Source organism: Eschrichtius robustus, chromosome 10 (genome assembly GCF_028021215.1).
Source record: "Eschrichtius robustus isolate mEscRob2 chromosome 10, mEscRob2.pri, whole genome shotgun sequence".
In the NCBI taxonomy this organism is placed as follows: domain Eukaryota; kingdom Metazoa; phylum Chordata; class Mammalia; order Artiodactyla; family Eschrichtiidae; genus Eschrichtius; species Eschrichtius robustus.
In genome coordinates this window covers 42,023,606-42,155,692 of record NC_090833.1, presented here as the reverse complement: position 1 = coordinate 42,155,692, position 132,087 = coordinate 42,023,606, and the positions used below count along the sequence as shown (strand labels likewise).

General features: G+C 45.2%; 1 protein-coding gene and 1 long non-coding RNA gene across 3 annotated transcripts; both read left to right on the top strand.

Annotated features, from left to right (window-relative positions):
- The first annotated feature begins 24,426 nt into the window (after positions 1-24,426).
- On the top strand, positions 24,427-54,659 carry LOC137770871 (phosphoserine aminotransferase). 2 transcript variants are annotated; one of them, XM_068553906.1, is made up of 9 exons: positions 24,429-24,580; positions 28,377-28,437; positions 29,634-29,703; positions 32,068-32,273; positions 33,108-33,280; positions 34,834-35,003; positions 42,573-42,701; positions 52,673-52,810; positions 53,490-54,659. In XM_068553906.1, the coding sequence occupies exons 1-9, from the start codon at positions 24,521-24,523 to the stop codon at positions 53,593-53,595; spliced, it is 1,113 nt and encodes a 370-aa protein (XP_068410007.1). In that variant the 5' UTR covers positions 24,429-24,520; the 3' UTR covers positions 53,596-54,659. The 2 variants fall into 2 exon arrangements, with proteins under 2 accessions (XP_068410008.1, XP_068410007.1); XM_068553907.1 differs by lacking the exon at positions 42,573-42,701 and having other exon boundaries at positions 24,427-24,580.
- A 41-nt stretch (positions 54,660-54,700) lies between these two features.
- On the top strand, positions 54,701-72,501 carry LOC137770872 (uncharacterized). Its single transcript, XR_011075253.1, has 3 exons — positions 54,701-57,050; positions 61,349-61,426; positions 72,092-72,501. It is a non-coding gene; the product is annotated as an uncharacterized lncRNA (long non-coding RNA).
- Positions 72,502-132,087: the final 59,586 nt, after the last annotated feature.

Here is a 132,087-nt window from a genome sequence, read left to right as displayed (position 1 = left end):
TTTTCAGGTGGACAATTTGTCAGTGTATATCAATACTTAAAAGGTGTCTAGCCTCTGGTTTAACAGCTCTGACTGTAGGCATCCAACCTGAAGAAATCTTCACGCAAGTCCTAGGAGTCAGGTATAAAGCATGTGTATCGAAACATTTTTTGAAATAATAAAAAATTGGAAACAACATGATTGTACATAAATGAAGAAATTGTTGAAATATTACATACCAACTTCTACCATGCAATACTCTGCAGCAGATAAAAACAGCTCTATATTGTGGACATGAAAATATTCCTAAGACATAGTGATATGAAAAACAAGTTGCACAATAATACTGAATCACACACTCCTGTTTACGTTTATATGGTTACGAACCTGTTTACATACATATGGCATGTGTGTGTCTGTGCGTGCCTAGAAAAATTCTGTAGTAATGCATATCAAGATGTTGACGGTTTCCTCTGCCCAAGGCACTAGGATTGGGAGAGAAGGAATGAAAGGGGGCTTTACGTAATTTACTTCATTTACTTCTAGGTTATTTGGGTTTTTTAAATAAGCGTATTTTTATGGATGACAAGTAATTTTCATTATCACAGAAAACTTGGAAAATGCAAATATATAATCCCTGATACCGTATGTCCTATGTCCACTTATTTTTCAAAAAAGGTAATTGTCCTGGCCCACACCTACCTGTGAGCACACATAATGCATGGAAAATTTCACCAGACGGTTCTTACTGTACTTCTAGTGACTCACTCTCATGTGTTCTTTTCTATTGCATTCCTTTAAAGAGAGTCGTGTTTGCAACCTGCAGAGTGGGTTTCACAATCCACTCACTAATGGATCATGTCCTACGGTTTGAAAACACTGGCTAGAGGGCTTCAAACATTTGCTGTGTCTGTTGCTGACAAAACTGCTCCATGGGGAACCCAAGTCTTTCCCCCATTTGCTTTGTTATTTTATGGCTGAAAGTCCTTCTCCATTTGTGCATTATTACTTCCAAAGCCCAGCTTTCTTGAGCTCTTTAACTGCCAACAGTCTTAAGGTAATTTACGTTAGATTCCCCTTTTAAAAACCCTTTTGTTATACTGAAAGCTTGAGTTTTCAAATTGACACATCTACAGGAGAAGTCTAAAATATCATTTGGTCAAAGAGTTTTCTAAAACAAGAGGACAAGAGCCCTGTGACTTCAGGCAGCCACTTGGTATGGGTGGCTGGCTGCTCGCAGGCACATCATGTACTACAGGGTTGAAAGGGCTTGACCGAATGCCCATGCTCTCTTCGTACAGTTTGTAAGTTTTAAACCAGTGTGAATTCAAAAAACAACAACAAGAAACCAAGCAGTTTAGAAGTAGGTAAGGTTACCTATAGACCAAATAATTATTAACTTTGTTCCTGAGAGATCAGTGAGGATTAGTTGGGTTATTTAATGTCTTAGAAAGATAGTCCTCAAAGTCCTAGAAATGTAGAGGAAGTTTTTCTCTCTTAAAAAAAAAAATGGAAAACAGAAAACAAAACTTCACAAAATCTCTTTAAAAAATTTTATTGATGTATAGTTGATTTACATTGCATTAATTTCTGCTGTACAGCAAAGTGATTCAGTTATACATATATATATTCATTTTCATATTCTTTTCCATTATGGTTTATCACAGGATATTGAATATAGTTCCCTGTGTTATACAGTAGGACCTTGTTGTTTATCCTCTGGAGGTTAACCTTTAACTTTAGGTTAAAGCATCAGGCCTAAGACTCTCAGTTGTCCGTGCCTTTTGAGTATTTCCTTTTTCAAAGAGGACAAGGATTGAACTTTCCACTAACCTGAGGTAAAACTCCTCCACAGCTTACAGAGACATTGTAATCATTTAGGGTTTCTCCATGTCTGGTCGACTTGAAACCCATAATTCTTATCTACAATGAAAAGATGCCTCTTACCTAACTATTTCTCCATCTCCCCCATTCTCCCTTGAAGGAGAGTCGAATGCCTTTGGCCTTGGGTTAGACAGCCTTGGTCTTGCAGGTCGTTGGCCTTCTAAGTCTCTGATAGCTTCCGTTGCTGCTCCAGTCCTGCAGGCTGCTCTTCACGTCACAGGCCTTGCCAGTGATGTTAGCACCACAGGCCTCCCTTCTTGGAGAAGTTAGAAACAGCTTCATTTCTTCAGGGACTGCAGAGTCCCATGTGGGAGAGGCAAGGTGCTTGCTAGAGCTGGGCAAGTCTTACCTCCAAGCAGGCAGAGGTGCCTGTTTGCAGTGGGTCTCCTCTTGATGGTTTTGAGGAGAAGCGGCTTCTGAGGAGAGCTACCACCGTGGCGCACAGGCCTCAGCCTGCCTTGGACTTCCACCAGACAAGGAGAGGGCCCCATGGCAGCAGGACGGACCCCATGAGAGTGGGTTTCTCCCAGTGGGGTTTAATTTCATAAGTCACGGACTCCAGACAACCGGCCAAGGGAGTGACAGCCTGGAGAGCCTGAAGCCAAGATGGTTCTGCAGTGGAAGCAGCTGTGGAAGGAGCCAGACTCTACCGCCATCACTGAATGAGACCCTCTGACTGACCCTGAACCAGAAAGGAACTGGGCAGGAAATAATTGTGGACTTTTAATTTCTCTAGAGCTCAACCTTCAAGAGAAAGGATATTTATTTTAGGGGGACTTTAATTCCTTCCTGAGAATTTAATAATGTGAGGCATTTCATATAGTTCAAATCAGGACATTTTAATATTGCTGGCCTTTATTATTTGGAGTTGTTTCATGACTTCATTTGAGTTCCTTGCATAATCTCCAGTGAGCTCTATTGAATGTCCTCCCTGGGAGAATGTGAAATGGAAGACAGATTAGGGAGTGAATTTTCAGGCTAGGCCATGGATAACCTCGAGTAAATTTAATTGGTGTTTTGTGCAGACCCACTTCAGAGCCTTCAGGTCCCATAGCTGACCTCGGGAGGATTCACAAAGAAGTCATGATGACGTCAGGGAGCAGCCTCACAAGGGGTGAGCAGCCCTGCTGCCATGCACTCAGCATCCTTTCGCAGGAAGAACAGCTGCATTTGTGCAGTGCTGAGTCCTACTTGTTAAGAAATCCAAATGTTAAATACCGTATGCTAACACATACATATGGAATCTAAAAAAAAAAAAAAAAGGTTCCAAAGAACCTAGGAGCAGGACAGGAATAAAGATGCAGATGTAGAGAATGGACTTGAGGACACGGGGAGGGGGAAGGGGAAGCTGGAACGAAGTGAGAGAGTGGCATGGACATATATACACTCACAAATGTAAAATAGATAGCTAGTGGGAAGCAGCCGCTCGGTGCTTTGTGACCACCTAGAGGGGTGGGATAGGGAGGGAGACGCAAGACAGAGGAGATATGGGGATGTATGTATATGTATAGCTGATTCACTTTGTTATACAGCAGAAACTAACACACCATTGTGAAGCAATTATACCCAATAAAGATGTTAAAAACAAGCACACCCCAATGTTAGAACTGCTGGGGAGGCAGGGGATGGGGGGACATTTCCTCCTCCCTTCGTGTGTCTGCCAAAGCCCACAAAGATGAGCGTACGTCTTCTCAGAGCTTCTGGGGGCTACGCTTCCATTCTTCTTTTCAGACTCCCTTTTTGCTTCCAGGATGAAGGAGTGGCTTATTCTGGCTGGTGAGATCAGCAAAGGGGTGGTTACACAAGCATGGCCCCTCCCTTTGGCTCTCTTGCGGACCCTGCCTCTCCCCAGACAGCATGCAGCGTTTCTGTGCAGTAAACCCACCGGGCCTTCTCTGCCTCTGTCACAGGTGGGCAGAGCAGGCCTGCCATTGCCGGTAAGTCAGTTCCATTAGGTGGGGGAAGAGGAATGGGAAGACAGGCCTGGACTTGGCTCTCAGTCGTAGTCTCCAGTCCTCCTTGAAAAGTACTGGCACTGCTATTTTGATCCTTATTGGAGTCTATTTGGCTTCTGTGAATAGATTTCAATTGGGTTCCAAACTTTGGAGGGGAAAGGGGTAGGATTAATAAGTGCCCTAAAAACTCAGCACAGGCTGTCTTCCTTCACATGTCAAGAAACATGACAATTAAGAGTCTCACCTCCATAGCTTCTGTCATGGGAAGAGACTGACTTCCTTAGTTCCAGTTAAAAATCCTGGGGAAACCAAATCACACCCATTAGGATGGCTACTATAAAACAAAAAACAAAAGATGAAACTAACAGTCATTGGCAAGGATGTGGAGAAATTAGAATCCTTGTGCACTATTGGTGGGAATGTAAAATGCGGTAGGCGCTATGGAAAATAGTATGACGGTTCCTCAAGAAACTTAAAAATAGAATTACCATATGATCCAGCAATTCCACTTCTGGGTACGTACCCAAAAGAATGGAAAGCAGGGTCTCGAGGAGGTATCTGTACACCCATATTCATAGCAGCATTATTCACAATGGCCAAAAGGTGGAAGCAACCCAGGTGTCTCTTGACTGATGAATGGGTAGACAAAATGTGGTATGTACATGCGATGGAATATCCTTCAGCCTTCAAGAGAAAGGAAGTTCTGACATAAGCTACAACATATGCTAAAGAAGGGAGTCTGAAAAGGAACCTTGAGGACACTATGCTAAGTGAAGTAGCCAGCCACAAAAAAACAAATACTGTGTTATTGCACTTATATGAAGCACCTGGAGTAGTCATAGTCATAGAGACAGAAAGCAGAAAGGTGGCTGCCAGGGGCTGGGGGAAGGGAGGACTGGGGAGTTGTTTAATGGGTGTGGAATTTCAGTTCTGTGGGATGAAGAGAGTTCTGGAGATTGCACAACAACGTGCATGTACTTAACATTATTGATCTGTACATTTAAAAATGGTTAAGATGGTAAATTTTTTGTTATATGTATTTCACCTTAAAATCCTGTAAGAGATTTTTGATGAACGCCCCTTGGGTCTGGGGATAACTCTTACAGCAATCAATTGTGGCCAATGGCAGAGTCAGCTCAGAACATCTGAGCCTCCGCTCACATGGAGGGAAGAGTCTGCTGCTCCTGGCCTTCTTATCATTTGAAACTAGTGAGCCATTGGAAAGCTCTGGAATCCTGTGACTGAGAAATACCTGTGGCACAGAAATTCATACATGGAACTGAAGAGTCTTTGAGATTTTTGCAGAACAAACAATTCTGTAGTTTTTTAAACCAGTCAAAAGGAAAGGGTGAAATTTCTCTTCTTTTTGAGAAGAATGGAGAAGAATAAAACTAATAAATCTCAGAAGTTCAATCTGAAATGACAGGGAGTGCAGGAAAGACAGATTTTTTTGCTGAAGCTCTGGGATAAATAAAGTGTCCTTGCCTGTGATAAATATTTTCCAATGATGTATGGTCTTCTGAGTTTAGCCGTTTAAGTTCATGTGCAATTTGCAGCAATAAGGACTAAGTGATTTAGAAATAAAAACGTCTTTCTTTTGGAATATGACTTAGAACTTTGGTTCAGAATATAATGTTATTTATTGATTTTCTGTTGAAACTTGGATTTCTGCTGGGCTAGTATCTCACTCTAAGTAGTCTGCCTGCACAGTGATGAACCGGAATGTCTGGAGGACCGGGCACATCAGCAGAACGTGTCAGGATTCTGGCCACTGACACGAGTTGGGGTGAGGTCACCAGGCCCAGCTGTGCAAAGGAGGGGGAAGCTGAGGAGGAAATGTCATGTTTGCCTTCCCAGCCCTCAGCCTTTCTTCTGCCAAGAGCACCCCCTTTTGGGGTTGAACTAGGCCCCCCTCACTTCAGTATTGTGACTCAGTGGGTGCTGCCAATCCTATTGCTCTGCACCCCTGAGTGCAGGAGTGGGCGTGAGACCCAAGGGCCCTGTAGTCCTTCCACGACGATTTTCACAGCAGAAGCAAGGGAAGAGAGTCCCAGCACGTGGGTTTCTTGTCTAGGTTGCCCCTGAAGCCAAGCCTTACCCTCCCACCTGCCCTGAGGTTTCCTTCCAGGTTCAACAAATGGATTCATTTCCCTTCTGATGGTTGGAGCGGGATTTGTGTCGATTGCAATTAGAAGAGTCCAGGGACGTAGCTAAGTGAATTGAGCACAGGCCACCCAGCGTTCCTCTGAATATAGACTAGCGACAGGATTAGTCTATTGCCTTCCCTCCATAAGGAAATGAGGAGTAGCAGGAAATGGTCCCTTGAACAGTGGTCTAAGAGCAAAGGAGAGCAATCTGGTTTCTGCCTCTGCCATTAATATGCTGCGTGATCTGGGATGAGTTACTTTCTAGTCCGCTATAAGATGGGGCGCTAGACACCACCATCTGAAGGGCACTTTCAGCCCTTATAGTCTTTCAAATACCTAACCCGCAATTTGATTCATGCTATAGAGGTAGGAGATAGGTAGGAGAGAGATAAGCACCAGGCTGAGCAGCTGCACCTGGTCTCCTGCTAAGGCTTTGAGATGGGATACCAGTGGGAGCACTGGGCCCTGACTGGGTGCATTCCTGTGGATTTCCCGGCCTGACACGTGTGAAGAGAAGGCCCTCAGTCTAGAGGAAGGACAAAAGGAGGGAGAAGATGCCAGCTGGAATCCATCTTGGCTGAGAGATGTGCTTGCACACCAGTACCAAATATGGAGATGACTGGCCAGAGACAACCTGGAAAACTGTCTCTATATAAGCAACCTAAACTGCCCCTATGGTGCATAACTCACTCTCAGCCCACCCGTGTGTCCTTTCACACTCATTTTGTTTCTAATAAACACTTGTATTTTTTTTACAATCTTGGTCTCTTTGCTGAATTCTTTCTTCAAAGAAGACAAGAACTGAGGTCCTTCTTCCAGCTTTTCACTGCTTGGATCACTATTGAGTGTTCTCTTGATTTTAACCCCCTTTCAGTTCTTTGCTCAAGGTTTGCTCACTTCTTTTTTTTATTTTTTTAGATTTATTATTTATATATTTATTTGAATTTTTGAATTTTATCTTATTTATTTTCTTATACAGTAGGTTCTTATTAGTCATCCATTTCATACACATCAGTGTATACATGTCAATCCCAATCTCCCAATTCATCACACCACCACCACCACCACCCGCCACTGCTTTCCCCCCTTGGTGTCCATATGTTTGTTCTCTACATCCGTGTATCAATTTCTGCCCTGCAAACCGGTTCATCTGTACCATTTCTCTAGGTTCCACATATATGCGTTAATATACAATATTTGTTTTTCTCTTTCTGACTTACTTCACTCTGTATGACAGTCTCTGGATGCATTCACGTCTCTACAAATGACCCAATTTCGTTCCTTTTTATGGCTGAGTAATATTCCATTGTATATATGTACCACATCTTCTTTACCCATTCGTCTGTTGATGGGCATTTAGGTTGCTTCCATGACCTGGCTATTGTAAATAGTGCTGCAATGAACAATGGGGTGCATGTGTCTTTTTGATTTATGGTTTTCTCTGGGTATATGCCCAGTAGTGGGATTGCTGGGTCATATGGTAATTCTACTTTTAGTTTTTTAAGGAACCTCCATATTGTTCTCCATAGTGGCTGTATCAATTTACATTCCCACCAACAGTGCAAGAGGGTTCCCTTCTCTCCACACCCTCTCCAGCATTTGTTGTTTGTAGATTTCCTGATGATGCCCATTCTAAGTGGTATGAGGTGATACCTCATTGTAGTTTTGATTTGCATTTCTCTAATAATTAGTGATGTTGAGCAGCTTTTCATGGCTTCTTGGCCATCTGTATGTCTTCTTTAGAGAAATATCTATTTAGGTCTTCTGCGCATTTTTTGATTGGGTTGTTTCTTTTTTTAATATTGAGCTGCATGAGGCGTTTATATATTTTGGAGATTAATCCTTTGTCCATTGATTCGTTTGCAAATATTTTCTCCCATTCTGAGGGTTGTCTTTTCGTCTTGTTTATGGTTTCCTTTGCTGTGCAAAAGCTTTGACGTTTCATTAGGTCCCATTTGTTTATTTTTGTTTTTATTTCCATTACTGTAGGAGGTGGATCAAAAAAGATCTTGCTGTGATTGATGTCAAAGAGTGTTCTTCCTATGTTTTCCTCTAAGAGTTTTAGAGTGTCCGGTCTTACATTTAGGTCTCTAATCCATTTTGAGTTTATTTTTGTGTATGGTGTTAGGGAGTGTTCTAATTTCATTCTTTCACATGTAGCTGTCCAGTTTTCCCAGCACCACTTATTGAAGAGACTGTCTTTTCTCCATTGTCTATCTTTGCCTCCTTTGTCATAGATTAGTTGACCATAGGTGTGTGGGTTTATCTCTGGGCTTTCTATCTTGTTCCATTGATCGATGTTTCTGTTTTTGTGCCAGTACCATATTGTCTTGATTACTGTAGCTTTGTAGTATAGTCTGAAGTCAGGGAGCCTGATTCCTCCAGCTCCGTTTTTTTCTGTCAAGACTGCTTTGGCTCTTCGGGGCCTTTTGTGTCTCCATACACATTTTAAGATGATTTGTTCTAGTTCCGTAAAAAATGCCATTGGTAATTTGATAGGGATTGCATTGAATCTGTAGATTGCTTTGGGTAGTATAGTCATTTTCACAATATTGATTCTTCCAATCCAAGAACATGGTATATCTCTCCATCTGTTGGTATCATCTTTAATTTCTTTCATCAGTGTCTTATAGTTTTCTGCATACAGGTCTTTTGTCTCCCTAGGTAGGTTTATTCCTAGGTATTTTATTCTTTTTGTTGCAGTGGTGAATGGGAGTGTTTCCATAATTTCTCTTTCAGATTTTTCATCATTAGTGTATAGGAATGCAAGAGATTTCTGTGCATTAATTTTGTATCCCGCAACTTTACCAAATTCATTGATTAGCTCTAGTAGTTTTCTGGTGGCATTTTTAGGATTCTCTATGTATAGTATCATGTCATCTGCAAACAGTGACAGTTTTACTTCTTCTTTTCCAACTTGTATTCCTGTTATTTCTTTTTCTTCTCTAATTGCCGTGGCTAGGACTTCCAAAACTATGTTGAATAATAGTGGTGAGAGTGGACATCCTTGTCTCTTTCCTGATCTTAGAGGAAATGCTTTCAGTTTTTCACCATTGAGAATGATGTTTGCTGTGGGTTTGTCGTATATGGCCTTTATTATGTTGAGTTAGGTTCCCTCTATGCCCACTTTCTGGAGAGTTTTTATCATAAATGGGTGTTGTATTTTGTCAAAAGCTTTTTCTGCTTCTACTGAGATGATCGTATGGTTTTTATTCTTCAATTTGTTAATATGGTATGTCACATTGATTGAGTTGCGTATATTGAAGAATCCTTGCATCCCTGGGATAAATCCCACTTGATCATGGTGTATGATCCTTTTAATGTGTTGTTGGATTCTGTTTGCTAGTATTTTGTTGAGGATTTTTGCATCTATATTCATCAGTGATATTGGTCTGTAATTTTCTTTTTTTGTAGTATCTTTGTCTGGTTTTAGTATCAGGGTGATGGTGGCCTCATAGAATGAGTTTGGGAGTGTTCCTTCCTCTGCAATTTTTTGGAAGACTTTGAGGATGGGTGTTAGCTCTTCTCTAAATGTTTGATAGAATTCACCTATGAAACCATCTGGTCCTGGACTTCTGTTTGTTGGAAGATTTTTAATCATAGTTTCAATTTCATTACTTGTGATTGGTCTGTTCATATTTTCTATTTCTTCCTGGTTCAGTCTTGGAAGGCTATACCTTTCTAAGAATTTGTCCATTTCTTCCAGGTTGTCCATTTTATTGGCATAGAGTTGCTTGTAGTAGTCTCTTAGGATGCTTTGTATTTCTGCGGTGTCTGTTGTAACTTCTCCTTTTTCATTTCTAGTTTTATTGATTTGAGTCCTCTCCCTCTTTTTCTTGATGAGTCTGGCTAATGGTTTATCAATTTCGTTTACCTTCTCAAAGAACCAGCTTTTAGTTTTATTGATCTTTGCTATTGTTTTCTTTGTTTCTATTTCATTTATTTCTGCTCTGATCTTTATGATTTCTTTCCTTCTGCTAGCTTTGGGTTTTGTTTGTTCTTCTTTCTCTAGTTCCTTTAGGTGTAAGGTTAGAGTTTTTATTTGAGATTTTTCTTGTTTCTTGAGGTAGGCTTGTATAGCTATAAACGTCCGTCTTAGAACTGCTTTTGCTGCATCCCATAGGTTTTGGATCGTCGTGTTTTCATTGTCATTTGTCTCTAGGTATTTTTTGATTTCCTCTTTGGTTTCTTCAGTGATCTCTTGGTTATTTAGTAACGTATTGTTTAGCCTCCATGTGTTTGTGTTTTTTATGTTTTTTTCCCTGTAATTGATTTCTAATCTCATAGCATTGTGGTCAGAAAAGATGCTTGATATGATTTCAATTTTCTTAAATTTACTGAGGCTTGATTTGTGACCCAAGATGTGATCTTTCCTGGAGAATGTTCCATGCACACTTGAGAAGAAAGTGTAATCTGCTGTTTTTGGATGGAATGTCCTATAAATATCAATTAAATCTATCTGGTCTATTGTGTCATTTAAAGCTTCTGTTTCCTTATTAATTTTCTGTTTGGATGATCTGTCCATTGGTGTAAGTGAGGTGTTAAAGTCCCCCACTATTATTGTGTTACTGTTGATTTCATCTTTTATAGCTGTTAGCAGTTGCCTTATGTATTCAGGTGCTCCTATGTTGGGTGCATATATATTTATAATTGTTATATCTTCTTCTTGGATTGATCCGTTGATCATTATGTAGTGTCCTTCCTTGTCTCTTGTAACATTCTTTATTTTAAAGTCTATTTTATCTGATATGATTATTGCTACTCCAGCTTTCTTTTGATTTTCATTTGCATGAAATATTTTTTTCCATCCCCTCCCTTTCAGTCTGAATGTGTCCCTAGGTCTGAAGTGGGTCTCTTGTAGACAGCATATATATGGGTCTTGTTTTTGTATCCACTCAGCAAGCCTGTGTCTTTTGGTTGGAGCATTTAATCTATTCACGTTTAAGGTAATTATCAATATATATGTTCCTATTACCATTTTCTTAATTGTTTTGGGTTTGTTTTTGTAGGTCCTTTTCTTCTCTTGTGTTTCCCACTTAGAGAAGTTCCTTTAGCATTTCTTGTAGAGCTGGTTTGGTGGTGCTGAATTCTCTTAGCTTTTGCTTGTCTCTAAAGCTTTTGATTTCTCCGTCGAATCTGAATGAGATCCTTGCCGGGTAGAGTAATCTTGGTTGTAGGTTCTTCCCTTTCATCACTTTAAGTATATCATGCCACTCCCTTCTGGCTTGTAGAGTTTCTGCTGGAAATCAGCTGTTAACCTTATGGGGGTTCCCTTGTATGTTATTTGTCGTTTTTCCCTTGCTGCTTTCAATAATTTTTCTTTGTCTTTAATTTTTGCCAATTTGATTACTGTGTGTCTCGGCATGTTTCTCCTTGGGTTTATCCTGTATGGGACTCTCTGCGCTTCCTGGACTTGGGTGGCTATTTCCTTTCCCATGTTAGGGAAGTTTTCGACCATAATCTCTGCAAATATTTTCTCGGGTCCTTTCTCTCTCTCTTCTCCTTTTGGGACCCCTATAATGTAAATGTTGTTGCATTTAATGATGTCCCAGAGATCTCTTAGGGTGTCTTCATTTCTTTTCATTCTTTTTTCTTTATTCTGTTCCACAGCAGTGAATTCCACCATTCTGTCTTGCAGGTCACTTATCCATTCTTCTGCCTCAGTTATTCTGCTATTGATTCCTTCTAGTGTATTTTTCATTTCAGTTATTGTATTGTTCATCTCTGTTTGTTCTTTAATTCTTCTAGATCTTTGTTAAACATTTCTGGCATCTTCTCGAACTTTGCCTCCATTCTTTTTCCGAGGTCCTGGATCATCTTCACTATCATTATTCTGTGTTCTTTTTCTGGAAGGTTGCCTATCTCCACTTCATTGAGTTGTTTTTCTGGGGTTTTATCTTGTTCCTTCATCTGGTACATAGCCCTCTGCCTTTTCATCTTTTCTATCTTTCTGTGAATGGGATTTTTGTTCCACAGGCTGCAGGATTGCTGTTCTTCTTGCTTCTGCTGTCGGCCCTCTCGTGGATGAGGCTCTCTAACAAGCTTGTGCAAGTTTCCTGATGGGAGGGACTAGTGGTGGGTAGAGCTGGGTGTTGCTCTGGTGGGCAGAGCTCAGTAAAACTTTAATCTACTTGTCTGCTGATGGGTGGGGCTGGGTTCCCTCCCTGTTGGTTGTTTTGCCTGAGGCGACCCAACACTGGAGCCTACCCGGGCTCTTTGGTCTGGCTAATGGCGGACTCTGGGAGGGCTCACGCCAAGGAGTACTTCCCAGAACTTCTGCTGCCAGTGTCCTTGTCCTCTCGGTGAGACAGAGCCACCCCCTGCCTCTGCAGGAGACCCTCCAACACTAGCAGGTAGGTCTGGTTCAGTCTCTATGCGGTCACTGCTCATTCCCCTGGGTCCCGATGTGCACACTACTTTGTGTGTGCCCTCCAAGAGTGGAGTCTCTGTTTCCCTCAGTCCTGTCAAAGTCCTGCAGTCAAATCCCGCTAGCCTTCAAAGTCTGATTCTCTAGGAGTTCCTCCTCCCATTGCCAGACCCCCAGGTTGGGAAGCCTGACATGAGGCTCAGAACCTTCACTCCAGTGGGTGGACTTCTGTGGTATAAGTGTTCTCCAGTTTGTGAGTCACCCATCCAGCAGTTATGGGATTTGATTTTATTGTGATTGCGCCCCTCCTACCATCTCACTGTGGCTTCTTCTTTGTCTTTGGATGTGGAGTATCTTTTTTGGTGAGTTCCAGTGTCTTCCTGTCGATGATTGTTCAGCAGTTAGTTGTGATTCTGGTGTTCTCGCAAGAGGGAGTGAGAGCATGTCCTTCTACTCCGCCATCTTGAACCAATCTCCCTTTATTTATTTAATTTATTTTTGGCTGCGTTGGGTCTTAGTTGCAGCCTGCGGGATCTTTGTTGAGGCATATGCGGGGTCTTTTGTTGCAGTGCACGTGCTCTTTGTTGTGGTGGGCGGGCTTCTCTCTAGTTGTGGCGTATGGGTTTTTTTCTCTTCCCTAGTTGTGGCATGCAGGCTCCAGGGTGTGCGGGCTCTAGTTGAGGCACGTGGGTTTAGTTGCCCCACGGCACGTGGGCTCTTAGTTCCCTGATCAGGGATCGAACCTGGGTCCCCTGCATTGTAAGGCAAATTCTTTACCACTGGACCACCAGGGAAGTCCCTTGCTCACTTCTTTAACAGGGTTTAACTTTTGTTCTTCCTGAGTTGGCTAGAGAAGGTAAAACAGAGAAAAATAGCATACCCTATATCTCCCCAGTTAAATTGACTTAGTAAAGAAAAGCCAGCTATTTATTGACAGTATAGGGTGTAAAGAAGCAAAAGAAAGAAGAATCTCAAACTGTCCTCCAAATATTCTGGCCCCAAAGTTGGATGCTGTCACTGGCTGATGTTTTGCTGCAGGGTAGAAATGGCCAAAGATGGAAAAGATATGTAGCCAGAAGCTGAGTTCTGCTGATTGAAGAGTGGTTTGAGTTGCTATTATGGAAGACTCTTGGGAAAATTCCCTTTGTAGGTCTGAGTTCCCCCAACATAAACATATAAGATGTTTTTAACAGAACTGGGACTATTGTTCTTAAGCAAAATGCACTAGAGTTTCTGTGTTCCTTTCAGGAAATAGCTTGTCTGTGTTGTGACGAAGGAGAATAATGTGGTGTTTCTTGAAAGGGCTAAGTCCCTCTGGAAAAATAGGCTTGGTTGTTCCTTTGAAATAAATATGTGTGTGTGTGTGTGTGCGTGCACGTGCACACGCATCCAAAAGAAGTTAAGGAAGATTGTGATTGGTTGACACCATGAAATTTTAGTTTTTGTGTTGGGAGAAATAACAAAATGGGAGGATTTCTCAGAACAATTATGTTTTCAGAGGCGTGACTGAACTTCTAAGCATACTCCCTGGTTGGCCACATGATAAGGAGTGAACTTCACCAGCTCTGCACCCTGGCATGGTTTGGACTGTTGAAAAGTCTCACTCTCAGACAGATGGTGAGTTCTGTAATTGTACTGACATTGTATTTACAGGGAATAAAGAAGCAGCCCATTTCCCAATTTCTGTCTCTCCGTGTGCTGTGATTTCTCTTTCCTGGTGATAAAAAGAATCACCTCAGAGAGGCATCCCCAGTTTTGGTTGGCCCTAAAAGAGTTGAGTCTCAGTGTCTTTGAATAAGCAAAGCATGAACCTGAGCAGTTCTGGCTCTTAGATGGGCTCACCTGCCCCCATCTTCTGCTATTATCTGTCGAACAGGATCTTCTCATCCCAAACTGTTGCATCAGAAATGGAACATCAGACCTTCTCCTAAGGCCCATAAGGAGGAGCAGGCTGAACAATTACTGGCTCAATTAATTTATCCTGCTTAGTTAATACCAAAAAAAGAAGTGTGTGTGTCCATGTGTGTGTATGCACACATGTGTATATGGCCTTTTATTTCTGGTTTCTTTTTTCTTAATATAAATTTATTTATTTATTTATTTATTGGCTGAGTTGGGTCTTCATTGCTGCACGCAGGCTTTCTCTAGTTGTGGCGAGGGGGGCTACTCTTCATTGTGGTGCGTGGGCTTCTCATTGCGGTGGCTTCCCTTGTTGTGGAACACGGGCTCTAGGCGCGCAGGCTTCAGTAGTTGTGGCACGTGGGCTCAGTAGTTGTGGCTCACGGGCTCTAGAGTGCAGACTCAGTAGTTGTGGCGCACGGGCTTAGTTGCTCCGCGGCATGTGGGATCTTCCCGGACCAGGGCTCAAACCCGTGTCCCCTGCATCGGCAGGCGGATTCTTAACCACTACGCTATCAGGGAAGCCTGCTTATTTCTGGTTACTTTACATTCTAAACCAAATTTTGCTCTGCTGTAAAATTTAAAAAACAAGATGCAAAGAAGTGCATGTAGTGTGCTACCTTTTGTGTAAAAGGGAGGGAGGAAATAAGTATATATTTGTATTTGGTTATATTTGCTAAAGAAACTCTGGAAAGATACTAAAGCAACTAATAAAAGTGGCTACGAGTGGAGACGGGGTGGGACCTAGAGGGGTAGAAGACTGGGACATTTTCACTGTACACCTTTTATATGTTCAACTTTTGAATCATATGAATATATTATCAATTCAAAATATATACCTAAACTAAAATTGTCTTGAAGTTTGGACATTCTCTGTCTACACTCTGAATTTCTAGAAGGCTTGAATATTTTAAAGCGCTCATATGTTACATTTGCCTCAGGAAAACTGAAAAAAAGAAGAAAACCATTTTGGAACAACAAATGCTATTCACATTTTTCTTGTGTAAGGAGAGCTAGGAAAGCAAAGGCAAAGTACCATATGTGTCTCCAGGGACCAAAACAGTGTGTAAACAAGTGAAGTTCAAAAAATAGGGAAGGAACTTCCCTGGTGGTCCAGTGGTAAAGAATCGGCCTTCCAATGCAGGGGATGCGGGTTCAATCCCTGGTCAGGGAACTAAGATCCCATATGCTGCGGGGCAGCAAAGACCCAACGCAGCAGCCAATAAATAAATAAATAAATAAACAAAAACTTTAAAAAAAAATAGGGAAGAAGAGAGAATCTCCCAAATGCTGGGCCTTCTATATAAACGCGTCTCAAAATTTATATTGCAAAAAAAATTATATTGCAAACCGGTCAGAAAGCTTCTCCTCTGAGCCGTCCCCTTAAGGATGATTTAAAATGTCCCTGTGGCACTGAGCAGTTGCAGAAAGATTGAGGACTAGAAAGATGGCAACAGCTAACTTGGAGATAAACAAATGAAAAGAGGTGAGAAGTAGCTTAGGGTGAAAAGGGACCAGAGATCTACAGAGAAAAATGGAAAAGCTTAACCAAGGCTGCTTGAGATATCATGGATCAACTCTGGGGCCGGCAGACTAGGAACCAGCACCGGTAAAAAGTCACAGGAACGCTGTCTGCAGCCTCGCCTGCTGTCCTGAGAGGCTGCAGCCTGTTACTGAGGGAGTGGCAGCATCCCAGGGCGCCCATGTGGTGGCCTCCTCTGCCCACACGCTTCAATTTTTAGATCTTGTCTGTTGCTCAGGTTCAGTTCTAGTTCTCTGAGTTTGCTCTCTCCTGGGAGCATTTAAATGACTTTCCTGACAGCTTTAAATCATTTTAATAAGCGGGGAAGTAGAAGGGTCATACTCTGGAATAGAAGGGCGATGGTTTGGTGTCCTCTCCTTGGTCTGATTCACCCGATTCTTGGTGACCCTAGACAGATCCGTGAGCTGGGTTTCAGCCTTTCCTTCTGTGAAATGGGAGAAGAGATTACAAGCAGGTCACAGAGACAGCATCACTTCCACCCTGACAGCATCACTTCACCCCTTGGACCATTTTCCTCATCAGAAAGTGAAGGAGTTGCACTAAGTTCCTGAGCTCTACAATTTGTATTTGATAACAGATACCCAAAAACGTGTGTGACACGCTGAAAATACTTCGTATTTTGATAGAGGTAGACAGCCTTAATATAAAGATGGTGATAATTTCATCCCATTCCCCAGTTCTTCAAGCCTCCACCCCAATCTCTGGGCAATCCTCTGGGAATGGCTTTGTGCTGACTTATAGGGGAATGTAATTTTCCTGCCCACCACTCCAGGACAACGCTGGGAGAGACTGGTTCTCAGAATGTGTGAATAGATGATTCTAGATCACATTCCAAGATTCCTTCCAGCTCTGTGAGTTTGAGAAACAGTTGTACACTACCCACCCCCACCCCCCAGCCCTGCTCCTCTAACTACCTCTTCTTCCCCCATAAAACACATCCCTTCAACAACTTGCAACTCGCCAAGACCCGTCGTAAACTTTAGGTAGTTGTGCAAAGTCAGAGAAGTGGGATTGGATCCAGTGTCAGTTGGATAGAAGGGATTCCATCGTCAGTGAAAACACTGACCTAGAATTCTAACTGCAGGACGACGTGTTAGTACTTGATGCAGCGACCAGCCTTTCAGCCTCAGCAGAAACACCTGGTGGGAGGATGGGCCTCAGCAGTCACAGGCTCTCCAAAGCTGCAAAGTGGCATCCCAGGATCGCCAGGGCTTCTTGGTGGTCTTATGCCTCTCCTCACCCCACTATTTAAAAATAACCAACTTTTTAAAAGTTGATTAAGTTTTGAATATTCACTATGGAAAGTTCTAGAAAAATGATAATCTCTTTCTCTCAGCAACAAAGACTGTCAGCAATGTCATTTCTTTCTTTCTTCCTGCCCTTTATAGTCATTCTAGAAGTACCATACCTCATGCTGGGGTATAGCCGTACATAAGGCAGGCAAAGTCTCAGCTCTCAGAGGAAGTACATTCTAGGGTGGATAATGAATAAGTATATGAGTATTTCAGAGACTGGCAAGTTATGAGAGAAATGGCCCAGGAAATAAGACGATGAGGAACTGGAGGGTGGGCTGGGGGTACTTTTGATAAGGAGCTCAGGCAAGATTTGACAAGATGGAGCCTAAAATGGACAGAGATGGGCAGAGCCAGCCTTGGGGAGGTTGGAGGGAGAGAATGCTGGGGAGGGAAGGAGCCTGAGAGGGTCCTGGGACTGAAGGAACAGTTTGGAGATTGAGCAAGTCAAGGGCTGAGCCGAGAGGTGACCAAGGACCAGGTCAGGGGGGTCTTGTGGGCCCATTAGGAGTGCGGTTCTAAATGTAATGGCAAGCTGTTAGAGGACTTTAGCAGGGCAGTTACATGATATACTCCATGCATGTTTTTAAAAGATGACTTGCTGCTGTTTGGAGAATGGATTCTAAGGGGGGCAAAGTGAATGCAAGGAAAGCAGGTCTAGGAATCTAGAAGAGCCCATGGGAGCCTGGACTAGGCAGGTGATAGAGAGAAGTAGATGGACTGGAGAAAAGTTTGGAAGTAGAACAGACTTGCTAAGGGACTGAATAAGACAATGAGAAAAGATAAAACCTCCTCTGAAACCTTGCAGAATGGGGTGGGGGTAATTCATTAATTATGGCAAGCGGTTTTCTGTCGCTAGAGGTGAAGACTTCAACTTTGGGACACACCTTTCTTTGCTTTAGGAAATGTACCACAGTAGATCCGTATTTATAAATTCAGTCTTTCGCTCAACAGATCTTTATTGTGAGTTTACCTGGGCTAGGCACTGTTCTAGGTGTATTAGTAAACCAACCAGAAAAAAGCCCTGCCCTCACAGAGCTTACATGCTACCACACAGACAATACACATAATAAATGAACCAATTATGTAGCATGTTAGAGGTGATTTGTGCTATGGAAAGAAGAGATGTTCGCAGGGTAAGAGATCTCAGGACCACCAGGCATGGAGGGGGAGGCTTTCACATTAGGGTGTCCAGGGCAGGCCTCTTTGGGCAGATGGCACTGGTAAAATATAGAAGAATTCTATATAAACATATCAAACACCAGAAGCTCCAGGAGGGCAGGGACTGTGCCTGTATTCTATGTAATACATGGTAAGAATGCAGTATTTGTTGAATGAATGAATGAGTCTGAATGCATTTGTTAATGTTTTGTTAGGGGCTATAAATTTGTCTACATTTGAGTATTGTGACTCCAAAGAGGTGAGATTTTTTTTTTTTTTTACTGGAATATTTCTATGTCATTAAAAAGTCTGTTCGCCATATACATAAACCATGACACGTTGAACCAGTCTTCCCCTTGTTCCCAGTCACTCCTCTCCTGCCACAGTGCCTGCCTTGCTCTTCTTCCATTTCATTTCTGTGATTACAGAAACGGCTCTCACCCATGGCAGCTTTGAATTTGAATTCTTGTTATTTTTGTATTAATCTTTGCTGCCTTCCTGTACCAAACATAAGCCAAAAAATAAATTAAATCACAATCACTGTTTATTTCTGAGGCAGTGTGTGTGGTCCTTCGGAGTTTGGAATATGAGAAAAAGGGGAGAAGCAGGAAGATCCAAGTCCTGCACTGGCTCCACCCACCCCCTACCCCCGCCCCCAACATCCCTGGCTTTGCTCTGTCTCCTTCCTTTGTCTTAGTATTTGATCTGCCCCCAGAAAGAAGAGGAAAGAACAAAACTACCACCACATTATTAACACTACAAAAGTCATCTTAAAACTGAGATGATGGGGCTTCCCTGGTGGCACAGTGGTTAAGAATCCGCCTGCCAATGCAGGGCACACGGGTTCGATCCCTGGGCCGGGAGGGAAGACCCCACATGCCGCGGAGCAACTAAGCCCGTGCACCACAACTACTGAGCCTGCGCTCTAGAGCCTGTGAGCCACACCTACTGAGCCTGCGAGCCACAACTACTGAAGCCCGTGAGCCTAGAGCCCGCGAGCCACAACTACTGAGCCTGTGTGCCACAACTACTGAAGCCCACACACCTAGAGACTGTGCTCCGCAACAAAAGAAGCCACTGCAATGAGAAGCCCGTGCACCACAACGAAGAGTAGCCCCAGCTTGCCGCAACTAGAGAAAGCCCACGCACAGCAACGAAGACCCAATGCAGCCAAAGATAGACAGATAGATAGATAAATAAATTTATAAAAAACAAAACGAAATAAAACCCTGAGATGATGGTTTCTATTGTAGGCACACATAGACTTTGGACAGGTGATTAAACAAGTGTTCTGTGGTCCATTTTCATGCTTCCACATGGGACCCTGGAATGAATGAGCTAGCCCAGGTGAATAGTGCTGATCCAAAAACTGCATATGTATATGACCAGGGCCAGGGTGCTGGGTGTGATGAATAGTGTGTCTACAGCTAGAGAGATGGTGCCAGGAGTTTTGTTCCTTTCCTTAAAAAAAAAAAGTAGTGAAATAAATACATTTTCAGGTTAAAAAAATCTTGGTGCTTTTTCTATATCAGAATCTTTTTAGGATGTCAGGAGATATAAGCAGTATTCGGTTCCCTGTGTAATGTTGCCCACTGGTCCATAGACATCACTTCTCTTGAAATGATCCCCTTAGAGATTTTACTTGTGTGAATCTTGTGGTGGAATGCTCTCTATACTGATTATTTAGAAATGAAGCAAAAAGGGGGAATTGAGGGATGAACAGGCAGAGCACAGAGGATTTTTAGGCAGTGAAACTACTCTGTATGATACTATAATGATGGATACATTATACACTTGTCCAAACCTACAGAATGTGCAACACCAAGAGTGAGCCCTAATGCAAGCTGTGGACTTTGGGTGATAATGATGTGTCAATGTAGGTTCATCGGTTGTAACAAATGTACCACTCCAGTAGGGGATATTGATAATGGGGGAGGTTATGTGTGTGTAGGGAGAGGTGGGAGGTAGAGGGAAATCTCTGTACTTTCCTCTCAATTTTGCTGCAAACCTAAAACTGCTCTAAAAAATAGTCTATTAAATAAATTTTTTTAAAAAAGCAAAATGTGTGAGCCTTGAAGGCATTGTGCTAAGTGATATAAGCTGGTCACAAAAGACAAATTCTGTATGTTCCACTTATAGGAGATACTTTTATCAGCGAACCAAATTTGGGTTCAGTCACCCGACACGCAGCAAAGCTAGTTTACTGACACCCATCTGTGGTGAAGGAAAGTATAGCATTAATTGCAAAGTGTCAAGCAAGGAGAATAAGCAGCTAATGTTCAAAAGACCTGAACTCCCAGATGGCTTTCAGGGAAGGGTTTTTAAAGGCAACATTAGGGCTGAGGGTTATAGGTGATCACCTTGCTTGACTGATGGGGTGGGAGGGCAACAGGGTGATGTTTTGGGAATGTCAGTCATCAACCTTGTGGTTCCAACCAGTCTGGGCTCTATGTGCTGGTGGGCAGCGTGCAGCTAACTTCTCCCGCCTGGTGGGGGCTTTAGCATCTGCAAAACAATTCAAGGATATGACTCAGGATATTATCTACAGCCCTTGAGGAGGAACTAAAGGTCCTTGACTTTGTTTTATGGATAAATTATTTTGTCTTGCTTGACTGCTTTCTTTTGTTTCTGCATTTTCTCACTTCTCTGATATTAAAATTGCCCTTTGGAACTCGGGGAAGGCCTAGGTGCCTAAAGCTTTTCTACAAACAAGAGGCAGGGGACACAGGGGTCAGTCCCCGGGAAGGCCCCACAGGGTCCTGTTCCGTTTCACTTAGAGCAGTCAAATTCAGAGACCGAAAGTTGAATGGTGGTTTGCAGGGGCTGGGAGAGGGGGAATGGGGACATTGTTTAATGGGTACAGACAGAGTTTCAGTTAGGGAAGGTGAAAAAGTTCTGGAGATGGATGGTGGTGATGGTTGCACAACCCTGTGAATGTACGAATGCCACTGAATTCTACATTTAAAAATGGTTTAAATGGTATATTTTATGTATATTTTATCACAATAAGAAAGCAGGGTGAGGAAATAAACTGAGGTAATACACTGAGTAGGATAGATATATTTTCCTATCAGTTGGGGTCAGAATGAAGAGTGTAATAGGATTGTGACTTTTAATTTCTTTTGCTACATAAACTGTGATGACTCCCTCGCCCCATTCCCCATTTTCTCTGGAAATAATGATAAGGAAAAAGGATCTTCATCTCCAGCTACCAAAAGGGCAGCAGAAATAACCTCACCTCATTTCCAATAGGTTTCTTCCTTCCTCAGAGTTGCCTTCTCTTCTCTTCCTACTCCCCTCTAAACAGGACACCAATCTGACTGGAAATGGCAGCGAAGTCAAGCTTTCACACATAGTAAGGGCTCAATAAATAATACCTGTGAAAAACTGATATTTACAAAATATACATTTCAGGAGAATCTACTAGGAGGGGAGGGGCCCACGTGAAATGCAGGGGTTCCCTGAGCTATCTTTATACACCTGCACTGCAGAATAGGCAAGGGTGACAGAATAATATTTTAAGATTATATTTTCCCCAGTGTCTTCCCTTTTCCTGTTCCCTTATTCAGGCAGGGAGAGGAAGGGTGTTCCGTGCTGAATGAGGGGAAATACGTGGCAGAATACTATAAAGCAGTCCTTAGAAGGAGAGCTGGCGACCAGCAGGCTGAATCAGGCCTGCAGGGAAGCTAGGTCTGACCCCTCACAATATTGATCTGTACAGTGTTGTCTGAAATGTGTAGATGTTTAAAAGTTGTGAAATTTCACATAAAAATCTGGGTTTCTGGTTTCTCTTTAAATATGGGAAGATAGCTTGAGCAACCTTGGTTGCCTCACCTGGCAACAACCAGCTGGATCTGAGCTGCAGCTGTTGCATTTAGAATGGTGTATTAGTTAGGATAACATAGCCCTTCAGATTTCAGTGGGATAACCCAGGAGAAGTTGATTTCTCACTCATGTACAATGAGCCCGGAGCAGGTAATTCAGAGACTGGGGCTCCTTCCTTTCTGTGTCTCCACCATCCCCAAGGGCCTTGGATTCTTTGATTTCAGCCTGTGGAATGGGAAAAAGGCAGTGGAGAAGCACGCTATTCTCAACCACCTTGGTTTGAAAGTGACATCCTCTGTTTCATTCCATTGGTGGGTTCCAGGCATATGACCTGCCTTGATGCAAGGGGTGCTGTGAAATGTGGAGCCTGACAGAGGCTCCATGGAAGGGGAGGCATAAATGTATGGTGGGCTGGTGCAACTCTGCCACAAATGGGCGTGTGCGTTTCAGTTCACCACAATCTTAACCACTGTCTTTCTATCCCTAAGTGGCCCCGGCTTAAGGTGTCTGTGGACAGAATGTGAGGAAGAAACATACAAAGAGATGGATTCTTCTTAGAATGAAAAAGAGATTTCCTTCAGTTGGAAGAGAGAGAGAGACAGAGGTCAGCATGTCCCTGGGCAGAGGGTCTGTGTGCCTTACTTCCCTGTAATATCATCTAGGAAACTGCAAGGCCCTCAGAGGAATGACTGCATGGCATGTCTTGGCAGATGGGATGATAGCCACCCTGACCCCACCCAAATTTCCTGTATTCCTCAGTGGGTCATAAAAGTGGTAGAGAGCTAATTTACTGAAGCAGCATATAGACTTCAACAGTGGAGAAAACTCAGCCACATTTTCTGGGGAAGGAGGACCAAATGGATGAATGCTTCCCTCCCTATCCCATACCACAGGACTGTGTAAATCCCTGGGATTAAGGACTCCAGGAAGGAGGAAGGCTAACTCCCTCACTCCCCTGGTAGATTAGCTGCTAGGGGGTCTACACTAAGTCATTATACACAATAATGGATATGCGACAATTCTTGCACACCTGAGTTTATGGACTGACGTTCATACCCTCTACTCAGTTTTGCAATTTTCTAAATGAAGGTGCTGAGGAAGGCGGTGACCTTGTTCATTTCAGCTTTTTCTAGAAACTTTGCCCTCCACCTCCCAAACCTAAAGCAGTGCCTCCTATCCCAGCCCCATCCCTCCCACATACCACAAAAAAGCAAACAAAAGTCCTAGCCCTGTCAGTTTACAAATCTTTTCAAACTGAGGTGGTTGACGCTGGCTGGTGTGATGGAAAGCCCCAGGACAGGCACTGTGTGTATTCCTGGCGCATCTCTTTTGCTCAAAGATTTGGGAAAATATTTTTATAAGAAACTGGGTTAAATTAAGGAGTAAAAGGCAAAATTCACATTTCTAAAAAATGATGAAATTCCAGACTTCAAAGAAACTTTTTTCTCGCAGGAAGGGGACCTCCCTCTTTCAGAACCCCATGTGGATCTCCACTGGAGTTCTTCTGAGAAGAACACTTCTGTGGAAAAGTCTGCTCCCGGCCTGGCTCTGGGCCTCTCCCCTGGCTTGGGCTGAGGCTCCTCAGGGGTATCGCGTTCTTGTTAATATCTACTCACGTTTCTAAACTCAGCTTGTCAGCGCCTACACAACCTGGGAGGTATTGCCAGGTTCCAACTCGCTCTTTTCCCGAGGGGAAATAGAGAATCAGCAACTTAAAAGGACTTGCCTGGGAATCATCTAGGCTTCCCAGGCCAAGGCTTCTCTCAGTGTCCTTGGCCGCCTCCATCCCTTAATCCTGCTTTAACCCTTGGCCCCTTGGTGTTTTGCAGAGAACCTCATGCCCCACGCACCCACCCCCGGCCCATAGTTCACCCTGCAATTCCATCCTTGGGGGCCCTTCCTCCCCCCTGGAGTATCTGGCGCCCATGGGGGTGCTTAGGAAAGTTTGGTGAATTAATGACCGCTGGTTCAAACAAATGCAACAGAGCCCAGTCCAGGGTCTGGTGAGGATGGGGGTGAGGGGTGATTTACTCCTCCATCTCCCAGTGCAGCCCAGAGAGAGGGGCTAGGGTCGCGTTGGAGGACTGGAAAGCGCCTCATGAAGCGTGCAGAAGCACCAACGCAAGTTGGCAGGGGTAGCCTCCTCTCGCCGCCCAAGGTTCTCCGGTGGGCGCGCAGCCGAGCCGCCTGGCTGGTGCAATCTCCCGCGCGCCTTGCATTGATCAAAATGGGTTGAAACAGTAAACGCGAGGAGGAGCAACTGCTCTCGAGTCTCGACTGGGGAGCACGACCAATGGGGATGCGAGCCCCGTTGCGCGAACCAATCAGCGCAGGGCCAGCGACAGCGCGGGCCAATGGGGGCGCCGGCTCGGCGCTGGAAGAAAGCACGGAGTCGGCGCCGGCTGCAGACTTGCGCTGCCCACGCGATCGGTCCTTTCCAGCAGACTCCCAGTTCCCGCTTCCGCACCATGGACTCCCTGATGCAGGTGGTCAACTTCGGGCCCGGGCCAGCCAAACTGCCGCGCTCGGTAAGTCCCCCCTAGCGCGCGCCGGCAGGGCGGTCCGGGCGGGAGCAGGCGCGTGGGTGTCTGTGCATCCCTGCCCGGGGCTCCCGGATCCCCACCCCCTGCCCGGAGTTCCCCGAACGCTCTGCACTGGCGTGCACTCCCAGTTTACGATCTATCGTGGGTGGGCCTCTAGAAGAATACATTAGGGAAGGACCTCGGCGAGGCTTGCTTGTGCAGCTGTCGCTGGCGCCGGCTACGGGTGCGCCGCGTGCAGAACTCGGCCGGCCGGGGAGTGCTGGCTCGCTGCGCTGCGCACCTGCAAACTCCGGCGCTGTGCCTTCAATCCGGCCGGGCCGGGGGCGCGGCGGAAAAGAAAAAGCTCTCAACTCTGCGTTCGCCTCGTCCCGCAGTGCTGCGAACCAGGCAGTGTTGAGTGGATGCGTGAATGGACACTGTGAATGAATGGTGAATGAGGATTGCGTTAACTGGAGGGAACTGCAAACTGGAGGCCCGCGCACGACCCCTCGGAAGCAGTGTAGCCTTTAGCCAGAACTTGGAAACATTGCTTTTCAGAAATGTAAATTTAAAAGCCTTCAGTCCAGGCCAGGCTTTCCCTCCTTGTCTCTCAGATACCCCACCCCTCCCTAAAGCCTTTTTTCTCCTCTCTGTTTCACGCGTAGATTGTTTTTGTTTTTTTCAACTGGAGTGTCCCCTAAAGGCATTCTAATATTCAAATTCTGGTAGGCCTTGGGCTGCTAGCCCAGTTCGGTTCACTTTGTTCTGGAGCAAATGAATGACTGAATTCTCCCCTGGGCCATTACCAGACCTTTCGAGTGCAAGTGGAACTTACTCCCTGCCTTCCCAGCCCCCAGCCGGGTTCCGGCTCCTCCCCTAACCTCCAAAACCCACTCCCTCCACATCCATTCTCCCCTCCCACCGCCCAAGCTGTGAAGGAGGCCAAGTCTCTACTGTGCCTTGGACGCGCTGACCCCTGCCGCTGCTGTTACATTTTTATTTTTCTAACCAGGATGACTCTGATGATATGTTGTAGCAACATGGGGCATAGCCAAGTGCTTTACAATTATCTGCTGTTGAACTGAGTAGAATCTCCCTGGGACAGAGACTTCTCTGTGTTGTGATGAGAACAGAGAATCTTAAAATTGTAGAAAGGAAAGTACATTTTGCTTTTCTGGGGGCAGCGCTCTTAGGAGCTGAGAGTACAGGGCTTCGTTTTTTCTTAGTTATTGCGGTCTGTTTTAGGTGAGATTCCCTGCCAGAGCTGTGCAAACGTTTCCTGTACCCTCACCGTTTTTTCCCTCTCTGTGTTTTGGAGTCTTCTGCGCATTTGTTTCCTGTGTAATTTGTTCTGCATTTATTATAAAGGCAGTTGTTATCAGTAGTACAATTACTTATTATTTATTTTCCTGGGAGGATTTATGCCCTCCTATGTGCTCTCCAAGCTGGCGGTGGGGGGGGGGCAGATGTTGCTATTTATGTGTCTTCTTGATTTAATTGAAGTATAAGGATTAGAGAAGCTTTGCAAACTTTTTTTGACTGTAACCACAATGAAAAATATATTTCACAAAATGAGCAAGTACCTGCACATAATTAAAACAAAAGGCTTATGAAATATTTAGCCTAATGACTACAACATGCACAATTTTGTATTCTACTCTGCTCTGGTCTATTCTAGTCCATTAAAAAATTAGTTATGATCCACAAAAGTGGTTGCATTCTTCAGTTTGAAAAAAATAAACTCCACTGGATTAGAGGGGTATGCTTTTTGGGCAGAAGTTTTTAAAACTTGTTATAATGATTTTGGTTATAAACTTTTATAGATGTCTTTTCAAGGAATACTATCTATGAGAGAAATACAGTCTGAACAGAAGTTCAAGGATGATTCTATCAGAGACAGATGTTTGTATTTACTAAAGACAAGGATTTGCCAAAAGTTTGTTTGACCAGCCATTGCTAATGTGTCCAACAAAAACGATGACAAATTCTTGAACCTCTTTTTTTTGTCTCATTCTTTATTGTTAAAATGGTGTTTTTTCAGACAAGTTGCAATCCAGTTTAGATTATGTTTTTTTTTTTAATTTTAATTTTTCACTGCATTGGGTCTTCGTTGCTGCACGCAGGCTTTTCTCTAGTTTCAGTGAGCGGGGGCTGCTCTTCGTTGTGGTGTGTGGGCTTCTCATTGCGGTGGCTTCTCTTGTTGCGGAGCACAGGCTCCAGGTGCCTGGGCTTCAGTAGTTGTGGCATGAGGGCTCTGTAGGTGTGGCTTGCAGGCTCTAGAGCGCAGGCTCAGTAGTTGTGGCGCACGGGCTTAGTTGCTCCGCGGCCTGTGGGATCTTCCCAGACCAGGGCTCGAACCCGTGTCCCCTGCATTGGCAGGCGGATTCTTAACCACTGAGCCACCAGGGAAGCCCTAGATTATGTTTTATGAGGTCTTTAGCCTGTATCTTTTAAGGGAACCTCCTTTGATGGCAGGATGCTTCTACAGAGGGTTTATCTCACCTATTTTGTGTACATTTTTAGAGCATTTCTTTCTCTCTTTTAACTTTATGGCAGGTCGCTCATACACAAAGGTAGAGAGGGAATAATATAACTAAATTCATGGACCCATCCAAAATTTAACAACTAAGGACATTTTGCCAATCTTTTTTCCGCGCTCCCTCCCCCATACCCTCTTTCTCCCCTTCTGCCCCTGGATAATTTTAAAGCCAATCACAGATATCATGTCATTTCACTCGTAAACAATGCAGCATGCATCTCTGATAAGGGCTTTCTATTCTTCTTACTGAAGTGTGTATATCTATCTATCTATCTATCTACATCTATCTACATATATCTATGTAGATATATATATGAAATATGTGTTTTTCTTTCAGTGGGTAGTAATTTGCATTTTACTCGCCTTTGGGAAAAAAACAATGAGGCACCTCCCTAGCAAGTGAGCTATGTGTTTGGGGGTGGGGGTAGGGAATGAGCCTTGCCCCCCCACCCCCCGTTTCCTGGCACTGGTAGATTGGCCGTAAGATGGGTCCCACCTGTCCAGTTGTCCTTGTAAGGCAGAACGTGGTTATGGGATTGCAGTGATCTTACAAGATGGGTCAAGGGGCTGGACAGGGCATACAGCTAAGTACCTCTGGAGCCACAGCTGAGATTCCTCACCTGCAAATTGGGGATGAGACTATCACCTTCAGGGCTGTTGTTGAGGGGAGAGATCAGTACATCAGTACCCCTGACGAACCTTAATTCACAGCTTAATTAGGTGCTTCCTAATTCCTGCCCACCCCACCCATCCCAGCAGACCAAAAAGATGGAAAATTGAGTTATCAGTTTAACTTGGGCCTAATTGATTTTTTTGTTGTCCCCCAGAACTTTATGCTTTTTGTGCCTTTGCTGTCAGAGTGCAAATGCAATTGTGGAAGGGACATTTTTCTAGGGAATTAGACTTTTCCCAAAGATCTGAAGTTGACAGTTAAAGAATTGTTATCAGAAAACTTCTATACTCGATCTTTTTTTAAGTCCAAGTGAGTTTTTATCTCTAAGTAAATTCATGCCTTTGGAAAAACTGTGTCGTAGCATCAGTCACGTTGCAAAATTTCACTCTCAACTTGAGTGTAAGTTGCATCATCGGGGCTCTGTGGGGATAGGGGGAGGAAGGGGATTGGCTCTGGGCAGGGACATAAGCTTCCTCAGAGGCCTGGTGGGTGGATCCTCTCCCCTGTGCCTCCCCCACTGCAGTTTGTATGTCCAGAGCTGTGCACAGCATATTGAAATCATCTTAAATTTTCTTTTATTTTTTTTCTAGGTATTGTCAGAGATACAAAAAGAGTTATTAGACTACAAAGGAGTTGGGATTAGTGTTCTTGGTAAGATTTACTTTTGGATTCTGTGAATGTCCAGGATTCAAAGGGAACCAATTAAAATGCATCATCAAGCCTAGAATTTCTACTGGGTCTTCCTGTAGGCCTTTGTAGATATATTTTTAAATTTTAATAACTTCCATAGCATGTTTGATCGAAGCAATTTTGAAAGCAACATAAATGCTGGTGAGGGGTTTATACGTCTCAGCTTACTGTCGCATCATTGGTTTTTGCTATGCATAAGATCTGAGATCAAAAGATCCTGTACATTTGCATTAACAGTGCCCAAACAGTTATAAAATTGCTTCACATTCATTTTACAGTTTTTGCTGTTCTTTTTTTTTTTTTTTTTTCACACACACACACTGTATTTTATTTTTACAAGAGATAAATAGACTGACACCAAGCATTGTACATGGATGACCACAACAAAAGCAACAATGATTGCAATTACCAAACATGAAACACACTCATACTATGTCATAATATTGACATTCAGTCCAGTAATCCTCCACTGTAACAGCTCCTTTACTTTGCAGTGAAAATTGATTTGTATATTCTTTGCCTCTGAGTCCTTGTGGGAGTTTTTGCTGTTCTTAAACATGAACTCATTAATGTTTAAAAGTACACAAGCCTTTTTTTGAAGATCTTGCATGTTAATAATTTCATGAAGTTTCTTTGAGTTCTAAAATTTACTTTTTTTTTAAATTTAATTTTCTTTTTCTTTTTTGATATTTCCAAAGGCTACAGACTATTAAGAGACTGTGGGTTTAACTGTGTGCTCATTGCTATTAAATTTTGTTCCTGTGGATCTGGCACATGCACCTAGATTTCTGTGAAGTGAGAGCACAGTGTGGAATTTTGTGCTGTTGTCCTAAGGGCAGCCTTTGCACACAATTCCTGTTTGTGAGAAAGATGTGAGTAATCAGAGACCAAAGGATAAATTAGTACATGGCTCATTCAGTGAATATTGCCACTTTTGAAAAATCATTCTGCTGTGACAATAAGGTTAAAATGTTTGCAGTTTGAAAATCAATTTGGATTTTCCCTTAATGTAAGTGTGGCCCACAATTTGAATGGAAAATAACTGACATTTCCCATTGTTATTTGATTTGTAAATTTTGTAGTTACAGCTATAGTTAACTTTCGTTGCTTTGGTTTTGAACTGGAATTTTTTTTCTTGTTTATCTTTCTTTCCACAGAAATGAGCCACAGGTCATCAGATTTCTCTAAGATTATTAGCAACACTGAGAACCTTGTGCGGGAATTATTGTAAGTTTAAAATTTTAAAGACAAAATTGTGTTATTCTTGTTTGGTAATCCATATACGTGGGTGTCTGTTGCATTATTTTCTAGACTCTGCTGTGTGTTCAGAATATTCTATTCTTACAAATAATCTTGTTAAGATTCTCCCAAATTCACTAGATCAGTACAGAATGCTTTTTATTTGTTCCTCATCCTGGATTTGTATGTTTATTTTTATTTTATGTGGTTTTTCCAAAGATTTGAAATCATTGTATCTGGGAAAGATATTTTAGCACTGTGGAAGTTAAACTGGCTTAAAAGGGATTTAAATGACAAAGAAGTGGTCATCTTTGCCAGCATAATTAACTATAACTTAGTTCACTGGATCTTAAAGTATTGCCTCATACAACCTGTCAGAATCAACTCGTGGGGGAAGTATTAAAAAATTCAAGTGCTGGGTCCCATCCAGACCTGTTGAATCAGAGCCTTTGTAGAAACTTCATTTTTAACGGGCTCTTTGGGCAATTTTAAGGGTTCTGAACTCTGGGAACTGCTTCTCAAATGAACTTTCCTAGTTATCTGCACTGCTTTTCTTACCCAGAGGAAACTGTGTTCTTAAATAGATTGCTGCTTAAAGGAGAGGTTTTATATAGTATATAAATATATTCACATAGACATATGAATACGGTCATCTTGAAAAAAAAACATTGTTTTTTTTGTTTTTTTTTTTTCTGCTCACAAAACTAGTGAATGTTCATGGTGGAAAGTTTAGGGAAAAAAGAAACTCACAAAATCAACCATAATTATCCATAACCCCACCAGTCAGGGGTAATCACTGTTAACGTTTTAGGGTCCATCCTTGCATTATTTCATTAACAAAATTGGAATTATACTAATTATTTAAAAACCTTCCCTTTAAATTGCATTGATAAAATCCTTCAGATGGGGCGGGCTTGGTGACATTTTTGTGAGGAGCCCTCGAAACCCATGCTAATGTCCGTGTTTGGAGCTGGTAATCATCTGCTTGGCTTAGCATGCCAGGGCTGCCTGCTGGGTCCCTGTCATGTTCACAGAACAATCGCATCCTTCATGGGGTGGGTACTTGGAATGTTGGCGCAAGAAATGTGGCATTTGACCCACACGCCTGTGAGCCTTTCCAGCTTGAACTTCTGGTTCAATTTATGGACCGATTTCTTTGTACCCCTGTACCTAGACCTCTGTCTGGTGTCCTTCCATCCAGTTCTTGGCCTTGTTCACTGCCCTGCATCTGAATAACATAAACCAGGAACGCTGCCTTGGGCTGCCATCCTCCCAGCTGCTGAGAACCGCATGGTTAGAGTCTCCTGAGACCTGTCTGCGTGCTTTGCTAGCCTCCTGAGCCCTGGATATAGGCAGGCACGGTTCAAAACCAGATATATGCACACCATCCCTCGTGTTGGCGAGACCAAGACCCTCTCACATTGCCCTGCCCTTTGGTGCTTTCCTTACACCTCTGTGCTGGAGCTCTGTCCCTTGGCCGTCTGTGTAACCTGTTCCCAAGCTCTGACATTGCTCAAAGGCTTGGGTCCAGTTTCCCTGGCTTGAGCTGGCCTTACCCTACTGCCTGTAGCCATGCCAATCATCATCTTAATTTTCCATGTTGCAATCAAATATTTTTGCTGTTAATCTTGATATATATTGGGTAGGTGATACATGCTTAGGTCTAAAGGATTATCAAAGATCCTCTACAGTGTCCACCTGGTTCATAGCATGGACCAGCACATATATACTTTTAGGACTTTTGGTTGCAAGTGACAGAAGCCCAACTCTTGGCTTACGCAAAAAAAAAAAAAAGAAAGGAATGTATTATCTCATATAACAGAAAAGTGCAGGAGTGATTTAGGAGCTCACATGATGTCAGGAAGGTCTTTTTCTCCATCTCCTGGCTCTGCTTTTTTGTGTGTTGGCTTCACCAGATGGCCACCAGTGGTTGCAGGTTTAGCTCCTACGAGTTCTTTCTTTCCCTCAATAGAAACAGCTCCTCTTTTCTAGAAGTCTGGATCCAGGTCTCAGAACCAAACCCCACTGGCCAGCTTGGGTCACGTGCTCATCCCCTGGAGCTGGGATTGGCCACCCTTGAAGCAGGTGGACCGAGAGTGGCAGCCGGTTCTTCCCTAAAGGAACAGCAGGGTGTTACTAGCTCTGTCCAAAGAGTAACCATAAGCTTCCACCACAGGGCCCAGTAAAATATCTGTGCACGGAATTGAGTAGATAAATGACTGGGTTGGGGAAGGCAGAGATGGGGCTTGACCATCGTTCTTGTAGTGTATCCACCCCAGGGTAAAGTGCTGGAAGAGCATCACTCATTCTCAATTTTTGACCCTGTTTACTGTCACCTCTGCTTCTGCCCAGAGCCATTCCAGACAACTACAAGGTGATTTTTGTACAAGGAGGTGGGTGTGGCCAGTTCAGTGCTGTCCCCTTAAACCTGATTGGCCTGAAAGCAGGAAGGTGTGCCGACTATGTGGTGACGGGATCCTGGTCAGCTAAGGCCGCGGAAGAAGCCAAGAAGTTTGGAACTGTGAATATTGTCCACCCCAAACTTGGGAGTTACACGAGTAAGTGCTGGGAGCTGAGCTGGACAGTGAAATGCTGGCTGGCAGGTGGTCCCTCGTCAGCTAGCAGATCACCCCTGCCCCAGGCAATTCTTTCGTCCCCTTGTCGGTAGTTAGTTTGATACCATTTAGATTGGCTGCCTGTTCCTGTTAAGATTACTAACTGGCTGCTGCAGAAAGAGTATGCCTAGGCTGCTGACTTAGCTGCAAAGCCCAGGGGCTGGTTTGGCTTTAGGTATGGCTTGATCAAGGGCCGCCAACAGTGTCTCCCGGTTCTGGTGTCTTTCCCTGTCTCCTCCACAGTCAGGAGAGCTGCCCCCCTCCTTTTTAGAAGATGGCTGCAGCTGCTCCTGACCTTATATTCTCCCACGTTTCAATGCCTTTGCTCATGCATTTCCAGTAACAGTCTCATGTCTCCTGTGTCCCATTCTGTATCAGTCAAGCGGCCTTGCCTGAGTTGCATTGTACCTTCAGGGCTATGGGTGGAATTGGTTCTACTGGAACTACATGGGCTGAGAGTCGCGGAGGCTGACGCCCACAGGAAACTGTCAGTGGACATAGGATGGATGGATACTGGGCAACAAGGAAAAAACCCAAATACCACGCCATTCTTGAAGACTATTTGCCCCCCATAACAGTCAAAGGGGTGGGATGGGTCATCCCTTTAGGCTGTTGGTGGTGATTGTAATGTAAGATGGATAGGGTGCTTTCACTTGTGAATGCTCTGGGAGCTGTCTTCCCATGCTAGGGGAGGGGTGTCATTCCTGGTTGCCTCGTATCTCCCTAAGGAAAGAGGGGAGGAAACGTGCGGAGTCCCCAACTTGTCTCCTGTGATAGAAATTCCAGATCCGAGCACCTGGAACCTCAGCCCAGACGCCTCCTATGTGTATTACTGCGCCAATGAGACCGTGCACGGAGTGGAGTTTGACTTTATCCCTGATGTCAACGGAGCAGTGTTGGTCTGCGACATGTCCTCAAACTTCCTGTCCAAGCCAGTGGATGTTTCCAAGGTAGAGTGTAAAAGAGGCCTGCGCCAGCGGGGGGCGGGGCGGGGGGAACCAGCCTCTCGGTTTCTCTAAGGACATTTTAATATATACCAGAAAAGGGAAGGGCTGACAGTGTTGGTTGTCAGAATGTTTACGTGCTGACGTTCCCAGCCCTGTGTTAATCGTCGTCTCCCAGGGGTCCCACTTGAGTCCTTGGGGAATTCATCTGCCTCTGAGAGTGGCGCTTAGAAAATTCTTTTGTCAGCATCTTGGGAGTTACTTGCTGTCATCAAGGAAAGGTGTGCATTATCCAAGCTTAGGGGGCTATGAAGGAGCCCCACCTTGCTTTGTACCCAGCTCAGCTCCAAGAGCATGGACATGACATGTAGATTGCTGAGCAGCTCCCCAGGGTGGGCACTGGGAGGAGTGCCCCAGGTGCATGCCATGGGAGGTACGATAGCTGTAAGGAGTTTAAAACAAACTGACTAAGAAGTAGTCTGCCTTTTAAAAAGTTGTGGTAAAATATACTTACCATAACTTTACCATTTTAACTATTTTTAAGTGTACAGTTCAGTGGCATTAAGTACACACACACTGTTGTGCAGCCATCACCACCATCCATCTCCAGAACTTTTTCTTCCCAAACTGAAACTCTGTCCCCATTAAACGATAACCGCAGTCCTCCCTCCCCCCAGCCCCTGGCAACCACCATCCTACTTTTTTTATTGGTCTCTGTGAATTCGACTGTTCTAGATAACCTCATGTAAGTGGAATCATGCAATATTTGTCCTTTTCTGTCTGGCTTATTTCACTTAGCATAATGTCCTCAGGGTTCGCCCATGTGGTAGCATGTCAGAACTTCATTTCTTTTTAAGGCTGAGTAATATATTCTGTTGTATGGATGTACACATTTTGTTTATAACCTGCTTTTTATTTTCACTCACCATGCACTGGCAATTCTAAACAAAGTCAACTATAAAATACTCCCTGTCGAGCCACACTGTTCCCCCCTCCTCCCACTTGGGATGCCCCTGAATTTTCCTACAGGTTTCATGGGGAGACATGGAAGAGGGTTCTACATCTTACACGAAAAAATTTCCCAAAGTATCTTTAAACATCTTTTTTTTTCTAAAATTTCTTCTCTCTCAGGCAGCTTGTCCCATTATTTCTCAGTATCTTCTGATTATCCCTTTATACAAATATAAATGGATAAAAAAATTGATTTCTTTAGGTTACCAAGGACAGCAGCTTTATTTTAAAGATGGGCTTGGACGTAGAAAAGAGGTATACTAGAGTGAATACGAATAGATACACGGTCTCCACAGTGATGGGTTTGGGCTGGCCCCTCCCTGGAGAGAAGGATCAGACAGATTTGTAATCTGCAGTCTCTGAACTCTTGTGTATCGATTTGCTGTCCCGGATAGAGATTCCTTTAGAGAAGGGAATGCACTCCGAACAGGATTAAAATAGAGTCACTTCCTCATAAAAATTGTGCTTTGGAAGGAGATTGGGAAGTTTGACTACATTTATGAAAAATGACCCAGTGCATCTAGAACAGCAGGCTTTCTCTTTTGCAGTTTGGTGTGATTTTTGCTGGTGCCCAGAAGAACGTTGGCTCTGCAGGGGTCACGGTGGTGATCGTCCGAGATGACCTGCTGGGGTTTGCCCTCAGAGAGTGCCCCTCGGTCCTGGATTACAAAGTGCAGGCCGGAAATAACTCCCTGTATAACACACCTCCCTGCTTCAGGTAACTCCAGGGTATGGCTTGGGGACCAGTGAGGAGGTCTCAGTATTTCCCATCAATACTAGTTGACTTTTTAAAGTAGGGCATGATGCCACGAATCAGTGATCTAATAGCCCAGATATCCTATTAGGATTCTCTGCCCAGCTCACCTCTCCCTCGTCCCCCTCTGTGCATTGTTTGATCAGCTTTCCTTGCCTTTCTTTTGGGGTGTTTTTGTTTGACCTTGGTAGCCTTGGTGGTTCACCATTAACCCAAAAGCTTTCTGCACATGAAGTGTCACGCTTGCATCTCAAACAACCAGTGCGGCTTTGGAGAAGGACTTTCAGAGGCCGGACTACTGGTCTTTTTCTTTCCTTACTGGGTCTGCTTGAAGCTGGCTGCCTGGCATCGAACACACTGCCTGGAACAAACACCTCTCTGGTTTTTCACCCAGTCTGCAGGGGTCCTGTTAGCCTGGCTTCCCCTTATCCGAGTGAGAGGCTGCATTACAGCACTTTTGGGGAGAGTAAGGCTACCCCACCATACAGTCTTTTAATTCCCAGACTCAGGTAGCTTGTGAAAATCTTTGTGACACCTAGGATTTAGCAATGGCCTGAGAGATTTTACTATTAACAAGCTGTGTGACCTTGGGCAAGTTGCTTAACCTATCTGTGCAACAGGTGTCTCCAGGAGTAATTGGTTACTGTGAGGATTGAATGATTAATACATATGTATAAAATGTGCTTGGTGAGTGCCTGGCTCTCAGTGACTTATACATGTTAGCTTCTGTATTATTATTGTGGTTTCTGTTTTATCCCCAGCCTTAGCAGCGGGGATAAAAGAGCCAGAGTTTATAGATTATCTTATCTTTCCAGGGCAGCTATGATGTAAAATAGTCATGTGTATGACCCTCTTAATCTCCCAAGCACCCTAGGAGGTGGGTACTCTTATTATTATTCCCATTTTGCAAGTGAAGAAGCCAAAGCCATACTTCAAGAAGTGGCATAGCCGGGGTTTGAACCCAGGCGATCTGGCTTGAGAGCCCAGGTGTGCACACCCTGTATCTTTGTGCTCTTCACAAGCGAAACTCTCAGTGTGGGCTTGTGTTGGAAAGATCCCATCTCTGGAGAACGGTTGGCTGCTGGGAGTCCAGCTCTCTGAGTCTCCCGGGTTTTCCAGGGATGGTAGAAGTTCTCTTAAAAGAGCAGATGAAGAGGGGTTCGGGCCCTTTTTTTTTTTTTTTTTTTGATTTATAGGAGAGATTTATTTGAAGAAATATTACAACATATAAAAACTACATAAAGTCTTAATTTCCACTCATACAGTGGTAAATTTGATATAATGCATAATAAAAAACTTTTAAAATCCAGAACGGACAAAGTACTGAACAGTTTCATCACTAAGTCAAATTAGTTGATAAGCAAATCTCACAGAAGAGCTTCACGTCAGCCAAGGCCACAAACACCACGTACAACACATCTGAACTGACAGATTGACATGTTAAAAATACAACAATACAGGCTGCGGCTCCGTGGGGTTGGGGCTTTGTTAGAGGTCTCCCTCTGAGGCGCTGCCTGCAGGAAATTTCTTCCATGTAATTTACCAGAGGAAGAAAGGAGCTTTTTCCGAAGCTAGAATTCTGATGGAAATGTTTGCTGGTTTTCTGTGCGGCTCACATGGGCCGGCGCAGCTCCTCGCTTTGTGTCCCCTGCTTTCCTCAGGGCGCGGAGGGGGTTCCAGTGCTTGCTCTCCTGGTCACCTGTCGATCCCACTCTGTTTCACCCTGGTTGAAAGTGCTTCTGAAGTGCCTGGTAGGGATTGGGGGGCAGGGCTGAACCTGTCTCACCTGCCCGTCTTATCTCTGGGGTTTCTGGCAGTGGGAAAACCCGTGACCACCGGCCAACTGGGAAAGGAGCACTGCCGTGCTGAGCGGTGCAGGGCGGCTGGGGAGCCTGAGTGCAGGGCCCCTGGAGAAGGAGCTTCGGCTCCAGGCTGCGAGGTGGCAGGAGGTGGTGGGAGGCGTCTGTCCTTACCTGTTAGGACGTGCAGCCAGGGCCTGGCTTGCGGGCAGGTGAGTCTTTCCAGGGGGGCAGAGGCCACCACAGCTCCGCGAGTGAGACGGTAGGAGAAGTCAGGGAGAGCCCTGGCCCTGAAATGGGGCCTGAAACGGGGCTGAGCACAGGCTGGAGGAGCAGGGGGAGCTGTCCTGCCCTCTGGCACCTTCTCCATGAGTCACCTGGAAGTACATTTTTAAAAACGCTAATGGATATGTGTTAAGATGCAGTCGGTTAATATTAGAGTGAAAAATCAGCAGAAACAGTGAGAAAGCAGGTCAGTCTGTCTAGTGGGAGATAAAAAGGTCTGGAGTCAGACCTGGTGGGCGCTGAGAGAAAGTCCTCCTGTGAGTGACTCAGAGAGGGTCACTCCCCTACCAGCCCCTGTGCAGGCTTCCACCCCTGGCCCTGACCGGTCGGGTCAGCTGGCCAACCTGGGCACCTGGGGGTGGGGCACAGGCTGGAGGGGGGGGCAGATACTCCCCGCCCAGAGCCTTCCTGCCTGAAGAGTGGGCTCAGCCAGACACCCAGAAACAAGGGTGGAAAAGGGGCGAAGTTTCCTCTCCAGACAGATCAGAAGAGTCAACACTGAGATCATCTCGGGGCAGGATCGCTAGTGGTATTTGATCAGAATCATATAAACGTGGAGGACCAAAGAGATTGGGTTAAAGGTATTCTGACCCAAGACACCCCTTGGTGTCTTGCTTTCCTTTACCCCGAAAGAAGAGAAAAGGAAAAAAGTAAGTCTGGGGGCTTCCCTGGTGGCACAGTGGTTAAGAATCTGCCTGCCAATGCAGGGGACACAGGTTCGAGCCCTGGTCCGGGAAGATCCCACATGCCGCAGAGCAGCTAAGCCCGTGAGCCACAACTGCTGAAGCCCGTGTGCCTGGAGCCTGTGTTCCGCAACAAGAGAAGCCACCGCAGTGAGAGGCCCTCAGCAACTAGAGAAAGCCCGTGCACAGCCACGGAAGACCCAACGCAGCCAATAAATAAATAAATAAATAAAACAAATCTATTTTAAAAGAAATTTAAAAACCAGAAAAAGTAAGTCTGTATAATTGAGTAGTTACCCTAAATCTATGACTTGAAAAACTTAGATTTCATTTGGGGTACTTCAGCTTTCAAGATTAGAAACTTGTAGCTCAGGCAGTGAGAATGAGCAGTGCATGGAGAGAGGAAGCTTTGTGTAGAACACCCTCCCCAGGCCCTAGATGTAAGGGGGCAAGGCGCCCAGAACACTGCAACTTTGTATCACATGGAAGTCCTTGAAAGTGTCCCAAGTTTGAAAAGAAGCTCTTTTTTTTCTTTTAAACTCCGAGCCAAGTGACCACAGGCCCTGGGCGGTTTGAACTGAGCCTTCCTGTAGTTGCCTGTAGCCCTGAGCAGTGAATTGGGGTGGAATAAAGGACCGCGTGGGCGTTCTGTTTAACCCTTTAGTGGAACGCACTAAGCCCAGTTCATGGACAAGCAAACGGATGCCTAAACTTCCCTTTTAAGCCCACAAGACATTTTTACTTACCACGACTAACTAGCTGTAGTGTGAGGTAAAGTAACTAATAAGAAACAAAATGACCCCACTGACCCAGGCCGCCTTACTTATCAGCATAGGAGTGTGGGCTGCCAAGGGGGCCTAGTTCTTCAGAGCAGCCAGGGAGAGTTTCCCGGGGAACTTTCTGGTGTGCTTTTCTAATCCCTAGTGCCCACAGAGTATTTCGTGTTGCCTTAAAAAATTAACACATGGTGTTGGCAAAGATTCCCAAGGCGAGCAGAGCCTGCGGGGTAACCATTGTTAAAAGGCTTGCTGTGTAGGGCATATGCAAACAGAGCCGTATATTTAATTATGCAGATGGAACTTTACCATATAGGCTGTTCTGTGAATCCTTTTTTCTATCCAGCAATGTACTGTGAACACTGCCATGTCAGCTCAGACGCCTGCCTTTTTTCCCCCTTTGAACTGCTGAGTGATATTCCAGAGAATGGATCTGCTGTGATTCATGTAGTCATTTAGCGCGCAGGCTGAGACAGTGTGCCTGCCCTGTGTGGGGCGGGGGCATTTTAGAAGTGAAGCCGTGCATCAGTTAAAAGTTAACCCTGGTGAGTGGGGACCAGGTTTCAAAGCTGCATAAGCATTTTAGGGCCCCTGTGTTTTGAAGGTTTCGGATTGTATGGGGGTAGCAGCACGAGTTAATAATGCATCGGAAGCTCCAGTCGACTGACTCACGAGGCTGGACATCCTTCCACTCCAGGGGCATCTGGTCTCCAGGAGCGCCTGCTTCCTCTGAGCCCCCTACCTCACGCTGCGGCTTTGTAGACCGAGGCTGAAGGTGCTGGTTCTGGGCAGCGTGTAAAATGGGTGGGCTTTCTGCTGGCTGTGCCTGCTCGGATCTCATTAAGATGAGCCAGAGAGCGTGGGCAGTGAGTCTGGGCATGGGGGTGATTCACACACCAAGAGGGAAGTGTGTTGGTGCTGAGGTCTGGCTGGGACTGTGGACCTGGCCTGAGCCTTTGCTGCAGCCTTGATTTGATGAATCAAATAGCAGCAGCTTGGGAGCCCTGGGGTAACAGAGCTGCAGGTAGAAGTGAAGCTCAGCTTCCAAAAAGAGCCGTTGAGCAGGCAGGCACCCGCAGGTGGCTCGGTGTGTTTGGATCGTGTGGCAGGGTGTGTTTCTGTGGTCTTTGGGGGAGTGAGCAGTTTGGGGTTAGGTGGAAATTCGAGAGCACCTTACGGAACAGAGAAGTGGGAGGGCAGCACCGCATCTGGAACACATGGCTACACGTCCACACACGCGCGTGTGTGCTGTGATGCCCCTGTAGCGGCTGCTCTTGGCAGCTGTGTCTGTGTGGCTTGGTGCCAGCCTGGCTGCCCCGCTGGCAGGTGAGAGAGTGGGTGAGGGTCCTGGAGCCCCTAGTAAACCAGAGGCCTTTGCTACTGTGAAAAGAGCTGGGGCTTTGGAGTCAGACCAACTGGGGTTGGAGTCCTGGCTTTCTCAGCCACTTATTAGATGACTTTAGCCAAGTAAAGCTGTCTGAGCCTGTTTCCTCACCTGTAAAGTGGGATAATGGCAGCTCTGGCCTTGGATTTTTTTGATCAGTAAAAGGGAGAGTCCTGGACCGCTGAATAGTCCTTCCCTTCTCTTACTTTCTTCTTTCTCCTTTGCCCCTCTGATTTCGCAGTCTTTATCCAGAGAGCTCCAGCCGAGGCTGTAAATTATTCAGAGGCTGTTTTCTGCTTTGAGCTCCCTTGCCGCTGCCCCCAGCTGCCGTTTCTCCTTCCTCCCAGGGCTGTCTGGGGAGCCAGGCTGGGGAGGCTTCCACAGGGGCTATCGCATGGCTCTGGGTGCTGGCTGCTCCCTGCCCAGTGCCCGCTGGGCAGCCCAGTGTGGGCTCTGCTATCTTCTGGGGTAGAAACGCCGGGATTCTCCACGCACCTGGAGGCAGTGAACGAGCCAGTCAAGTATCTTGGGCTTCCCTGGGACAAGCTTCTGGTGTTCGAGCGTTTTCCCCTCCCCACCCTGTCATGGTGTTAGTAAGTAAACGAGGAGGCAGCTGTGTCTGGGGGTCCCTACCCCAGATCTTTGCGGGACACTGATGCTCAGCAACTAAGTTTGCACAGATTCTTGTGGGGGACCTTTGTCCCACTCAGAGAGAGGCCATAGCTGAGCACGGACCTTTTCCACACTCCCAGTTCGAGGAGGATGGTCTCTTTTCCCCGGGAGACCTCTGCTCCTGCCCCGTGGGCTTTCAGTGAGGTGCACAGAGAGCCCTCAGCACCTTTTTATTTTTTATTATTTTATTATTTTTTAATTTTTTGGCTGTGCCGCGTGGCATGTGGGATCATCGTTCACTGACCCGGGATCGAACCTGTGCCCCTTGCAGTGGAAGTGCAGGGTCTTAACCACTGGACCGCCAGGGAAGTCCCCTCAGCACCCTTTTAAACAGAGGGGCTTTCAGAAGATCACTGGGAAAACCATCCGCGGCTCTTCAACGTCTTGTGTTTTGGGCTTAGTTTTGAGTCCTTAACTAGTAAAGATACTACTAACTACACCTGCCATGTGCCAGCCCTGCACTAAGCACTTCACCCAACCCATTTCCTGCAGTCCCCACAAGAGCACTGAGGTCTCTAAGTGACAGAGTTGATATTTTGTCTCGGTAGACGATGCACCCAAGCGCTATGAAGGGCCGAGGTGCAGCGGGTTCTCTCGGAACCAGGGACCCGAATCCCACCCCATCTGCACTCCTGTGTCTCAGATGAGCCTCCTTCAAATGTTCCTTGTCGCTGTTACCTCATAACTCACCGTTTCCCCAACACACAGTCCTGCCTCTTCTCATTCCCAATTCAGTAAAGCCTATGGAGGGCTCTGATTGGTCCAACTCTGAAACCAGGGGAGCAAGGGACCCCGCTGGGTCCTCCTGCTGGGCGGGAGGGTGGAGTTAGGAAGAGCAGGGCAGCTAAAATGCTGGGTGTCCAGCGTCGGTGGGTAGGCCTCCCTGTGTGCAGGTGGGAAAGTCGAGGTCTGGATCACTGGGCTGACTAATCCTGGGTAGCCTGTTAGGGGCAGCTCTGGGACTAGAGTCAGGACGGGGACTTGGAGCCCAGGCTCTTAGGCACTCTGCCAGCCGGCCTCCGCCCGCTGGTGGGCTGTGCGGCAGGGCTTTGCGGGAGGAAAGGTGAGCACTGTGCTGCCAGCCTTCCAGGACTGCAGGGCCCAAGACACGGGCGCCTAGGAATAGAAAATAAAGAGCCAGTGGTAAAAACTAGGGGAAGTGTGGGCGTTCAGAAAGTGAAGAGTTAACTGGTGGGGGTGGGGAGCTAGGTGTCTGAGGATGCTTGTGGCAGCGATAAAATGTCAGCAGGGGTGGAGACAGGGAGCTGTGTTCCTGGTGTCATGAAGAGTTTGCGTTCGGGCTTGGGCTGGACAGGTGGGCACCGATGTGACCTCTAGTGAAGAGTCTAATTAACCCTCTTTTCTGAATGGCCCTCAGGGGCCTAGAGTTGGGTTGATCTTCGTGTTTGCTCTGTGACACGCTCTTGTCCTTGGTGTACACATGGCCCACTTTCATCTTGTCTGTGTCTAAGGGTGTTTGTAAGTAAGTCTGTTTTAGTACAACTTCAGACTGTTTGCTTGGATGTCTTTCCACTTGTGCAAAGCTGAACTCAATGGGTATATGTACTTTTTAAAAAATTATTTATTTATTTATTTTTTAACATCTTTATTGGAGTATAATTGCTTTACAATGGTGTGTTAGTTTCTGCTGTGTAACAAAGTGAATCAGCTATACATATACATACATCCCCATATCTCCTCCCTCTTGCGTCTCCCTCCCTCCCTCCCTATCCCACCCCTCTAGGTGGTCACAAAGCACCGAGCTGATCTCCCTGTGCTATGCGGCTGCTTCCCACTAGCTATCTATTTTACATTTGGTAGTATTTATAAGTCCGTGCCACTCTCTCACTTTGTCCCAGCTTACCCTTCCCCCTCCCCGTATCCTCAAGTCCATTCTCTACGTGGATGTATGTATTTTTTACTCTTTATTTTAGCATCTATGTCATGGGCTTGGTCCTGGAGTGGATTAAGAACAACGGCGGTGCAGCAGCCATGGAGAAGCTTAGCTCCATCAAGTCGCAAATGATTTATGATGTTGTTGATAATTCTCAAGGATTCTATGTGTAAGTTGATGGGGTTTTATCTCACATTTTGCCTCTTGTGAATTTAAAAATGTGTATATGCCATGTCCTTTTGGAGCATGGATGCAGCTACCTTTCTCTGAGACACTGAAGTCCTCAGGAGCATGAGTTAGGTAAGTCTTCCCTCCTGCATCCCATTCCCAGGAATCCCGGGCTTTGGGACCTGTCTCCCAATGGGTGGTAACGTTTCTCACACCACAGACCCCGGGGGCAGACCACTCTCCCCAACCTCACCTCCTCTGTATGTCCCCTGGGGACAAAACACATACTTGCTGGAAGCTCTCAGCTTTACCTCAGGACTCACTGGAGACCCTTGGTATAAACACCCACTCCTGGCCCCTCCTCTGGGTTATTTACCCTTTTAGGAAAGTTTACTCTTTCGCTTATTACAGGACAAATGCTCCCATCCCAGGCCTGCAGTTGGTGAATGGAATTGGCTCTGGTATGAGTTGACTCCTAGTTAAATGTTTTTGTGACTAATTGATTCATGAACATGTGTTGACCGCTGGACCAACGCCAGAGAACGTATGGGCCTGGTATTGATCTCCTAGGGCTGCCAGAGCAAAGTACCACTAGCTTGGTGGCTTAAAACAAGAGAAATTTATTTTCAGTGTTCTGGAGTCCTGGAGTTCAAAGGCAAGCTGTCAGCAAGGCTTTGCTCCCTCCAGAGACTCCAGGGAAGAATCCATTCCTTGCCTCTTCCAGCTTCCAGGGGCTTCAGGCATTCCTTGGCTTGTGGCTGCCTCAGCCCAGTCTCTGCCTCTGCCTTCACATGGCCTCCTCCTTTCTTGTGTGTCTTGTCTTCTGTCTCTTACAAGGTCATTGGATTTAGGGTCCACCCAGATAATCCAGGATGATTGATCTCATCTAGAGATCTTAGCTTAATTGCATCAGCAGAGACCCTTTTTCCAGGTCACATTCACAGGTTCTGGAGGTGAGCACGTGGATAAACCTTTGCAGAGGCCACCGTTCAACCCCCTACAACAGGCCTGTCACCAAAATGCCAGATATAAAGTACCTAGTACAGTGCCTGGCACACAAGGAGCTTGACAGAGGATGTTTTCATTTGCTTTTCCCCACCTTGAAGGAGGGGACAGCTGTGGGAGGACCAGACTTTATGCTCTGTATGCACGTGTGTTTATACACATACATGCGTAAACATTTACACTCATTTGCCAAGCCAGGACCCCTTTCTTAGCGGCATTTACTCTTTGGAGTTCAGTGTGTTGTAAGAAAAAATATCTGGCTGACAATAACAAGGGAATTTTCACTCTTTTAAGAATTTAGTGGGCCTCGTAGGACAAAAAAATGGTGCCTCAATCCTGCCTTAGAATTGTGTGTTTTACCCAAGATTTGCTAAGACATCTCCATAACCATCCATGGGTGGGGTTGTACTTTTGGGACAGCCCTAACTGCTGCTGTCCCCTCTGCCCTTAAATGCCTGCCTGCTCCTATGAGTTCTTGGCTTGCAATGACACCCCAGCCACAAGCCCTCAGGGAGTCTGGCTTGGCTGAATGACTTGACCTTTGGGGTCCTCTTCCACATGCCATCTGGGGGAAAGGGTACACACTGTGCATTTCTGCCTGCTCTGTGGTTCTGTGGCTTGGCCCTTGGGAATCTTCCACTTTAGAGCCTGACGTGTGAGAGAGGAGGCCAGGGTACTCCACTAGCACTTACTGGAGCCATTGTAGCGTGCATGATCAGCAGTAGATGGTCCAAGGAGTTCATGGCCAAGGGCTAAATAATGAGCCATGAGCTGGGGACAGGGAGATACTGCTTTGGCTGGAGGCGAAGGGAGGGCTTTTACATGAGCTTGAGCCTTGGACAGGAGTAAGAATTAGGCAGAGAAGAAGGCGGAAGTACTTTTAGGAATTTTTAGGAAGGCAGGGAATGGCCTCTGCAAAGCACCGAGGGAAGAAAATAGTGTGTTTGGAGAGCAGAGAGTGGGCTACCTGAAGGGTATGGCTCGTGCTGGGATTGGAAAGAAAGTTTGGAAAGGTCTGAAGACATGTTTAATTCACTAGCTCATTTATCCATTCGTCTATCTACCCATCCACCCACCCATCCATCTACCCATCCATCCACCCACCCACCCATCCATCTACCCATCCATCCACCCACCCACCCATCCATCTACCCATCCATCCATCCATCCGTCCGTCCGTCCATCCATCCATCAAGCAGATGGCGCCTGAACACTCCTCTGTGCTACCCTTGTTCTAGGCTCTGGGGATACCCAGAAGAATAAGTCACCTTTCCTGGCTCCATAAGAGTGTTCAGGATCTGAATGTGAGTGAGAGCACATGGCAGCTATTGTGGAGGGGAGACCAATTTTCTATGAGCTTTTGGCTCTGTATATTTCTCAGGAGATGTGAAGGCACAAAATGGGAGGACAGAAAGCATGGTGATACCTCCAGAAGAAATCCAGGAAATTAAAAACAAAGCATAGAAGGAACACCAAGAATCCCCTGAATTCTCTCCCCCCACTTGAGATCCTTTAACTGCAAGCACCCAACCTGGCATTTTCCAGAAGGCAGCCTGTCGAAGCCAATGTGGCAGGCAGGTCATCTGAGGAATCTCATCACCTTCCCATGCAAAACTCCTCATTCACTTATGAACAGCCTTGACCCCGAACTTGCATCCTCTTCCAAATAAACCTCTTTCTGGGAACTTCCATTCACCCCCTGGGCCGCCTGCCCAGAAAAGGTGATCCGGCTCATGGTGTTCCTCTGGGACCTTGTTACCAGGGTCAGGAGCAGGCTTTGCTCCCTCTCTCCTCTATGTTAGCAGTTGGATGCTCACTAGTTGTCTCTGTGTGCACTTGGGTTTTCAGGAAGTTCTTCGCTATGGAAATACGGCCTCGAAGGGGAGGTGAGCAGTTAAATGAAAATGCATGTGAATAAAGAGTATGTAACGTAGAGGTTAAGAACATGGGCTCTTGCACTGGGTAATTTGTGTAAAGCACCAGAAACCGTATTTGGCACATAGGGAGCATTCCTTAAGGGTTAGCTCTTAATAGTATTTGTGGTTATTATGGAAAGCACCTAGGATGTTCCTGACACATAGTGTTTAATGTGTATTAGATATTAATTTTAATATGATAAAGCTGTTGAAGTGATCAAATCCATATCCACATCTGAGGTCACCTTTTCTCACTTTCATGTGGGGTCCAGACCTTAGGAAAGAGAGGGAAGCATGTGATATGTCTAGTGACAACCCCAAAATAAAATAAAGCAGGCAGAGCCCTTGGCGCTTTACAGATATTAATACATTTTATTGTCATCACAACCCTGTGAACAGACAGTGTTTTACAGCAGCACAGACAGGTTAGGGTCAGGTGCAGTGGGGAAGTGGGATCAGGCAGGATAAGAACATGGGGAGAGTCGGGGGGGCTGGTTCCAGAGCCTTTACTAAGGAAACAACAAAAATCACAGATGATAATGACTTTTTTTTTTTGAAAATGCAGGAATCAGTGGAAAAACTAGAAATGATCATGTTCAGAATTGTGATCAGTTGTGTCTAAATATGTAAAAGTCAGTTACTTTCCCCATACTCCAGAAATAACAATAAAAAACAAGGAAAGATCCCATTCGCAGTAGTCACAAAAATTAGTAAATATCTAGAAGTCAGTTCAGTGTTCACCTGAAAAAGTTAGTGCAAAAGGATAGATGAAACATTTTAAACATATATGTTAACGTTAATAAAATGTAATGTTAACATATGATCTATTAACGTATAAAGCCACTGGCAGAGGGAAAGACAGATCGGTGGAAAAGTCCAGAAACTGGTCTATGTTTACTTGAGAATTGCATTTTAAATTAGACAGTTTTAAAGTCTAACGTGACTTTTTGTCTAATTGACTGATTGAAGCATTGATAATTCATTTATACAGAAATTAGATATTTGCATCACAGCATACACAAATTCTAGTCAGTCGAAAAGATGCAAATGCAACTAAATGCAAGAAGCAAATATAAAATACAGGAGAGAATTTCTGTGTAAGTGTAGTGAGTACAGAAGCCTTCCTAAATAAGCCATAAAACTCAGAAGCCATAAAGTAAAAGATATTTAATTACATGAAAATTTAAAACTTTTCTACAGTTCAAGACATAAACAAAACAAAATGACAGACACAAAAGTTTGGTAGCGTATTAACATATAAAGGTTACTGTTGGTATAGAGAAGAACCCACAAATAAATGAAGAAGGATAACCAAATTTTAAAAAGGCAGGGGGTGGTTTGTAACTGTATGAGCAAACAACTCAGAAGAAACACAGCTGGTTAATAGACGACTGAAGAGGGGCCAACTTCTTTAGGAAATGCAGATTAAAACCATGAGATTTTCTTCCCCTCTGATCAGCAGAAATTCTAAAGACTGATAACATCTGGTGTAGGCAAGGGAACAAACACACTTTGCGTATGTTAAGTATAAAAAATGTGTTCAATTTTGGAGCGAGGTTTGCAGCATACATCAAAGTTCAAAACTCTGTTGCTCTTTGACCAAAGACTTCTAGGCACCTGCCCTCTGCCAGTACTCTGCCTTGCACAGAAGTGTGCACAAAATCGGGCACCCACAAGTCCAATGCGGGATACTTACGTAACGGGGAAAATCTAGAGACAACCCGGGTGTCCTTCAGGAGGGGTCTGATGAAGGAAATTAAGATCCATCCGTAGTATGGAGTAACGTGTGCGTGGAGAATGGGGAAGGTCTGTGAGCAAACTGGGAAGATGACCTGATATGTCATCAGGTCAAAAGGAAAAAGAGCAGGTGTAGAAAAGGACATGTCTATTATTCCACTTAGAAACCCACAATGTTTGTATTTGTAAATACTATATATGTATATATGTACATGTGGAAACACGCATATATACACGTATACACATTTGTGTATCTGATCCTGAAAATGCGCAAAAGACTGTTAATGGCAACCACCTCTGTGGAAGGGAATAGATCTTCATATTTTTACTCTAGTTTTCCTAATCGTGTGCAAATTTAGAGTTAATTTTTTATTTAAAATTAGGCAGTCAGGAGAGGCCTAGTGACTCTTTTGTGGGCTTCTCTCACCTCAGGATGCACTCTTCACGCCCTTCTTGTTTCTGGTTTGTCTTTTGGAGCAGACACCGCTGAAATGAGCGTCTTGTCATCGCTTGCCAACTGCCTGCGGTTTTCTTGGCGCCCTCCTAACCCTCACCACCTTTGTGAGATGCTGTTTCCTGCTGAGGCGGTGCCTTTCCCCTCACACATACCCCTCTGGTACCTTGGGAAGTCCCGGGGTTTCTCAGTGGGCATTCTAGAATACTCATCCCAGAGATGCAATGGGTTGGTTTTTCAGCCACATGCATTTGGGGAAAACTGTGTTCCTATATGAATTATTCTCTTGGGAGTTCACGATTCACAGGAGCTCTTGAGACGCTCTAGGAAGTTGAGTCAAGAAACCTGTGTAGCCCTGTTCATGCAGGATTTCCTAAATGTCTATGACTGACTGTGGCCCCGCTTTTCCAGTCACAACCATCCTTATCAGCTTCCGTCATAGACTCCCTGGGGAGCGCTGCTCAGACCCTGTCCTGGAAGCTTTGTAGTCCCAGGATTACCCGCTGCTTCCGTGCCCACCCGGCCCCGTGCTAGCGCTCTGTCAACGTGGCACCTTCTCCCTGCCCCCCAACTCGTTCAGGCCCCAGGCCCTGCCCCCGCTCTGGGATTCAGTGATAACGCCTGGGAACGGTGGTCCAGCACAGCCCACGGCAGTGCTCAGTGTGGCTCACAGGGTTTAAAACACACAATGTGAGCCCTTATTGGAACATGGGAAGATGATTTAAATCCAGATGTCTTATTTCATAATCCACGTGTCTCTGAAAGTGGGAGAAGCAGACTGGGAGGGCCGTATGTTTCAAGCAAAAGGGAGACTCTGTTTCTCTGTGGGAGTAAAGAATGGGCCCTCACAGTTAACAGGTAACGTAGGGAGTTGGTGCTGAGTCTGGCATGTTGGGCCTGTTATACTCATTTATATGACCGTTGGGTCCCTATTGGCATTTACATTTACTGCCCATGCTTGAAACTCCCCAGTGTCCCTGTCTTGGTCACGAGCCCGCATTCTGTTGACCTAGAAAGTTCTTTGTGGGAGCTTTCTAGCAGGCCTCTCCCTCCGTGTCCCCACCCTCCAGCCCCTATGTCGTAGTGCTTTTTCTAAAACGCAGAACTCCTTGTTGTGCAGACCTGATTGCTCCTCGTTGCTCCAGGATCCGATCGATCCAGTTCCCAGGAGACCGTGTCTGCAGGGCCCTCTGCGGTCTGCAGTCCTGCCCCCAGCCAGGCACCCAGCACCCCAGGTGCTGCAGAGAACTTGCTGGGGTCCCCTGTGCCTTGGCAGACACAGCTCTCTGCCAGATGCCCTTCCTTTGTCTCCCCCTGTCCTGACCCCTCCTACCTCCCTTCCTCTGAAATCTTCAACCTTCTCTCAGTCAGAGTTACTTGCTCAGCTCTGTGCTTCCACAGCACTTGTCCTGTGGAATTTGAATTCCCTCCACAGCCGTCTTGCTAGGTTGGGAGCAGCCAATTCCCCTTCATCTTTTTCTTCCTTCCCTCAGCCCCACACCAGGGACACTCTCGGGCACCGTGCAAATTTAATCTTCAGTTTCTAGTTGTTATGACATTGTTGCTGTCATGATACCACCTACGTTCACAGTAGGATGGGTAAATGTGTGGGGGACGACTGTAAATACAGATTCTTTGTAAATCCAGGTTCTTAATTCTTCCCCCTTTTAATATTTTTTCCCCTTAAGTCACATGTCCTTTTTGCTGCTCCAGCTCTATAATTGGACTCTCACCTGGGGAGCCTGAGGCAGCAGAATATCAAAGAGTGTAGACACTAAATTTTTAATTTAAATGTCAACCAGGATACCTACTACCTGTGAAAAGGGGGGCCCAGAATTCAGGCTCAAAGCCTATTACCAGATACTTGGTTTCCCTTCTTGTGTCTCTTCTGTCCGTCGATGTGCATTTGACTCCTATTAACTTTAACAGGAATTATGTGTGTGCCCTGAGGGGCGAGCATAGCTTTTAATGGGGGCATCCTCACACTGCTTTTATTTGCTGTTTAATTTTAATGAATCCCACCCTGTAGAAGTGGAAGAATGAAATAGGATGTGCTTGAGAAAATGGAGAGAGTTGTTACATATCTTCCTTGTAATCCAGAGTAGCATGTCATCTCTTCTTTTGTTTGTCTCCTTTGGTTGTCAATGGAAGATAATTTTGGCTTGCTTACTTTCCAAATCAGAAACTGAAGTCAAATACTAACGTATCCTAGGTGAAACTTGACTCATTCATTTTTGAGAGTCTGTGTGAGCCCTGTGTAAGGTGCTGAGAATAAAAAGACACATTTATTGACTTCAATAGTTATTTACATAGCATTGAATGTGTTCCAGACACTGTTCTAAATTCTATCAGTTATCTACTTCTGCATCATAGAACACTTCAAGACAGTGACTTAAAACCACGGCCATTTCTTTTGCTCAGGATTCTTTTCAGTCAGCAGGTTGGGCTGGGCTCAGTGGGGTGGTTTCTTCTGCTGGTCTCATCTGAGATCACTTATTCAACCAAAGTCATCTGGTGATTCACCTAGAGTCTAAAATGGCACCCCTCACCTGTCTGGCAGCTGGTGCTGGCTGTGGGCTGGGCCTGTTATTTCCAGCAGGCTAGCTCGGGCTTGCTTACATGTCAGTGATGTTTTAAGAGGGCAGGTATAGAAGCTGCATGCCCCTTGAGGCCTCAGCTTGGAAGTTGCACTGCATCACTCCTGTTGCAGTCTCTTGGTCAAAGCAAGTCCACAAGGCCAGCCCAGATTCAAAAGGTGTGGAGCACTAGACCCCACCTCTTGCTGGGAGGGCTGCAGAGAATTTGTGGCCATTTAGTCCTCACATCAGAGAGGCACAACAGAGAGATTTAGTAACTTGTTCAAGGTCACACAGCTTGGGACAATACAGTGTTTTAAGTGCTTTGAAAGCTGCTGCTCATTATTTTTAAATCTTACAGCCACTATTCGGACCAACTTATTTTTTTTTCTCTGCAGCCTTGTAGAGAAAGGGTCATTCACATTGCTGTGTGGCTGCCATGGGTTGGAAGCTTCATATATGTTGTACCACTGAACTGTCATAACTAGTATGAAATGGAGATATTATTATCATTCCCAATATTCAGATGAGGAAACTGAGGCTCTTGGAAATTAAGTATGAGTCATATAAGAGAATGTTAACTCACTGTTCCATATGCAAGAGTGGTCTCCCTAAGTAAATTATAAATGTCCTGGAGCAGATCTGTTTTTAATCTCTTGTTTGCATCTGGAAAATGGTTTTTAAAAATTTTTTGTTGCTGACAGTTAAAACTGGATTAGATAGCGGCTGTGCTTTAGGGCATCCAGTTCACATTTATTACATTTACTTCATAGTCTACTTTCACCCTAACTAGTGGCAATAGAATTGCAAGTTGATGGGAACAGTCTTACTCTAATCACCTGTACATTTCAGTATACTCCATTATGATATTTAAATATATAACATATTATTAAAATAACATTAAAGGGAACATAGAATTATCCCATGTTCTCACATCCTGAACACAAATATTTTCTATTTCTCTTTGCTTCCTTAGAATCTTTATATCCACATTTATACTCTAATTAGAGTAGCCATAACATCTAAAACTTTTCACTTGTTAGATCATAAACCACTTCCATTTTGCAGCCTAATCTTTATATTTATCTTTTTATGTGCCATCTTAATATTTAGTTATAAAGAAATGTTATAATTTATTTTATTTCTATGGTGGACATAGGTCGTTTCTAACTTTACCTGTTGTAATTAATTACAGAATATATGATGTTCTGGATGGGCTTTAGTTCAGATATTTTGTTTAATTCCATCTCTAAATATGTACTCTCATATTTTTCAAAACATGTGTTCTGAATTTGATTCCCAACTCCTGTCAAGAACCATGTAAATGCGTTGTGTGTGTGTGTGTGGGTGTGTGTGTATGGGGTGTGTGTGGGTGTGTGTGGGTGTTGTGTGGGTGTGGTGTGTGGGGGTGTGGTGTTTGTGTGTGTGTGCATGGGTAGGTGTGTGTGCGCGTGGGTGTGTGCGCGTGGGTGTGTGTTGTGTGTTGTGTGTGTGTGTGTTGTGTGCGTGGGTGTGTATGTGTGTGTGTGGGTGTTGTGTGTGTGTATGTGCGTGGGGGTGTGTGTGAGGTGTGGGTGTGTGTGTGTTGTGTGTGTGGTGTGTGTGTGTGGGGGGTGTGGGTGTGTGTGTGCATGGGGGTGTGGGTGTGGGGGGTGTGTGTGTGGGGGTGTGTGTGTGTGTGGGGGGTGTGTGTGTTGTGTGTGTGTGTGGTGTTTGTGTGTGTGTGTGCACGTGGGTATGTGTGGGTGTGTGTGTTGTGTGTGTGGGAGTGTGCGTGCGTGTGTGGGGGGGTATGTGTGTGTGTGTTGTGTGTGTGTGTGTGTGGGGTGTGTGTGGGGTGTGTGTGTGTGTGTGTGTGTGCGCGCACACCAACAGTTTTACTCTGGGAAGCTGACTTAAGGAAATAGTTCAAACATACAAAAAATGTCCAAGTAATCCAATGTTATGATGTTTCTTCATATGTTAGCATAACTATTTTTTGTAACTAATGCTTTACTTTTTTTTTCTTTTTGCATTTCTATAACCAAATAACTGACATAGAGTTAATTTGGGGTATAAGTTTTAGATCTAAATCAATTTTCCCTATACAGCACTACAAATATCCCTCTCTGTTTATTAAATAATATTCATTTTCCTGGAATTATGTGATTCTTTTACTGAATGCTTAAGTATAATATATAAATGGGTTTATTTGGATTAAAAAAAAAATTTTTTTTTCTGTTGCTTTGTTAATGGCAGTTGCACATTGCAGAAAAATAGCTGGAACAAAAACCATGTTTTTCAGATGTCCAGTGGAGCCCCAGAATAGAAGCAGGATGAATATTCCATTCCGCATTGGCAACACCAAAGGAGATGATGCTTTAGAAAAAAGGTTTCTCGACAAAGCTCTTGAACTCAATATGATCTCCCTGAAAGGGCATAGGTGAGTACATGTTCCATCCAGAAGCTTGTCAGAGAATTGGTTTAGTTTTCAGACGCTGAAGGAAACACATCTAGGAGCCTGCCCATCCTGGAGCAGCAGTTATTGTAACTAGTTGGGAAAGACCGTTTGTTACGGGGGTTCTCCTGCTGCTGCTTACAGACCCCTTAGCACGGTTCCACGGCCGAGAGCATGGCGGGGCCACACCTTCTAGGAGCTTTGGTCAAAACTACCTTTGAAAATCTCTGCTCTGACAGCACAAAGGGTGCCATCCCAGCTCTGGTGCAGCTGGCACAAGCCTGTTCAGTGTAAGAACAGATCACTGTTGCTGCCCTGAACATCAGAGAGAGTAGTTAATCCTGTAAGCTCCATGAAAAATGTATGTTCTCACGCATGAGAATAGCTGCCCGCTCCCTGCCCCCTGTACGGCAGGCTCATCGAAGAGTTGAGCTAACCTAGGTTCCATGTGAGCGTGACGGTCCTTCACTGCGTTAGAAAGGAATTTTCTAATGACTGAGGTGTGTGAAACTCCTGGCCACCTGCGGGGGCTTTCAGGTGGGAGGTTGGACACGGTGGTCTCGGGTGCCGTGACTCTCTCAGGAGCTGGTGACGGGAAGGAGGGTCGTCCTGGTGTTAAACCAGATGCTCCTGTTCTTAACGGCTGCATCTGTGGTTCTTCTAGGTCCGTGGGAGGCATTCGGGCCTCTCTGTATAATGCTGTCACCATCGAAGATGTCCAGAAGCTGGCAACCTTCATGAAGAATTTTTTGGAGATGCACCAGCTATGAGCACATCCTAACGAATATACACTCTGCCCTTGAACAATGTACAAAATTGAAAGTCACTTGGGCATGGCTAAAAAAACTAAACATAGTATTTTTCTCGAATGAACATGCTTATGATAGATTTTCTTCTTTTTTCAGAGAACAGCAAAACATCCACAGCTATGCTAAGCTGTTGAAACTTAACCTTAATTCTGACTTGAACTGGAAGCTTTTAAAAAATCTTCTCTTGCTTTTCTACCAAATTCTAACTACTGTTGTCTTTGCTGCTACTTTTTCTGCCTAGATCTCATATTCAAAGCTGCCTATGAGTTTAATTATATGCAAATTGCAGGTTATTATTTTCAGAGACACACAAACACACAGCATGGAGGGTGGGTGGAGCCCTCTAGGTGCTGAATTTTGATCCTTTGCAAGATGACAGTAGTGGGGTCTTCTGGATTCTGCAGCTATTAATTCAGGTCACCACCGACCGTGTTGTGATGTTCCAGACTAAAAGGCAAACTGGAGATCGTTCTTTATGCTGTTATTCTCATAAAGATAAAAGTGACATACTATATGTTTATGTAGCAAGGTCTGTTTTTAATACCAAATAGTTTATATCTCTATGCATTTATATCTCTGTGCATTTATATTTCTAATAATACGGTTCTTGTTGATATATGTTGAGACTTTGAGAATTTGTTAGGGTCCTTGACCTTGTGCATTAGAGTGTTACGTTCTCAACAGCTGTGTGCCTCCCCTTCCCCCTCCCCTCTCCCTTTCTAAGCTGCTTCACAAGATTTGGAAGCTCCCTGATTCACTTTTACTTTCCTTTCAGTGGGTAGAAGAACGGTTGGTTGGTTGGTTGGTTGGTTGGTTCTTTGTTTTTCAGTTATGCTGTTAAACTAAAAATCTCTGTTAAACTCCCTTACTGTTTGTTCACGTGACTGTTCTCTTTATGGTGTTTGACCAGTGATGCCATGAGTTCGGGAAGATCTTTGCTGAAGAGTCTTTTCCCCTCTTGTTTATCCATTGTCAGTGTTTTATGTTGACCGTGCGAAGGACATTAAAGTCCTAAAACAACTAAATCTTTGTCAATGAATTTCTTTACATGCTTTTTAGACAGATTGTTCTTTTAAAAACTTTATGTTGGAAAAACTTGAGTCTAAAAATAGCATCTGTGAAGGGTATTTTGTTCAAAAAGGTGTAAGACTTGAGTCCTGTACATCCATGTTTTTAATGATTCAGCATACTGGTAGCTTTCCGTTGGCTTTTGGAATGGACAATATTAACAAACCACGTTACAACACAGCTCACGGTATAAGGTTCTATGAACTTTGTCCCACTTAGGCTGGAAACATGCCAGTAGGACAGTACTGAGCTTTCTTCGTGTTTTGTTGGATTGTGTAATGAGGACTATACTGATCTTTCGTCCCAGCTCTGCACCAATTAGTTGGGTTAGTTGGGTTTCCTACTTAGGGCTAAGCCTTGCCAATCTTGGTTCTCTCATCTGTGAAAAGGAGGATTGAAATAACTCCCCCACTTATCTCAGGGATGTTTGAAGAGCTTAAAACAAGGGCTCAGTGCAGGATGTGACTAATAACCACAGTAAATTTTTAAATAGCAAAAGCCAGCCAGTGCTTGGACGCCATCCAAGTGTTCACATAGAATAGTGCTCAGAGTCTATTTTGCCTCCTTCCTCATCCATTCGTATGATGGTGACAAGTCCCTGTGGTTTGTACCAGCGCCAAATCTCTTGAATCTCCACTTGTTTCCATTCCCATTGCCCCAGCCAGCTCTGTCAGCCCTCAGCGGATCATTTCAGCAGCCTCATCTGCCCCCACCTGCCCCTACCAGCACAGCCCATTGGACCATCACTTCCCCTTCATGCTCCTCCTTGGTTCATAAAAAAGCCCAGGCTTCTGAGCCCAATGGTCACAGCTTTGTGGTGTCTGGTCTGGCTTCTTCTTTCTTGTGTTTCTGGTTCTTGGAATGTGGCGTGCATATGTGCCCATGCTACGTCGGGTAAGCCTGGAGTTCCTGCCCCCGCTCAGCAAGACTGACGTTCCTTCAAGACACCTGCCAACCTCCTGACCTTGTTTGTGTCTCCTGCATTGGAAGGATGCTCTTTTCCTTTGTTCTTATAAGCGTGACCCTTTTATCCCATCACAGCACCTCCATTCTGTGTTTTCCTGTGCCGAGGGTGTCTGCTTACGTGCCTTCCCCATCAGAGCAAGGAACAAGCCCTGTTTCTCCACCTCCATCACCTGGCATCCTGCCTTGCCCTTAGGAGGTGCTCAATGACTGTCCGTTTAATGAATGGAAAGGCAGGGCTTCCTGAATTTCGCAAACAGCCTGCAGTAAAGGCAGAGGTACAATCTCACATACGTGGATGTTTTAATTTTTCAAAAGCTTATTATATAATTTCATTTTTTACTAAAATTTAGAATCTTGGAGGGCTCCCAGACTCTTCTTTATATTTGTGTGAAAGTGTTTGGAAAACGGTCAGCAGCTGCATTCATACCAGGACAAAGGGTAGTCACTGTGGTCTGGAGCACAGATCGCTGGAAGATACACATTGAGCGAAAACCTTGACCTTTGTATGTGTCAAGTGAGTGAACGGATGCCAGTCTGCTGACCACATGGAGAGAGGTGGAAGGGGAGATAAGGATGCAGGCCCCGGGTCAACAGGCTGCGGGAGCCACCACTGGCCAGTCTTTAAGATTAAAAGCAAAGTGGACAGACAGGTGTCTTTCAGGCCTTGGGAAATCTGTGTAAGGCTTGGTGGCCTCATCTTCCTTTAGATCCTCCAAAGTGTCCTTCTCCCAAACTGATTTTGACTATTTTTCTCTTTCAAAATTTGACAACACATAATCATGTTAATACCACCTAAGTGAGAAAAAACAGCTTTGTTCCCACGTTGATTATGTTTACCTCCACACACTGCTTCATCCCCAGCCCTGTGGCTCTGTTCTTTGCCTGCACAAGAAACAAAATTGGAATTGTTCTGTTCTGCGCTAGTCTGTGTTTATCTAAATATCTAATGCTGTCTCGTCACAACTTAGCAGATGCTGGAAGGTTTGGCAAGCCCTTAGGTGAACTATGTGATGTAACAAATAACTATTCCCTTTTTTCCCCTTTAGAGCTTAAGGAGCCACTAAGACCCCGTAAAATGGACAAGACCCATTGATAGATGTCCAGCTCTGCCGAAGGCACTTGCAGGTCTGGCCTTGTATCACTCTGTGATTAATGTTTGTTGTATCGTGTTCTTTGGAAGGAAAATAAAATGAAGAAGAATTTTCTCACATTTGATCAGAATGAACATAATTAAAAGTGAAATGCTACTGCATCTGCAAAGAAATCAATCACTTTAATTGGAAAGAAGATTCCTCGCCTCTGTTAGTAATTGGACTCTTGGTAATTTAGAATCGGAATCCATGACAGTTTGTGATAAATTGTCTCCTTTTGGGCTAAAGAAGGTAAGAAGTTCTAATTACCCCTGGATTTTTCCAGAGTGGGTGGAAAACCTTGATCAAAGAGATATTGGGAGAGAGCTAGAAAAGCTAGCAGTGAGCAAAGATTTATTGAATTTCTTTCTAAAAAGCTAAAGAATAAAATAGTTCGTTTGTTGTGACAAAAACAAGAGCCTGTGGTATTTGAAATCCCAGAGCAAATTGGATTTTCTAAGAAAATAGGGAACTGGGCATATTAGAAAAAGTTTACATACACAGAGGTTCTATAGTTAGGTTATAGAAATTGGCCTTGCTTACTTGTTAGCACATGAGAATATTGACAGCCTTGGGCCTCACTTGGGGAAAAGTATGGAATTCATACTTTGAGTGTTTAAATATATAAGTAATTGGCACTGAGTTTAAGGAAGTCCAAAATGTTTTATTCAAATGAAAGCGTAATTTAAGTTAGTAGAAATGTACTCAGGGTCCTAATGAATGAATCTACTGACCCAATCCCTGTTGGTATCCTAGCCTTTGTTTCTCTTCAGATTGCCTAACAATACCTGAAGAACAGGGTGGATTTTAGGTTGATGCATTTATTTTGAATTGTGTGTTTATTTTACATATCTATATAGAGGTAGATATATAGTTATAGATATAATTTGAAACTTAAAGAAAAATTGCAAGATTAGTACAAAGAACTCTTGTATATGCTTTACCTAGATTCACCAATTATTAATATTTAGCTTTATTTGCTTTGGCATTCACTGTCTCTCCATATATACATGTTTTTTTCTCCTGAACCCCTTAAGGGTAAGGAGACATTGTGCCCTTTTACCTGGAAATAGTGATTACTTCCTAAGTGAAACAACATTTTCTTACCAAACCACAGCACAGTGGTCTAAGTCAGAAATTTAACATTGATACTGTTGACTGATCTACCGTCCATATTCAAATTTTGCCACTTATTCCAGTAACATCCTTAATGGCTAATTTTTTCAGCCCAGGAACCAGTCTATAATCATGCGTTGCACTTAGTTCTCATGTCACTTTGGTCTAAGTATGAAATAATTTTTCAGCCTCTTTGTTCTTCATATTATTGAGAGTTTGTGACGAGTATAGGCTGGTTGTTGTGTAGAATGATCCTCAGTCTGGGTTTGTCCTCTGTTTCCTCATGGTTGTTTCATGTTATGTGCTTTGGATGGGGTTCCACAGAGGTGACAGTGTGTCTTTCTGTGCATCCTTACAGGAGTCACCTGATGGTCATCTGTCTCATTAGCATCTTGGTTAAGGTGGTGCCCACGAAGTTTCTCCACTGTCAAGTTATTATTTGTCCCTTTGTAGTTAATAAGTAATTTATGGAGAGATATTTTGAGACTCAGAATATTCTGTTCTTCATCAAACTTTTGAATCACATATCTGGTTCATAGAACTGGAAATTCAGGTGGATTTATTTGATGGAGAAGGTGAAGTGATTCTTAATGCTTATTTTCCACTAGTATTTTTACAAGCCACTCTTCTCTCTCCCAAAGGAAAAAGAATCCTAAAATATAAGCAGGGGTGTGCAGAACAGTTCATTGAGAAGTCGAAAGGCAACTGTTGGAGGATATATATTCCAGGAGCCCTGAGAGTAACAAGCATATTTTGAGAATGTGAACAGTATGGGCAAGTGTGCTTTTTGGTGAACCAGGGAAGGAGGAAAAGAATCCCCTGATCAGGATATAGGGACCAACTTGTAGACTTTTCCTTCCCTGTCTAGTCAAGTTTGTTTATTTCTCAATGGTTTTAGAGGTACAACCCTTTGGCCTCACAGACCTTTAATCTAATAACCAGATCATGAACCACAGAGCCTGATTATGCTTTGAAATATGTGCTATATATAACAACCTAAAGTTAAAGTTGCTTCTAATGACTCTAGCCTAGCAGAATGGCCCCCAAGAGAAAAGTAAAATCTTGGCTTCCATCTAGCCAGGTGAAAAGCTGTAGGCATCCCGAGAAATGAAACTTGAAGTTGAAACGTAAGAAATGTAGGAAGTTACAGGTCATTCTGGGGGAAAAAAATAATGATCCTATCCAGCAGAGTAAAAAGCGGCTAGAGGCTGAATCATTCTTTCCTGTTTCCTTCCCCCAGTTTAAAACCATAGTTTCTTTAGGTTGAAAGTCCAGGGGTTAAAGCAGAAATCTTTAGGACTTCTTAGGAAATGACAGATGGGCAGGTTAATAACCTCAGGTAGCAACTATTCTGCTGTAAAACACACCAGGGAAAATACTCCTGAATTTCTGATGCATTTAAATCTAGGGCAGTCTAACATATTTTCTAAAGAACTATGTTCAAATTAAGGCTCCAGTTGATGCTACACAGTCGCCTCCCCCATTAAGCCATCCCCAGTTCTCCCAATGGCATATTGTTCAAGATATGGTGTCTTCCATGAACAAGGTTCTTGTGGATACAGGGGCAAGATATATCAGTTAGGATTTTGTTCGTCACAATAGATAGAAAACTTGGTCCAAACTGGCTAAAGCAAAAAAAAAAAAAAAAAAAAATTATTGGTTGATGTAACTGAAAAGTCCAAAGACAAGGGCCAGCCCAGGTCTAGTTTACTCCAGAGTCCCATGGTATGTATTCTTTGGAGCCACCTTTCTAGGACTCTGTGCCTTTGTCCTCCTTCGTGTCATGCTTCATGATAACCACATTGGTGACATTGCCTCTTCAGAACAGGTCCATAGCTCTGCTTTCCCTGCCAGAGTGTCCAGGCTCACTCTGCTTGGGCTGCCTTAGGTCAGGTTCTCGTTCCTGTGCCAATGAGTAGGACCCAGAGGAAGGGACATGCTAACTGGCTGGAATACAACAGGACCCATCCTTGGAGCTGGGTAGGTGGCCAATCCCACCTAAACCATATAGAAGCCTGTGCAGTTTGCCAAACAAGTTCTGCTTTTTGTTGCCCTTATGGAGCTTACAGCTTAGTCAGGGAGGCAGACAAACAAGTAAGCAAATGGTTACAAGATATGAAGTGAAAGAACAGAGCTGTGAGACTAAGTATCAGGGGGACACAGTCCAGACGGAGAAGTGGGAAGTGACATTTGAGTTGAGATCCGAATGGTTGAGCAGGAGTTAATCAAGAAAAGAGGTTAGGGAGAGACAAAAGCCACATGAGCATTTGGGGAGACATTTATCACTTTACTTTCTCTTAAGAGAGTTGGTGTGTGATGCTCAAAATATTGAACAACTAGTGTGGTACCGTGAAGAGGGCAAAATTACAAGTGGCCAAAGGAGGACGACTACAGGAAAGCACCACCTTGCCGTAGGTGGCCACAGATGAGTGGCCCACTGCTGGGGTCTGAGGCCCACAGGGCTAGGGCTGGGGCAGAGACTGTTAACCAACTAGGATGGAAGTAGTAGATAGGTATATAAATAACTGGTATGGCAGCAGAGGTGTGTACCTGCTGGATTTCAAGCCTGACTGTACCCTGTTCTTCTGGGCCTCTTTCCACTATTTACTGACCACCAAACCTTCCCTATGCGATATTCAATAAACGTTGACTAAACGTATAGATGACTATATTGATAGTATGGGAAAATTATCTACATTCACGCCTGATTGATACTGATAGAAGATTTCGCCCCAGAGCAAATTAGCAAATGCTTCCCTAGATTCCGCAGAACATCTTAGACGTTGATTTTCAACTAGAGGCTTCTGGGATTTGAATCAGCATCTGCCTGAGGTTTGCAAGTCGAGGGGAATCTCAGCCTGGAGATACATGTTGATTCCACTGCAGAGTGTCGGAAGCCCGCACAGAGTAATAAACTTATAGTTGTGTTTTGTTTGAACCATTTAATACTTATTAACTTAACGGGCACGTTAAAAAAAATCATGAGATGAAGTATTAACATCCTGATTCCTGTCTTTTCTTGAAGGGGGAGAAAATTTGGGCCTGCATTTCAGCATGGAGGTTTGTCTGCAGCCAGTAGAGTCTGCCTCTTTAGACGGTGTGCTCTAATTTACCTTTCTTCCACCTTTCTCACTGTTTTCATATTTGTTACGTACTGGCCCTTGGGTACCGGGTCTGAAAATAGCAAGATTTAAGCTTTCTGTTAGAAAACCATCGCAAGGTAAACAGAGTACGACGATCCTTGGCATCAACCTTCTGGCCTTTTCCACTGTTTTAACCCCAGCAGCAGGAGCATAAACTTGCCAGCTGTGTGAAGGACTCAGAACTGAGCCAGAGCAATGCCTAAACAGGCTGAAGTTAGTCTGTTAGCTTTGTGCAGGCTGAAGGCTTTAAATAATCATTTCCAGTTATACCTTCTTGTCATTTCCCTTTAGTGTACAGTTTCCACCTCCAAGTTCTTCTCTTACACCCTGAGAGCCTGGCCCAGAACTAACCTAGGAGCCTCCACTTGGGTAAGTAATTGTCATTAGCCTCCTTTTAGTCTCTTCAGCATCTCTCCTGTTTAGGGCTGAAGTCTAGTTCTATGCTATTTCAAGTAAAAACTCCCATCCACAAGTCACTGATCCATTCATCCAACTTTACCTATTTATTTAGCAGAATGGGGAATCATGTTGACAAGTTCATTATCCTTAAGCGATTTGGAGCCTAGAAGGGAAATTAAGATGTCAACATGCAATTGTCATACTCTGGGACAAGTGCCTATCAGGTAGGGTTGCAGATAAAATACAGGACACCCGGTTAAACTTGCCTGGTTTATTTGTTAAATCTGATAACCCTACCACCGGGGAAAGTGTTGGGTGCAAGGGAGCACAGGTGAGGAGAACCAGGGAAATCTTCCTAGAAGCACTGCCATTGAGGCCAACACGAGAGGGGTTAAGTCAGAAGACGTGGAGGATAGGGGAGGGCTCTGTGAAGACAGGGAACAGCACGTGTGAAGGCCCTGACTTGCGAGCTGCCCCAGGAAATTCAGGGGCCTGAGGTTCAGGATGTGGGAACGTGGAGGGTGGAGGCGTATGTCAGGGGAGGGGAGACTGGAGACGCGATGACATCCTGCCATGGAATGTGGACTGGATCCTAAGCACAGTGGGCCAGCCATTGTAGGACCTGAAGCGGCAGAGTGACGTCAGATACGCATTTGAGAAAAATCCTTCCGGCTGGAGTGTAGTGACTGCTTAGAAGAGGGAGTCTGGAGACAGGAGAAGGCAGAGCGGTGCTTGCTGCGGTAATGATAGTGAGTGATGGCGGTGGCTGTGAGGAAGAGAGAGGAATGGATGAGCTCCTTAGAGGATGTATGGGTAGATGTGGGAGATGAGGGAAGAGAAAGGTCGCGTATGAAGATGGTTCCACTCAGTGGCACAGGAGAGGTAGGGAGAAGTGGGTACTGCGCTGCCATTTGCCTGTTTGCCTCAGACCAGCTCCCTGCCTTTCCACTGCTCTGCTCCGTGTCACAGGGCTGATCCTGCAAACCCCATTGCCCAGATTTCCTCGCCAACTCTTTTCCAGGTAGGTTCAGCCAATGGAAAGCATTGGCCGGAGTTTGGAGGGCAGGGGGATGGGAGAAGCCAACGTATTTTTCCCTCGCCCTCCGCTCTCTGTTCGGGCAGCTGCAGCAGGGCTGGTGGCCGCTTTGCTCTGAGTGGCTGCCCCACCAGGCAGCCACTCCCTCTGTGCTTCCAGCTCCTGCCTGGCAGCTGTGGCAACACCACTTCCTTCTTTGCCCTCCAGCCCAGCAGTGGGGTGGGTGTGGTTTCCTCTGCTGTGACTCTCTGGGACGTCTCACCATCCCATTTGGCCTTTTAGCTTTTTCATCACCGTATGAAATTTGTCATATTGAACTGCCTGTCACGGGCTGTTTTTCTGAGTGGACATTCAGTAATACGGACATGATGGATTTGAGGTGCCTTATGAGACATTTAAATGGAGACGTTTAACAGGAAGTCATATATAGATTGAAAGGTGCAGAGAGTGGTCTTAGATGGAGACAGACTTAGCTGGTAATGGAAACTAGGGGGGAGAGGATGAGGTCCTCCAGGGAGATGGCATAGAGGATGAAGAGCAGAGAGCCTAATCCAGAGCCCCGAGAAATACCCCAAGGAGGATCAGCTCAGCAAGAGACCGGGAGGGCGCCGAGAGACAGAAGGGTTGGGAGGCGCAGAAGCCAAGGGAAGAGATTTTCAAGACAGAGACGTTGTTTAAGATCTAACTCGGCTTGGTGGTCACATAGATAAGGACTGAGAAGTAGTCCCCTGGACTTGTCAACGGAGGAATCATCGGGAGCTTCAAGGAGATCAGTTTCATGGGAGTAGTGGGGCAGAAACCAGATCGCAGTGTAGATGGGAGGGGAGCAATGGGGGGCGAGTCAAGACATTGATGGCAAAGGGAAAGAAGGGAGGGGTGGATAGAAGGACACGAGAATAGAGTGGAGGAGGGCATTTCCTTGTGGCTCTTTAACTCTGGCTGGGAGGGGCCAACAGAGAAGGAGAGCGTGAAGATGTAGGAAGAGAGGGTGGCATCCCAAGCCCAAGGAGGACTGGCCCCTGTCTTCAGCTCCCACCAGCTGGATGTTCCCTTTCTCTAGCTTTCCACGTAGGCTGTGGAAGTTGCCCCTTGACTCCTTGGATCAGCTGCCCTTGATTCGTTCGTCCTTTTCTTCTTTCTCAGCACATCTGGGTCATACATTATGTGAAGACAAACAAATGACTACTGATGATTAATTTTCTTGAAAAATCCCGCAGGCAGGTACCATTTTGGAGAACTACATATTGTTTCTCAAAAAGCCAAAGTAGCCCATTCTTCCTCTGTCATTGGGAGAGATTGCTGTTTCTTGGAGAACCCAATGAAGAGGGTGACTCGCACTTAGGAATAATGTTGCTTGAAAAGTGCAAAAGGTGAGGTACTTTGGCTATGAGGGGCCTCTGAGGCCTGAGACTTCCTGAGAGATGGGAGACTCACAGCTCCCATTTCCCTCTCACCCTGGGCTATGAGCTCATCAAATGAGTTGGTAAATAAAATCACTGACGTGGTTTAAATGATAATTTTGTTCTCTCTTTTTCATTCAGAGCAAATTTAATGGAATTTGTATACAATATATGGATGAAATAGCCATACGATGGGGCTTGACTATATCCTCATGATGCCCCTTCCCTTTTGCATTTTCTACATCTGCCCCCTTTAGCTCTGCAGACTTAACCCCACACCATCAATCCACCCAGTCGGTCCACTGAGTGTCTCTTGCTCCTTCGCATCTGGTCGTTGTCGTCACCTTGCTCTCCACTACCGCCTCTTGCAGTAGCTGTTAGGTCCAGGGAGGTTGGTTCACTGTGAGCAAGTAACTGTCAACTCCATGGACAGGCGGAAGTGACTTGGCAGGCAGAATGAGCCCACCCTGAGTTAATTATACCAATGAGGGTCAAGGAGAAAGGGGATGCAGCTGGTCTGCAGAGCCCCGGCAGTTCTGAGACACATGCTCCTGGATCCACACGTTGCTCCATATCTAACCTTGCCTTTCTTTGTTCTCTCTCTTGACTCCATCCAGGTTTCTGCTCTCCTTGTCCCTTTGGGGAGGGAGGTCAGTACCAGCCCAGGTGTAGTCCCCCAATGCTTCCTACTTCCAGGCCCTACGTAGGCTTGTATATCCACTTGCTTGGGTTGCCCTGGCATTCGTGATAACAAGTTGAGTGGTTTCTGCCCTAGGCTATCTTTTCTGGCATCCTTCCTTGCTGAAATGTCAGAGGAGGCCATTGAGAGGGCATGACCGCCAGTTGACCCGAGAGCTGGACCCGGGCAATCAGAGACTCCTCACTCCCTCCCCTGGCCTTGGAATGTGCATTCTTCCCACCATTCCCACAGTGGGAACCATTTTCAAGAACGCAGGCTTGAGAGAGTAATGTGTTCTTGAGACCAGGTGGACGGTATACGTGACTGAACCCTGTTAAGGTCTCTGTGTAAACTCAAGATTCTGGCGGGTGGGTGCTGAGATCTATTGTCTTTTGGCTGACCAAGGCAAGCCTTGTAAGCAGGTTCCCTCGCTTGTTAAAACTGCCACCGACTAGTCTGGAGCGGGCTGCCTCTTTCTTCAGTCTCTCCTTGCCCTCTGTGTATAGGGGCCAGTTTTCACACCAGCAGATAATCTTAATGCTTTGTTTTCTTCCAAGTATGTACAAATCAAATAATGCTTTTGTGATGAAGATTATACAAAATTATACAGAGAACCAAACATATACTTTCCATTACATCTTTGATGTACTAGTTGGTGTTAAATTGACATGTTTATTCACCCGTGTTCTTTAGACTGTTTTTTTCATTCATGTCTGTTTTTATTCAGATGATTTTCTAGTAGTTTATACAAATATGTGAATCTGGATAAACTAATATATTTTACTCTCAATTTCAGTTTGCATCCTTTGCTCTCCAACAATCATTGGAGTGCTGTTTTCAATATGTCCATGCAGGGATTCAAAATAACAAAAATGCTTTTGAAAAATAATGTCGTAGGTTGACAGAGTGGTTTATAAATTATAGCATACGCTTATGCTCTTAATTCTTCCTCACAACCCTGCTTATAATGGCTGGAATTGCTCCTACACCTGTGGGGTCAGCTGGGGGCTGGCTGTCAGCCGGGCCGGGGGCCTGACTGGGCCACATGCCTCTTATGCCCCAGCTAGTAACTGGGGCTTGTGCTCATGTGGGGAGCAGGGCTCCGAGAGGGAGAGTAGAAGCATCTTGGGACCTAGCTCTGAACTGGCACACCATCGTTTCTGCTGCCTTCTATTGGCCATGGCAAGTCACCTAAGTTCAAGGGTGGGGAAATCAACTCTATCTCTTGATGGGAGAAGTTGGAATGTCACATTGAAAGAGTGAGGACACAAGGAGTCAACCTGGAGCCAGTTTTGCAATTTGGGATGACGCTTGTTGCCTTCCTCAAGGAGGTCGTCCAAAACCATTTTTCAAACCTCCCAGGTTCCTATAAATCTCCACCTCTGGTTTGGCGGCCTCTAAAAATTCCCAATCAGTTTTGGTGAGGGGACACTTGGTGACAGTGTTGTCTTTCGAAATGAGTAGTTCCGTTATCGACATTACATTGCTCCTCATACATTATTTATAAGGTTTCCCTGTTTGTATGTGCAAAATATTTCTGTGTATATTTTGAGAACTAAATTGTACAGGCCTCTTTTTTTTCTTTCACACACCCTAGAGATGTTATAGAGGCAGTAAAAGTGTTCAAATTTTTGAGAAATTGGAATAATCAAGAGTTACCTATATGGAATGCTGTTAACGATGGCAGTTCACCCTACAGTACCTTTCATCTGAGACACTTAGGGTCTGTTAACAGATTAAAAGAAGTAAAAGACACCGATCTAGAGAATTTTCATTATCTTGTGCTCTGAAAACTTGGATTTTCATTGGTTTGAATGGGCCTGAAAATACATTTTTATTACTAGGGGCATAGAAGCCTCTAGCGGTATTCTTAATAAAGCAAGGTGAGTTATAAGTAATCATCTGATGGAGGGTAAATGTACCATACTCCATTTTAAGAAAAATACAATATAAAAGTCTTACCATGGAAGAAAATCTTTATATGATCTTTTAAAAAAAAAAGACTTCAAGAAAAATAAAGACATGACACTATATTAAATTTAAAGTCAGTGACTTCTAAGCAAAGCAAAGCAAAGACAGTCTGATTAAGGCCATTGCATTGTTCTGGCATTTTTTACGTCTCACCCATTTCTGTGGCCTTTTTAGAACCTAAGCTTTCAGGGCACAGAGAACAACTTCATCTTGATGTAGGACTGAGCAAATGCACAGAGAGGTTCTCAATAAATAGGCATTAAACTCTAAGTCCAGAAGGGGCCTTGAGATGCCCTCTCTTTACTCCTTAGTAGAACTGTTTTAACCAGCCCAGAAAAACAGATATTTTTCTTTAAATCTCAAAATTCAGAGATTCCACAATCAGAACTTACTTCTCACATTGCCTTGTGGTCTGCTGTGGGCATCTGTCGAATGGTGTGAACTCTGCCTGGGGACCCTGGCCTACCCTCCAGGCCCACGGTTTGGGCTGCTGTGGTGCCATGCTGTGCCCAGGGGCCTTCTTCTTTGGAGGTCTGGGCTCCAGTGAGCCTTGCTCGTGTTCTTTTATGGAACCTTGGGTGCTTGACCACTCTGACCCTCAGTCTCATTTGCAGGTTCTGGGGAGGATTAAATGAGCTCATGTGATATCCAAGTGACTGAGGCAGAGTAGGCTCGGGATGAATCTTTGCTTCGTTTTCATTAGCTGCGGAGAAGAGGATGACCGTAGGGGTGAGCTACTTGGACTCCAGCTTGGTGCCTCTCCAGCTTTAATATGGGTGCACCTCTCTTGTGGGTCTTGTTCAATGCAGGCTGTTATTCAGTAGTTCTGGGTGGGGCCTGGATTCTGTGCTTCTAACAAGCTCCTAGGTGATGGTGACCCTGAGAGTAAGGGTCCAGCTCCGGCCTTTCTCCCTTCTTTCCGGTAGAGCAGGACGTCTGCCCCCCGGGAGGAGAAAACATCCGCAACGTGACTACTAGTAACCAGCTTCCCTCACAGGCAAGGGACCTGTACCACTGCTCCCAACCATTTTGTCTGAGGCACAGCAGCCAAAACACTGAGATGCTGAGGTTTGCAGCAAAGAGGAGGTTTATTCACAAGGCAGCCAAGTGAGGAAGTGACGTGAGAATAGGTCTCAAATCCGCCTCCCCAAAGGCAAGGGGCTTGGGGTATCTATGGGGTAAAGAATAAAGAAGCAGGGCAGTATGAGGCGTGGGGAGCATGAGGAGAGGTGATTGGAAAAAGGTGTGCTCATCATTGTTGTGAGCTGGCGTAACTAGGCTACAGGCCTCAGCACGTTCTCAGGGTGGAGTTTTCGGCCCTCTGATGGGAGAAGGTCAAAAGGCACTTACCCAGTTGGAAGATCGGTGGTCCTATCCAGTTTTAACCAGCTCAGCCTAACTAGGCACAGCTGACTCCAAGTCCCTGGACAATACTGGGGCAAACATCTTATTGCTTATGCTGCATGCTACTTGGAGGACATGCAAGTCTTCAAGCTACCTTGATGAGCGAAGACAGGATTTGACTAATCATTACACATGGTTTCACCTCCAGGCGAGCAGAAGAGAGTCTGCCCCCTGGCACCTGGAATCGGAGGCAGATGGTTTAAAAACGGGCTCTCCCACCCTCTGTGTGATCTTAGGTAGATTATTGAACCTTCCTGTGCCTCTTTCTCCACCAGCAGCATGGGGACACTCAGAGTCCCTCTCTTGGGGGCTGTTATGGGGGTTCAGTGAGATATAGATGCATGCACAGGCACATGGGAAACACCCAGGGTGTGTTACCTTCATGCTTATTTTTATTAGGAGACCAGTATTGTTAGAAGATATGGTGTCAACAAGACTAAATAGTCTCTAAAACAAAAGCTCCTACAAAAATGTCAGCCTCCTTCCCTCCTGCATCTTGAACACACAGGCAAGAAATGGGTGGAGTAAAAAAGCCCACACTAGGGGCCTCTTGCCTCTAGCAAACAGGGTCAAGGGACTGCCTTGAGGGCCAGTGTGTCGGTCCCTGACACTCCAGTCTTTTCTTTGATTTCTTCCCCTTATCCTCTGTGGGCGGATTCACCTCTTATTGCATTAAAACAAACCTATGCATACTTGGAAACGTCACTACTTTTTAAATTGAAAAAACTCCCGACCAAGAGGAAAGAGCCAATTCAGGATGGACTTTAATTGGCCATTAGTGCGCTTACCGGGCGGTGGAAGTCGCTTGGCCTTTGGCTTCAGACCATGCCGGGCACCCACGGCAGGCATTAATAGCCCATTAATGCACACCCTGTCATTGCTTTATTTCCTAATTAATACTGCCTGCTTTAGGGATAGGAGAACACAGCTATAAAATTATCTATTGCTTCAGCAATGAGGGAGAAAAAAATGTTATCAGCACCTCGTGCCTGTCACCTTAATGGCTGAACTAGAAAATCAGAAGGGTCAGCACAGGTTTTATTTTCTTAATCCTTACCTCAGGGTGGAGAAAGGTCAATCCCGAACTGAACCCCAAGTTTAGGTCAGGAAGCCCTCGGGTTCCTTACATTATCTCAGAAATATGGGAAAGTAGAAAGGAATGATAAAGTGTAGGGCAGATTAGCTTCATTTTCCTGTGAAGCTTGAGGAGAGGGAGGGAGGAGGTGGATGACCATGGGCAGTTGGGCAGGTTGTGCACTGTACAACACCATAAATGTAGAACGTTTGCATATATTATTATGACAGCCTTCTGACAGATGGGAATGGTGTCTTGAGGAAGTACTTTTTTCTGTTTCTCTTAGAGAAGTGCTTCTCAATGGGGGTGATTTTGTCCCCTAGGGGATATTTGGCAATATCTGGAGACACTTTTGGTTGTCACAAGTAGCTGATGTGTTACTGGCATCTAGTAGGTAAGGACAGGGATGCTGCTAAACATCCTACAGCGCACATGGCAGTCACACATAACAAAGAAACAAAGTCACACATTACCTAGCTCAAAATGTCACTAGAGCCGGGGCTGAGAAACCCGGGTCTAGAGGATGATGGTGAACCTCCCTGTCTCTGGTATCTTTTCCCTGCTTGTTCTGGAGAAATGACTGCTGGAGAGGGAGTGAACCATTTCTGACTCTACATCCAATATGCTCCAGCAGCCTGTAGTATACCATGTACTCATAGGGCTAAGGTGCCTGGAGGAACCCAAGGCTACCTGATGGCAGAGCTGTGTCCTGCAGAGCTGTGGATCAGGGTGACAGCCATCATGGGAAAAGCCTTCCTGCCTCCAGGCCTTCGGTTCACCAGGCATGGGTGTCTCTTCCTTCCATCCGTGGGCCTCTGAGGTGAACCAGCTTTCCTTGTCTCTCCTAAGCTTCCCAGGTTGTGAGTCCTTGCCTCTCAAGAGTGGGGCACAGTATCCTCAGGTTTGCCTTCCACGCTGCCTCCTGGACCAGTTTTGGAAGGTTTGTGGATGATCGATTGGGGGATAACAGGTAGAAAATTGAGACAAGACAGAGAACTCCGAGACTGGTGACTGGGTTCAAATTCCAGCTTTTCCACATGTCAGATGTATGGCCTTAGGCAATTCACTGAACTTCTCTGTGCCTCAGTTTTCTTGTCTGTAAAATGGGGGTGAGAATAATAGTGCCCACTTCATAGGGCTATGGTGAGGATCGAGTTAGTATTTGGCATGTATTTGGCGTGTAGCAAACAACATGTAAGTGGTAGGTGTTCCAGGCCTCATTCCGTGTTACTTTTTGGTATCTGTATTAGTTTGCTAGGGCTGTCATAACAAAACACCACAGTGTGGGTAGCTTAAACAACAGAAATTTATTTCTCACAGTTCTGGAGGCTGGAAGTCCAAGATCAAGGTGTCAGCAGGGTTGGTTTCCTCTGAGGCCCATGAGGGAAGGACCTGTTCCAGGCCTCTCTCCTTGGCTTGCAGAGGGCTGCCTTCTCCCTGTGTCCTCACATGGTTTTTACCCTCTGGGCAGGTCTGGTGTCTCTCTGTGTGTCTAATCTCCATTCCTTATAAGGACACCAGTCAGATTGGACTGGGATCCACCCTAATGGCCTCATGTTAACTTAATTACCTCTTTAAAGGCCCGATCTCCCAATACAGTCACATGCTGAGGTACTGGGGGTTAGGGCTTCATCCTGTGAATTTTGGGGGGGGACACAACTCAGCCCATGACACCTGACAAGGACCTGGTAACAACACCAACATGGTCCTGAATGTTTAACTGTGATACCAGATGCAAAAAAAGCCAGGACAGACCTTGAGGCCATTACTCTAAGTGAAATTAGAGAAAGACAAATACTGTATGATCTCACGTATACAAATCGAAGAAAACTGAGCTCATAGAAACAGAGAACAGTTTAGTGGTTGCCAGAGGTGGGAGTAGGGGGGATGGGAAAGGTGGTCAAAAGGTACAAACTTGTAGTTGTAAGAGGAACAACTCCTGGGGATGTAATGTACAGCGTGATGACTATAGTTAACAATACTGTTTTTCTGTTCTTTAAACATCTTTATTGGGGTATAATTGCTTTACAATGGTGTGTTAGTTTCTGCTTTATAACAAAGTGAATCAGCTATACGTATACATATATCCCCATATCTCCTCCCTCTTGCGTCTTCCTCCCACCCTCCCTATCCCACCCCTCTAGGTGGAAACAAAGCACCGAACAATACAGTTTTTTAATTTGAAAGTTGCTAAGAGTGTAGATCTTAAAAGTTCTCATCACAAGAAAAAATTGTAGCTATGTGAGGCGATAAATGTTAACTAAACTTATTGTGGTAATTATTTTGCAATTTATACACATATCAAATTACTATGTTGTACACCTGAAATTAATATAATGTTATATGACAACTATATCTCAGTAAAATGGGGGGAAAAAAGGAATCCAATACCTCAGGTATAAAACCTCCCTCCTTCCCTCTCACATTCCCGGGAAGACCTCAGGCCCAGGCCTTACACCTGCCTTGATTATATTCCTATTAACTGTGTCAGTAAATGGTAGGTGCTTCCCTTCCACACCTTCCTTTGCTCGTCATTGGAGAATATGCTAGAGCTACACTGTAAGAGGAGTGATGACATATCTCAGATTTTTCTGAACAATTGTGGTTTCAAAAATTCTGTCCTCTTGTCCACCTAAGAACACTGGTATTTTTTCATACTACAGGTTCCAAAATGTGGTTCAGAAATCATGGTCATTGTGCCTGCCATGCCAGGATGGCAACTTGGAGGGCTGGGGAGGGCGTGGCCGGTGGCAGGTGGGGAAAGCCAGCAGCCAGAAAGAGGAGAGACAAAGAAAAAGACCCAGGAAATTCATAACTCTAGAATAAATTCCCAAATAGTAATAGTTTACTGTAGCAGCAAGTCCCAGCCTCCAGTTTACTGCTAAATCTAGCCCTCAAGTAGCACAGCCGTCAGAACATTTAATCCAAAATTTCCTAGCTATAAAACGGAAATATTAATACCTGCTTGTTGTGTTTGGAAGTTATTTCAAAAAGTAATGCTAATATCAATAAAACCCTTTATAAATGAGCTAAAGGAACTCGGTAAGTGTTACTTTTTTTTTTTTTTCAGTCACTCTTCATAGCTACCGAGCAGTAAAGGCTCTATTTGTACTGAATCCCAGAAGTGTCTCTGTATCCTGGAAGTGTTGCAATGATCGTCTTCACACCTGCAAAATATTCCTGCACCGTGTACGCAAATGATTATGGCTCTGCTCTCGGGCCTCATCTAGGAGCTACTGCATGTGAGGATCAAACTGATACACATTAGGGCATCCTCAGCGGTCTTTGGCAAAGGCCTATAGATTACTTCACTGTCCAATTTGTTAATCGGACAGCAGACCCTGAGTGGAAAGAACAACGCACTCGTCAGTTGGGAAAAGCTCCTCCAAGTATCAACAGATACAAGCAAGGCAATCTCAGTGTGAAGGTTGTTTAGAATTGGGCTTGTATTTTGGACAATAAACTCTATTTATGATAGTCTCCCAGTCATTAAGTATCTGCTGTAAGAGAAAACTGGGGCTATTAACTTCTCCAGATAGAACCAGAGGGAAAAGCAATCATTTCTTTTATAAGCAGAAGGGAAGGTTCTGCTCAATAAAGATCAATTAAACATCTCTGTTAAAAGACAGCTTGGAGCTGGTGCCAAAGGAAATTCCCCTGTATTAACCCGTGCTCCCTCCAGCCCTCCCCACCTCTGTAGCTTGCACGGGGGAAAATTTTAAGGGGACACTGGCTATTGTAAGCTTTATAAGGTGACGGTAGCTCTCACATCCGTGGCTGAATGATCTTTGATGTTGAGCGACTTTTCATGCATTTAGCAGGGGTATTCCCAGAGGATGGCAGGCAAATCAAATGCTCCTCTGAATTCAGCTGAGCATCAGTCATCCTCATGAGGGAGTAAAAAAGAATATAACAATAGGTACCTGGAAAAATGATGTGGTGGTCCAAGCTACTAATTCCCAGGATGCAGGAAGGGTTTTGGGGGCCCTCGAACATCCATTGCATAAAGAAAACCCTCTACAATCTCCACCAACATCTTGTACTTACCACCTCATTCTTGTCCTTTAAAATACAGTGTGCTTCTTCTCTCTGGCTTAGACTGCATCCTCTCATGTAAATCCCATCTATTCTTGCTTTCTGAGCTCCCATATGGTTTTCTTACACTTCAATTATAATACCTGCCTGGCAGTTAATTTTCCAAGCGTCTGTCCCTCCTCCAAGATGTAAACTTGTCTATCTTTTCATCCCCTATCACCCATCCACCCCCAATATCTGGTCTGATGCTTTGCATATGACAGGCGTGTTGAAAGAAGCCTGCAGGTTGGTCTTGGGTAAACATTATTGCAGTTGGTATCTTGGTAATCACATTCCTGAAAGGTGGGCTGTGCACACTGGCCTGAGCCACATGAGAATTCAGACAGAATGAATGAATATGGATCTAAAGGGACACATCCATCTATATTTAAACCCAGAAGTTATTGGACTTAAAAGTCCCCAGCAGTTAATTCCGACATCAAAGTCCTGGGCATCTCTGTAATAGTTTTCTATTGCCTTGTAACAAATCAGTACAAACTTAATAGTTTGCCATATATAACTTTATTATCTCACAGCCTCCATAGGTCAGAAGTCCAGGCATGGCATGGCCGAATTCTCTGCTGAGCTGGGAGTCTCTTCGGCTGATGTCAAGGCCTTGGCCAGGGCTCCAGTTCTAATGTGGGGCTCAGTGTCTGCTTCCAAGCTCACATTGGTTGGAAGAACTCAGTTCCTTATGGTTGTAGGACTGAGCACCCCTTTCCTTGCTGGCTGTCAGCAGGGGTGCTCTCAGCTCCTAGAGGTCACCCACTGTCCTTGCCACATGGCCCCTCCATCTCTAACTCCAGCAACGGAGACTCTTCTTCCATGTTGAATCCTCCTCTCCCTTTAATTCTCTCTGACTTCTCTACCTCTGAAGTCCAGACTCAGGTTTAAAGGGCTCACTTGATTTGATCAGGTCCATCAGGGTGATTTCCCTATCTTAAGGTCAACTGATTTGGGACCTTAATTTCATCTGCAAAATCCCTGCAAAGTAGCACTTAAATTAGTGTGATTGGATCATTGGAGGAAGGTGTGTACTCAGCAGGGGATGGCGATCCTAGAGGCCATCTTAGAATTCCACCTACTGCACTCACCAATGCCAAAGTGAAAGCTTTGCTTATCTGCTGGTGCCTGACTTACGTCCTCCCCTATGTGCCAGAGGATGTCACAAACCTGCATCTGACATTAAAAGTGCTGCTCCCTAAAGAGGGAGGGAAGACACAACCTTGACTTTATCCTCTTGATGAGAGTGATGTTTCATGGTGTTGGGAACATTTTCATTGGGTCAATTGCCTGATTGAGACACAGCCTTAGTGAGGTGACAAACAGCAGGCATTAATGTCTCTTTTTTAATGGTATGACGAATGGTCTAAGAGAAGGGTCAGCAAACTGTAGCCAGCCGCCTGTTTTTGTAAATAAATTATTGGACCACAGCCAGGCCAGTTCATTCAGGAATTTTCTCTGGCTCCTTTTGCGTTGAGTAGTTGCGACAGAGACCTAACGGCCCACAAAGCCAAAAATACTCCCTGGCCCCGGCCACCCCTGATCTAAGACCGTTCCCACAGTCCTCTGATGATAAGAATCACCTGGATCATTTGTTAAAAAGACAGTTTCTGGGTCCAGCTTGGAACCCCTGAGTCAGAATCTCCAGGGAAGGGGCTTTGGGAAGGTAGAGTGAACAAGCTTCCCAGGTGATTCTTATCCCCAGGGAACTACTGGTCTCAGGTGTGCCTGCCTACCAGGTAAGGAGGAGGTTTTAAAAGAGGCAGTTGGGGGGGTGGGGGTGTTGGGGGTAGTTTGCCTTAGAGAGCACAGGCCTCGCGGTTTCACTGCTAGGACTGCGTCCCAGCTCTGCTTCTCCCTGAGCATCGCCACCTCAGGTAAGTGACTTTTAACACTGTTTCCTCCGCTGAGAAATGAGGGTAACGGTGCCCGGTTGGCAGTGTGTGTATATACGCTGAGAGCCTAATACAATGCTCTGTAGTGGTCACCCTCACTAAGAGGAGCAGTGCCATGTAAACACAGAAGACCCCGCTGTGGAAACATCTCATAAATAAGACAGGCCCAGCAGGGCTTTTCAGTAGTCCACGTTGTATAGCTGTTTTCCTCAGAAAGAAAAACTCCCTTAAAGTAATCTCCCATTACGTTCAGGACAGTATAAGGCCCTTTTGAAACTCAATTCTCTGCAGAATGCTGAGTATTGCAAGAGGTTATCATTGGCTGTTTTAAGATATAGCTGAGTTTGCAAAGGAATATTTAATTTCATGATTGAAAACTCTGGTACTTAGCAGGAGACATATATATATATATTCTGTTTGTGAGGTTAATGTTTTAAAAAAATCTTTGCCTGACGAGATTAAGCAATTTCAGCCATTCGTGTAGCTGTTGAAAGACAGTTTTTAGATAGATTGCCCGTAAATCCTTGCAAGATACAGGACCCAATAATACTTCAGGTTACCAGGGAGTTTCGTATTTTACTAAAAGGGGGGAAAAAAAATCAATCTTGAATCTTTTAGTCCGATGACCAAAGAATCACTCCATTGATTTTGTTCAGCTACTCACGTGGGTGTGCAATTGATCCTGATTTGATCTTATTTAAAGTTTACTTTTTCTGGGAAGTATTAATTCGAATGTAGTATGGGTAATACTGTAATACTAGAGCCTCTTTAAAGGCACTTTACACAGCTTGTGTAAACACCCTAGGGTAGTTTCCTCTTAACGTTTTCACAAATATAGAACTTGAGTTTGCTGTATGTTTTTCCTCTTTTTAACAGAAGAGGGAGGCAAAGGCTTGGCTAAACAATGTACCTAAAACCCAGGCTAGAGGGAAATGGATTCATATTCTTAGAGGAACAGGTAAACAAGAACAGGATGAATTCTGCCAGGTATGAATTAGGTTTGTGAAGGAAGGAAAAAAAGCACACTTGGCAAATGAGTGTGCTTTGCTGATTTCTTTATTTTTAAACTTAGTCTTAAAAGAAAGTACCAGTGGGAATGGAGAAAAACGAATCTGCAGAGGGCAGGGGGAGGGGTATTCTTCATTTTTATTAAATGCAGTGTTGGAATCGTGCTGTGCCCTGAAACACAGCTGGATGAACAGGGTAGTTCAGGGTCTGCCTGGATTAACTCCCTAAGCAAATTTCTAGGTTGCCAGGCCGGCTGGTTGAGCTCCAGGCTGGTGGCTAGTGGTGCCGTGTTATTCCTTTCCGCTCACCTCAAGGCGAAAACCCGGAAGTGCCGACCACCAGTAGCTGCATGTACGCCTTGTGGGATGTCCAATGCTGAGAGATTCTCTTAGGCTCATGCCTCCTGTGCAGATGCTCCCCACACACACCGCCCCGCCAAGCTCCCAGAGTTCCCATGGCTCACACCTCGTGCCAGCCAGCAGCCGCGGACCTGCCTGTAGGCCCTCGTGAAGGCCTGCTGCTCGTCCTGAAAACCTGCTGCTACTAGAGAATTCAGAGCAGCTGCTCCTAATGGGGCGCCATCTTGGCTAGAGGCTGCCTGCATCTTCTGTGGGCTTTGCCTCCGTGGTTTCCAAGGGGGCAGATGGGAGCTGCCGGGCCTTATTTGATGGGAGACATGAATATGTGGGCTAGGCTCACTTCAGAGATTCATTGTTTTCCTGATAGGTATGAGTGATAATTTTTGTTTGCTTTGTTTTGTATGTGGGTGGTATCATGGAAATACTTGGGGATGGTAATTATTAGAGTCAGCTGAACTGAGTTTGCTGTCACTTAGCAGTGTGATCTTGGACAGGTCTTTTAACATTTCTGGTCTCCATCTGTAGAATGGGAATTATAATACTAGTCTCATTTGCCTCTGAGATTGTCATGAAGAGACAGTGAACTACATATACGAAAGTGCTTTCAGAATGGCAATGTACTCTGTATGCAGTGTGTGGCAGATAGCATCCCAGTTTGAATTTAAATGAGATTCAGAACTATGATTAACAAGGTAAGCAGAGCCAGGATGGGGTGAGGCAAGCAGGGTGGGTAGGGTGCTAAGTGAAGGAGGCACTCCCTCACGGGGGTGTTTACATGCGGCTCTGAACCAGCAAGACGCTGAGAGTCAGTGTCTCCTTAAATTTTGCACTCTAGTCACCCTGCTTGCCTCACCCAAATCCCTGTCCTGAGTGAAAGTAAAATACATGCCCATGAAAGTTATAAATGTGATATACACTTTTGCTGTAACAAAGTCCACCTGTACCTAATTAACCTTGGCAGAGCTTACCGCTGGGACAATTTCTGGGGTGTCTTTCCTGGCGTTTTTCATACAACCTTAAACTAGCTTTTGTTCTCACCTCATGGGCAGCACAGAAACATGGGAAAGAAACACCAATCTGATCTCAAAACCTCATGCGTGTTCTAGATCTTTGTCATGGGTGTATTTGTAGACTCTGTGGAGGGGTCACACAGCACATGACACAGCAAAACATGTTGAACCTACGTCACCCAGCTTTCTCTCCCGTACACCAAGTCTTCAGTAGCTGCTCCAGGACCTCCACCTCCCCCCTCTTTAAAAACTCCAGGTACTTCTTCCATCTCCTGGTTGGCTGGCTGGCTGCCTGCCTGCCTCTCTCATCCACTACTTCCTCTTCCATCTCTTCTCAAGAAGACAAATCGGGCCATTTGAGGACTCTTTAACACTTGTATCTCTCTTACTGTCTCCCAGATCAGTTCCATAAAGGATCTGAGTGGTAAAAAAACGAATCCCCTTCAGGAATGGGTGTGAGGGAGAAAGGTTGTCAATAGTTCCATAGGTTTTGTTCCTGACATATAATATCCATATGTACATCTCCCCTGCCCCTCCTCCACATTTTTGAAATGCAATCACGCTGTCCCTAATGTCTTCTAACTCAGCAGTCCCCAACCTTTTTGGCACCAGGGACCGGTTTCGTAGAAGACAATGGTTCTATGGGGGATGGGGGGTTGGGGGCTCAGGCAGTCATGCAAGCGATGGGGAGCGGCAGATGAAACTTCGCTGACCTGCCCGCCGCTCACCCTGGTTCCTAACAGGCTGTGGACCCCTGTTCTAACTGGCATTGTTTCACTTAACAATGCATCGCAGAGCTCTCCAGTGGTACTTACAAGCTGACATCATTGTTTTTAACAGCTGCCTGTATTCTACCCTGTCGGTGTGTCATAATTTAACCCCTTCTGTACTAGGAGATGTGTGTTTATCCTTTTTCACTCTTGCGAATAATCTGCATTGAAAATCCTCCTACACTTTTCACTTCCTTGTGCGCTTAAAAGTTTAATTTGCTGGGTCAAACAGGATGTGCATTTTGATAGCACGTTATGGGAAGGTTGATTGTGAGCACAGCATGGGCTGTGTCCCTGGTATTTTTCTTCCTGCCCAACCTCCGCTAGATTCACCTTCACATACAGTTTTCATTTACAGCTTAAGGGCTGTAAGTAAAAACTGTAAGAGCTGTTTTTCTAAAATACCCTCGACAAGACATCGTGTATGGCACCAGTATGACTGCTTTGGGAATGGTAGCTCCCAGGAGGAATGAGATGTTTCCCTCACTCCATATAGACCATCCTGCAGTTTGGCCTGCGGAGGCCTCGGGGTGCTTGAAGGCGCAGGAGGGGGAGCTGTGCAGACCCAGCGCCGCCCAGTGGCTGCTGAGAGGACGACGGTGTTGTTTGCAGGCACAGACACCAAATCCCTGGGAACTCCTAGGAATGCTTGAGGGGCACTTTACTGGAGGCTGAAGTCCTGCATGAACAGCAAGGAGATTGGAGCTAGTGACATTTGGGTTATTGTTAAAGTGACTCCATGTGTAGCCCTGGTGCCTGGGGCAACTCAGGTGACTGTTGCTTTGGAGTGAATTTGCGTTTTATGTCTCACACGGTATCTACAGATAGTAGAACGAGACAGTGGCAATATGCCAGGAGCAAGTCGTTTCTGGGCAGTGCTTATCTGCCTTCAGGGACCTCTGCCATAACTCTGTGGTCCATAAGTTGGGAACCACTGAGATGGGATATTGGAAAGCTGAGTGCAAATGGAATCATTAACTCAATGTCAAGGGGAGCGTGCTCTTTAAAGGAATCCTGGGGTGAGTTCTCACCATGCGGAAGGAACACCTGGTTGCTCCCATTCAGGATCCTAAAATGACTCCCTAATGTAACAAATCAACTTCTCCGGGCAGCTTGTTACCCCTTCATAACGAGTACCCACACTATAATGAGCCCTGTTTCCCGTGGCTCTGATCAGGGCAGGTGCTGTCACTGCTATCGGCAAACAGAAGGCTTCTTTTTGCTTCTAAGTCATTGCTCCTGCTTTTTGTACCTCCGTGAAACGCCACCTCCGCCCCTTTAGTAATCTAAAGCCTACCATCTTTCCTGCCCTTCTTAATGCCCACTGCTCCAAGTCCTCTCAGCAACTTGGGCTTTTAGCGACTTTGGATTTTGTGAACTCCTGAAGCTTTTACACTTGGTGTCAGACATTTGCTGTGCTCTCTGTTTCGGGTCTGTCACTTGTCTTCTCAGCTAGGCTGTGATTTCTGACATCAGTGATGCTTCTTGTTTTCATAGCTCCTTGAAGGGGAGATGCTGGACACAAAATAGTGTAATATTTCAGTGACTTGCTGCGTGATAAAAAAAATGAAAGCCTTTTTGTAAACGGAGATCTTCGTATATTACATCCGCTTTACGTAGAAATAAAAAAAAACTTCAATCACGCATGCGCACGCAGCACGCACATACACACGTACGCACGCATATACACACGTACGCACGCACGCACATACACACGTACGCACGCTCACAGGGGTGGTCCCAGGTGTAGGCATAGCCTTCAGCTCAGAACCGAGATGTGTTCCTGCGAAAAGCGTGCCCACCAATGTGGACAGTCAAGCCGATGGCTCATAAAAACGGAGCCAATCTGCGTGGATGGGGACTGGGAATCCAGACCACGTGGATCACGTGTCCACTTTCCCAGGCCTGGCGTGCTGCTCGGGAAACACCTGTTGGGTGAGTCGTGGTCATATATCTCCTGGATTCAGCTCTGCTTCCTCTCGCGCTGCTTTGTGTTGACTTTATGTGAACAGTGTATTGCTGGCCTCTGGGTTAAGAGGAGTTATTTAATGCACACAGGCCAATGGACAACCGCTAACTGTTGTGAGTTCAGGGGATTTATACCAATTACTTAACTGCCTGAATACCAACCTTCCTATTAGCTTTATAATAAGATGAGCTTGGGTCTCACGTTTATCCCGAGAAGACAGCCTTGTCCAAATCATCTATATTTTAGCAGGCAGTACCAAACTACAGGCCTCAGAAACACATTTTAAATAATTTTTGCCATGCCATATATTTTAAGTATCATTAAAAAGCCATTTTCTTACTTTTAAAAATATGTGTGCAGTAGATTTTGTGAAGCCTATAACAAGTCTATGAAAAATTGATTATTTTCCCACAGGGATATGTTCAGATTTTCATTCTGCTCGCCAAATGAAAAATCTAGCATGCGTGGGTCCTTTATTTTATTTATGCCTTCTGAGTATAATCACCATGTTCCCAAACAAACAGAAATGGGTTACTCGGTTTGAGTAGCCTAATCCCTTCCTGTGGTGGGCAAAGGAGTTCGTGCAGCTCTAAACTAGGAAGCATGGATTTCCCTTTCAAATGCCTCATTTTCTTATTCTTTGCCTTTCAGTCAGCTCCATGTAAACTGGGTCAGAATATAACATGGGTGCTGAGGTGAGTTCCGGCTGCTGGTGGAATGTATGTGTGCTGGAAATAGGTCGCTTTAGGACCCAAGGATGATGTAGAGAGAGGTTTACAGTCAAAGATAATAATTGTTCTGTCCTTTAGTTAGCATTCCTTTTTTTTTGTTTGTTTTAACTGAACAATATGTGCCAATGGCCCCCGCGTACTTTCGTCTTAGTTTTCTGGCCCTCATTGCTACAGGCTGGTTATGGCGTTGGCTGCTTTCCCAGCGTTCATTCTCTCCCTGATCGTGAACCATGGCTCAGAACCATGGTTGAGGGATAGGGAGGGGTGGGGTATCATCATGCTCCCCTGTGCCTAAGTCTCTTCTGAATTACTCGCTATCCACCGTTCTATCTGAGAGTCCTGGATACTTGTTAAGCCCCCAGAACAGAAAAGGTGGGGGAATTGGGCACCTTGTGCAGGTGACAGTGGCACAGATGTAGCGCCTCGCCCATAACTAAGGTGGGAGTAGAAACAGCCTTCTGAGCTGGGGCGGCGGGTGAGCACGCAGCTCTCACTTCACAAACAAGGATGAAATAGGCAGCACACAGAGGCTCAAGAGACCGTTGTGATGAGTAGTAACTCTGAGTGCACGGGGCCACGGTGGTGCTCTGTAAGCTTGGACACTTACACTGGGGCTACGTTGTGGACGATCTCAAGGACCATGGTGATGAGTGTGAACTGATTCGGCATTGAGGGGCCATGAGGGTTTTTGAGCTGGAGACTTTTGAGAGTGTGATTTGACCCGAGGCTTTTGAAATTGTCTTAAAGAGAATTGCGAAGTTTTCCTGTCTAGTGGTTTTAAACCTTTGCTTTGATGATCTCCCTGAGGGGCTGTTCTGGTGGGAGGATCTGGGGAAAGAAGCTGAGAGGCTGGGACCTTAGGCTCCTTTTCCCACTGATTCAGCAGTTCCGCCTCTGTTTTACTTCTTGAGCTGCCAGGTAAGAGTCCTTTCATCCGTCCTTTCCTCTATCCTTTCCTCCTTTCCTCCCTTCCTGTGGTTAAACACATAAGAAGGAAAATTTTGTTAACTGTTTTTAAGTGTACAGCTCAGTAGTGTTAAGTATACTCAGTGCTAAATAGATCTCCAGACTTTTTCCTCTTGCAAACTGCAACTCTATTCTCTTTAAATAACAATTCCCCCTTTTCCCCTGCCTCCAGCCCTTGGTAACCACCATTCTACGTTGTTTCTAAGAATTTGACTAGCCAAGTAAGGTTTCTCTTCAAAAAGCAATCAAGCAGCTGAGAAGGTTTGATAACCTCCTGATGTACCCATCATTCCTCACTGTCTGCACCCGACCCCCAGACAGTGAGGAAACTGAAATCCCGGAGGTCCTGGGAGGCCAAGGTGGCCACACAATGCAGATGTTATTCACACGGATACTTAAGCCGGATTGCCAGGTTCAGATTTTGGTTCTGATGCTCTGTATGTGACACTGGACAAGTGATTTAACTCAGTGCCTCAGTTTGCTCATCCGTTAAAGGGACATGATGGTAACAGAATCAGCTTTATAGCCTTGTTGTGAAGATTAAGTGAGGCAATCTATATAAAGCACTGGGAATAGGGCCTGACACTTATATGTGTCTGCTATGATTGTTAAGTGACTTCCTAGCATGACACAGTTCCTTGTAAGGAGAGCTGTGACTTTGGGCCTACAACCAGCTCCCGTGCTGCATGTCTTTTGAGTTTCCACTTAAGACTGAATAGATAGATAGCTTTGACTGGCAAGGTTTCCTCCTACACATCCCTATCTCTCATCTAGGGCATGCCATTGATCTTGAAGTATGCTCCATCAATATCTTAATCCTCGGGGGAAAGTCATGCCGTTCATATCATACAGCACAAGAAGGACGGTCATGCGATGGCATTAATTCAACAACTATTTATGGAATGCTTTGATGTGAGGAAACCTGGGGTAGATGCTGGGACACTGAGCAAACCAGCCCCAAATCCCTGCTCTCGAGGAGCTTGTGTTGTCTTGGGGCAAACCTTTGTAATGCAGCCCTTTTACTCAATGAAATGTTTTTCCTGAACTCATCTAGCTAAGGAAGATGAAAAGTTTGCTTAAAAATATTCAGGTTTGGAAATGAACGCTCTAGACCTGTTGCTGATGGTGCTTTCGAAAACTGGTTCGTAAAAATAGATGCTAAAAATGGTGTAGAAATACTGGTGATATCAGATTTGAGGGGATTTTTCAGATACAAAGTTTGCAAGTCGGTTTACCTCCAGTTCTCATTCTGGGGTTGTGTGTATAGTACAGTCCATCATACTTAGAACTCGGTAAGGACAGCATAAGACTCACTTTACCTGTGCTTCAATCAGATGTCAGGAGGAATGTGGGATTCCTCCTGCCTACGCCTCTCCTGGGCTTCATCCTTTCCTCCTCAATGTGGGCAGATGACATTCAGACTCAGAGGAAGCAGAAGCAGGGGTAGTGTGGTTGGGACTGATCTTCTAGAGGGAAGAAAACAGGAATTGCCATCCCAGGCTGGGGCTTTCCAGCTACAAGAAAAGATCTGCAGTACAGATATCATGCTGCTTGCTACCTCCTTGGCTATTTGGGTCATAGCTGATGCTGTAAGTACAGCTCTTCTTTCCTGGGGTCCTACAAGTACTTCATTCGTAGGTACTTCCCAACACAGCGTTTCCAGGGTGCCACTGCTAGTCAGTCAAGGTTGCTGGGTGATAGGCATCCCATGTACTGTTAGAAACTGCTGGGACTGGTGTGGTGGCCTTAAAGCCAACAGACACAGTCACCCGCAGCCGTGGCCCATTGTTCGTTGCCCACTCTCCCCACTTCTTTCCCGTTAAGAGACTGCTCTTTTGTTCAGATAGGGTGGAGAACCCTTGATCTTAGGGAACAGGGGCCCCTCTTTTAATCCTATGGGGTGAAGCATGGAGGTCTGGGCCAGTTACAATAAACCCATTCCCAAACCCATCCTCCTTTACAACTCCAAGTGGCAATGCGACACTGGCCAACGAGTCTGGTGGTTTCTAGGAAAAATTTTTAAAAGATTTCCCATATAGGACTTCCTTGGTGGCACAGTGGTTAAGAATCCGCCTGCCAGTGCAGGGGACACGGGTTCGATCCCTGGTCCAGGAGGATCTCACATGCTGCAGAGCAACTAAGCCCATGCGCCGCAACTACTGAGCCCGTGTGCCACATCTACTGAAGCCCGCGTGCCTAGAGCCTGTGCTCCGCAGCAAGAGAAGCCACCGCAATGAGAAGCCCGCACACCGCAACGAAGAGCAGCCCCTGCTCGCCGCAACTAGAGAAAGCCCGCGCGTAGCAACGAAGACCCAACGCAGCCAAAAAAAACAATTCCCATTTAAAGACAGAACATAATGAAGTAGCCTTATGCCCCTCCTTCTTCCCAAGGTGGAATGCTATTGTGATGATACAACATCTGGAGCAGTAGCAGCCAATTTACAGGCCTAAGTTTAAAAACTCTATGAAAATCAGAGAAACCAGGTGAGGCCTGACTGGCAGGCTGTCACCAAACTGGACTGCCCGCTCCCAGAGTTCCTGTCACGTGAGCCGATGAGATGTCTTTATCACATGTGTTAATCCGGTTCTGTTACTGGAGACTGGAAGGACTCTAACTGATGCAGCATTTTAATACTCGTCTTTGAGATTAGACGCCCACATCACAGATGGGTTTTCATTATTGTGACTATTATGTAACCAAGAGAGCACGTGGCCTAAGTGTACTGAGTCACCTGACTTTTGACACAGGATCATTGGACTTTAGTGCTGGGGGAACAACTTTAGAGAACTTCGAATCCTGGGTTTCCTGCGTTAGGTTCCGTGAAACTTGTAGGCCTGTAAGTCACTTCCACCTAGAAGGGTTCCATGCCCAGTTAAGTTTGGGAATCCCTCCTATGACGTCCCCCTCTCAGAGGAACAGGTTGTGTGTCTATAGTTCCATTCCATCTGTCACTGCTTTTGTTCAGGACCCCTTTTCTCGCTTGTTTGGACCTCTGCAGTAGCCTTATTTCTGGTATCCCCACATCCCTTTATTCCCCACCATCTTTGATTCATCTTACATGTTACCTCCATTCACTTATGGCTGAGCACATGCTGGATGCTGGCACTGTTCTAGTTGCTGGGGATACAACAGTATCCTGCCCTCATGGAGCTTATATTCTAGTCAAGGGAGCGATGTAGTAGTAAAAAAAAAAAAAAAAAAAACAATACAGAGAAAAATATGCAGTATAGGAGAGAATTAGAGATTTGGAGAAAAATCAGTCAAGGAAGGGAGAAGAGGAACAACTTTGAATAGAGTTCCATGGCAGGCGTTTCTGTGAACATAACATTTAGTTGGAGGCCCAAGGAAAAGCTCTTCAGGGAGAGAGAATAGCATGTATAAATGTTCTGAAGTGGGAGAAGATTTGTGGAAGAATGAGAAGGAGAGAATCAGTGGAGTGGAGGGAGGAGAGGAAGTAGTGGGGCCTGTGGTCAGCTGAGGAGTGGAGACCAGTCACGTGATGCCTGCTGGACCCCTGCAGGGACATGGCCGTGCTGACGGAGGTGGGACGTGTCAGGGAAGTTCTGAGCAGGGCAGTGATGTTAACGGACATATATTTTAAAATGATGTGTCTGCTTGCTGCGATGAGAGTCGATTATGGAGGTGGTGCCAGAAGGGAAGTAGAGGAGACCCAGTCGCAGGTCACTGCAGTAATCCAGGCAAGAGATGATGGCTTGGACCCTGGGTGGCTGCAGGGGCAGACGTGAGAATTGACTGGATTCCAGATGTATTTTTTAAAAATATTTATTTATTTTTTGGCTGCATCGGGTCTTAGTTGTGGCACGCGGGATCTTTCATTGAGGCGTGTGGGCTCTTGGTTGCAGTGCGCGGGCTTCTCTTTAGTTGTGGCCCGCAGGCTTAGCTGCCCCACAGCATGTGGGATCTTAGTATCCTGACTAGGGATCAAACCGACGTCCTCTGCATTGCAAGACGGGTTCTTAACCACTGGACTACCAGGAAAGTCCCTCCAGATGTATTTTGATAGTGACAGGATATCATGACAAATTGGACATAGTTATGTGAAAATGTAGGATCAAGGGTGATTGCAAGCTTTTTTTAAACTATGCAACTAGAAGGATGGACTTTCCTTTTATTATGATGGGGAAGACTCTGGGAAGAGCAGGTTGGAGGGACAGACAGGAGCTCAGTCTTGGACAAGCTTGAGATGCTTGTTAGACATGTAAGTGGAGATGTTTAGTAGTCATTTACGTATAACCCCTCGTAATGCACATCTGGAATTCTTGGTCGAGGTACAAGCTGAAGAGGCAGTCAGCAAATCCATCGTACTAAGTGCAGTGAGACTGGATGACAATACCTAGGAGTTTAGGGTAGGTGGAGAAGAGAAGAGGTACAAGAACTGAGTCTTGGAATGTTCCAGAGTTTAGAGATCAGAGGATCGGTAACAGCCTGAGAAGGAGCAGCTAGAGGGAAGAGGAAGAATAAGACATGGAGGAAGCTGAAGACGTTTCCAGGGGGATGGAGTGATCAGCTGGGTCACATGCCACTGAGGACTGAGAAGTGACCCGGGATTTAGCAAGGAGAGGCCACTTATGGGACTGACAGGGAAGTCTTGGTGGAATGGTGAGGGCAAAAGTCAGAGTGGAGCAGAGGAGAGGGACAGTGAGTCTAGACAAGTCCTGGAAGGAGTTTTGCTGTAAAAGGGGAGACAAATGGGGAGGTAGCTGAAGGGGAAAGTGGGTCCAAGAGGATGTTTTGTCACAGCAAAAATTATACTGAGCAAGATTCAGTGGGCAAGGAAGATTTTATTCAAGGCTATTGCAATAGGGAAGAGAGGCCAGATCTCAGTCTGAGCCCAACTCAACTGAAGCAAAGGGTGGTAGGGTTTTTAAGGGCTGTAGTGAGAGGGAGCTGTAGGCCATCCATGTTTGCTAATTGGTTTTACCCCAAGGAAAAGTAAACTTCTCATATCTCAGTGACAGGAGGGAGTTTTACAACTTGGAGCAAGGTGCCCACTGAGGTTAGGCTCCTACCCTTTCCCCTTTCGTAGAAACCGGGTGATGAACGTGCTGTCCCCTTGGATTGTATTTCAAGAGACGTTTCCCAGGACCTGGAGAAAGGCAGTCCTGGGCTGAAAACCAAGAGGCTTTTAAAAAGATGTACGTACTTTTTAAAGGGGGCAGAGAGAATTTACAAGTTTTCTAAAGAAAATGCTTTAAGGAAAGGGAAGTTGGGGGCCTAGAGTCAGGGAGAATCCTATCTCAAGTTTAGTCAGCTGGAGGGGATTAAGGCCATCTTGGCCAGTTTCTAAAACAGATACATCATCTTCCTATTAAATTTCTGACATCTTCAGGATAATCAAGTACTGTTTCCTAGTCTGCTACAGCCCCATCTGTGTCCACCCTGCCTCTTCCTGAGGCCTACTGATACCCCCGCACTGTTGGCTGTGTCTGGACCACTCTAGAAAGTGTTGTGCAGCCTTACCTCTTCCTGCGTGTCCCTCCTCTCTGGGTACCTTTCAGGGCCCTCCCTGTGCGGGGCACAGCTCTTTGCTCGTCTTCTCTGTGGGACTCTCCCTGACACTCACACCCGGGAGGATCCATGGTTTTCCCATCTATGGACTTCCAGAGTCTATGCTGCTTTTACGGCACTGCCTCAGTTTTAAGAGCCTCAGTTGATTTTGAGTTCCTCAAGGGCATAAGCATATTTTATTCATCTTACTGGTTCTGGCTAAAGAATTGGTTCTTGGTAATCATGTGAGTAAGACATGTATATAAGCTTGTTAGAGACTTGTACTTTCCTGCTGAAACATAGATCTCATCCACTAGGGAAAATGCATAGAGCATTTTATTTCTAATACTTGGCATGCTATGCAGCTAGTGTTTATTTTGAGTACAGGTCTTCCAGCAGTTTCCACTGCCTAAGAAGGATGTGTGATACAAAGGAAGTAATTGCCTGTGTTTCTGCTTAATGGCAAGAATTTGATTCTGAGTCTGTAAGCCCTACTAGGACTATATTTAATAATTTGGCTACTATGAAATGTGCTGCTTGAGATCTCATGACTTTGAGGCTTCACCCACCATATGGATTCTGAGTAAAAAAGTTCACAAATGATGCCTATTTTAGATTGTATGATGATACACAGAGAGCCATGCCAGAGCCAGTTTCTATTCCCCAGCTGTGTAAGTTGAGTGTGTGTAACTCCATGAATACAGACTGACAAGTCGGTTTAATATCAGCTTGAGAGAGGGCTTCAGCTACAGAGTTGTTGGACTGATGAAGTAATACAGCTTTGCAGGCCGTAATAGGTTTGGCAGGAGGTTTCATGGGGTATGGGGCTTTAGGGTTCAACTTTGGAGCCCATGAGAAGGGCTGATGCTTTCACCTGTAACTGTTTGGGGGAGCTCCCTATGATTAGAGCTTCAGACCTTTGAATGAGGCTAGAGAGGGAAAACAAGGCTTTAGAGTTAGCAGGAGAAAATGAACATGAAGGAAAAAAAAACCAATAAGTGGTCACAGAGCTGCCAAGAGTGAAGGCAATAACGAGACAGAATTAGTTCTTACTGACAACTTGAAATTGCCTGGAACACTATAAAAATCAATCAGCCTGTGAAAAGCAGACTCACAGTGACCACTGGATGGTGTGATATTTGCAATTTGTCTGGACACAAATTTAGAGAAGCCAACGGAGATTTAGCCTAATAAACAGCTTTTGGCTGGTACAAAGCTTTTGAAAAGAGGGCTCAAAATTAGCTTCAACCAGGGTTCTCTTTCTCCAGCAATCTTGAAATCAGTGGAACTGAAATTGGTCGATTACCCATTTTTCCAGTCAAACATCTGTTGCTGTTTTGCTGTCCTTACAATGAATTATAAAAAGTGGTAGTGTCTTTTCCTAGTGAATATTCCTTTGTGGATTGTTTCTCTGCTTTTTATCCTCTCTAGTGGCATTTAACACTGTGGGAGTGGCCCTCAAATGTTTGATTAACTACAGGAAACTCTTATCCTACTACAGTTACTCTTCTAACAGTTGCAGTGGTTGCTGAGCGTATAGGAACTCCTCAAGGAGTTTCAGTCTCTAGGAAGAGGCAGATGATCAGCCCTCAGCTGCAATAGGTTCAGAGAGGTGTTTGATTGTATTTGGTGGCTAAGACTTGGCAGAGCAAGGATTGTGTAGGGTTACTAACTTTATCCCCGGAACGTCGCGTAGATGGAGCTTTGTTCAATGGTTAAAAAAAAAAGACTCCCAAGGAGGTGGATGTGTTGAGAAAGGGAATTTCAGACACAGGGGACAGCAAGTACAGAGTCGCAGGAGTATGAACAGATCTCCAGGTTTACGTGATGGCCGGGTGGTGGAGGGCTGCAGGTGGAAGTGCCAGTGGAGGTGGCTCAGGTCGGGAAGGGCGCCCTCTGGAGGCCACGTGGAGCAGCGCAAGTTCGTGCGCACAGCAGGTGCTCACAAATGTTTACCATGTTGCTGAAGGAACGAAAGGAAGGACTTCAAACCAGGGAGGCCCCTGATTAGATTTGTTTTAAATTTCTCCTGCCTGCCACTGTGAGGAATGGTCTGGAAGGGGTGAGTCCGGAACAGAATCCTCACGGGGTTTGGGGATAGTGTCCCCCAAGGGACACTGGGTAACGTATGGAAGTGTTGTAGGTTGTTACAACTTGGGGCTTGTTACTGGCATCTAGGTACACATCTTAGAATGAAGAGGACAGCTCCTACCCCGAACCCCCCCAATTATCCAACCCCAAGTGCAGATAGTGCTGAGGTTGAGAAAGCCAGGTCTAGAATGAGAACATCCTTAGCACACGGATTGTAAATTTACTGAAACTACTACTGAAATGTATAGAGAAAATGTTTCTTAAATTTGCTTAGAGCTGGTCTGATATTCCTCAAAAGCCCCACTTACCAGGTTGAAGGAAAAAAATGAACACTATGAAGTCTAATGTGGTTTAGAACTTGGTAGGATCCAGTAATTGTAAAGTCCCTTTAGAGTGTGATCAGTCTTTGGGAGATAATTGCACAGTCTCTTCTATTGCCATACCCCCTCCTTCATTTTTCCTGATTTTCTTCAATTTAGTATCAATTCATGAGGGGGGCTCATGAGATCTCATGGTGCCTGGCAAATTCTTTGAGGAGCTCAGGGGCCACTGCTGGGTATAACTGCCATCCTATGATTTTCAACCTAGACTGGCCCAGCAATATAGTTTTTTGTTTACATATTTGGGTTCCATGTAAAATTTTGAGAAAAGGGCTGTTCTGCTTAAAAAAAAAAAAAAAAAAAAAAATTAAAAACCGCTGATCCAAAACACCTTTGAGGCCATCTGCACTGGAATGTGAATTAAAGGCTTAGATTGGTGTCCTGTGACACATCAAGGCATTTTTTATGGGTATCATGACATTTGTTTCTAGGTTTTGTTCCTGAGAATTGGGCTGCCCAAACCGTTTAGTCATGTCCAATTTTGTCATCGTCGTGTAGGTGTGGATAAAATCTTTTCATCATGGTCAATATGTTCTTTACAAATGTAGCAATTTCTCATTGAAAACTGCCCTCCTGGGGGAACATAATAGATTTCATGGTTCCCCAATGAAGAGGGAAGGTGCTAACTAGCCGTGTGGCTCCAAGTACATCATTATAGTAACTGCTTCCCTTTAAGGAATGAAGAGCTGGTATTACAGCCTTAAAATTCCCTTTTAATACCAATAAAAAAACATTTTCACACTTGTTCTGCGAATAAGGTTTCTTCAGTAACTCCTTCTGCATGGCTGAGTCTCTTCTGTTTCACCTGCGACATTAGAGGACAGTTAGATGAGAGAAGGCTTTTGGAACAGGGCTGCAAAGGGTTTATGATGAGGCATTAATAACGGTGTCAGTTACCATGAATATAATAGCAGTCCATATTTGTTGCTTGCTTACTATGATCTCAGCATTGCTCTGAGCACATCTCACTTGTTAACTCGAATCCTCACCGCAGTCCTACAAGTAGGTGCTGAGACGGGGAACCGAGACGTGAGGAGGTCAAGGTCACACTTGACCGGACTCTGATTCAAACCTCTGTGGCCTCGTTCCAAGGTCCAAGTGCTGGGTTTTCTGTGTGTACTGATTGTTCTCTCTGCATTAATGCTTTCTGAGTTAGGATCGTCTATCTGCCTGCACTAGAAAAGCAACATCATGTCATCAGTGTCCTTAAGCAAAGATTAGGAACACTTACATCTCCCTGCCTTGCACTTTAAATATCTATTGGGGGGGTTTGGTGAAAATTATTCTTCTAGATATCGAGTTGTAAGCGCCAGAACTCTTCCCATTTTATGACTGTCCCATTGTCATGGGTAATCTACCTTGGATTTGTGTGGCTCAGGGACGGGGGTCTAGCAGGGCATTGATGATTCATTCATCCATGCATTTAGCAAATACTTCAAGTCCATGATGGACACAGCACGTGCCAGCATTGTGGGGGTTAGAGAGAGAGATGCCTGCTTCTTCCAGAAGGGTTTGATGTCAATATATTTGGTAAAGAAAGAAGATGCACATTTATTAAGCACCAACTGTGTACCAAGTACTGTGCTAGGCATTTTACGTTTGTTCTTATTTGATTCCTCTAACAACCTTGAGAGGTAGCTACTATCTCCATCTGATGGATGGAAAACAATCTCAGAGACTGAGGCAATTGTTTAAGGTCACACAGCCAAAATAAGGGCAAAGCCAGGAATCAAACCCTGGAGCAGATTAAAAAAGAAAAAGCTTTAATGAGATCTGTTATGTACAGATCTCGCCGCATCCAAAGAAAAGAAGAACCAGTTAGTTCTGGAGAACAGTGTTTTTTCAAACCACTTTCCATGGAATTCGTTCCAGAAGATGTTTCTTCCAGGGGTGGTGGAGGGGAACCAAACTGTTTGGTAGTCCAGTGTGAGGAGTGCCATTTTCTTCTCAGTGGTCCACAGTGCTCATTAGCACGGCGAGACCCCCAGAAGTACTGCAGAAGGAAGTTTTTTGACTTTGTTTAATCCATGCAGCGTTTCCAAACTTCAAGGTGATCAGCAGAAGACCAGCTTGGGAAATTGTGATTTGAAGGAAGGAAGCTTTAGGGGGAGAAGCAAGAATATGGATAAACTACCACTGGATAGTTAAAGCCTCCTTGGGTCACATTAGAGGCTGAGGGAGAGGGGATCCAAACCGCGCAGCACAAACTCTTCTCTGTCAGGAGTACTTTTATCTGTAAGGTCACATTTGCTGCCTGTTTTATATATATATATATGTGTGTGTGTGTGTGTGTGTGTGTGTGTGTGTGTGTGTGTATATATATATATATAAATTTTCAATTTATTTATTGGTTGAGGTACAATTCTCAAAGCATAAAACTCACCTTTTAAAGTATACAATTTGGTGGTGTCAGCATATTCATAAGGTTGATATAAGGATATTTGTAAGTACAACCATCACTCTGATTCCAGAACATTTTCATCACCCCCCAAAGCAACACTGTACCCATTATAGTCACTCCCCATCCCCCTCCACTCCACTGCCTGGCAACCGCCAATCTACTTCCTGACTCTGGATTTGCCTATTCTGGACACATCATATAAATGGAATCACATGTGGTCTTCTGATGCCTGGTTTCTTTTGATTAGCCAAATGTTTCCAGGTTTAACTGTGTTAAAAATATGTATCAGTACTTCATTCCCTTTTATGGCTGAATAATGTTGCATTGTTGGGTACACCATCTTGCATTTGCCATTTGGGAAAGAAAGACGGTAGCCGGAGAGGACCCTGTCTTCTCTGCGACTGGGGAAGGGTGTGAGGTGGACAGCTGTCGTTTTTGCCCCTCTGCTCCTTGCTCAGAGGCCGTATAAAAGCTGATCCTCAGGCCAGGGCAGGGGAACCAGGCCTGGTCCATCAGAAGCTTGGTTCCAGTTCAGGCATGTGACCCAAGCCGCATCTGGATTGGTTGGAACAGAGGCCTGTCCCTTGGCTCGGGTAGCTGCGGGACAGTGTGCTAACCTTTGTCAGCACTTGCAGAGAATCTGCCTGAGCGTGGGTGTGACATAAAGGAAAGCAGGGGTCTTGTAACCCTACCTGAAACAAGTGGGTCATGTGAAACCCTTAGGTGGTTTTTGACTGGTAATGTTAACCATCAAAATGTTTCAGGTGGGTAGGGTTGACTGCTCTCTAACCTTGCTTCCTGATGATAAGGAAAGCCGGTCTCACACAGATTCTATCACGTATACAGACAGCTAATAAGTGCATTTAAGTGTGAGCAGGAGCCACGTAGTTTGATTTATTCTATTAGCTTTACGAATTTAAAAATCCTTATTGTTTTAGGTCTGCAGTAAAGAGTCTGACTTCCTTTTTTGATGTTTGCTGCCAACTTTTAAACCTCTTTCCTTCCTCTTCCCCTCCTGTCCCACGTGTGGGTAAGCAGGTCAGAAAGCCTGGGTGCTCCTTCCTTTGGTGAGGGGGCGGGATTCAAACCACGCACCCCTTTCCTTGTGCAAACTCTCTCTCCATCCCCACCTCCTAATCACCGTAAGAACCTGGGCCAGTCTCCTTTTTTTCAGTCTTGATGTCCGAACCCAGTTCTGGGTGGGAGTCCCTCCTGTGTCTGCAGAGTGGCCACATCAAGGTCTTTGCGTGGAAGGTTCGCCTGAGGCAGAGATGATGGTATCCCAGAGGCAAGATTCTTTTCCGTTAAGATCAGCATAAGTAACTAGAAATCTTCCAAACCCGTGGCTTGGCACATGCCTGGTTAGGGATGAAGCACTGGGAGGGGATCGCCAAGGGTAAAAGCCATAGGTCTTGCAGAAATGATAAGCAAACATTATTCTTGCAAGGGGAAGAACGTCTCAAAGATTTGCCAGTCCACGTATCTTGAATATCTTTAACTTGACCGTTAAGAACTTAATCCTAACATTCATCATGTTAATTAATTAGCCGCTATCCTCTTCGTCTCACTGTTAATTGGCAAAGCCTTGGTGTTGATAGAGATTTGGATGATAGAACTGTGTGTAGTTGTCTCTTATAGGTTCCCATTTTTTGTATAATGTTTCTATTAGGGCTACAGATTGTCCCTAGAGTTGAAGCTTAACCAACATAGACATGATTTCATATGTCTGTGCTGAAGCATTTGAAAATACAGATCTTCTAACACCTGACCTTTGTAGAGATCCTGGGTCCAGTTAAGCCTGATGCTAGATCTTTCTGTGAACTTGACAATTACATGAGCCAATCAATTTCTTCTATGTTTCAGCTTAAGCTGGTATGAATTGGGTTCCTGTCAGTTACTCCTAAAACACTTCTGAACAAAATAGAGATTCAGAAATTCAGAAATTCAGAGTGGAGGGTGGACAGGCCTATATTTGTCCCTCCTACCCTGTTTCTCAATTTTCTCCAACTAAACAATTTCTGAAATTTGTGTAGCTGAATTTTTAAGGAAAATAGGAAAACCTTCAGTGTTCTTACCCAGACATCTTACCCAGATGCAAATCTCCTCGGCTGCAATGTTAAGTATTGTTCTAAATTTCAAAGCTGTCTTACTGAAATCATGTTCCAGCTTTTCCCCTCCAGCCAAGCTTCATGGGTGGGCTCTTTGTTCAACAGTTTTCCTTAGAAGATTGAAGCACTGGGAGGAAAATGGAAAGCTCTCCTCAGTCTCAGAGCACATGTTAACAGCACAGGAGGTACTAGGGTCCTCAGAAATAAAGATCATTACAAAAGAAGGGAACTTGTTTGCTTTTCATGCAAATCAGCATTTCCAGAGGAATCCAACATTTAAAAAACCAACTGAGGTTAAAAAAATGACAGAGTGCTCTCCAGATAAACCCCTGCCTCTGCTCCAGGGTGAAAACAGGGTGTCTTCCATGGGGGTCTCTGCCTTTTTGGCTCTTGGAATCATTCAGTGTTGATAAGAGGAAGAAGAGCCCCGGTGGTTCGGGCAGCACTTCTGATGCCTAAATGCAAGGCGCTATGTTCTGCACTGATGAGGTGGTGGAGCGAGAGACAGACATGCCTTCATGGACCTTGCCCTCCAGTGGGAAGATGGGCAATGAGCAAGGGAAGAGACACGTGGATAGAATGGTTTTTAAAATTGAGTGCAGTAGTAGTGCTGCAAAGAAAACGAAGCGTGCTGGACCTGTTGGGAGTGACAGGGCTGACGGATTTCGGGGAGCAAGGAGGGAGGACTCAGCTTCCTCTAGAGGTGAGCCAGGTGAGCCTTCACAGGAGTAAGGGCTAATGATCCATTTGTCTGTGCACCTGAATTGTTTCTAGTGACAAGCAGCCTAAGTGACTGAGGTCTTACTGTGGGCTTATTAGACTGGAGAATTGGTAGGTAGACTTAATCATTTAACAACTGGTTGGTGGAAGTAGTCACTCAAACCTTGTATTGTGTACTAAGCACTGGCAATGTGACATAGAGGCTGGGTTTGGGTTGGAAGGTCATTTAGGGCCTGGCTGCTGGGAGCGTGGTCCACTGACGGGCAGCATTGGCATCCCAGGGAGCCTGTTAGAAATGCTGACTCTCAGGCCCCACCCCAGACCTGCTGAATCAGTCTGCTTTTTAAGCAAGATCCCTATGGCTCATGGTTTGGAGGATCCTTAACATTGGAGAAGCACTGGCTGAGGCAACAGAGTTAGGAATGAGTAGAACTGGAACCTGCCTGCAACTAGATCTTGAGTTTGTTGATGGAGACAGACAGACACGCGAAGACATGACTTCCTAGTGTGAAAGCTACAAGCAAGTAACAAGGGGCTGTGAGTGCGGAAGAGGGTGTGAGTTACGCTCACCTGGCACGGGTGGGGTGGGGAGGGGAGGGGAGGAAGGTCAGGGAAGGCTCCTCAGAGTAATGACACCACAGCTTGACGGGGAAGAACTGGTCAGATGCATACATGACTGGTAAACGGGGAAAGGCCACACAGATGGGCGTTGGAGGCACTACGGGGTTTGTGGGAAGACGGAGTGGGGGAGGGTGAAGCAGAGCTCAGCAGGCCCGTGTTCCAGATGAGGCAAGAAGGACCTGGATCCTGGTGGTCGGGTTCACCCCGGCTTGGGAGGCCTTGGGAGGAAGCACTGCTTAAAGTCTAGGAGAAGACAGCACGGAGCAGGCAGGCCTGGAAGGCTTGGAAAGAGCACGGTGTGCCCTCTCAATGCTTGAGCTGACTGGACTCAATCTCACCAGAAAACCTGGGAGGTTCCCAGGTTCTGGATTTCCCCGCAGCTGACCGGCTCCCTCCCTCTGCACAGATCTGCTGCCTTTGCATGTGGAGGTCAGGGGTGCGCTGACCCAGCTCAGAGCTAGTTGGCCTGATATGGGGGTTGGTGGAGACAGTAGGGGAGGGCGGCCTGGCTTCAGTGATTGGCAGATCATCACTCCTCCTTTCCTCTCTGGGGTTCTTGCTCATAAACACATGTAGACTTCCTCAAAGTGTTGGGGAACTTTCGAGGGAAGGAGAAAAAACAGTGCCATTGACTGTTTGCAATTTAGTGATTCTGTATTTAGCAGACAGGGAGAACAGATCTGAGATGGAATGCCTGTTGCCAGGGACCAAGTCTAAATGTCTCTATGACTTCATTTTAGAGCAGTGGTTTCCCAAACTCTTTTTAGACAGAAAAACTTAAAAAAGACTTGTTTCACATACTGAGCTGCTGTGTTAAGCGGTGCCCCTGCTGCTTTTGGGGGTTGGCGAGGGTGGTGATCATGAGACTCCCCCGCAGTGGGCCTCCTACTTACCCAGAAGGACTGTAGAACCACAGGGCTCTTGAGACACCAGTTGGAAATCAACGTTTTGGTATAAAAAGAAGATAGGCCAACTCAACTCCTATATAGAGTTGCATGTATGCACATAAGCATATATACATATTTCTACAAAGCCATCAATGTTATCCTCACACCCTAAGAGTAAAACTAAAAAAACCCCAAACAGACAAGACAAAACAATGGACCGCCATATAAATGCTTAACAACGTGGATTTTAAAAAAGACATAAGCTGTAAATTGAGTGTTAAGTCATGAGGAAGCACGGTGAAAGTTCTTGAGAAGACGGTGGCGTGTCTCCGAGCCCATTTAATTCACCCCTTACTGCGGGGAGAGACCCCGGCTTAGTCTCTGCCCCACCTTTCTCCTGTGTGGTGAGGCGCTGGCGGGAGCACGGCAGCCGCAGGAGAGCCCACGTAAGCTGGCGAGTGTTCCAGCAACAGCCTTGCGGGGCGAGTCAGTCTGGCCTCCCAGGTGGCAATCTGGAGACCTTGACGGAATATGCTAACACATATATATGGAATCTAAAAAAAGAAAAAAGGTTCTGAAGAACCTAGGGGCAGGACAGGAATAAAGACGCAGACGTAGAGAATGGACTTGAAGACACGGGGAGGGGGAAGGGTAAGCTGGGACAAAGTGAGAGAGTGGCAGTGACATATACACTACCAAATGTAAAATAGATAGCTAGTGGGAAGCAGCCGCATAGCACAGGGAGATCAGCTCGGGGCTTTGTGACCACCTGGAGGGGTGGGAAAAGGAGGGCGGGAGGGAGATGCAAGAGGGAGGGGATATGGGGATATATGTAAATATATAGCTGATCCACTTTGTTATACAGCAGAAACTAACACACCATTGTAAAGCAATTATACTCCAATAAAGATGTTTAAAAAAAAAAAAAAAAAAGTCTGTTTGCTCCTTCCTACGTCCAAGCCCCAGCCTCCCCTCAAGGACCGAGAATTCGTTAAAAAAACAAACAGAAATCCGGGAAGTTCCCCAAGGAGCCCTACCGGAGGAACAACAAAAACATCCATTGTAAACAGCAGGTTTGTCTTCTGATGGGTTTTGTTTGCAAATGATAACAATCACAGGTAATTTTTCATTTCAATCGGAGGAGCAGGTATTAAAAAGAGAGGGGGGTTGAGGGCGGAGAGGGAGGACGAGGGCCAGCGCATCTCCCAAGTGCCTTATTCACTCCCAGGTCTACAACCGAACGCGAGCGCGGAGGGTGAGGCAGTGCCTCTCACTCCATCAAGCGACATCTAATTGTGGCTGCTCTGCCTGTTGGCAGATGCAGTTTCTACATAACAACAGCCCAGAGACAGGGCTGCGTGATTAATGCCTCCAGCTGTCGTATGCCCCATTATCTGTGCATTTGCATAACGTAATGGTTCAGGACAGGGGAGAGAGGATGCTTAATTTAATGTTTAGCAGGCCCTTGATAGCTGAATAATTTAAGAACTGTCAAGGGGGGGTCAGTCCTACAGCGATTCAGCGAGACGGCTATGATTTCTGCATGTCGTTAAAATTCTTACTTAGGATAAATTTTTTTTTTTTAAGGAAAAAGAAAACAACAATGCCTGAAAGCAAGCTCTGATTCCCGCCCCCGTAACCGTTTCCTCCCCGAGGCAAATGGAAATGTTGTTTTTGACAGCAGTTAGATGTCTGAAGACAGCTGGGAGGGTGGGTTCACACTCACCTCCTTCCTTCCTCTCTCCTCCCAGGACCCCCAGGAATCTTCCCTCTCCCGCTCTGAGTTTGTCTCCTCCTGTTCTTTTTGTTCCCTCAACCGTCTCCCCCTCTGTGCTGTGTTTTATGACCCATTTGCAACCCTTCCCCCTCAAGCCCCCGCCCCGGCCTCTAGCTGAAAGGCGGGGGGGGGGGGGGGGAGGGGGAGGGGCGAGGGGGGAGGAGCAGATTGCTTGAAATCAACTAACAGCCCAAACTGCTTTCAGTAGGAAACACTGTCAGTTTCATTAGTTGCTAATGAATATTATTAAACTAATCTGTCATTTGTTTTCTAATTATGTGTCACCAGGCATCACAGTGGCAGCTGAGGTGACTGCTGGTGAACAATTTTCCTCCTTGAATCCTGTTTTTTAAAGTAAGAACTGCTAGGAATGATTAGCAATAATTTGAACCTGGTAAGCTTTTCCCCCTTTCCCCAGCCTGTCAGCAATTTTTCTCCCCGACGTTTATAATACTACCAGGATCTTACCACCTGGCCTCACCAAGCCGCTCCCAGGGTGAGACCCCAGCCCACTCCAAACTTGGGACAGCCCTACTTCTGAAGTCTTGAGCTCCACTGAGACCACAGCTTCTCATCATTTCCCGTCATGGTTTTGTGGGTCTGGAATTTGGGCAGGACCCAGCGTGTTGCACGGACTGGGTCATTCAGTGCTCAGCTTGTCTGGAGGGTCCTGGTGGGTTTTGCTCGCATGCCTGGCCCCTTGACGGAAGGGGCTAGTTGGATGCAGGGCTCAGCTGGCGCCCTGCTCTCTCTGTGTGGTCTCTGCCTCACCATGTGGTCCCTCCAGCAGGGTAGTTGAACTTCTTCTACTGTTGCCAAGGCTCCAAGAGAGTATTCCACAGACCAGAAGTAGAAGCTGCCAGCGTCTAAAGGCCTGACCTAGAAGCTCACATAGCATCATTTCTACCATATTCTGTTGGACAGTGCAGTCAGGGTCTACCCAAACTCGGTCTACTCCTAACTGGAGCTGTTGAGTGCATCCCAGAAAATTGCACATCCCTACAAAGTGGCCCCTCTGAAAGCAAGTGGGTTCAGATCTCAGCTGGGTCATCAAAGCTGCCTGGTCAGCCTTCTCTTGTGTTTGATTTCTCTCCCTTCCTGTGATAGTTATAAGAAACGTTTACCCCCTCCTGGAATGCCCAGTGTAGCTCTTCCTCTCGAAGGACCTCATTTGATCTAATTCTTAGCAGGTGGCCTTGCCTTCTGTTTCTCAGAGGTATGAACATTCTCTGTCACTTGAACACGTCATCTTCAAACCCCTGTCTCAGAGATGTCCTGTCCTCCTTTCAGATTGGCCCTGTACTATTTGCACCCTTCATTTCCGCGCTTTTCCTCAAGGTCTGACCAGTATTAATCATTCCTTCTCTGGGTCCCTTCTCTCAGCCTAAAAACATGCTCAATCTTGTCATTGAAATACTAGTGCTATCTTTTTTGAAAGAGTTGTCTGTATGTATAGAACTTGGTCTCACTTGCTACTTTTTTCTCATCTGCTTCCTTGTTCATTGCAATCAAATCCTTGGACCTTCCTGACAAAGGTTACCGGGGGCTCCTGATCACGGTATCCAATGGTGGAACTAATTTTTAGTCCTTACCTTGCTTGGTTTCTCTGCTCAGTTCACCACTCCTTTCCTCTCAAACTTCTTTTTTGGCCGCGCCGCGCAGCTTGCGGGCTCCTTAGGGATCAAAAGCAGATCAGTGGTGGCCTGGGGGTGGAGGAAGGGAAAGACTGCAAAGGAGCACAAGGAAATTTGGGGGCTGGGGTGGGGATATTGTGTGTTTTGATTGTGGTGGTGATTTTTCATGAGTGTAAGTATCTGTCAAAACTCATCCCGTTGTCTGCTTTGATGGATGCCGTTTATTGTATGTAAATTATACCTCGATAAGGTTGACGCCTTCCCCCCCAAATCAGTTGGGGGAGCGGGGCCAACAGGCCTAGACCCATTGGTCTGTCACTAGTAGATGAAACTGAGTCATGACCCTGCCTGCCCACCAGACTGTCACTCTGAGCTTGAACCCAAGGCTAGCCCGAGCCCTCCCTCCCAAGCCAGCCTCCTTGGGAAGGAGCAAGAGGGGTGTCCCAATAATAGGAGTGGGTGGGCAAGGGAGAAAGGGGGAGCGTGCGGGGTGCTGGGCTCAGGTCAGTGGCCCTCCAGGGGCTTTTTCTTCTGCTCTTACGTAACCTTCCTCAGCAGCCTTTGGGTCAGGCATACCAGACCCATTGTCACCAGAGGGTTAGGTGCAGTATGCGGGATCTTAGTTCCCTGACCAGGGATCAAACCTGTGCCCCCTGCAGTGGAAGCACTGAGTCCTAACCACTGGACGGCCAGGGAACTCCCTCCTCTCAAACTTTTGCTGGTTTCAGACTCATTTTACATTTTTTTTTTTTCCTTGACTTCTCCCTTTCTCAAATGTTAATATTCTCCTGAAGTCTGTCCTCGGGTCTTTGCTCATGCTGTCTGCTTTCCCTCTATGGTGCAATTCGTGGGCATGTCAATTGCTGTCTAGTCTGAAGACCCTCAAACAGATCTAGCCCAGATCCCTTTCCTGAGCAACAGGCTTATATATATAGAATTACCCACTAGATATCTTGGACTGGATGTCCCACAGACAACTCAAACTTCACATATCCAAAGTAGGACCTGTCAACTAAGAAAAAGTGCAACCTAAACGACATCTATTTCTTAGCCTGCTTCATTTTCCTGTTTCGAGCCTTCAACCTGCAATTCTTGTACTCCTTTTCCTTGCTTTTCACATTCACTTAATCACTAAATAGTATTGATTCCCTCTCTCCTAAGTATCACTCATCTTGCCTTCATATCGATCCTTATTATCTGGTCAGGATGATGCCAAATAGGTAACTGGCTTCCTTTCTCTTCTTCTCCCCTACCGTTACTCTGTTATCCACACAGCCGCCAAAGACATGCTTCCAATCGCAAATTTGAATAAATCATTGCCCTGCTCCTGATCCTTCAATGGCTCCCCATTGTCTAGAAATTAAAGCTCAAACTTGTAGCCTGGCATAGTAAACACTTTCTGCCACCCAGCTTCATCCCTCCATTCCCTTCCTTACACCCTATGCTTCAGCCTCATTCCTGTTTTATGTTTTCTTACCTTTGCATTTGATGTTTTCTTCCTGTCTGAAATCCCTCCCTTCCTCTCTCATTAGGCAATTCCTACAGATAACTCTAATTCTCTCTCTAATTCTCTTATTTCTGTAAGATATTTTAGATCTTGCTCCCTGAAAACATTTGACCATGTCTAGAGAAATTCTTAATTGTCACAAGTTGCGCATGATATCAATCAGGGCTGCTGCTAAATGTTCTATAATATAAAAGACAGCTCCCCACAACAAAGAATTCCCTGGCCTAAAATGTCAGTAGTGCTGAGGTTGAGAAACTGTTTTAGGTCGGTTTTCATTGTGCTACTATTCCTTGATATTTCTAAGTTTTTCCTGCCTACTTTACTGGCTGTTCTTGAAACTCTTATCAGTCACTTACACTTGAGAGTGAATGAGGCTTGGTTGGTTTCTTGAAAAGATTGATTGGTAAAGGAAAGTAGCTTAAGAAAGAGACAGGATGCAAAGGAAGCACTACAGTTCTTGCTTGTCTCGCAAGCTTATCCTCTTCCCGTTCTCTAGATTTTCAGATTCTCCCTTTTCTTCTTTGTAGTCACAAACACTTCTCAGAACATCTCCAGGCAACCTTTATTTGCCTTAGTTTACTAGGACTTCTAATAGTGAAGCTCAAGAGGAGAAGTGCTACTTACCAGTCTCTTGGCTTCAGGCTCCATTTCCACTCTTCCATGCTCTCCTGTGTATCGTGGTGGGCTAGAAGTCTGACAACTGCATTTCTAAAATCCCCCTGCCCAATGGCTTCTAGCTTCTTTCTACAAATTGGAGGCACTGGTGGGAGATTGGGAGGCATGAGGAAGAAAACAATATTTTATGTGCTTCTCCGGTGCAGCAGAGATGGTAGTGGTGGTAGACAAGTCTAGACTCGAGGCATCCTGCCCAGGCAGTGGGTATTCCAGTATCAAAGCACCTGTAGACTCTAGTTCCAGTGGCAACCATGACCGCTGTGGACAATTTTAGGCTCAACTTTCTGCAAAGAAACCCTGGCTGTTGTCCCAGCAACACCAGCATGGAATGTTCTGGCAATGGTGTAGGGATCGTGGATGCTGAGTAACATTTTCCTTTTGTTCCTCCAGTCCTAGGATGGGAACAGCTTCTTGCAATTACTGGCCTGTGGCTAAGTTCACCTGTTCTCTTTTCTCTCTGTCAGCTCTTACCAGGTTTTTGTTTCTTGTATTAAATTTCCTGTCTGCAATACCTATAGTGGTTTCCGTTTTCCTGATGAGACATGGAATGGTACAGCACTAGTCAGGCACAATCCCATTCCTAGGAATTTTTCATTTATCTGGGTTATTGAGGTTTAGATTAATCACTATAAAATTTTACTTCCTGGAGATTAGGGTGTGAATCCTAGTAAATGGGGTGTTTGAACTCCAATATAAAGAGAAAAATGGTCTCTTGCAGAGGTAAGATTTTAAAAACTTTTCTGATTGAGAAGGGCTTCAAAGCAAGATTCCCCTACCTCACTTCCATAAATCTTTTTTTTTTTAACATCTTTATTGGAGTATAATTGCTTTACAATGTTAGTTTCTGCTGTATAACAAAGTGAATCAGCTATATGTATACATATATCCCCATATCCTCTCCCTCTTGTGTCTCCCTCCCACCCTCCCTATCCCACCCCTCTAGGTGGTCACAAAGCACCGAGCTGATCTCCCCGTGCCCATAAATCTTTATAGCCTTCTGACATTGAATGAATTGATAGGTTTGATCTAATTGTCTCTTCTCTGAAGTTAAAAGCAAGTGCTGATTTTTATTTTTCTGAGGAAATACATTCCTTGGATACAACAGCTCTGAATACCAACCACAGCAGTACCTGCTTTGGCAATCTTGCCTGCTGTATTAGCATGAAATAATTATGCAGGAGCCCGAACAGCCTCATTTGCTTCATCCCGTAATCATGTACCAAGCAGGCATCTTTTCTGGGAAAATACTGAAAACTTCTGATGCCTTCCTTCCTATCATAATTAGAAAACAGCTCAAACTACCCTCGCTGTCCGTAGTGAGGTCCTTGGCTCTGCTGTCCCCCACCCCACGCCAAACACTCACATGCTTACCATGCAGGCTGCTTTTCTGTTGTTCAGATACTAAAAGCTTGTACCTGACTTTGGGTTTTTATATTTGCTTCCCAGAAATCCTCTGCCTCTAGATCTTCTCATGGTTAGCTCTTTACCGTTCAATTCTCAGAGTTAATACCACTTCTTCAAAGATGACTTCATTAATGTACCTGTACAGAGTTGTTCCCCGCTCCAAGTTATTCTCCACTCCATAATTCTCTTTAATGTTTCATAGTTCATACTGCTGTATCATCATCGGAAATTACGTAATTTGTTTACTTGCTGATTATCTGCCTTCTACCACTATAATGTAAACTCTCCGAAGACAGGGAGTTTACCTGTTTGCCTTTACGGCTTTATCTGCAGAGTTTAAGGTGTTCTGTGGAAGACAGTAAGTGCCTAACAGACAGTTGCTGAATGACTTGATTACTGTCCTCACTGTGCTTTCTATTCGGTTCAGCAAGTGTTGATGGCGTCTGCACTCTGTGCCTGGTACTGTGGTGAGGGGCGGAGGACACAATGCCTCTCAGCTAGTGTTCAGTGTGGGGAGAACGGGGTCTGTCAATAACCACGACCCCCTCCCCAACTAAAACCAGCTGCTACTCAGCACTCACAATATGCCGGGCACTTTGCTAAGTGTCTCCAGACTTCATCTCATTCAGTCCTCTTGACACTTCATGACATAGGTATGAATCACCCCATTTTACAGATGAGAGAACTGAAATCTAGAGGGGTCATAATTACTCTAAATCATGCAGGTAGTACATGACAAAGCCCCAGACTGAACTTTAGACTTGGCCTGAGTCTAAAGCTGTACTAGTTACCACTTTACAACACACGTGTTTTCAAATACCTTACTTTGCTTTTCAGGATACTTGTTATGTAACAGGTAGGATTTGATTCTTTAAATCACCTTCTCAATTTGAAAGAAGTAGATGAGGGAAAGAGAACTTTCCTGTCGTAAGGCAAAGATGTGTGTTAGCTAAAGAATAAGGATTCCTCCAAATGCTGGGTTCTTGCCCTTGACTTTTTTGCTAACTCAGAGCTCCATCTTATTCTTGATCTACTAGGAAAAAGTAGTGAGGAAGAAAGAGATGAATGGGGTGCATGTAGGAGGTAGATGTAGTCTGATAAAGCTGAGAGTTCAGGCTAAAAGTGTGCTTCTTCCCCACAATGCTTAAGAAGGTTCTCTCCCCTTTTGTCTCATATTCTGCATTTCTACCAGCTAGAAATTCATTCCTATTACCTACAGTTGACCTGGAAGCAGAGACTAGCTCTAGGATGGCTATCAGCCACTCACACCTCAGGTCAATTAGTTTAAGCTTTAGAATGCTTTCCACCTATTTGGTCTCTGTTGATTAGAGGAAATGGGAGATCTGATGAAAGAGGATTTGGGGAACCTGCATTGGGAGGGGAGGGGATGTTTTAGGCTGTCGTGGGACTGTCACATAACTCTAGGGTGCTGTCTGGTTTGGGTTCAGAAATGGGGGTGACGCCTAGTGGGAGAGAGGATTAGAGACACCCAAGGTAAGTGGTTTTTCTGGCTCAAAGGACCAGAGGGGACTGAATCCTGTGGGGCATATGGTGATAGCTCTGACATCTTGTTTGCACATCCCACAAGCAATAATGCCCTCTCTCCATGTGCCGGTATCGGAGAAATCCAGCTTTCATCTTCCTTTTTTTTACACCCACTTCGATTACACCATTTTTTTCAAGGGAGATGAAGGGAGCAGAGCTGGCCTGTTGTCTCGAAAATTTCTATCTAGTTATTTGACATCCTTGGGATTTCCCTGATTAGCCTCGTGAAGTCATTCACCGCTGATCAGAGTTACCCCTCGGGGTGTGGAAAGAAGTAGAAAAAAAACAGGAGAGGCCACACATAAGTGTTAAGAGTATGGAGTGATGATTCTCTACAATATTCTTTGACTTTGTTCTTTGTCCATGATTCTGGAATGAGCTTTGAGGGGGATTGGGGATGAGGATAAATCTGCTTTCATTTCAGGGGAAGAGGAAGAGAAGGAAATCCTAGCTTTCACCAACTTTTTGTAGGAAAGAGATCTGCTTCACCCTCCTGGAAACTATCAACTTTAAACAAACAAACTCTAGGAAGCTTCTCCGTAATGGCAGAATAAATCTATCCTTATATTTCTCTTGAAACAACAAGGAGATGAAACACAAAGAGAAACCCTTGCGCTCACTCACATAAATCAGTCCCGTTGTTGCGCTCAGCACATATGGTGTGATAACGTTGCCCCCTGCTCGGAGACCCACTAATGGAAGGCCAGATGCGCTTCCACAGGAGCGAAACACAACGGGCCTGCTTTAAGACTCCGTGGCAGCCTTGACGCTGAACTTCGTTGTATTTGTTGCTTTGTGTCTCTGCTTTAGCACTGTTCTTACCACCATAGTCTCTCACCTTCCCTCACTTTTCCTTTTCTATCTTTCAGGACTTGAGAGGGCTGGGTAATTTAATAACTTGGGTCTGGACTTTGTAGAGTTCTTTTCGTGGGCAGTGGGCTTGAGGGACAGGTACCAGCGATTGATGGTGCCTGTAGGACAGAGCAAGCTTCCTGCTGGAAGATTTGCCTTCCCCCTTCCCCTAGCTTTATTGCGGTAGAACTGACATGTAACAATTGTATATATTGAAGGTGTATACCATGGTAATTGGCTATATGTATGCATTATGAAATGATTACCACAATCAAGCTAATGAACATCTGTCACCTCACATAGTTAACCTTTTTTCTACTCTTTTTACACATTTCAAGTATATAACACAGTATTAACTATAGTCACCATGCTGTACCTTAGATCCACGGAAAGAGACTAATTACAGGGAGTTACAGACTTAGATTTAAACAAGGATGGAAAAAAGGTTTTATTTGTCTCCCCGGACCCCGCTTTCTATTTAAATGTAGACTTTGAAAAAAGTGGGAGGGTCCACTGTTTACTTTCATACATAAACTTAAAGTGCATGCATGAATGAATGAAGCAGGCTACATAGCTGCTTGTGTTACTGCAGGTACGAGCACAAATGAAAACCAAAGAAGTTATCAACAGGACCAGATGCACAGCGTATCTCTTTTCTTGGGAGCTCAAAGAACCTGTGCACAAAAATGCATTTATCTTTGGAATGACCCTTTGAGAGTGGTATCTGGTTAACATATTACCCTCTGGTTTGTTAGGGACCACACTTAGCTTTTTATTCTATTCACAGGAGATCCTAGATAGGTCTGAACAAGCCCATGATGAACACCAGACCTCATGTACACAAAGATTCTAATAAGAGAGAAGTAAACAAACAGCAAAGAAAGCATACTTGTTATTGAAGTAAAACTCGGTTATTATCTTTTGAATGAAAAGCAATACTCTAGTTGTCGTATGAATGAAGACCTAATTCAGTTACATTGTTTTCTGAGTCCCTGCCCGTGGCATCCCCACTAGACCAAGGTATCTGCCGGGACCCTGCTGTGCAGCCCACGTGGCACCTCATTGTCCAGCTGAGGGACAAAGGTTTTGTTATGAGGTCCTGGGTATCCACACACAGGGTTTTCCTTGCTCATTCATCCTATGCCATTTCAGGGCTATGGAATCCTATGGTTTCCAAGTTAACACTCACCCTTTAATCCTTAAAACCTTGGAAGTGGCAGCCACCCTGAAAATCACGTGCTATGTTTAGAGAACTTTTCCGAGGTGACTTGGGAGACCACTGACTTCCCAGCTCTAAAAGGGCTTGTGGCTCTGCCCGCAGCAGTTTGACGCGGTGGGATAAGTGCCGACTGTTTTAGGTGCATTAGGTATGGAGGGCTGGCAGTGTTCAGGGCAGAAGACTTCCTCCTGCTTCCACAGGCTGTTGGGCTGAGAAGTTAGCCGAGGCTTCCTCAGGGCTGCACTCATTTCTGTTCCTCATGGTCATGGTGGCACGACTGACAGAGATGAAAAAGGAGTGGCTCCCCATTTGTTTCATGAAACGCTCTTGTATTTTCCTCCTCTGTTCTCATCAGAGGCCCGGTAGAGTGTGATGTAAAGCCCCAAAGACAGGCGAATGGGGGGGCAAACCTGCACCTCCCAAAGCAAGGAAGCTGAACTGCAGGTGAGGGCACATGTTCTCACCATCTCACCAGGATGGGATTGGGGTGGGTGGCATAGCCAGAGACCCAGTCTCTGACCCAGTACAGAGTAAAACCTAAAACAGCATGCTGCTTGAAAAGTTAAGGAGTTCTCCTAAATGTCTCTAGATGGAGAGAGACTATGGAACTGAAAGTGCAGTTGTCCTTAGAAATCTTTCTATAATCTGGGGTAGGTACTCTTTGTTCATCAACGACAGTAAAGCTGATGCCACATCTTATGATGAAGGAGGTTGTCTCCCTCGGGCACAAGGGTCCAAGCATTTTGACTCCTCATTAGAGTGAGCCGTACAGGTTGCTGGTGACAAGCAGTGTCTTGTTTCTCCCCGGAGAAGGGGGGGGTCAGGAACTCCTTGTCTGAGTTTTCAGGCTTGGCCCGCTTAGATGGTTCCAGAAGCCAGGATTTAACATAAGTCGGTAAGGCAGATGGTGGAAGGCCTGGTTTACGGGCATGGCTGTTATTCAGCCCAATGATGGCAGCTTTTTGGGAATGTGAGCCCAGCGTTGCCAGACCTTTTGAATTTTTCCAACAGCAACTGGAGTTCCAGGTTTTCATGATGGTGGACAACTCAGATTATATATGTACACATACCTTAAGAGCTTTTGAGGGTACACTGCTGACCAGTCCTAGAGTAGCCCCCTTTCCATGTTTATTGCTCATGTGAAAGAATCTTGTGAGCTTTCGGATGATTGGAAGTAAGCTGACATTGCACACACGCAGAACGCCCCGAAGGTTCCGTCTGTTCTTCGTGTTTTTAGTGATGGAATCCAAATGATAGAAGCTTGAGGTTAAAAAGTAGGGCATGACATCTGGTCTAGGTAATCCCTCCAAGGTACTGTGTGGGAACTTGGGATCTGAGTGAGATTCAGCAGGACTGCTGCTTATATGGCCTTTCCGTTGAGTAACACAGTATACGGTGCTCCTTGGAGTTGTGTGGTGGGAAGCACACAACTGCACAACCATCCATGTTGGTTTAGTATCCTAGAGGTTCCTTCTGCCAGTGTTGGGTGTTCTATGATGGACATACTTCCTCTTTCCCATACCCTATGGTCCCCAACCTCGGGGCTAGGTCCTTTTAATGCTTTCCCTTCTCCTGAAGTTCCTACCTCCCTTCTCTTCCCAAGCTGTGGCTTTCCCCAGATTCCTCCATACTTTGACCTACAAAGTTGGGTATAAATCACAGCTGTGCCCTTCCTCCTACCTATTTTCACTTTTGGGTCGGGGTGAAACTTAGAATGCCAAGAATGGTAGAGGAAGGAAAGGAAGTCATGGTGGCCTTGACACCGGGTGGTGGCTTAAAATTTTTTTCCCCCTCTTTTAGTTTCTATGGAGATCTGAAAAAAATTTAGGTATCTCTACTGTAATATTTAATACTTGGCCACTAAGTCAACATATGAGACACATCTGCCACATCTGCATAACTTGTAGGTCTTATTTTGCTAAGAGAGCATCTGTATCCTTTGTGAGTTCAAGTTGTATTACAAAGTTGCCTGTGCACTAGGTATCAGTCAGGGTGCTGGAGAAATCAAATGTCATACCCTAATTGGATAATTTGTAGTGAGTTTGATAAAGGGATTATTTATGTGTGGGGCAGAATCACAGGCAGTTGTGCCATAGGCTGGGGCTAGAAACAGTGGGTTGTTTGTGGGGGTCTGTTAGCACTACCCTCAATGGAGATACCAACTTGTGGAGCCAGGTTGTATGGAAGTGGCTAATGACAGGAGACTGCCAGCCTGTGGTGACCCTGAAGAAGGAAAGCCAGAGGGATAAGTATTCCAGCCTCATTCTCCTGTCTACTGTCTGTTTGCTCCATTGGCCAAACCCAACTGGAAGCTTGTCAGTATAGATCATATGGGTCACAGGGTGGAAAAGGTGGAGAGGGGGTCTGGAGAGGTGTATGGAAGCTATTGAGCACAGCATTTTAAAATATCAAGGACTTCCAGATAGAGTAATGAGATGCCAGTTTGATGTGGATTCAGGTAAGTGTAATTCTTAGTTTTAGTTTGAACAGACTAGTATGGAAATGCTATCTCAACAGAAGCATTTGAATAAACACTATTAAAGGAATGAAATACATCGCAGAGGGTTAACCACATGGTTGTTTATAAAATTCAACAAATATTTATTGAATCCTTACCACGTCGCTGGTATTGTGGTCATCTTATCTATGAGCCATATAGGTATCACTGTAATAAAGGGCAGGATTAAATGATATTTATGTGAGGTTCAGCTGGCGCGGTCTTTCCTTTGTAAACTTGTTTGGGTAAGAGATTGTCCATCTGCCCTTCGTGTATTATGTAAAGTGATTCTTCTGTATCAACCAACCTCTATACTGTTATTATTCTATAGGAGAATGGTTTCTAGGAGCACATAAAGTAATCTTTTAACAGTTCAGTTATTAATGTGCAAGTTTTAATTTATGGAACAAACATTAATATTGCACTTACAGTTATCTCCTTGTAAAATGGGGATTAAATGACATAATGCATATATCTGACCCTTTGTAAGCTCTTAATGAAGGTGAACTGATTTGGAACAAAAGAAACTGCCAACCTCCCTACCCTGAAAATTCAATGTTTTCATGTTTCCTTATTCTCTTTTAAACCTTATTCTTGTGCCTATATAATTTGTGCGTGTTAGGAGGCTTTTATTAGCAAGTGAAAGAAGCCCAAATTTCAGGTGACATTAGGAGTGAGGTCATCAGGACATTGTTTGCATTTCTTTGTCTCAAGAGGTCTGCCCTTCTTCAGAAGGCTCCATCCTCAGGCTGGCTTTCTTCAGGGGATATAAAAGGCCCCTCCTGTTTCAGGCTTCACACCTACATACCGGGTGTCCTGGTCAGCTTTGGCTGCCAGAACCAAATACCACAACCACAGGAATTTACTTCTCACCATTCTAGAAACTGCAAGTCCAAGATCAAGGTGACAGCAGAGTCAGTATCTGGTGAGGGCTCTCTCCTTGGGTGCAGACTGCTGCCTTCTCTTTGTCCTCACATGGCCTTTTCTTGCTGCCTGTGGGTGGAGAGAGAGAGGAAGCAAGCTCTTTGGTGTCTGTTCTTATAAGGGCACTAATCCCATTAAGGGCACCCCACCCTCATGAACTCCTATAAACCTAATAACCAACTGAAGGCCATATCTTCCAATATAATCCCATTGGAGGTTAGGGCTTCATGTGAGTTTGGGGGTGGGGGATGCAGTTCAGTCCATAGCACTGGACTTGCCAGACAGATCTTCTCCCCCAGCTGTCAAACAAAAGCTCTGTCTTCACTTTGATTGGACTAGATGAAACCAGTCATGGTAGCCAGGGAATGCCACAAACTGATTAGCTGGGTTTTTGCCCACAACTGATAGAATCATTGTAGCAAAGTGTGGGAGGATGAGATGATTTGGACTGGCTTGTAATGGGGGTGGGGGAAGTTCTGCCCAAGCAGCATGGCTGCCACCCAAGGTGGGAAGGGAGGCGTCAGCAGCATACCCTACATTTAACTCATCTGTTCCCCTATTGTTGGAGAGTCAGCTTGTTTTCAGTGGTTCCTGTTCTATAACATAACTAAATTGAATTTCAAAATTTCGCATGAAAGAGCATTAATGTTAGGTTCTCAGAAGTTTTGTCTGACATGCTCAGCAGTGGTTGCTGCTTAATGGACAAAAGCTAGTACTACTGAAACCAAGTTTTCCAAAAAATCAATATTACTACAACTGTGGAGCCCTTGCCTTCCATCTAGTCTCGCCATAATGAAATTCAGTTGCAGCATGATTTTTGAGCTGCCTTTCTCAGGTCACATTGTTCTACAGAATATGTTAGTGGGTTATTGTCAAAGCTCAAGGCTGTAACCTTTTGTTCCCTCCTAGAAGCAAAGGATGTTTAAAAATTAATTATTTATGGGTCCTTAAATGATGAATTAGGTCATTGGCGTTGGGTTTGCCACAATTAAGACTGATGTTTACTTATATTGAGGAAACTGGATTGTAATCCTTAAGTCTGACTTTTTGTTATCCCATTTTCAATATTTCATTATTATACGTAGTTATCTAAACAACACATTGAAACTCAGCCTCTGCTATATGATCAATGTCATGCTAGATACTCTGGGGAATAAAAATGTGTGAAGGCTACTGTCTAGGTGGGGGAACAAGACTAATCACATGGAGATGTTGACGAAAACAACCCCATCCTGAGTGTGTGATAAAAGAAGATTGGAACAGTAGACATTTAGAAAAGATCCCAGTGGGTTGAACTTTCATGGGGGCTTCATGGTGGAGTGGCACTTGAACTGGGCTCTGAAGGATGGATATGCAGGTTCTGGTAGGAAAAAGAATCTGGGAAGGGCACTTACCAAAGGGTGAGAATAAGTGCTGGCGTGCTGTGTGCTGGGATCCCTGAGAAGTCAAACTGGAGTGGCAATCGTGTGTGGGGGAGAGGTGGGACAGCGGGGTGATGGGTAGTTGTTCTTTCCTGTATCTCTCAGTCCAGAGTCTAACTGAAAAAACATGAAGACTACAGGGCAGAAAAGGATGGAAATTGAAACCAGGAACTAAATGCAGGAGTGCAGGGCAGGTGGATTCTGACAAGTTAAGAAATTAAAACAGTTCCATAGATTCTAAAGCAAACCTGTAGTTATGGGTTAAATTAAAATTGATATTTTCATTGTCAGTATTTAGGTGGAGTTAAACTTTGGGAATACTAAGACATGATACGTTTATATTGATTCTTCCAACTGGCTTTCCTTAAAGCATAATAAAATGTTATATGCATAAATGTGTATATATATAAGTAGATGTTTTCCAACATTGTTAGAAAATGAATTTTAATTTACTGGAGAATCATCTTTCATGCTTATTGCTTGAAATTTTGAATTTAGATTTTTTTTTACTAACTTCTGGAGATGTCTATTTATAATCACATCTTGAAAATTTTCTTTAAAGTGGCAATATATGTGTCTGCATCTAAGGCACACCACAGTGACTCTGGTTCAATGTTATTGCTTTGGGTTCTTTGATTTACTGTCCAATGGAATGCCAAGTCTGGTTATATTCTAAACAAATGAATGGTCAATAGAATTTATTCTCCTATAATTTTTGTTGGGTTTATATGAAGACTGGCATCTGAGTAGTCATTGGAAGTAAAGTATTTTGTGAGGAAAAATGGCTCAGTGTTCACCTGATAGGAAAACAGGCAGTTGTTCTCAGCATTTAAAATAGGTGAAACTTTTCTATACTCATCTTGATTGTGACATGTTCCATGTACACAAATGTAGTTCAGTTAACTGTTAGTTTATTTATATATTTGTAGTTTTTAACCTGTAATAATTCTGATGTAGTTAAATTGCCAAACGTTATTTTGGGAGTTGATGCCTTAGGCCTTTTTCTAAGGTGCCTACTTTTCTCCTAATCCTCAAATTTTTCTCAATCCTAGCCGTTAAGGCTCTCTTGCTCCCTGCTTCTCTCCTTCTTTTGCCTCAGCTCATCATTATGAGCTCACCTTTGGCTCCTTTAGCAATGTGGTGGTTATGAATGTACGTTGAGGAGTCTAATCCAGTTCCATCACTTAGTTGCTGTGTGATCTTGGATAAGTTACTTAACCTTTCTGTTTCTCCATCAGTGAAGTGGAATCATAATACAATCAATCTTACTTTTGAAGAGTAAGTGAGATAATGCATGTGGAGTGCCCAGCACTGTGACTGACCCCATAGTAAGCATGTGTATTAGCCAAGGTAGGCTAGTTGTGTTATTGTAACAATCAACACAGGATTTAAGTATCTTTAAAACATACACATTTATTTTTCATTCACCTAATGTTGGCTGTGGGTCTGGGAGACTCTTCCAAAGGGTTGGCTCAATGGTAAAGGCTGCTTCAATCTCGTGGTCCCTCCATCTCCACACATACTTCCGTGATCGATGATGTAGGTGGAGGTGAGTGGAGGGTCTCACTGTCAAGTGCTTTGGCCCAGAAATGACACATATCACTGCCCCTTAGAACCAGTTGGCCAGAACTAGTCACAGGACCCAAAGGTAAAAGAAGCAAAGACGTAATCTTTCCACGTGCCCAGAAGGGGATGAGCCCCGCACTCGATGTCTCCATAGATAAAGAAAATGTCGCAGTACACAGTGCAGCCGTGTACCAGGCGAATGTCCTCCGGGAAGGAGGCTGATGTTGGAGCCACAGAAGTTTGAAGTTTTACATTAGGCCTTAAAGAGACCTTATGTTTTTCATTAGTCCTCATAATTGAGGGTTCTGTATGGCCTGGGTAGTCTAAAATAATGGCCCAAATTTAGAATAAGGCTGATATTTCATAGAAGATACATGAAGGATAAAATGAGATGATTTGTGGTAGTTCTGAGAAATCTGGTGCTGGTAATGAGGGTGCGGGTGTGACGATTATTTATCTATATCCCACGTAGTGTGGTTCACTAAGGACATAGATCTGTTATTTTGATCTTTCCCTTAGTGTTATTTTCCCAAGGGAGGGCTTGGCACTGCTATTGATGGAGAGGTTGGAAAGACAGCCCAGTGCATCTTTGGGCCTGTAAACTGGGAGAAGTCCCTGCACCCTGATGGTGGGATCAGTCCTCCGTCACACCAGCACTGACAGTTAAACAAAGTACAAAATAACCCATGGATGTAGAGTCAGGTTTCCCATTCAACAGGACTGGCCCCAGCAGTCAGCAGTTAGCCATGCGCCACTAATGGGGGCTTCCTGGAGAACCTCATTTACTGTGTGTCACTAATAATCCTGTTCATCAGGGCTGGGTCCACTAGACTGCTTTTGGGGTGATATGAAAGGAACTGGCATTTCTTTGAAATGTTGAGCCTTTTTGGTGCCGAGTGGAGAAGTCCCTTTGTCAGCGCTGATTTTGTTTGGAGCAAAGGTGTCAAGAGTGTGAATATTCCTTATCAGCTCAGGGAAAGGAATCACTGAACATGGAGAACTGGAACAGAATTGCCATAGAAACCGAGATTCCTTGATTTTTAACATCAACTCCTATAATAACTTGCTGTGAGAAGTTGGGGATGTCACGTAATTTTGTTGGACCTATTTCTTTTATTAAAAAAAGAATAAATGCTACACTACCTACTTTGGAAGTTTAATGGGAAAAGCAGATGAGAAAAATGCAGCCCCTTAAAAAGCATGAAGGTAGTGGAATGGATATTTTTCTTGTTACAAAGAAGAATATTTTATGATAAAATTTTGGAAAATATGAATACAGGTAAAAATTTAACATGAAAATCTTAAAACCGAACAAAATGCCACCACATAGAGATAATGGCTGTTAATGAATGAATGGGTGTATATCTTTCCAAGAGTTTTATAATCTACTCTTTCTATATAAAGTACATTTTGAACATCTTTTTGTTTCGTTACGTGTTTTAAATGGATGTGTGGTATTCCACCGAATGAAGATAAATTGTAAAACCAGTGTCCAATTTACAGTTATTTTAGGTTATCGTCAGTTTGCCTGGCTCTAGTGGCTATTTAGAACTTCCCCTTGTCCGCTGCCTATCAGCTACATGGTCAGGGTAGGATTTCCCTTCTCCCTCCCCGGCCCAAATCAGCCCTGCTTGGTGTAAACTAACCCAAGGTGGCCCCATGCCTATTTGCCACAGGGATTGGTTCAGGAGCAAGCAAGGAACCTAAGTTAATTCCGTTGGAATGAAGCTCAGTACTATGTTCTGTGTGTTCTATGTCTAGGAAAAGGGGAAAAAAATTCCTCTCCTCTAACAGCTGCAGCCATTAAAAAAAAAAAAGGCAGGTGGAAGCCAAGTTAAGACCAAAGTCTGCACATGGAGGAAGGCAGAATTGGGAGAACTGGCAGAGAAGCCCAGGTAGAACCATGGTGGAAACTCGAACTACTACTGAACCTTTCAGTAGGTGAACCGCAGACTCCCTGTATGACTGAGCCCAGTTTGAGTTGAGGTTCCTGTTACTTGAAACCAAAAGCATCCTAGTTGACACATCCATTTAAAACAGCACTGCAACAAACATACCCAGTTAAATCTTTGTGCCCATCCATGACTTTTTCCTTTGCCTATATTTTAGTAGAATTGTGAAATTAGAGTGTGTGTGTTTGGCCAGATTCCCTTGAATTCCTTTTTACAGTTTTTATGTTCCCACTGGCTTTGATGTGCTTTCACTGCCACAGTAGGTACCTGGGACTCTTTTTGGGAAAACTGCACTTGGGCTACTGGAGTTTGTCAGAACACCTGGAGAAACTGAAGTGCCTGAAGGTTGACTGTGGTGCCTGGAAATCACTCTGGTGTAGCCCTTAGCCAGTGACGGGTAGATGAGGGAGTAGGAAAGCCCAGCTCCTTGGGCCCAGCTCTGAGGCACAACTTGCACTTCAGAGCACCCTGAGGGACTCGGGTGAAACTACCCTCTGCAGGCCCTGCTGGCCGTGTGTCTTCGCGTGGCTTCCTCTCGTCTCTGTCCTGCTTCCCCCCTCCCCTTGCTAGTCTCCCTGGCAACATGTGCACGAATCCTCATCTTAGGGTCTGCTTCTGGGGAATGCAATCAAAGCCAGCTTGTGAACGATATTCAGGTTTCTGACGGCACAGACGTTTAATGCAAATGATTAAGGGCTAGCATGACTGCTAGTCAGATGGGACGTTACGATGGTCTGGCCGGTGACATTGGCTCTCAGGTACGTTGGGAGTTAGATGAAAAAAGGAAGAGGCGTCACAGCTTTTGACAGTGGTTTGCCGAACACACTTGAGTGCAATTTTGAAACTGGCTTTGGATCGCTGAATGAATGTGTCAGCTCTTCCTTTGGGAAACTGAATATTATCCTGTCTAACAGAGCTCAATATTATGGTCTTTTTTTGGGTGAAGTCTAAATCCCCTTCATTTAATACCATCCCATTTTCCTTAGTTATAGTCTATTGTACCATCGTAAAAACTCTTTATACTTGGTCCTAACAATTCTCGTTTGATAAAAGACAGGCTGCTCTTACATTGGAAAATGCATGAGTCACCCTGCAGGAGAGAGTGATGGGGAGGCTGATAATGGCATGTAAAGCTGCGAGGGGGCTCTTCTGGAAGGCATCTCCAGCCCCCATGTGCTTGGGTTGGTAACATTAGTGCTGTCTTGATGCCTCTCTACCCTTCCCAAAGATCTTCTGTTCGTCCTTCCAAAGTCCCTCTTGTCCTGTCCTTGCATTTCCATTGTGATCACGTGCTTTGGTCCAAGTTCACACCATTTATTGGGAACTGAATTGTATTCCCCCAACCCCTGCCAATTCCTATGTTAAAGCCCTCACCTCTAATGTGACTGTATTAGGAAATAGGGTCTTTAAGGAGGTAATTAAGGTTAAATAAGGTCATAATGGTGAGGCCCTAATCAGACTGGACTAATGTCCTTATAAGAAGATAGAGACATCAGCGGCCTCTCTCTGTCCATGCACACACACAGGTAAGACCATGTGAGGACTCAGTGAGAAGGCAGCTGTCTGCAAGCCAGGAAGAGAGGCCTCAGAAGAAAGCAACTCTGCTGGCACCTTGATTTTAGACTGCAGAATTCCAGAACTGCGAGAAAGTCAATTTCTGTTGTTTAAGCATCCAGTCTCTAGTATTCTATTATGGCAGCCCAAGCAGACTAATGCACCATTTTATGTTGTTTTTTTTCCCCAGGAGAACAGTACCTATAATAGTAGACTAGCATCCTGGTCCCCAGGTCATTCTGGTTCAGTTAAATTCTTAGAGCAGCACTTACATCTTACCTCACACTGAAATAAATCCTTTTGTAACACGTGAGTGGTACAGAGTGGAGCTTAAAAGATTTAGCGGGCCATCATGCTCTCTCTAACCCACCCCTCGAACCTGCCTTGTAGCATCTTCTTTCTCTGCTTCCCAGTCCAAACCCTATGTTCCAGTCTTTTCCCTGCCCCCCATTTATAGTGCCCACTCCTTCCTTGCCCAGTTGGAATTTTCTCTAGCTTCCATGGCGACTGTCCAAACCCCATCTGTTCTTTAGGGTCATCCTAAGGCTTACATCTTTGGGGCCTCTTCTCAATTTTCCAGCCAACCTCTGCATCACTCTGGTACTTCCTGCCTTTGCAGAATTGAACAGAAAGAGAGGAGGTGATTGAGGGCATTGTGCCTAAGGTCTCAGGTGGATGAGAATCTTCCCTGCAGGCCAAGTGTCGGGCTGTAAACAATACCTGCAGGGCCTAAACTGAGAATAGAGGGATAGAAGGTGACTTGACTTTGGTGTATGTATGTGTTTATACCCATATATGTGAAGTCTGTCTTCTTGGAGTAGAGGCCCATTCATTTAGAGAGAAAAGCCTGCTCCACACTTCCCATCTGGAACTAGAAAGTTTGTCCTTAATGAGGCACATGTATAACACAGGTTATAGATTAAGACTGACAAGAAGAGGGCACACTGACTTTCGTCGAAGCACGTCACACGTCAAAGACAGCTAGAAGTGGAAGAAACCAAGAAATCAAGTGTGGGATTTCCCAAACTGCAGTTAGTTACTTACCACATTAATAACTTTTTTAAACCTTATTCACATTGCATCAAAGGGATGCTTTGATGCACTGCTGAGGTCTTCTCAGCAAAGCTCATGGGAATTTGGTATATGAGGATCCACACTAGCTATCCATTTCATCGGTGTCAATACTTCTGGACAGTTTGGGTGGAAAGGACAATTCCTGAAGGTGTGATACCTTCACCACATGTACTAGCATTGGGTCTTGCTTGTGTGTGTGTCACCGACTTTAGCCTTGCTGAAGCAATAATAGCTAAGATACTGTAGAGCTGAGAGGATATTTAAGTATTTATTTCCATGCTTGGTAGATATATACATAAGATAAAAGCGCCTAACTTTTTTCTACCTATTGCTTAATTTCCACAGCGGTGTGCACACCACACTTTAGGAAACAGTGATGTAGTCCAATTTGTCTTCTCATTTGAAGATGAGAAATGAAGGTCTGGAGACCTTTCATTGCTCAAGTTCATTCGAGTGTTTAAGGGCAGGATGCTGGGGTTCCTGACTTCCAGGGAATCTAACTTTTCTCTTAAATTATACTGCCACTTAATCTCTTAGCAGTACATAAAGCAAATATTGGTGACCTGGTGGCATGCCAGCCCTCAGGTGAAATGGAGATCTGTGATTGGCTCTACTCTCAAACTTTTAAGAAATAGGAGTCTAGAAAAAAAAACCCAAAACAGTCATGCAAAGACTCACTGGGCTGGAAGGGAGCCCGTGGTCATCTAGCTCAGTGCTGGGCTGAACCCTGGATCATCCAAGGAGGGTCTTGGAGACCTCTTTGTAGGCCAAGAAGTCAAGGCATAAGGGGGAATCAGGCAGGTTTGCTTCTGTGTGTTAATGTTATTTTCATGTAAGATCGCACTGAAAATTTCAAAACTAACACTGGAAACGTGCTGTGCTTGTCCATTTTCATCTTATAGGTAATGACATGAAGGCTCAAAGGGGGATCATGTTTTTCTAGTTAATAACAGACAACATTCCTCATCCAGCATTCCTATAGCTTAAAAAAGCAATAGAGGCAATTGGGTCCATGAACGTGGGTTTTGTGGTCATGCAGATTTGAACTTGAATCCCAGCAGGGCTTGAATGGAGTTTTTCTCTCCAAATTAGGCAAATGGTTTCTCCAAGGCTCATGGGGTGGTCAGTGTTGTTAGAGGGGAGTGAGGTAAGAGCATTTTCCTCACCATATCCTGCCCCAGACATGTTATCTGGAAGGAAGGAAGGAAGGAAGGAAAAATGGGAGAGATATATGGAGAAAGAGGGAGGAAACAAAGGTGGCAGAGAGCATTCCTAAAAGTCCTCCGTGTTACTTCCGCTGTACTTCCACACGCTCCTTGGGACCTCGCTTGCCAACAGAAATGTTGATTAAGCACTCTGGTTCTTATGTACTTTCTGCATTGGGAACACTTATAGTTAGGTTTCAGGGCTCTGAACTCCCGAAACTGGGGAACTTGTCATTAAAAAGTCCTTTTAAAAAACACAAGTGAAAAAACAAAAAAAACAAAAAAACAAAAAACACAAGTGCCCCAAAGTTTAATGGCATTAGATTTTGGCAATGATTTCATTTAAAAAAAAAAAAATTAATTAATTAATTATTTTTGGTTGCATTGGGTCTTGTGCTGTGCATGGGCTTTCTCTAGTTGCGGCGAGAGGGGGATACTCTTCATTGCGGTGTGCGGGCTTCTCATTGCGGTGGCTTCTCTTGTTGTGGAGCACAGGCTCTAGGTGCGTGGGCTTCAGTAGTTGTGGCACACGGGCTCAGTAGTTGTGGCTTGTGGGCTCTAGAGCGCAGGCTCAGTAGTTGTGGCGCATGGACTTAGTTGCTCCGCGACATGTGGGATCTTCCCGGACCAGGGCTCGAACCTGTGTCCCCTGCATTGGCAGGTGAGTTCTTAAGCACTGCGCCACCAGGGAAGCCCGGCAATGATTTCTTGAATATGACACTGAAGGCACAGGCAACAAAAGGAAAATAGAGAAATCGGACTTCATGAAAATTTTAAAAAATTTGTGCATCAGGACACTATCAACAGAGGAAAAGGGCAATCACAGAATGAGAGAAGATGTTTGGAAATCATATATCTGATAAGGGATTAATATCTAAAGTGTACAGAGAACTCCTAAAACTCAACCACAAAGCAAACAACCTGGTTAAAAAATGGGCAAAGGACTTGATTAGACATTTCTGCTAAGAAGACACATAAATGGCCCATAAACACATCAGAAGATGCTCAGTATCACTGATCATTAGGAAAATGCAAATCAGGACTACAGTGAGATACCACCTTACACACATAAGGGTGGCTACTATGAAAACAAAAAATAACAGGGGTTGATGAGGATGTAGGAAATTGGAACCCTGTGCACTACTGGTGAGAATGTAAAATGGTAGAGCCATTGTGCAAAATATTATGGTGGTTCCTCAAAATTAAAAGTAGGATTACCATATGATCCAATTCCACTTCTGGGTATATACCCAAAATAATTGAAAGCAGGTTTTCCAAGATATTTTGTATACCTATGTTCATGGCAGCATTGTTCACCATAACTAAACTGTGGAAGCAACCCAACTGCCCACTGACAGATGAATAGATAAGCAAAACGGGGTGTATACACAACAGAATATTATTCAGCCTTAAAGAGGAAGTTCTGACACAAGCTACAACATGGATGAAACTTGAGGACATTATGCTAACTAACCAGTCACAAAAAGACAAATGCTGTCAGTTCCACTTGTATGAGGCACCTAGAGTGGTCAAGTTCATACAGACAGAAAGTAGAATGGTGGGTGCCAGGGGCTGGGAGTAGGGGGTTGCTGAAAGGGCACAGAGTTCCAGTTTTTCCAGAAGAAAAGAGTTCTGGAGATTGGTTGCCCAACAACGTGAATGTCCTTAACATTTCTAAACTCTACACTCATAAATGATGCGATGATAAAATTTTATGTTATGTGCATTTCACTACAATTAAAACCCAAACATGGACTTCCCTGGTGGCGCAGTGGTTAAGAATCCGCCTGCCAATGCAGGGGACACTGGTTCGATCCCTGGTCCGGGAATATCCCACATGTCGCGGAGCAACTAAGCCCGTGCGCCACAACTACTGAGCCTGCGCTCTAGAGCCTGCGAGCCACAACTACTGAAGCCCGTGCGCCTAGAGCCCATGCTCCGCAGCAAGAGAAGCCACCGCAGTGAGAAGCCCGCGCACCGCAACGAGGAGTAGCCCCTGCTTGCCGCAACTAGAGAAAGCCTGCGCGCAGCAATGAGGACCCAATGCAGCCAAAAATAAATAAATAAATAAATTTAAAAATTAATTTAAAAAATTATTAAAAAAAACCCCAAACACAACACAAGTGCCCCTGGGAGACACAGTAAATATTTTTGTCGTTCACAGTTTAGAGCTGCCTCACTGTCAGGGTGCTAGTCTTCAGTCAACTAGCTGAGAACTGGTACGGAGGGGATGGGAACTTCCATGAAAGAGCTTCTGAAGCTAAGTAGGCTGGTTCATTTCCTAATTTCTTCAACGAATATCTGAGTGCTTGCTGGAGCCAGGCACTGTACTTGGTCCTCGAGATAGACAGCTGTGAAAAAGTTATACAGAGATCCTTGCAATCTGGGAGTGAGAGGTGCGGGTAGGGAAGGACCCCCAAATAAAAGCACGGAAGTTTTTAGCATGTTACCAGATGATGAAGGTTACGGGAACAATAAGGCATCAAAGGGAAAGAGGGCTACCCTAATTAGAAGGGGACATGTGGACAGACCGGAGGGAGCAGCCCCTGTAGGTACGGAGAGAAAGAACATTCTAGGCAGAGAGAATAGTAAGTGCGGGAGGCTACGGGGAGGGAGCTGCTAGGAACAGCCAGGGACAGCGCGCCAGTGTGTCTGGAAGGGCTTGAGGGAAGGGGAGGGACAGTGTGTGTGTGTGTGTGTGTGTGTGTATGTGTGTGTGTGTGTGTGTGTGAGAGAGAGAGAGAGAGAGAGTGAGACAGAGAGGGATGCGGAGGGGGAGAGAGGAGAAGACTTTGCTTTTATTCGAATCCAGATGGGAGCCTCTGAAGGGTTTTGAGCTCCGAGTGACACGTTCTGACTTGGGACTTACCAGGATCACCGTGACCGCTGTACCTGGAACGGATTGAATGGGAGGGGGCAAAGCAGAAAAACGCGTTTGGAGGGGGTGCGCAGAAGGGGAGAGCAGGGCTGGTGGGACCTGAGGGGAGAGGTTTTCTGTCTCTTGCAGGGTGCCGGGTAGGGTTCAGTCTGGGTGTGGCCGCCCCGCTCCCCGTCTGCAGCACTCTGCCCTCCTCACCTCCTGTAAACGGAGGCTAAGTGCATCCTTGAGGCTCCCCCAGACAGTTGATGGCCTGCCTGGGACAGTCCTGAGTCACAGCCCCTCGGCTGTAACCGGCTCCACGGACGCTCCTGTCCTGAGCGTTTACCTCCCTCAGGGGGAGTCCTCATTCCCCAGGGAGGAAATGGGTACGTCGCAGCTGCGGCCTCTTAACTCCTGTAAAGCTGCAGGACAGATGACTTCGCTGAACATGCTTCATGCAGGGAGGAGTGGGTAATCTCAGAAAAGGGAATAAAACTTCTCAAAACTCCGAATCAGGGGATTGCAGAGAAGCTCACTGCCTTCTCTCTTGGGTGCATGTGTGTGAATCGTGGAAGGAGAGGGCAGGCACCGACTTGGGTCTCAGTTCGCCCCCGTGGACCATTCTTCCAGGGCAAGTTTTTCTTAGCGTCACTCGATTTCCTGAATTGGGAGAATGAATACCCAGTGTAGAAAAGGGGGGGAAGAAAAGCGTGTTAGTTAGCATGAAATATGGTCATCTGATGACTTGTCCATTATGTATTTGAGGAAGCAGAGGTTCTGAAGACCTTCACCTACTCAAGGAGAGGAAATTGCATCTGTCTAGACCAGGACCTCTTACCTTTGCCACTGGTGACATTTTGTGTCTGATAATTCTTCGCTGTGGGGCTGTCCTGGGCATTGTAGGATATTCCTACAGTATCCCTAGTAGGCGCCAGTCGTCCTTCCCCAGCTGTGACAAGCAGAAATGTCTCCTGAAATTGTCAGTTGTCCTGGGGGGTGGGGAGCTGGGGGGAGGGGTGCAGAGTTGCTCTGGGTTGAGAGCCCCTGACCCAGGCTCAGCAGGCACATAGGTGAAGTCAGGACTGTGTATGTCATGTCCTCTCTGGCTAACAATAATCGATGGAGTTAAAACCAGTAGTGGCTTCTGCTTGGTCCCTGGGATAGCAGAGCATTCACTGTTCTGCCTTGAGAGAACAATTTTCCTAAGGCCCTTGTGATGGCTGGACTCTGGGCACCCCAACTAATAAGCATGCCTATAAGGCAAAGAAACCAAAACCAACGTCCTCCCTGATTGCCAGGGAGGGGGCATGTTTTCTTTCCCCTCCCTCTCCTGGATCCATGCAATAATTAGCCAAAGTAAAATGAATATTAGCTCATGCTTAATTGCCTTTACAGCGACTCGCTGGCACTGACCCAGTAGTGCTAAACCAATTATTTTTTGAACTTTATGGCTTTAAATAATCCTTTGCTCTGAAATTCCCTGTACCCCTCGGCTACTTAACCACAGGCCCCTCTGCCCTAAATCCTTTTCTTATACTTTGTAGCTTTTTAAGCAAGGCCCCTCTTTAAGAAGACATAATCCCTTCTCTGTAGAAAACATGAAAGACCTTGAACAAATCAAGATTTCTCCATGGAGAATTCAGCTAATCCTGTGCTTAGCTCCTAACAAGGAAATCCATCTCTCCACCAAGCACGCCATTACCCGGACTAATGCCTGACTTGAATAACAAGCAAATTATTGTGCTTTTAATTGTACCCTGCTCGGTCACAAAGCACATCTGAGAGAGGAATGTGCCCAGCTTCTCCAGGAGAAACAGGTCAGGCCTCTAATCCTCCTTTTCTGTCGCCTTCCCCTCCCCCTTTCCAATCCTTTCTCTTCCCAGCAGAGCAGAGGGAAAAAAAAGAGACAGCTAAATTATGTTTAAAATGAAAGAGTCTAAAAAGAAGAAAAACGGTGGTAAATACTGACTTGGGAGAGGATGAATTATCTATCCACAGCCTCTGCAGTGTGGCTCATTTGAGGACAATCAGTGTTCTCACTGGCTTGCTGGAGGGAGATATCTGTGAGCTTTCTCAGCCTCAGCACTCCTGCTGTTTGGGGCTGGATACTTCTTCGTTGTGAGGGCCTGTCCTGTGCATGGAAGGATTTTTAGCCTCCCCTAAGTTGTGACAATCCAAAGTGTCCCAAGACACTTTAAAATGTCTCCTGGGTGTAAAATGGCCCCTGGTTGAGAACCACGGCCCCAAGCCCTTCCATATTGGGATGTACTTGCTCTCTCTCCCATTCTCTCCCCCCCTGTACACAAAACCCAAGAAAATCATGGTTCCTGTGTTAAAACTGGGGAGATCAACGTGCTCTTCATGTAGGTAGAATGAGCGGAAAGGAAAAAGACACTGACTTGTGTGTAGTCAGGAGACAGAGTGGGAACCCCCTCAACGCCAAGACTGAAAAGAGTCTTAGGATGTGGGTGTGTTTCTGGCTCCCGCTGGGAAGTGGCAATGCCCCTGGCTGAACAAGCCAACTTTCGAATGCCTCTACCCTGTGCACTTTGGAATTGGGCTTGCTGTGGGCGAGATGAGGAGTGATGGCGAGGCTGCAGAGATGAAGGCGCCTGTGAAGGTGCTGACTGTCTCCTCCCACACTACTTGGGACAGGGGAGAACTACCCAGCTTCAGAGATACCCATTACTCAGACAATGACAATCCTGTCTTGGACCTAAACATCGGGATGAAAGAGGGCTACTGACAAGACAGACGCTGTGCAAGCATGGGGTTGCACTTTCATTACAGACATTGAGGCAAACATTTCACTCCTGGTGATATAAAGAGACCTCCCTATTTTTAGGCACTTACGAGAAACATTATTGCTTGTCCTTACCGGCCAGAAGGAAAAGCGGGAGAACGAGCACATTGCAGTCAGCCCCCATCTCCACTAGATGGCGGTGTACATCTTCCTCAGAAGCCAGGCAGGCAGAGCTCACGGCAGCTCGTTGGCCTAAGCAAGGCAAGTGCCACTCTTCTTTCGGGAGACAGCCGTCTCCTCTCATTGTTGGCACAAACAGCCCCAAACAATTGCACTGACCACACAGCTCTAAGCCACATTCCAGGGCACTGCTGTCTGTTCAGGAGTGAATGCTGGGAAAATGAACCACGCTGCTAATTTGCTTGATTGGGGGGAAAAAGAAGATCTCAAGTGACAATGGCTGTAATTTATTTTTCCAACAAGAATAGGGGCAAAGCCATTTCATCCCCCACCCCCGCCAACTGCTACCATAAATGAAGGCAATCACCTAATTAGTCCTGAATTACTAACTGGCAGTGTAAAGATCTGCTGGAAATCAAGCTGAAGTGGGGAGTCTGGAGAAAGGGATGTGATTTCTGTGGGAGGAGGGGAGGGGTAGGGCGGGGTGGGAGGGGCGGGAGGGGAGGGGAAGGCCTGAAGCCCATTGTGGGGCCCTGGGCCCCTGTGGTCTGGGGGCCGTGCTGGCCCTGACCCTGGAAGGAAGAGGCTTAGTGATGTCTTCAGGCCGTTCATTTTGTGCAGGCGAATGACTTTCTAAACTGAAGGAAAAAGAACCTGTTGGAGAAAACCTATCCGTGAGTTTCTCTGAAAATGCTACAGATGGAGATGAACTGGCTTGGGAAGGAGAGCACAGCCCTGCGGCGCCTGGCCACCCCGCTGCTGGGTGGACCCCCCCCCCCCCCAGGAAGGTTCTGGCATGGAAATGACAGGCAGATCTGAAACCAAGTTGGGCTTTACGTCATTAAGAAATCCCCCAAAGGAATGGAATAAAGGCCTCATTTCAGACTTTGGGTTTCGGCTGTGTCCTGAGGAAGCGCCTCTTCCCCAGCTGAGACAGCGCGCTGTCCCCGCGACCCAGTGAGCGGCCCTCGTCCTGCGGGGAAAGCAAAACAACAGCGGGGTGGGTGCGCGCCCAGAGCTGCCCCTCGAAGGCTCCGCAAATTCAAGTCGCAATTGATTTGTTCAGGGATGACTTTTTGTGTTCTAGTTAGATGTGACTTTAATCGAAGTGCTTCCCTAAGGCGATTTATCACAACTGTGAACTGTCAGTTTGCACAGCTGCTGCTTTTTTAGGGAAACACACAGGCTCGGGAGGCGGAGGAGCCGCCGCGGGCTCCTCTCTTTCCCACGGAACGGCCCGCGGGCCCCTCGCCCACCAGAAACATGTGCGCCTCGTCCTCAGAGGCCGCCGCTCCGGAGCTCGGGCTCCTCTGCTGTTTCTGGCTGCTGAACAGCCCTTTCTCCTGGGAGGGGCAGCTGGTTTCCTTTTGGGGAGCTCCCCTTCTCCGCCTCTCAGCTCCTGCAGCGGAGACGAGGCTGCCCCTCTCTCCTTGCACGCTGTGGGCTGGGTGTGCAACCCGGCTCGGGCCACAGTCGCCCACTGTCCCCGCCGACCCCGCTCAGCGCCCACGACTGGCTGTTAGGTTGCCAGAGTCAACAGAGCGGACCACAGCCGGCAAAGCCCACACGGGGCGCCCAGTTAAAGCTGAACCTCAGATGAAAACCACGACTTTTTAGGGTGTCTTCAATATTGCATGCAACATACTTCTACTAAAAAAATTACTGTTTATCTGAAGTTCAGCTTTAACGAGGCAGGCATCCTGTATTTTGTCTGGCAGCCTTCTTGGTTCTAAAGAGAATGTTTGTCCAGAACATGTCAAATTGGAATCAGCCTAGGACTTTTAACTGGAGCTTTGGGGAAAAAATACTTAAAAGGTATCTGTTGGGATTGCTAGGCTGGTAGGATTCATGCTTGCAACTGCTGGGAGCCAGCTTTGCTATCATGTGCCGACAGCTGCTTGAATTAGAAGCCAACAACACAGAGAGCAGACCTGTTTCATTTGAACAGGTGGATCCAGCTGTTCTTGAAGCTGGCCCGGTGGGTGGTGGAGGTCAGGGTGCTGATGGCCAGGAGGGATAATAATTTTCTACCCCTCAAATCTGGGAAGTGAAAACAGCAGGGCTGAATGTGCCCACGGGGCCTGGCTTCTGCTCAACTGGAAGAGTGGTGAATGGCTATTGGGTGACAAAAACAGTCGGTCTACTATATTCTTACTTTGTTTGCTAATTGTGTTGCTGCATGTAAACTCTTTGTTCTGCTGCATTAGCTCTTGTTCATGACATCATGTCTGGAGACAGGGTCTGATAGACTTACATGTGGACTTGGAGACTTAAATTTCAAATCTGCCTCTGCCTGGTTGAGTGGCTTAGGGTCCTCGTAACCTCTACAGAGTTGAGTTTCTAGGTCTAAAAACTAAGGACAGAGGTTATCTTAATCCATTTGGGCTGCTATAACAAAATACCAGAGTCTGGGTAGCTTATGAACAACAGAAATTTATTTCTCATAGTTCTGGAGGCTGGAAGTCTTAAGATCAGGGTGCCAGCAGATTCAGTGTCTGGTGAGTATCCTCTTCCTGGGTCACAGTTGGTATGTTTTCTCTGTAACCTCCCATGGCAGAAAAGTCAAGGGACCTCTGCGGGGTCTCTTTTATGAGGGCACTAATTTTGTTCATGAGGGCTCTACCCTCATGACCTTATCACCTCCCAAATGCCCCACCTCCTGATACCATCACCTTGGGGATTAGGATTTCAACATATGAATTTTGGGGGAGGCAAACATTAAATCTATAGCAGAGGTACTTTGCCCATAGGGTGGGAGAGGGGGAAAGTATGTAAGCACCTGTCACAGGGCCTGGTGTGGAGTAGGTGCCGCATAGAGATCTTCTGTCTTCTCTTTCCCCTTCTGAGAGAGAGAATATTTGGGTTAACACCTCTCCTACATAACTTAAGAAAAATGATCATCACAGCCTGAGGACAAGTATCGCCAGCGCTACAGCTGTTCCCATTATCACGGCGCGTTAGGTGATCGTTTGTATACACTTGGTGGTTTTCAAGCATTTTCACAAACATCTCACTTCCTATTTGGCACAAAATCTCCCTTCTATTGGTTTACTGCTTATTGTACTCTCAGGACAAGAGCTTTTGCTTTGTGTTGTTATATATAGTGAAGCATTTGGTTGTTATCTTTCCATATCTCAGTGACATTTTTTCAGTTTTAATTATTTTAACATTCAAGATTAACCGACAAACCATTCCTCTTCTCTGTTAAGGTTGGTCATTTTTACTCTGTCAAATTTGGTCCATGTAACTGACGTGGAAAAAGTGAGGGTATTGATAGTGACAGTGCTGGATTCCATTTGGGAATTTTCCAGAACTTAAAGAGGTATGTTTGGGACAGCTAATCAGGGAAGGGGTTAGATTTGGAACTTGCTATTTAGATTTGGAGGAACCGTTAGATCATCTCCTCTTCTCCTGACAGGGCGTCTGAGCACAGTGAGGAGGGGACTCCTCAAGCTGGAGGTGGGGGGATTCTTGCCCCAGTGAGCCTGTGACAGTTAGGACCAGAATCCAGACCTCCTCCTGCTGGAGACTCGGTCGAGCCTGGCAGCACACACCTCCCTGGGGACATTTCACAAAGGTTCCAGTTGGTCGAGTTGCTTTATTTTGAAACTCAAGGATGTCCGTTAAATCCAGACGGGGTGTGTGTCTCTGGGGGGAGGAAGGTCGGAAGGGGCAGAAGATTCCTTGAGGGTCTCCAGGAATGTGTACCCGGTGGCTGGAGTGTGGAGAGGGCAGAGATGGACTTGAGACAGATGTTCACAGGGTTATGCTTGTCCTTTCCTGGCTGTGAAATAATACAGCTACAGATCCTTGGGGAGTTAAGAGATGAGACAGCCACCTTTCCGAGGGCTTGAGATGGCACTGCTGCCCCACAGTCTGTTTTGCGGTGCCCTCCTCCCATCTCCCATGCTGCCCTCCTCCCTGCTGTTTTATTTCTGTAGAAGGATTCATCAGTCAATGAGGTCCCTTCTCTCCCGCCCACACCCTCCTCTTGCTCTGTTTGGCTCAGGGAGGGAAGGGAAGAAGCAGCACTTCACAGGCATTTCAGAGTTGCTTCAAAATCTCCTTTCTAGTTGTGGATTTGGATATGTTTCCTAACCCAAGCCTCAGTTTCGTCATCTGTAAGATGGGCACAAACGTGTGTAGGCTCTTGTGAACATGAAATGAAATGAAATTCATGAATATGTGAGATTAAATATACTAATTTATTGGTATATAATAGTTGCTCAATAAAGAGTAATTCCATCATCTTCCTCGTCTCAGGCAGGCTAGAGAGAGGAGTGGCATGAGAATTGAGAATGTGGAGGAGTGTTTAGATGTGAATGATAGTGATGGCTAATGCTATAGCAGTTACTAGGTGTTAGACACTCCCCTGAATGCCATGTGAGGTAAAGATTATTATTATCTCCTATCTCTGTGAATACTGAGGCACAGAAAGGTTGAGCGATTTTCTGAAAGCCACACAGCTTGTAGCATAGAAGTTGTATTCAGACCTTAGAGACTCTTAAGTGTAAGCCTCACCGCTCTGGGGGAAGCACGCCCCACGGTTGGTGGTGATGGCTCACCCTGGGAGGGCAGATGAGCTGTGAAAGCGAGCAAAGCAGCATTGCTGGGAAGAAAGGTGTGCTCCCAGCCTTGGCACTGAGTATGTGCTTCAGTCTGATTTGAATCTGTTAACTGAGCTGGGGTCAGCTGCAGGTGGCTGCCAGGTGGAATACGAGGGTGTAAGTGTGGCTCTCAGGGGCCAGAGAAGGAGGGCCTCCAGTTGCACAAGGAGTCACAGCCTGTTACCCTTGTTGGGAAGCTTTTGAGGTCTCTCTCTCCCCTTATTGTTTCCCAAAGCCTTTGTTCTATACATTTAGTACTTAAGCAGCAAAACTCATCTCCTCCCAGCCTGCTGCATAACAGTTCATTAAATCATCACTTAGGGGTGGGTGAAAGCCTGATAGCACAGATTCAGCAGAAGGGAGGAACTTCTTCAGGCTGGCTCACACCGTGACACTGATGAACAAACAAAAGAAAAAAAGAGAATAGACCCTCCTCCTTGTGTAACTGTAAGACCCTTTCCCCAGCCTCGGACGACGTAGTGAGGTCATGCTCCCCGAGCCAATCTCACTTTTTTTTTTTTTTAGAAACATGTTTTTTTAATGTTTGGATTTTCACAGTTTACACTATTTAAAATTTTTTATTTATATATATATTTTTGGCTGCGGCATGCGGGATCTTAGTTCCCTGACCAGGGATCGAACCCCTGCAGTGGAAGTAAGGAGTCTTAACCACTGGACCGCCAGCCCCAAGTTCTAGGAGTTGACTCAGGCCAGTTGAGTGGGTCATGCTTCCACATTCTAGACAGAGAGACAGTGGGGTTGAGAATCTGATGGTGCCGCCAGCAGACCCAGGGTCTTATCTCTGATGTCCTATCCCGTCTATGGAATGTTACTCTTGAATTGGGCCCACCCGGACGGCTCTGTTTGTCCACGAAGGTGGCACAGTGCAGATTCCTGTTGAGGCCTCAGGGCCATCAGGTTGCAGCTTTCTTTAGCTGATACATACATGTGGGGCTGAGCGTAGAGGGGCTTCTGGCCCCGCGTTGTGTCAGAGCCAGCACTTTTCTGTGAGCCTCTCAGCCCTGGAATGGAGCCCCACCCAGCACCATCTGCCTTTCCTTTCTCCGTGGCGAGCCTCTCTTTGAGGCTTTCTGTGCCCTTCCCAGCTCAGTGTCTTCCCAGTTCAGCAGAGAGTTTCCAGTGAAGTTACGCATCAGAAGCAGGTAAGTCAGGGCCTTCATTCTCTCCACGAAGAAAACACCATGGTCCCTGTGATAGACACCACTGTTGTATACAAGTGAAGGATTTTACTTCCTTACCATTTTGAAGTTAGGCTTGGCCTTGTGACTTGCTTTGGCCAATGAGATGTGAGTGGAAGTTCAATGAGCACCACTTTTAAGAGGTCGGGTGAAATTCTGCACACTTACTTTTCCTTTACCTTCTTGATCATGGAAGCCTGGATCAGATTGTCTGTCAGACTGGGCCCCTGAGTGCCTAAAATGAGCAAAGCCATCTTGCTGACCCAAGATAGAAATGCAGCACTGAACAAAAATAACCTTTGTTGCTTTTTAAGCCTTGGAGAAATTCTGGTTACTTGTTATTGCAGCACAGCCTTACTGGTCCTGATTGATTTGGTCTTTATGTCATTGTATGGGAGGCACTAGCCTTTCCAGTTCTTGCTGCACCTTAATAAACAATGCATACTTACTTATCTTACATTTGTGTTATTAGGAAAGGCTACTTAAGCATTCAGAAAAGGCCTGGCTGAGGGCAACTTTCTGTGTCTACCTGGAAGCTTCTTCTTAAACAATTTCGATACACTTTACCAGCCTCCCACTCCTTGTGACCATGTGAGAAACTACATAATGTATTTTGCGAGTTTGTAAAGGACTTCAAGAGAACATAGCTGTGCTAAATCTTAAAATATACAGTCATAAAAAATTGACCAAAAGGGTTAATAGGCAATGATACAGCCTTTTCATTTTATTAGGATAAATATATTTATCAAATGACTCTGGGAAGATAATTATTGTGTTGTGGACTTTTTCGTGTTGCCTTTTCCTATCAGAGGTAGAAACACTGTTTTATCTGTGAACTAGTTTAATCTGTTCAGCAGTAAAAAGCGTTAGATCTGTTTTTCTGTTAGTACCCATTTTGTAGAAAGGGGGTCCAGAGCAGGGGCTGGCCAGATCTGGTCTGTGGGCCAAATATGGCTCACCAGCCTGTTTTTTAAAGTCTTATCTGGACACAGCCATGCCACTCATTTATGTATTGTCAGTGGCTGCTTTTGTGCTATAAGAGCAGAATTGAGTGTTTGTAACAGAGACAGTGTGGCCCTCGAAGTGTCAACTATTTTCTTTCTGGTCCTTTAAGAGAAAGCTTACTGACCCCTGATGGAGAGCAAAGAGGGGTGAATGATTTGCCTAAG

Bases quoted from the DNA above. Each gene is read 5' to 3' on its own strand.
- LOC137770871 (XM_068553906.1), top strand. From the start codon at position 24,521: ATGGACTCCCTGATGCAGGTGGTCAACTTCGGGCCCGGGCCAGCCAAA. The intron at 28,438-29,633 runs GTAAGATTTACT...TTCTTTCCACAG, and splicing joins AGTTGGGATTAGTGTTCTTG to AAATGAGCCACAGGTCATCA. The intron at 32,274-33,107 runs GTAAGTGCTGGG...CTCCTGTGATAG, and splicing joins CAAACTTGGGAGTTACACGA to AAATTCCAGATCCGAGCACC.